General features: G+C 43.1%; 1 long non-coding RNA gene across 2 annotated transcripts; it reads right to left on the reverse strand.

Annotated features, from left to right (window-relative positions):
* Nucleotides 1-19,943: 19,943 nt before the first annotated feature.
* LOC140733769 (uncharacterized) lies at nucleotides 19,944-82,764 on the reverse strand. Of its 2 annotated transcripts, XR_012100349.1 has the most exons (5): nucleotides 82,611-82,764; nucleotides 40,506-40,637; nucleotides 31,860-31,985; nucleotides 21,371-21,536; nucleotides 19,944-20,069 (listed from the first exon to the last, which is right to left on the reverse strand). It is a non-coding gene; the product is annotated as an uncharacterized lncRNA (long non-coding RNA). The 2 variants fall into 2 exon arrangements; XR_012100348.1 differs by lacking the exon at nucleotides 31,860-31,985.
* Between the last annotated feature and the right edge of the window lie 61,415 nt (nucleotides 82,765-144,179).

Raw genomic sequence — 144,179 nt, forward strand, 5'->3', positions numbered from 1 at the left:
AACCTGCGCAGCTGCTTTGAGTGTCCTATAGACTCGGACCCTAAGATCCCTCTGATTCTCCACACTACCAAGAGTCTTACCATTAATACTATATTCTACTGTAGGTTTTCTCTGTTTCTATGTTTGTATCTTGCCAATCATCCAATGCTCTATCTATGCTAGTAGATTTCCTGTAATATCCTGGGCTTGTAGCTTGTTAAGCAGTCTCACGTGCAACATCTGGTCAAAGGCCTTCAAAAAATCCAAGTACACAATATCCACCAATTCTCCATTGTGTATTCTGCTTGTTATTTCTTCAAACAATCCCAAAGGATATGACAGTCAAGATTTTCCCTTTAGGAAACCATGCTGACTTTGGCCAATTTTATCATGTACTCTGAAACTTCATACTTTACAATCAACTGCAACATCTTCCTAACTACTGAGGTCAGACTAAATAGCCAATAATTTCCTCACTTCCTTCTTGAAGAGTGGAGTGACATTTACAAATTTCCAGCTGGGACAATGCTAGGATCTAGTGATTCTTTAAAGATCATTACTAATGCCTCCACAATCTCTTCAGCTACCTCTTTCAGAACCTGGGATGTACTCCATCTGGTCCAGGTGACTTATTTACATTCAGATCTTTCAGCTTCAGTTTCTTATACACATTCTCCCTTGGCCTTAACTGCTGCCCCGTCAATGAATTCCATAGATTCCACACATTGGTTTAAAGCTTCCCCAACAATTCCAGCAAACCAGCCCACTAGTATGCCCCCTTGGGTTCAGATGTAACCTGTCCCTTTTATACAGGTCACACCTTTCCCAGATTCCAATGATCCAGAAATCTGAAGCCATGCCCCGTGTACCAATTCTTTATCCATGGATTAGCTCACGTTAACACCATGAGCACAAATAATAAAATATTTATTTTTCATGTGAAACAACATATCATTTGAAATGCTATTGCTGTTGCTCCATTTTAGTGGTGTTATGGGAGAAGAATACTCGTAATTAAGCTTCATCTTATTAAAGCTGAATTTCATCATGGCTGATCAATTTTCCCTCTCTACCCTAATCTCCTTCCTTCTCTTTGTAACATATCTCACCCTGACTAATCAAGAACCTATCAGCACCTACTTCAAATATACCTAATGACCTGGCCTCTACAGCCATTCATGGCAGTTAATTCCACTGATTCACCACCCTCTAGCTAAAGAAATTACTCCTCATCTCAGTTTAAATGGACATCCCTATAGTCTGAAGTTGTACCCTCTAGTCCAAGACTCACCCACCACAGGAAACATCCTCCCTATATCCACTGTCTCTAGACTCCTTAATATTTGATAAGTTTCAATGAGGTTCTCCTCATTCTTCTAAACTCTAGCTATTATAGGCCCAGAGCCATGAAACACTCCTCATATGTTAACCCTTTCATTCCCGGAATCATTCCCGTGATCTTCCTCTGGGCCCTCTCCAATTTCAAAACATTATCTCTTAGATAAGGGGCCAAAAATTGCTCACGATACTCCAAGAGCAGTTTGACCAATGCCTTATAAAGCCTCATCCTTGCTCATGTATTTCAGAGCTCTGTAAAGGAACACTTACATTGTATTTGCCTTCCTTACCACTGACTCAACCGCGTTAACCTTTAGCAAATCATGCATCCCTTGACATTTCGGATTTTTGAATTTTCCCTCCAGTTGGAAAATAATCTATGCCTTTATTTCTTCTACCAAAGTGCATAAGCAAATACTTTCCAACACAATATTTCATCTGCCACTTCTTTGCCCATTCCCCAATCTGTCTAAGTCCTTCTGCAGACTCCTTGCTTTCTCAACCTGACCCTCTGCCTATCTTCATATCATCTGCAAATTTTGCCACAAAGCCTTCACTTAATTCATCCAAATCATTAACATATAATGTGAGAAGAAGCAGTCCCAACCCCAACCCCTCCGGAACACCCCTTGTCACCACAGCCAACCAAAAAAGGCCTGCTTTATCCCTATTCTTTGCCTCCTGCCTATTAGCCAGTCTTCTATCCCTGCTAGTATCTTTCCTGTAATGCTCTTGATAAGCAGCCTCATGTCTGGCATTTTGTCAAAGGCTTTCTGAAAATCAAAGTAAACAACATCCACTGAATCATCTTTGTCTATCCTGCTTGTTATTTCCTCAAGGAATTCCAAAGCATTTGTTAGGCAGTACTTCCCCTGAAGGGCACCATGCTGACTTTGGCTTGTTTTATCATATACCTCTGAGTACCTCAAAACCTCAACCTATATAATGGATCCAGCATCTTCTTGTGAAGTTCCAAAGCCATAAGCTGGTCTGAAAATACAACACAAATAAAAATGGTGATGTTCACTTTCAGAATGTTCACAATTATAAGGTTACACAGATGGTAGGTCACAATTACTTAATGTCCACATCACGCAGTTTTCTGACAGAAATGATATACTTTTCTGTCCACAGTGAATAGAAGAAATGACCATTGCATGTGAATTCCAATAGAGCTCACAGTAAGATAAATAATTGGTACAGATGCTAATGAATATATCTGAAAGATAAACTAAATGGATGCAACTATTAACTTGTGAAGAATGAGTTAATCTGGCAAACACATCAATTTCATTGGCACCTGTTTATTCCAACAATATCAGTGAGGTTAGATAAACGGAGAGTGGTGAGTGCATTGAACACCCTGTCATGGTGGTGCTAGAGGCAAATACAGTGGAGATTCTTTCACAGGTATACCATGGAAAACATTCTAACTGGTTGCATCACCATCTGGTAAGAGTTGGGGTAGGGATGGAGAGGAAAGCTGCTGCACAGGATCTGAAAAAGATGCAGAAAGTTGCAAACACAATCAGCTCCATCATGGGCATTAATCTCCTCAGCATCATGGACACCTTCAAATGGTAGTGCTTCAAAAAGGCAGTGTCCATCATTAAGTATCTCCATCACCCAGGACATACCCAATTCTCAATGCTACCATCAGGGAGAAGGTACAAGAGCCTGAAGACACACACTCAATGCTTCCACAACAGGTTCTTCTCCACCACCATCAGATTTCTTAATTATACATATATATTAACCTTAAAAATATATAATTAAGAAATGTTTGAACTTTGAAGTTAGAACTGATTGCTGGAATTGATCAGGATCCAATTCCTGCTGCTGTCTGTTAGGGGTTTGTTTGCTCTCACCATGACCATCTAGGTTTCCTCCCACAGCCTGGGTAGATTAATTGGTCTCGTGGTCAGCAAGTTGTGAGCATGCTTGTTGGCACTGTACGATTGGCACCACTTGCAGGCTGTCCACAGCACATCCTCAGTCATTGTCGCAAGTGGTGCCTTTCACTGTATGTTTGATGTCTCAATGTACATGTGACAAATAAAGCTAATTTAAAGATTAAAATTTAAAGCTATCCAATATGTTGACACAATACTCTATGTGCGGTCTCACCAGTGTTTTGTAAAGTTGCATCAAAACATTGAAAATTTTATACTCTTTGCCTAGACCTATGCATATCAAATGCCTTCTTTACATTTCTACCTGTGTTGTCATTTTCAAAGCCCCTCTTTTAATCAATATTCTTTAAAACCTCACCATATACATTATCAGTCCTTCCTCTGTTTGACTTTGCAAGATACACTAAGTAGTAGTATTTGTCAGAATTAAATAGCATTTAATTCCATGCTGTCTTCTCACAGCTGCCATCTGGAAGGAGGTACAGGAGCCTCAAGTCCCCACTACCAGGTTCAGGAGCTGTTCAACTTTAATTGTCATTCAAACATACACATAAATACAGCCAAACAAAACAACATTCCTCTGGGGCCAAAGTGCAAACCACAGTACCAAATATAATTTTAAAAAAATATATATAGGTCAAATCCCTGAGTTTCATGGCCTGTCGATGGATGGTGCATGAATGCATAAGATTCAAAAACAGTATTACACCTCAACAATCAGGCTCTTTGAACCAAAGGGGATAACTTCACTCACCTCAACACTGAACTGATTCCACAATCTATGGACTCTCTTTTAAGGACTACAACTCGTGTTCTCAATATTTATTGTTTTTTTTATTATTTTCTTTTTGTACTTACACAGTTTGTTGTCTTATGCACCTTGGTTGTTTATCCATCTCTGTCATGTGTGGTTTTTCATTGATTCTATTGTGTTTCCATTTACTGTGGAACCCCACAAGAAAATGAATCTCAGGGTCATATACGGTGACATGTAAGTACTTTGATAAAAAATTTACTTTGAACTTTGAACATTTGCCAACATTCTGCCCCAAATCCTATGGTTAGACAACCTTCCTTGCTACTGACAACATTAATAAAGATCATGACATCCACAAATTCGCTATTGTAACTCCCATATTCACACACAGATCATTAAGATGTATCGCAATCAGCAAGTATTGCAGGATTGATCCCTATGGTAGACTACTGTTCAGTGGCTTCCAATCAGAAAAGTATTCTTACACTAATAACCACCCTCTGCCTCCTGTCACCACGTTAATTTTGGAACCAATTATCCAGTTTGCCTTGACCTGCTGGATGAGCCTACCTTTGGGATTCTGTCAAATATCTTGTTAAAGTCCACATGGATGTCTTCTGGCCTTCCTTCATCAATCTTCTTTGTTGCATTAAAATAATCCTGAAAATGTAGCTGAACATGACTTTGTACTTCTCTGACTAAACATTCTTAGATCTACACTCCTGAATTGATACATCGGGGCTTTTACGACTTAAGGATCATGGATCAACTTTAGTCACCATATACATTTACATGTATTAGGAATCTGTTGCAGTGTGTGGTTAGGGAGCAACATGCAACAAAAATCAGCATTCAACAATTATGAAGAATTAAGAATTATATATAAATAAAAAATTAAACAGTTAATACAGTTGAGGGTCAAATGACATATATGAATATCTGATATGTTCATAAATACATAAATATTAGACAATAGACAATAGACGATAGGTGCAGAAGTAGACCATTCAGCCCTTCGAGCCTGCACCGCCATTTTGAGATCATGGCTGATCAATTACTATCAATACCCAGTTCCTGCCTTGTCCCCATATCCCTTGATTCCCCTCCAGAGAATTAGCCTCCACTACCTTCCGAGGCAGTGCATTCCAGACCCCCACAACTCTCTGGGAGAAGAAGTTTTTCCTTAACTCTGTCCTAAATGACCTACCCCTTATTCTCAAACCATGCCCTCTGGTACTGGACTCTCCCAGCATCTGGAACATATTTCCTGCCTCTATCTTGTCCAATCCCTTAATAATCTTATATGTTTCAATCAGATCCCCTCTCAATCTCCTTAATTCCAGCACGTACAAGCCCAGTCTCTCTAACCTCTCTGCGTAAGACAGTCCAGACATCCCAGGAATTAACCTCGTGAATCTACGCTGCACTTCCTCTACAGCCAGGATGTCCTTCCTTAACCCTGGAGACCAAAACTGTACACAATACTCCAGGTGTGGTCTCACCAGGGCCCTGTACAAATGCAAGAGGATTTCCTTGCTCTTGTACTCAATTCCCTTTGTAATAAAGGCCAACATTCCATTAGCCTTCTTCACTGCCTGCTGCACTTGCTCATTCACCTTCAGTGACTGATGAACAAGGACTCCGAGATCTCTTTGTATTACTCCCTTACCCAACTCTATACAGTTCAGATAATAATCTGCCTTCCTGTTCTTACTCCAAAGTGGATAACCTCACACTTATTCACATTAAACGTCATCTGCCAAGTATCTGCCCACTCACCCAGCCTATCCAAGTCACCCTGAATTCTTTAATTCAAATTCAAGTTTAATTGTCATTCAATCATACATGAATACAGCCAAATGAAACAGTGTTCTTCCAGGGCCAAAGTGCAAAATAACATACAAACAGTACACAGCACAAGGCACATATGACCCATATAAGATAACAAGCATATATAAGATATTAGTAAACTACAGTCACACAGAAAGTATAATCCAAGTCCCTGAGTCTGTGAACATTGCAGCAGTCTGCAGTTGAATACAATGCAATTTGTCTTTTGCCCAGTGAACACTGGGGGACCTATTGTCTATATTTCACTGGGGCTTTGAGAATCTTTGGTATGTCACCAAAGACTCCAGCAAATTTCTACATATGTAGAAATTCTAACTGGATACATCACCATCTGGCATAAAAGCAGAAATGCACAGGATAAATAAAAAGCTGGAGAGGGTTATAAGCTGAGCCCGCTCCTTCATGGGCACTAGCCTTTCCAGCATGGAAGACACCTTCAAAAGACAATTCTTCAAGAAGGCAGTATCCTTCATTAAAGACCTTTACCTTCCAGGACATGCCGTCTTCCTATTGCTACCATCAGGGTGGAGGTATAAGCGCCCGGAGACACTCACTCAACATTGTGTGAACAGCTCCTTCCCCTCTGCTATCATGTTTCTGAATGGTCTATGAATCTATGAACACTTCCTCACTATTTTGCTCTCTTTTTTCACTACTTACCTTTTTTATATTACTTATTGTAACTTATAGTACTTTTTTTATTTATTGCACTGTAGTGCTTCCACAAAACAACAAACTTCATGACATCACTCAGTGATGACTTTATTAGGTAGCTCCTGTAACTAATAAAGTTCACGTTGGGTGTATATTTGTGATCTTCTGCTGGTTCGATATTCTTTTGCACATCATTGTACCAATGCATGGTTATTTGAGCTACTGTCATCTTTCTAACAGCTTGAACAAGTCTGGCCACACTCCTCTGACCATACTCAATAACAAGGTATTTGGGCACATTGAATTGCCACACACTGGATTTTTGTTTGTTTTTCACAGTATACCCTGTAAACTCAAGAGACTGCTGTGCATGAAAATCAGAGGATATCAACAGTTTCTGAGATAATGAAAACACTCAAAATAGTTTTGGCATGAAATACATGGGCCGAATGGCCTATTTTTGTGCTGTACTTTTCTATTACACTATGAAACCCTATCTGTCACCAGTAATCATTCCTTGGTCAATGTCACTCAGATCACAGTTCTTCCCCATTCTGATATTTGGTCCAAACAGCAACTGAAACCCTTGACTATATCTGCATGCTTTCATGCATTGAGTTCCTGCCAGATGATTGGCTGATTATGTATTAGTATTAACAAGCAGGGTACAGGTGTACCTAATAAAGTGGCCACTGAGTGTTTGTCAGTTACAATAAACTTGATTCTGATTCTGAACACAGGGAGGAAATTCTGGCTGGGAAAGTAACATTACATCTTTTTTATTCATGGAAAGGAAATGCAAATTTGTGAGGTTTATTGAAGTATTATCCAATGTAAGGTTGTGAAGGATGACATCCCATGGGAATGCCATGGAAACCAGGTTACTGCCATGGAGCATGGGTCCATGATGCAAAAAGGAAAGAGGGAGAAGAGGGGAGTGGTAGTGATTAAGAGTTCAATAATCAGAGGATCAGGCAGGAGATTCTGTGGACGTGAATGGGACACCCAGATGGTATGTTGCCTCCCTGGTGCCAGAGTTAGAGTCATCTCGGATCGTGTCCACAGCATTTTGGAGAGGGAGAGAGAGCAGCCAGATGCCTTGGTACATATTGGTACCAATGACATAGGAAGGAAAAGCAATGAGGTCTTGAAAGGAGAACTCAAAGAACTAGGTAGAAAACTGAGAAGCAAGACCTCCCGGGTAGTAATTTCTGGATTGCCTTCTGTGCCACATGCTATGATGATTGGGCAGATAAATACATAGCTGTGAAGCTGGTGCAGGGGGCAGGGCTTCAGGTTCTTCCATCATTGGGATCTCTTCGGGGGGGGTGTCTGTATGACCAATTCAAAAGTGATGGGTTGCGCCTGAACCCGAGGGAGAACTATATTCTCGCAGGCAGGTTTGTTCAAGCTGTTTGGGAGGGGTTAATCTAACTTAGCAGTAGGGTGGAAATCGGAATGAAGGGACTCAGGAAAGGACAGAAGAATCAAAAAGGACAGCAAATACAGTACTCAAGGTGTTTTATCTAAATGCGCGTAGTATAGAAATAAGGTGGATGATCTTATTGCAATATGGATTGTCAGGTATGATGTTGTGGCCATCACTGAAGGATGGTTGTAGTTGGGAACCAAAAGTCCAAGGTGACATGTTGTATCAGAGGGATAGATGGGTAGGCAGAGGGGTTGGCATGGCTCTGCTGGTAAAGAATGTCATCAAATCAATCAAAAGATGTGACATAGGATTAGAAGATGTTGAATCCTTGTGGGCTGAGTTAAGAAACTGCAAGGGTAAAAGGATGCTGATGGCAGTTACATCCAGGCCTCCCAACAGTGACTGGGAAGTGGACCACAGGTTACAACAAAAATAGAAAAAGCATGTCCAAAGGGCAATGTTTTGATAATCATGGGAGATTTTAACATGCAACTCAATTGGGAAAATTTGGGATCTTAGTGTAATAGAACCCTTAGGAATCAGTGATCACAATATGATTGAGTTCCACTTGAAATTTGATAGGAAGACAGTAAGGTCTGATGTAGCAGTATTTCAGTGGAGTAAGGGAAATCACAGTGGTATGAGATAGGAGTTGGCCAAAGTAAATTGCAAGGAGATGCTGGCAGGGATGAACAGCAGAGCAGGAATAGTGTGGGTTTCTGGATAAAATGAGGAAGGTGCAGGATAGATGGATTCCAAAAATGAAGAAATATTCAAATGGCAAAATAGCAGAGCCATGGTTGACAAGGGAAGTCAAAACTAAAGTAAAAGCCGAAGAGACGGCATACAACAAAGCAAAATTTTGCTGGAAGGTTGAGGGAAGATTGGAAAAAAAATACAGAGAGCAGCTAAAAGAATCATTAGGAGCAAAAAGATGAAATATGAAAGAAAGTTAGCAAACAATATCAAAGTAGATATTAAAAGAATTTTCAGTATGTAAAAAGTAAAAGAGAGATGAGAGTTGATATGGTCAGCAGCACAGGGGCGCCGCAGGGAACCGTACTCTCTCCGGTCCTGTTCACCCTGTACACATCAGACTTCCAATATAACTCGGAGTCCTGCCATGTGCAGAAGTTCGCTGATGACATGGCCATAGTGGGGTGTGTCAGGAATGGACAGGAGGAGGAGTATAGGAAACTGATACAGGACTTTGTGATATGGTGCAACTCAAACTACCTGCGTCTCAATATCACCAAGACCAAGGAGATGGTGGTGGACTTTAGGAGATCTAGGCCTCATATGGAGCCAGTGATCATTAATGGAGAATGTGTGGAGCAGGTTAAGACCTACAAGTATCTGGGAGTACAGTTAGACGAGAAGCTAGACTGGACTGCCAACACAGATGCCTTGTGCAGGAAGGCACAGAGTCGACTGTACTTCCTAAGAAGGTTGGCGTCATTCAATGTCTGTAGTGAGATGCTGAAGATGTTCTATAGGTCAGTTGTGGAGAGCGCCCTCTTCTTTGTGGTGGCGTGTTGGGGAGGAAGCATTAAGAAGAGGGACACCTCACGTCTTAATAAGCTGGTAAGGAAGGCGGGCTCTGTCGTGGGCAAAGTACTGGAGAGTTTAACATCGGTAGCTGAGCGAAGGGCGCTGAGTAGGCTACGGTCAATTATGGATAACTCTGAACATCCTCTACATAGCACCATCCAGAGACAGAGAAGCAGTTTCAGCGACAGGTTACTATCGATGCAATGCTCCTCAGACAGGATGAAGAGGTCAATACTCCCCAATGCCATTAGGCTTTACAATTCTACCGCCAGGACTTAAGAACTTTTTAAAAGCTATTATTAATGCTTTTTGAGATAGTGATTTAGATGCATATCATATTTTTTACTGAGTTAAGTATTGTATGTAATTAGTTTTGCTACAACAAGTGTATGGGACATTGGAAAAAATGTTGAATTTCCCCATGGGGATGAATAAAGTATCTATCTATCTATCTATCTATATGGGACTGCTAGAAAATGAGGCTGAAGAAATAATAATGGGGGACAAGGAGATCGCAAATAAACTAGATGAGTATTTTGCAACAACACACACAAAATGCTGGTGGAACACAGCAGGCTAGACAGCATGCTGTGTTCCACCAGCATTTTGTGTGTGTTGTTGTTTGAATTTCCAGCATCTGCAGATTTCCTCGTGTTTGAGCATTTTGCATCAGTCTTGACCGTGGAAGACACTAACAGTGTGTTGGATTTTGAAGGGTGCGAGGGAAGAGAAGTGAGTGCAGTTACTGTGACAAGAGAGAAGGTGCTCAAAAAGCAAAAAGACCTAAGGGTCACCTGGACCAGATGAACTGCACCCTAGGGTTCTGAAAAAGGTAGTGTTGCTGATTGTGAAGGCATTAATAAAGGTCTTTCAAAACATATTGAACTCTGACTGGAAAATTGCAAATGTCACTCCTCTCTTTAAGAAAGGACGGAGGTAGCAGAAAGGAAATTATAGACCAGTTAGCCTGACCTCAGTGGTTGAGAAGATGTTAGAGTTAATTATTAAGGATGAAGTGATGGAGTACTTGATAACATAGGACAAGATAATACTAAAGCCAGCATGGTTTCCTTCAGGGAAAATTCTGCCTGACGAACCTGTTAGAATTCTTTGAGGAGATTACAAGTCGGACAGAAGGCCTTTCAGAAGGCTTTTGCCAAGGTGACACACATGAGGCTGCTTACCAAATTAAGAGCCCATGGTATTACAGGGAAGTTACTGGCATGGTTAGAGGATCGACTGATTGGTAGGAGGCAGTGAGAGGGGATGAAAGGATCCTTTTCTGGTTGGCTGGTGGTGTTCCGCTAGGGTTGATGTTGAGACCACTTCTTTTTATGCTGTATATACAGTCTTATGATCTTAAAGAGGCTTTTAGAACATAGAACATCAAACAGCATGGCACAAAAACAGGTCCTTCAGCCCACCATGCTGTGCCAAACATATTAAATTAGTTATCCAATGGTTAACTAATCTCGTCTGCCTACATAATATTCATATCCTTCCATTTTCCTCACAGAAAAGGAAAATTTGGGAAAAATTGGAAAATAACTTGTAGTAATATTAAACAGAATGAACAAAAATGGTACCGAGTAGATGCGCTAACCTAAAATATTAAAGGAGGTAATCTTGGCACATGCCTCTGTTCCTTTTCGTCAAACTACCTCTTTTCTCTTGCAACAGCAATTTTTATAATTATGGGTTAGGATTGCATGTAACAAGGGTTTATACTTTGTAAGAATTCTACAGGGACATTCTGTCAATTGTTATTTAAATGTGTCTCATGGCTATTGCATTGATACTTGTGACCTTGTTGGATAGAGAGTTGATTGCAGTCAATAAACAAAAATCATTCAGATCTTCGCACGTTCACAGTCTCTTCATTTGGCTGGTGTCTCTGCAAAGACAACACAACTGTGATTTCTTCTTATTTAAACAGCCTTGTGGACCTTAATTGCATAAATTGTTGTCTTGATCTTTTCAGTAAGAAGTGCTACCATTTTTTTGTAAAACTCAAGACATCCATTCCTGCTTTGCCTGTATGGTGGCCACAGGGATTCAGAAAATGCCATATCATTGAGGATAATGCCAAGGCTTTATAAGGCATTGCTCAGACCACATTAAAGGAAAATCCTGCCTGACAGACCTACTGGAATTTTTTGAGAAAATTACAAGCAGGGTAGACAAAGGAGATGCAGTAGATGAGGTGTTCTGGGATTTTCAGAAGGCCTTTGATAAGGTGTCGCACATGAGGCTGCTTAGAATTACAGGGAAGCTACTAGCATGGGTGGAGCATTGGCTTAGTAGCAGAAAACAGAGAGTGGGAATAAAGGGATCCTATTCTGGCTAGCTGCTGGCTATGAGTGGAGTTCCACAGGGGTTGGTGTTGGGACCACTACTTTTTACGATGTATGTCAATAATTTGGATTATGGGATTAATGGATTTGTGGCTAAATTTGCTGATGATACAAAGATAGGTGGAGGAGCAGGTAGTGTTGAGGAAACAGAGAGCCTGCAGAGAGACTTAGATAGTTTAGGAGAATGGGCAAAGAAGTGGCAAATGAAATACAATGGTGGAAAGTTTATGATCATGCACTTTGGTGGAAGAAATAGACGGGCAGGCTATAATTTAGACGAGGAGAGAATTCAAAATGCAGAGATGCAAGCAGACTTGGGAGTCCTTGTGCATGATATCCTAAAGGTTAACCTCCAGGTTGAGTCGGTGGTGAAGAAGGCAAATTCAATGTTGGCATTCATTTCTAAAGGTACAGAATATAAGAGCAGGGATGTGATGTTGAGGCTCTATAAGGCACTCATGAGACCACACTTGGAGTATTGTGTGCAATTTTGGTCTCCTTATTTTAGAAAGGATATACTGACATTGGAGAGGGTTCAGAGAAAATTCATGAGAATTGATTCCAGGAATGAAAGGGTTACCGTATGAGGAACATCTGGCAACTCTTAGGCTGTATTCCCTGGAGCTCAGGAGAATGAGGGAAGATCTCAAAATAACATTCCGAATGTTAAAAGGCCTGAACAGATTAGATATGGTAAAGTTATTTCTCATGGTAGGGGAGTCCAGGAGAAGAGGGCGCGACTTCAGGATTGAAGGAGTCATTTAGAACAGAGATGTGGAGAAATCACTTTAGTCAGAGGGTGGTAAATCTGTGGAATTTGTTGCCACGAGTGACTGTGGATGTTAAGTCATTGGGTGTATTTAAGGCAGAGATAGATAGGTTCTTGATTAACCAGGGCTTCAAAGAGTATGGGGAGAAAGCAGAGGGGTGGGGATGACTGGAAGAATTGGATCAGCCCATGATTGAAAGGCGGAGCTGACTCGATGGGCCGAAGAGCTTACTTCTGCTCCTATGTCTTATGGTCTTATGGTCTTATAACTAAGAAATAAGTATTGAGATGAAGAGTCCTTGGAAGTGAGTCTACAGGTTGTGGGAACAGTTGAGTAATGGAGCAAGTGAAGCTCAATGAAGTTATCCCTCTGGTTCAAGAACCTGATGGTTGATGGGTAATAACTATTGCTGAACCTGCTGTTGTGGCTCCTGGGCTCCTTTAACCTCTTCCTGATGTCGAGAGCAGCAGAAAGAGAGCATGACCTGCGCGGTGAGGATCCTTGGTGATGGATACTGTTTTCCTGTGACATCGTTCCATGAAGATGTGCTCAATGGTAGGGACAGGTTTACCCGTGATATTTCCATACCAAGCCATGATGCAACCAGTCAAAATATATTCTCAATATATATACATCTATAGAAGTTTGTCAAAGTTTTAGATATCATGTTGTATTTTAGCAAACTTCTAAGGAACTATAGTTTTTTTCTTAATTGGAGTTTTGGGCTCTCAGAAAATCTCAGAAAAGATGAGCTGGCAATGGATGGGGTCCAGAGGACTTTCACAAGATCAATTCCATGAATGAAAAACTTAGAGTATCAGGAGCATTTGATGAGGAGCATCTGGGCCTGCACTCAGTAGAGTTTAGAAGAATGGTGGGAAGTGGGAGGATCTCTTTGAAACCTATGGAATATAGAAAGGCCTTGATAGAGTGATGTGGAGGAAGATGTTTCTCATAGTTGGGGTCGTCTAGGACCAGAGGGTACAACATCATTCCTCAAGACCAAGATACACAACACAGTACATATAACATACATAACACAAACTAACATTACCACAAATAAGTTAACAAACAATGAGCAGAACTTACGACACAAGTTAAAACATCAAATAAATATAAGGATGGAGTTAAAGGGAAAGTGAAAATAAGAAAAGTTAAAAAGGACAACAGAATCAATTCAGTAGAAAGCTCAAGAAGAGATCATACAGTATGGCCAAGTGAAATAGGAATTGATATGAAAGGAGAGGGGAGTACCGAATTAAAAGTATTATATATGAATGCATGAAGTATAAGGAATAAAGTAGATGAGCTTGAGGCTCAGTTGGAAATTGGCAAGTACGATGTTCTGGGAATAACTGAGACATGGCTTCAAGCGGACAGGGCCTGGGAAATGAATATTCAAGGATATACATCTTATCGAAAAGACAGACTGACTGGCAGAGGGGGTGGGGTGACTCTGTTGGTGAGGAATGATATTCAGTCCCTTGCGAGGGGGGACATAGAATCTGGGGATGTAGAGTCAGTATGGATAGAACTGAGAAATTCTAAGGGTAGAAAGACCGTAATAGGAGTTATCTACAGGCCCCCAAACAGCAGTCTGGATGTAGGGTGTAAGTTGAATGAAGAGTTAAAATTGGCATGTCGCAAAGGTAATGATGCAGTTGTCATGGGGGATTTCAACGTACAGGTAGACTGGGAGAATCAGAATGGTACTGGACCCCAAGAAAGGGAGTTAGTGGAATGCCTCCGAGATGGATTCTTAGAACAGCTTGTACTAGAGCCTACCAGGGAGAAGGCAATTCTAGATTTAGTGTTGTGCAATGAACTGGATTTGATCAGGGACCTCGAGGTAAAGGAACCATTAGGAGGTAGTGACCATAATATGATATGTTTTAACCTACAATTTGAGAAGGAGAAGAGAAAATCGGATGTGTCAGTATTACAGTTGAACAAAGGGAACTATGGAGCTATGAGGGAGGAGTTGGCCAAAGTTCAATGGAACAATACCCTAGCAGGGAAGACAGTGGAACAAAAATGACAGGTATTTCTGGGAATAATGCAGAAGGTGCAGGATCGGTTCATTCCAAAGAGGAAGAAAGATCCTAAGGGGAGTAAGGGGCGTCCGTGGCTGACGAGGGAAGAAAAAGGGAAGTATAAAAATAAAAGAGAATAAGTATAACATAGCAAAGATGAACGGGGAACCGGAGGACTGGGAAGCTTTTAGAGAGCAACAGAAGATAACAAAAAAGGCAAAACGCCAAGAAAAAATGTGGTACGAAGGTAAACTAGCCAAGAATATAAAGGAGGATAGTAAAAGCTTCTTTAGGTATGTGAATAGCAAAAAAAAGTTAAGACCAAAATTGGGCCATTGAAGACAGAAACGGGTGAATTTATTATGGGGAACAAGGAAATGGCAGATGAGTTGAACAGGTACTTTGGATCTGTCTTCTCTAGGGAAGACACAAACAATCTCCCAGATGTAATAGTGGCCAAAGGAACTAGGGTAAAGGATGAACTGAAGGAAATTTATATTAGGCAAGAAACGGTGTTGGATAGACTGTTGAGTCTGAAGGCTGCTAAGTCCCCGGGACCTGATGGTCTGCATCCCAGGGTACTTAAAGAGGTGGCTCTAGAAATCGTGGACGCATTGGTAATCATTTTCCAATGTTCTATAGATTCAGGAACAGTTCCTGCTGATTGGAAGGTGGTTAATGTTGTCCCACTTTTCAAGAAAAGAGGGAGAGAGAAAACAGGGAATTATAGACCGGTTAGCCTGACATCAGTGGTGGGAAAGATGCTGGAGTCAATTATAAAAGAGGAAATTACGACACATTTGGATAGCAGTAGAAGGATCAGTCCGAGTCAGCATGGATTTATGAAGAGAAAATCATGCTTGACTAATTTTCTGGAGTTTTTTGAGGATGAAACTATGAAAATGGACAAGAGAGAGCCAGTGGTTGTAGTGTACCTGGACTTCCAGAAAGCTTTTGATAAAGTCCCACATAGGAGATTAGTGGGCAAAATTAGGGCACATGGTATTGGGGGCAGAGTACTGACATGGATTGAAAATTGGCTGGCTGACAGGAAACAAAGAGTAGCGATTAACGGGTCCCTTTCGGAATGGCAGGCTGTGATCAGTGGGGTACCGCAAGGTTCGGTGCTGGGACCACAGCTGTTTACAATATACATTAATGATTTAGATGAAGGGATTAAAAGTAACATTAGCAAATTTGCGAATGACACAAAGCTGGGTGGCAGTGTGAAATGTCAGGAGGACATTATGAGAATGCAGGGTGACTTGGGCAGGTTGGGTGAGTGGGCAAATGTATGGCAGATGCAGTTTAATGTGGATAAGTGTGAGGTTACCCACTTTGGTGGCAAGAACAGGAAGGCAGATTACTATCTAAATGGAGTCAAGTTAGGAAAAGGGGAAGTACAATGAGATCTAGGTGTTCTTGTACATCAGTCAATGAAAGCAAGCATGCAGGTACAGCAGGCAGTGAAGAAAGCGAATGGCATGCTGGCTTTTATAACAAGAGGAATTGAGTATAGAAGTAAAGAGGTCCTTCTGCAGCTGTACAGGGCCCTGGTGAGACCCCACCTGGAGTATTGTGTGCAGTTTTGGTCTCCAAATTTGAGGAAGGACATTCTTGCTATTGAGGGAGTGCAGCGTAGGTTCACAAGGTTAATTCCCAGAATGGCGGGACGGTCATATGTTGAAAGATTGGAGTGACTGGGCTTGTATACACTGGAATTTAGAAGGATGAGAGGGGATCTGATTGAAACATATAAGATTATTAAGGGATTGGACACACTGGAGGCAGGAAGCATGTTCCCGCTGATGGGTGAGTCCAGAACTAGAGGCCACAGTTTAAGAATAAGGGGTAGGCCATTTAGAACAGAGATGCAGAAAAACTTTTTCACCCAGAGAGTGGTGGATATGTGGAATGCTCCGCCCCAGAAGGCAGTGGAGGCCAAGTCTCTGTATGCATTCAAGAGAGAGTTAGATAGAGCTCTTATAGATAGTGGGGTCAAGGGATATGGGGAGAGGGCAGGAACGGGGTACTGATTGTGTATGATCAGCCATGATCACAGTGAATGGCGGTGCTGGCTAGAAGGGCTGAATGGCCTACTCCTGCACCTACTGTCTATTGTCTATTAACTGTTCATTCCCTTCATAGATGCTGTCTAACCTGCTGAGCTCCTCCAGCATTGTGTGTGTTGCTCTGGAGTTACAGCATCTGCAGACTCTCTTTTGTCCAGGACTGTGTAATAATAAGTTTACAGATGTGATTTCCATGATAAATATGAACTAGAAAACTGCAATGAAAATCTTTGAAACTAAACACAACACGTACATGGAGCTTGGAAAAATAGAGGCTATGGATAACCCTAGGTAATTTCTAAGGTAAGGACATGTTCGGCACAGCTCTGGGCTGAAGGGCCTGTATTGTGCTGTAGGTTTTCTATGTTTCTATGTAAAATAAACAAAATAAATGGATCAATGGATGAGGTGGATACTGTGTTATTCATACTTTGAGTTAGTGCTGACGTGGTCTTCTATAGGAACCCTTTTAAAGCGTTCATTGGATCCTGCCCAATGGTTGGCATATCAACCAGCGTATACCAAAAGATGCAGCATATTTGCGCTTAAAATTTTTATGAAGTCCCTCTAGCCCTGAATTTCCATAAACATTTTCCCGTCCTTGGTCTTCTTCAATGATGATGCAGCAAGAAGGCAGCATCCATCATTGGGGAACCTCACCAAAAGGGCATGCCCTCTTCTCATTGTTATCATCAGGGAGGAAGTAGAGGAGCCTGAAGACACACACTCAATATTTTAGGAACAGCTTCTTCCCCTCCACCATCAGATTTCTGAATGGACAATAAACCCAGCAGCATGATAACTCACTCTTTAGATCTCATTTTGCACTATTTATTTGTTTATTTATTCTTAGTTTAACATAGTAATTTTTATGTATTGCACTGTACTGCTGCTGCAAAACAACAAATTTCACGACGTATGTCAGTGATAATAAACCTTATTCCAATTTTGATTCTGAATTTAATTCTGATTCCAATTCTGATTCTGATACTGAACCAAATAGGAAACAGTGACTATTATCACCGTTGTAAGTGACTCGTCCAGTCTCCTGCTGAGATCCACCTGGAGATCTCAGTAGTCCCCTCAGAAATTTGAGATGTATGTCAGTCTAACAAGAGATGTGGAAAATTGAAGTATACAGTAAATTAAAATGAAACTACTTAATTGTTTTCAAAGAAGAAGTATTAGAAATCATAAACTAGTTGGTGAGAAATTAAAGATACTGATAATATGTAAATCTGTTAAAATGCCTCAAATTTGCCACACAAGTTGTTAAGAAGGCATATGGTGTGTCGTCTTACTTAGTCAGGGAACTGAGTGTGAGGTAATGTTGCAGCTCTATAAAACCCTGGTTAGACCACACTTGGAATATTGTGTTCAGTTCTGGTCACCTCAGAAGCTTTAGAAAGGGTGCAGAGGAAATTTACTAGGGTGCTGTCTGGACTAGAGCGTATATCTTATTTAGGTAGAGGGAGCTAGGGCTTTCCTCTTTGGCGATGATGAGAGATGACTTGAAAGAAGTATATAAAATGATAAGAGGCATGGATAGAGTGGACAGCCAGAGACTTTGCCTCAGGCCAGCAACTGCTAATATGAGAAGGCATGATTTTAAGATGATTAGATACATGTTTAGGGGAGATGGTAGATGTAAGTTATTTACACAAAGAGTTGTGGGTGTGTGGAACACCCTGCCAATGGTGGTGGTAGAAGTAGGTACATTAGGAGCATTTAAGGAACCTTTAGATAGGCAAATGGATGATGGAAAACTGGAGGGTTATGTATGAAGGAAGGTTAGATTGATCTTAAACACAAGAGGCTATTCAAATGCTGGAAATCCATAGTAATGCTGGAGGAACTCAGCAGGTCAGGCACCATCAATGGAGAGGAACAAAGAGCTGACATTTCAGACCAATTGCCTCAAGATTCAGGGGAGAAGATTTAGGATGGAGATGAGGAGAAATTGTTTTTCCCAGAGAGTGGTGAATCTGTGGAATTCTCTGTCCAGGGAAGCAGTTGAGGCTTCCTCTCTAAATATATTTAAGAAACAGTTAGATAGGTTTTTATATAGTAAGGGAATTAAGGGTTATAGGGAAAAGGCAGGTAGAAGGAGCTGAGTTTACAAACAGATCAGCCATGATCTTATTGAATGGCAGGGCAGGCTTGATGGGCTGGAAGGCCTACTCCTGCTCCTATTTCTTATGTTGTTATGTTCAATTCGCTTCAGTAGGACTGGAAAAGAAGGTACCAGAATAAGATGGGGGAGGGGAAGGAGTAAAAGATAGAAGGTGACAGGTGAGCCATATCTAAGATGATCTTAGAGTAGATAAGAAGGTTGGCCAATGGGCCTGTACTTGCTCTAATGTTCTATGTTTTGTGAAATGTTCAGTAAATTTGGACTCAGTATTGCCTGGAACAGTGGAATTTTAACTTCCTATCCAAGTAGTGATACATTTTCATGCAGTTCGGTTCTATCCTACAGATGACAGCATCAGCCAAAGTAAGCTTCTTTTATCATTACAGGAAATAGTTATCAGGAAATAGCAACAGAAATGATGTGTCAGTAAATCAATAGGTACAGGACAAAGTATGAAATATAGTTTGTGAGATGCAATTATCAATATATATGGTATATTCAGCTTAATACATTCAAAAACTCAAGGACTTATTAGACCCCTGGGTTCCCTTAGCGACCTCCAGGGATCTTCAGAATCCAACTTGAAAATCTATGTTCTCCCTATTTGTAAAAACAAGACATATTACATTATAAATTGCGCAGAAGAACAGCACTTAGTACCAGAAAGTGCTGACTTGGGACTTGATCTAGTCGAATGCCTTGGGGGAGGAACAGAGGAAGGGGGAGTGAATTTTCCAGTCAGCTCACTCACACTGTGTCTTTTTGGGGTTTTCACTAATGTTATGGTGGGCAAGTAAGAAGATTAAAATTAAAATAATCACAATGCACATTAACTGAGAGATGAGCTAGACCCTCCCTTTTTAAGCTGTATAATTACTGATATCTCACAGAAGTGAACAATCTCCAGATTCAGACTCGGGTTTAATATCACTGACATTTGTCCTGAAATTAGTTAATATGTGACAGCAGAACATTGCAATGTAGTAATAAAAACTATAAATTACAATGAGAAATATATATATATATAGAGAGAGAGAGCATGAGAGAGAGAAAGAGTGAGAGAGAGAGAGAATTAAATTAAATAAGTGGTGCAAAAAGAGAGCCAACCATGTGACACAGAGCATTTGAAAATCATCTTTGTAATTTAATTGACACATAACTCTGTTGGTGCATTTCACAGTTTTGTTTCAATACTTAGTTTATTTTTATCTTCCATCTGTGTTCAGCATATCTGTAGAAAAATAGAGAACATACACTCAGTGGCTACTCTATTAAGTACACCTGTACACCAGCTCATTAATACAAATATCTAATCAGTCAATCATGTGGCAGCAAATCAATGCATAAAAGCATGTCATTATTTGGAGATACTGTGCAGAATGGGCCACATCGCCCTGCAATCACAAGATAATATACAATGACGGATTAACTTACTAACCAGAAGGGTTAGGAAGGTTTCTGATTTTGATCATGATTTTCATTCTTATTCTGTTCTTTTTTCTGTTTCTGTTCCTGTTTCTGGTTATAATTCTGTTTCTGTTTCTGTTTCTGTTTGATTGTGATTTTGATTTTAACTTTGTTTCTGTTTCTGATTCTGTTTCATATTCTGATTCTGATTCCAATTCTGATTCTGTTTTAAATTATATCCTAGTTTTGATTCTGTTGGTTTCTGATTCAATTCTGAATCTGATTCTGTTTATGTTTCTGGTTCTGGTACTGATTCTGCCTCTAAGTCTAACTCTGTTTCCATTTCTGATTCTGTTTCTGTTTCTGATCTTGTTTATTTCAGATTCTGATTCTCATTTTGGTTCTAATTCTGTTTCCATATAGCTTTCTAATTCTAATTCCACTTCTGTTTCTGTTTCTGATTTCAATTCCAATTCCAATTCTGATTTTGCTTCCAATTCTCTTTCTGCTTCTGATTCTGATTTTTAATTCTGTTCCTGAACCTGTTTCCAATTCTGATTATAATGCTAATTCTTATTCTGCTTCCGTTTCTGTTTTTGATTCTTATTCTGCTTCCGTTTCTGTTTTTGATTCTTATTCTGATTCCGATTCCAATTCTGATTTTATTTCCAATTCAATTCTGATTCTGATTCCAATTCTGTTTCTGATTCTGTTACTGATTCTAGCTCTAATTCTGATTCTGATTCCAACTCCTATTCTGATTCTGTTTCCATTTCTGATTCTGTTTCAGTTTCTGATTTTGTATATTTCAGATTCTGATTCTCATCTGGTTCTAATTCTGTTTCTGTTTCTCTTTCTAATTCTAATTCTAATTCTGTTTCTGTATCTGATTCTGATTCTAATATTGTTTCTGTTTCTGATTCTGTTTGGTTCTGATTCTGGTTCAAATTCTGTTTCTGTTTCATATTCTGATTCTGATTCCAAATCCATTTCCGATTCTGTATCACCTTCTGATTCTGTTTATGTTAGATCAAGCAGTTAGATCACTCATACCAACAATAAGAGAAAGACAGCTCAGATTCCTAGGACACATCATGCAGAAAGATGAACTAGAAAAACTCATACCCTCTGGAAAGATTGAGGGAAGCAAACCTACAGGAAGACCTCGGCTTGTGTACATCAAAACGCTAGCCAGGTGGCTACACATCGAGGAAATGGAAGTCATCCAAAGAACAAGGGATAGATCTGTATGGAAAACCATGGTCACCAATGTGCGCATCAGATATGGTACCTAGACAGACAGACAGTTTATGTTTTTGATCTTGTTTAATTCTGATTTTGATTCTTATTCTGGTTCTAATACTATTTCCATTTCTCTTTCTAAATCTAAGGTAAGTCTGGGTAAGCTCCTTTAATAACTCTAAAAACTTAGGAGTAGGTAATGGAGGCAGGAGTTAGGGCAGTTGAGTGCTCCGTTTGCAGTATGTGGGAAGTCAGGGCGAGCACAACTGTCCCTGATGACTACACCTGTAAAAGGTGCATCCAGCTGCAGCTCCTGACAAACCGTGTTAGGGAACTGGAGCTGGAGCTGGATGAACTTCGGATCATTCGGGAGGCAGAGGCAGAAATAGACAGGAGTTTCAGGGAGATAGTCACCCCTAGGAGTCAGGAGGCAGGTAGCTGGGTGACTGTCAGGAGAGGGAAGGGGAATAGACAGAAAGTGCAGAGCACCCCTGTGGCCATCCCCATCAACAATAAGTATACCGTTTTGGATACTGTTGGTGGGGACGACCTACCAGGGACAAGTTGCAGTAGTTGCGTCTCTGGCACCAAGACTGGACCCTCAGCTCCAAAGGGAAGCAGGGAACAGAGGAGAGCAGTAGTGATAGGGGATTCGATAGTTTGGGGGACAGATAAGAGGTTCTGTGGAAGAGATCGAGAATCCCGGACGGTCTGTTGCCTCCCTGGTGCCAGGGTCCGCGATATCTCTGATCGAGTTCTCCGTATTCTCAGGGGGGAGGGTGAGCAGCCAGATGTCATGGTCCATGTAGGAACCAATGACGTGGATAGGAAGAGTGAGGAGGTCCTGCAAAGAGAATTTAGGGAGGTAGGTGCAAAGTTGAAGGCCAGGATCTCCAGGGTTGCAATCTCAGGATTGCTACCCATGCCACGTGCTAGTGAGGCCAGAAATAGGAAGATAATGCAGCTAAATACGTGGCTAAGGAGTTGGTGCAGGAGGGAGGGCTTCATGTTTCTGGACAATTGGGCCTTGTTCCAGGGAAGGTGGGACCTGTTCCGACGGGATGGGTTGCACCTGAACTGGAGGGGGACTAATATCCTTGCGGGAAGGTTTGCTAGTGCTGCTCCGGGGCATTTAAACTAGATTTGTCGGGGGAGGGGAATCAGAGTATTAGAGCAGATGGTGAGGTGGAGGAGAATAAAGGTCATGCGAGAGCTGCAAGTATAGTGCATGGAGTAAAGCCAGATCTAACATATAAAGAGGCTTTGAGGAAAGAGAAGCAGAATAAAGGGTATAAAGGTAGTAAGGTAGAAGGGCTAAAGACCGAGTACTTCAATGCAAGAAGCATCAGGAACAAAGGGAATGAACTGAGAGCTTGGATACATACATGGAATTATGATGTAGTGGCCATTACGGAGACTTGGCTGATACCAGGGCAGGAATGGATTCTCAATATTCCTGGATTTCAGTGGCATTACTGGTCAGGGATACTATTACAGCTACAGAAAGGGTGGGTAATGTAGCAGGATCCTCTTTTGAGTCAGTATGGGTGGAAGTCAGGAACAGGAATGGAGTAGTTACTCTATTGGGGGTATTCTATAGGCTCCCTGGTAGCAGCAGAGATACCAAGGAGCAGATTGGGAGGCAGATTTTGGAAAGGTGCAAAAATAACAGAGTTGTTATCATGGGTGACTTTAATTTCCCTAATATTGATTGGCACCTGATTAGTTCCAAGGGTTTAGATGGGGCAGTTTGTCAAGTGCGTCCAGGACGGATTTCTGTCACAGTATGTTGACAGGCCGACTAGGGGGAATGCCATACTAGATCTAGTATTAGGTAACGAACCAGGTCAAGTCACAGATCTGTCAGTGGGTGAGCATGTGGGGGACAGTGATCACCGCTCCCTGACCTTTAGCATTATCATGGAGAAGGATAGAATCAGAGAGGACAGGAAAATTTTTAATTGGGGAAGGGCAAATTATGAGGCTATAAGGCTAGAACTTGCGGGTGTGAATTGGGATGATGTTTTTGCAGGGAAATATACTATGGATATGTGGTCGATGTTTAGGGATCTCTTGCAAGATGTTAGGGATAAATTTGTCCCGGTGAGGAAGATAAAGAATGGTAGGGTGAAGAAACCATGGGTGACAAGTGAAGTGGAAAATCTAGTCAGGTGGAAGAAGGCAGCATACATGAGGTTCAGAAAGCAAGGATCAGATGGGTCTATTGAGGAATATAGGGTAGCAAGAAAGGAGCTTAAGATGAACTGAGGAGAGCAAGAAGGGGGCATGAGAAGGCCTTGGTGAGTAGGGTAAAGGAAAACCCCAAGGCATTCTTCAATTATGTGAAGGACAAAAGGTTGACAGGAGTGAAGGTAGGACCGATTAGAGATAAAAGTGGGAAGATGTGCCTGGAGGCTGTGGAAGTGAGCGAGGTCCTCAATGAATACTTCTCTTTGGTATTCAGCAATGAGAGGGAACTTGATGACGGTGTGGACAATATAAGTCAGGTTGATGTTCTGGAGCATGTTGATATTAAGGCAGAAGAGGTGTTGGATTAGTTAAAATACATTAGGATGGATAAGTCCCAAGGGCCTGACGGAATACTCCACAGGCTGCTCCACGAGGCGAGGGAAGAAATTGCTGAGCCTCTGGCTAGGATCTTTATGTCCTCGTTGTCCACGGGAATGGTTACGGAGGATTGGAGGGAGGCGAATGTTGTTCCCTTGTTCAAAAAAGGTAGTAGGGATAGTCCGGGTAATTATAGACCAGTGAGCCTTACGTCTGTGGTTGGAAAACTTTTGGAAAATATTCTAAGAGATAGAATCTATGGGCATTTAGAGAATCATGGTCTGATCAGGGACAGTCAGCATGGCTTTGTGAAGAGCAGATCATGTCTAACAAGCCTGATAGAGTTCTTTGAGGAGGGGATCAGGCATATAGATGAGGGTAGCGCATTGGATGTGACCTACATGGATTTTAGTAAGGCATTTGACAAGGTACCACATGGTAGGCTTATTCAGAAAATCAGAAGGCATGGGATCCAGGGAGGTTCGGACAGGTGGATTCAGAATTGGCTTGCCTGCAGAAAGCAGAGGGTCGTCGCGGAGGGAGTACATTCGGATTGGAGGATTGTGACTAGTGGTGTCCCACAAGGATCGGTTCTGGGACCTCTACTTTTCGTGATTTTTATTAACGACCTGGATGTGGGGGTAGAAGGGTGGGTTGGCAAGTTTGCAGATGACACAAAGGTTGGTGCTGTTGTAGATAGTGTAGAGGATTGCCAAAAATTGCAGAGACATTGATAGGATGCAGAAGTGGGCTGAGAAGTGGCAGATGGAGTTCAACTCAGAGAAGTGTGAGGTGGTACACTTTGGAAGGACAAACTCCAAGGCAGAGTACAAAGTAAATGGCAGGATACTTGGTAGTGTGGAGGAGCACAGGGATCTGGGGGTACATGTCCACAGATCCATGAAAGTTGCCTCACAGGTAGATAGGGTGGTTAAGAAAGCTTATGGAGTGTTAGCTTTCATAAGTTGAGGAATAGAGTTTAAGAGTCGCGGGGTAACGATGCTGCTCTATAAAACTTTGGTTAGGCCACACTTGGAATACTGTGTCCAGTAGTACTGTGTCCAGTTCTGGTCGCCTCACTATAGGAAGGATGTGGAAGCATTGGAAAGGGTACTGAGGAGATTTACCAGGATGCTGCCTGGTTTAGAGAGTGTGCTTTATGATCAGAGATTAAGGGAGCTAGGGCTTTACTCTTTGGAGAGGAGGAGGATGAGAGGAGACATGATAGAGGTGTACAAGATATTAAGAGGAATAGACAGAGTGGACAGCCAGCGCCTCTTCCCCAGGGCACCACTGCTCAGTTCAAGAGGACATGGCTTTAAGGTAAGGGGAGGGAAGTTCAAGGGGGATATTAGAGGAAGGTTTTTCACTCAGAGAGTGGTTGATGCGTGGAATGCACTGCCTGAGTCAGTGGTGGAGGCAGATACACTAGTGAAATTTAAGAGACTACTAGACAGGTAAATGGAGGAATTTAAGGTGGAGGGTTATATGGCAGGCAGGGTTTAAGGGTTGGCACTACATTGTGAGCAGAAGGGCCTGTACTGTGCTGTATTGTTCTATGTTCTATTTTCTAACTCTAATTCTCTTTCTGCTTCTGATTCTAACTTTTAATTCTGTTTTTGTACTGTTTCCAATTCTGAATATGATGCTAATTCTAATTCTGTTTTTGTTTCTGACTCTTATTCTGATTCTGATTCCAATTTCAATTCTGACTTTGTTTCCGATTCAATTCAGATTCCAATTCTGTATCTGATTCTGGTTCTAATTCTGATTCTGATTCAGATTCAGACTCCTGATCTGATCTTGTTTCCATTTCTGATTCTGATTCTATTTCTAACTCTGTTTTTGTTTCTGATTCTTATTCAGATTCTGTTTCTGATTCCAATTCATATTTTGCTTCTATATCCATTTCATATTCTTATTTAATTTTTCATTCTGGTTCAAGTTCTGTTTCTCTTTCTGATTCTAATTCTTTTTCTGATTCTGTTTATTTCTGATTCTGGTTCTAATTCTGTTTCTGATCCTGATTCTGATTCTGTTTTAAGTCTGTTTCCACTTCTGTTTATAATTCTAATTCTGATTGTTTCTGGCACTAATTCCAACCTCAATTCCAATTCTGATTCCATTTCTGGTTCTGGTTCTAATTCTGTTTCTGTTTCTGAATCTGATTTTTTATTTTGTTTCCAATTCTGATTCTATTTCTGTTTTTGATTCTGTTACTTACTTTTATTCTGATTCTTGTTCTACTTCTGATTTAGATTCTGATTCTGACTCCTGTTCTGATTGTTTCCATCTGATTCTGATTTGATATCTGATTCTGATTCTGATTCTGATCTTGTTCTAATTCTGTTTTTATTTCTGACTCCAGTTGTTTCTGATTCTGATTCAGATACTTGTCCTAATTCCATTTCATTTCTGTTTCTAATTAAAATTCTGATTCTTATTTTAATTCTGAATCGGTTTCTTTTTCTGATTCTGATTCTGGTTCTAATTCTGTTTCTGCTTCTGGCTCGGTTTCTGATTCTGATTCTGTTCCCAATTATGATTCTAATTCTTAATCTGTTTCTGTTTTTGATTCTGGTTCTAATTCTATTTCTGATTCTGATTCTGATATTGTTTCTGATTCTAGAATCTGATTCTGATTCTAATTCTGCTTCTGTTTCTGATTCCAATTGTGATTCTAATTATCGTTTCTGGTTCTGTTTCTGATCCTGTTTCTGATTCTGATTCTGACTCTGATTCTTTATAACTCCAATTACAACCTGAAATCCTTACACTTCACAGACATTCATGAAGCAGAGAGAGAAAACCCTGAAGAATGAACAACAGAAAAGGTTAGAACCACAGTGCCCCCACACAAAAGCAGTAGTGAAAGCCTCAACCAATTAAGGGTTGAGCCACCACCAATGCAAGCAATAACGCCACTCCAGAGACCATGATCTAGCATCCATCTAAACAACTGTCCATCCCAACAGATTAGCATCTCAACAGAATCTGTCTCTCATTTGCAAGGAATAGGTAGAGAGAGAGATTGCTCCTGCCACAGTGAGAGGAGAGGTCAACAGCTCATATTTTTTATGCAACAGTCCACAGCATCACTTATTCCAGTTCCCCTGACTTGAGAACCAGATTTTCAGTCACCATCACAAGAAAGGGAGTAAGAGTTTGCTCGTGTATAGAAGTGTCTGACAGCTGTACCCTCTGTCTTGATGTTTCAATCTCCCATGACACTTCAGTCGATGAGGAAAGGGGTCACACCCTGAATGCCACCCTGCCCCTGCAGATCCTAAAATGCAGGTCACTCGGTGAGTTCTGAGAAAAAGAACGCCACTGCCCGTGAAGAACGCAGTTTGTGCTCAGCTCCAGATTACAGACTCCAACATGATCCCAGCCACCTTGAAAAGGAAAAAGAGAGACATGAAAACAGGAAATTTAACTTTCATGGGTGATCTAGAGGAAGTTGCCCAGGTCCACAAAGATCTCTGACTTCTGATTCCGTTTCTGATTCTGATTCTGTTTCTGTTTCTGATTCTAGTTCTGATCCTGCTTCTGAGTAAAAAACGCAGAATATAAAACAACAAACCACAAAATAGCCAACCAGTCCAGGCATATTCAGTTCAGCTCAATCAAGATCTGTGTCATTTATTAACTTGAGGCTGCAGTGTCAATCAAAAATCACACAAAATAGCAACAGAATGGGAGTGACCTGAAAGCAAGAACACATCCTAAAGTGAACAACAAAGTCCAATCCACAAACCTTATCGGTTAACCCTTGCCCAAGACCCAAGTCTCTGGCACCAACCCCCAGCAGCATTGAACGAGAGGGAGAGAGAGACTGCTCGAGCACAGGAAGCTGACTCTGGAGGGAGAGAGGGACCATCACATGCGGGCACCTTCTTCGGGCAGCAGCCAGTAAGAGGCTTGTAAAGAGTATTGAATGCACACCTGCCTTCCGCTCTGGGCTCGATTATTTCAATCTTCCTTGACACTTTCTTCAGCGAAATCAGCAAGAAATGCAGTCAAACATAGGTTCGCACTCCATCTCCAGGCATGGCCTCGAGACTGCACACTTTCCTCACAATCTCACCATAAGGACATAAGACACAGGAGCAGAATTAGACCATTCAGCTCATCTACTAGCCACTTCATCGTGGCAGACCCCGTTCATCCTCATACACCTGCCTTCTCACCATATCCCTTGATGCCCTGAACAATCAGGAATTTATCAACTTCCACTTTAAATTTCCCCACATACTTGGCCTCCACTGCAGTCTGTGGCAGAGCATTGCACAGATTCACCACACTTTGGCTAGAAAAATTCTTCACTTCTGCTCTAAAAGGTCACCCCTCAATTTAAAGGTTGTGCCCTCTGCTACTGGATATCCCCACCAGAGGAAACATCCTTTCCACATTCACCTTATCTAGTTCTTTCTACATTTGGTAGGTTTCAATGAGATCCCCACATAGTCTTCTAATTTCCAGTTAATACAGGCCCCAAGCTGCCAAATGCTCCTCATATGTTAACCTCTTCATTCCTGGAAGCATCCTTGTGAACCTCCTCTGCACTCTTTCCAATGACAACACATCCTTTCTGAGATAAGAGGCCCAAAATACAAGGCTCACAAGGATGATTCTGGGCATTAAAGGGTTAAAATACAAGGAATATTTGATGACTCTGTGTCTGTACTCACTGGAATGTAGAAGGATGACAGAGTATCTCATTGAAACCTTTTGAATGTTGAAAGGCCTAGACAAAGTAGATGTGGAAAGGATGTTTTCCATGTTGGGGGAGTCTAGGACAATGGGGCACAGCCTCAGGATAGACGGGAGCCCATTTAAAATAGAGATGTGGAGAAACTTCTTTAGCCATCTGGTGGTGAATTTGTGGAATTTGTTACCACATACAGCTGTGGAGGCCAGGTTGTTGGGTATATTTAAGGCAGAGATTGACAGGTTCTTGATTGGACATGGCAATAAAGGTTACGGGGAGCAGGTCAGGGAATGGGAATAAGGAGGGGGAGAAAAGGATCAGCCATGATTGAATGGCAGAGTAGACTCACTGGGCCAAATGCCCTAGTTCTGCTCCTAAATCTCACAGTCTTATTGTCCAAAACTCTTAACAATATTCCAAATGCAGCCTTACTAGCATCATAAAAAAACTTCAGCATTATCTCCTTGTTTTTTATGTTCTAGTCCCCCTGAAATAAATTCCAACATTATCACAGATTCAACCAGCTGGCATCCGAATGCAGTACATACAGAAATCGGGAGTCAGCAAAAGCCAGCACAGGGGCTTTCATCAACAGCTCCTTCAGCAACTAAAAGGCCACTTCACATTTTGCATCCCACCTCGCTCCAAAAGACTCCAAAGGGCTAAGATATTCTTTACCATCCTCTCCTTTCATCTCCCCTTTCTTCCCTAAGGAGGGTACCCACATAGAAGCTGATTTAAAGTATGACTCACTTCAGGGTAGTCCTTCACAAAACTCTGATGGTATCCACAGAATCCAAGGCATGAGTGTAGGGCGGTCACGGTATGGGGCCTTGGCCATGTGATCACTGCTTCTACCTTAGACGGATTTGTAGCTACTCTTTTTATGAGACTATGTGCCCAACATAGTTGACAAATGTCTTGCAGAACTGACACTTGTCCAGAGAAAGTTTCAAACCTTCAGTTTTCAGGCAGCCCAGCATCTTCAGTAGCCTCGCTTCAAGTTCCTCCAAAGTGGACCCAAACACTCTGAGATCACCCACGTACGCCAATACCTCAAGCAAGTATCCCCTCTGTTTTCTTCATAACACGCTGGAAAGTTGCAGGGGCTCCCAATATGCCCTGGGGCATCCTTTCAAACTGGAAGAATCCCAATAGACATATAAAATACCGTTTTCTCTTTGTCAGCTTCACTCGAGGATATCTGATAATATTTGCTCCTCAAGTCCAGCACACTAAACCACACGCACCACTCAGGCAGGCCAACATGTCCTCAATTCTCAGGACCGTATACTGATTGGGGACTGTACGCCTGTTCAGAATCCAATAGAGCCCACACACATCCATACCTACCCATTCTTCTTCCTGACCACTAGCATTGGAGATGCACGGGGGCCTCTGAACTCAATGATGATTCCAACTTCCTTCAGCTTCCACAGATGCTGCCGAACATCTTCCACCTCTGCAGGCACCAGTCACCGGGACCTTTCTCTGAATGAGTGTCCTCTGACACTTGAATGGTGTGGCAAGTGTTCTTGGAACAACCCACATCAAACTCATCAGTAGAAAACATATCTTCCCGCATCAAAATCTTCTCTATTAACATCCTCTTCCAACCTCCAGGAACCAGGCTGTCCCCAAATTTGAATGGCTCAGTGGCCAACTTTCCCTTTTTCGGTGAGAGTTTCTCCCCAGCTTGTCTCTCAGGAATACTAGACATTACCATCACTGGAGAGAGGTGCACCATTAGCATCCTCCCTTTCCAATCACTTTCATTCTGTTCACCTGTATAATCAAGGGCCTCACCAGTACCCTAGCAGGTAAGCATGGTCTTCCAGAGCATCCACCAAGAGGACCTCAGCCTCAGGCATTGCAGGAAATTTGGGGTTTCCCATCACTCCAGCTAACATCTGCCGGACGATGCTGAGGATGTTCTACGAGGCTGCGGTGGCCAGTGCTATCATGTTTGCTGTTTTGTGCTGAGGCAGCAGGGTGAGGGTAACAGACACCAACAGAATCAACAAACTCATTCATAAGGCCAGTGATGTTGTGGGGGTGGAACTGGACTCTCTGACGGTGGTGTCTGAAAAAAGGATGCTGTCCAAGTTGCATGCCATCTGAGTACAGAGAAGTACAGAGAAGATTTACTAGAATGTTACCTGGGTTTCAGCACCTAAGTTACAGGGAAAGGTTGAACAAGTTAGGTCTTTATTCTTTGGAGCGTAGAAGGTTGAGGGGGGACTTGATAGAGGTGTTTAAAATTATGAGGGGGATAGATAGAGTTGACATGGATAGGCTTTTTCCATTGAGAGTAGGGGAGATTCAAACAAGAGGACATGAGTTGAGAGTTAGGGGGCAAAAGTTTAAGGGTAACACAAGGGGGAATTTCTTTACTCAGCGAGTGGGAGCTGTGTGGAATGAGCTTCCAGTAGAAGTGGTAGAGACAGGTTCGGTATTGTCATCTAAAGTAAAATTGGATAGGTGTATGGACAGGAAAGGAATGGAGGGTTATGGGCTGAGTGCGGGCCAGTGAGACTAGGTGAGAGTAAGCGTTCGGCACGGACTAGAAGGGCCAAGATGGCCTGTTCCTGTGCTGTAATTTTTATAAGGTTATATGTGTGGGAGGTTCTGGAGTCTCCCAGCCTCCCGGACAGCCATATCTGCATCAGTTGAGTCGAGATGCAGCTCCTGAGGGACCGAGTTAGGAAAGTGGAGATGCAGCTCGATGACCTTTGCCTGGTCAGGGAGAGCAAGGAGGTGATAGAGAGGAGTTACAGGCAGGTGGTTACACCAGGGCCACAGGAGACAGACAAATGGGTCACAGTCAGGAGAGGAAAGGGGAAGAGTCAGGTACTAGAGAGTACCCCTGTGGCTGTACCCCTTGACAATAAGTACTCCTGTTTGAGTACTGTTGAGGGGGACAGCCTACCTGGGGGAAGCAACAGTGACAGTGCCTCTGGTACAGAGTCTGGCCCTGTGGCTCAGAAGGGTAGGGAAAGGAAGAGGAAGGCATTAGTGATAGGGGATTCTATAGTCAGGGGGTCAGACAGGCGATTCTGCGGACACAGGAAAGAAACTCGGATGGTAGCTTACCTCCCAGGTGCCAGGGTCCGGGATATTTTAGATCACATCCAAGATATCCTGTGGTGGGAGGGAGTACAGCCAGAGGTTGTAGTACATATTGGTCCCAATGACATATGTAGGAAAAGGGAAGAGGTCCTGAAAGAAGACTACAGGGAGTTAGGAAGGAAGTTGAGAAGCAGGACCTCAAAGGTAGTAATCTCGGGATTACTGCCTGTGCCACGTGACAGTGAGAATAGGAATAGGGTGAGGGGGAGGATAAATGCGTGGTTGAGGAATTGGAGCAGGGGGCAGGAATTCAGATTTAGAACCATAGAACATTACAGAACAGAAACAGGCCCTTCAGTCCTTCTTGGCTGTGCCAAACTATTTTCTGCCTCATCCCACTGACCTGCACCTGGACCATATCCCTCCATACATCTCTCATCCATGTACCCGTACCAGTTTTTCTTAAATGTTAAAAGTGAGCCCGCATTTACCACTTCATCTGGCAGCTCTGTGTGAAGAAGCCCCCCCCCCCCATGTTCCCTTTAAATTTTTCCCCCTTCACCCTTAACCCATGTCCTCTGTTTTTTTTCTCCCCTAGCCTCAGTGGAAAAGGCCTGCTTGCATTGACTCTATCTATAACCATCATAATCTTATACACCTCTGTCAAACCACCCCTCATTCTTCTATGCTTCAGGAAATAAAGTCCTAACCTATTCAACCTTTCTCTGTAACTCAGTTTCTCAAGTCCCAGCAACATCCTAGTAAACCTTCTCTGCACTCTTTCAAACTTATTAACAACTTCCTGTAATTAGGTGACCAACTCTGCTCACAATATTCTACATTCAGCCTCACCAATGTCTTATACAACTTCACCATAACATTCCAACTCTTATACTCAATACTTTGATTTATAAACGCCAATGTACCAAAAGCTCTCTTTACGACTCTATCTACTTGTGACATCACTTTTAGGGAATTATGTATCTGTACTCCCAGATCCCTCTGTTCTACTGCACTCTTCAGTGTCCTACCATTTACCTTGTACATTCTACCTTGGTTTATCCTTCCAAAGTGCAATACCTCACACTTGTCTGCATTAAACTCCATCTGCCATTTTTCAGTCCATTCCTCCAACTGGTCCAAATCCCTCTGCAAGCTTTGAAAACCTTCCTCATTGTCCACTACACCTCCAATCTTTGTATCATCATCAAATTTGCTGATCCAATTTACCACATCATCATCCAGATCATTGATATAGATGACAAATAACAATGGACCCAGCACTGATCCCTGTGGCACACCACTAGTCACAGGCCTCCACTCAGAGTAGCAATCCTCCACTACCACTCTCTGGCTTCTTCCATTGAGCCAATGTCTAATCCAATTTACTACCTCTCCATGTATACCTAGCCACTGAATCTTCCTAACTAACCTCCCATGCGGGACCTTGTCAAAGGCCTTACTGAAGTTCATATAGACAACATCCACTGCCTTCCCTTCATTCACTTTCCTGGTAACCTCCTCACTCTCATAGATTTGTTAAACATGATCTACCACACACAAAGCCGTGTTGACTCTCCCTAATAAGTCCCTGTCTATCTAAATACTTGTAGATCCTATCTCTTAGTACTCCTTCCAATAATTTACCGTCTACCGACGTCAAATGTACCGGCCTATAATTTCCAGGATTACCTTTAGAGCCTTTTTTAAACAACGGAACAACATGAGCTATCCTCATATCCTCTGGCACCTCACCTGTGGATACCAACATTTTAAATATATCTGCCAGGGCCCATGCAATTTCAACACTAGTCTCCCTCAAGGTCTGAGGGAATACCATGTCAGGTCCTGGGGATTTATCTACTCTGATTTGCCTCAAGATAGCAAACACCACCTCCTCTTCAATCTGTATAGGCTCCATGACCTCACTACTTGTTTGCCTTATTTCCATTGACACCATGCCAGTTTCCTTAGTCAATACAGATGCAAAAAACCCATTTAAGTTCTCCCCCATTTCTTTTAGTTCCATACATTGCCGACCACTCTGATCTTCAAGAGGACCAATTTTATCCCTTACTATCCTTCTGCTTTTAATATACCTGGAGAAGCTCTTAAGATTATCCTTCACCTTGACTGCCAAAGCAACCTCATGTCTTCTTTTAGTCCTTCTGATTTGTTTCTTAAGTACTTTTTTGCACTTTTTGTACTCCTCAAGTACCTTATTTGCTCCCTGTTGCCTATACATGTTATATAATCTCTCTTTTCTTCTTTATCAGAGTTCCAATATCCCTCGAGAACCAAGGTTCCTTATTCTTATTCACTTTGCCTTTAATCCCGATAGGAACATACAAACTCTGCACTCTCAAAATTTCTCCTTTGAAGGCCTTCCACTTACCAATCACATCCTTGCCAGAGAACAACCTGTCCCAATCCATGATCTATCTTTATCCATGATCAAGTTGAAACTAATGGCGTTATGATCACTGGAACCAAAGTGTTCCCCTACACACACTTCCATCACCTGTCCTAACTAATTTCCTAATAGGAGATCTAATATTGCATCCTCTCTAGTTGGTACATCTATTTATTGATTTAGAAAACTTTCCTGGATGCATTTTACAAACTCTAACCCATCTAGACCTTTAACAGTATGGGAATCCCAATCAATATGGCGAAAATTAAAATCCCCTACTATCACAACTTTATGTGTCCTGCAGTTGTCTGCTATCTCTCTGCAGATTTGCTCCTCCTATTCTCACTGACTATTGGGTGGTCTATAATACAACCCTATTAATGTGGTCATACCTTTCCTGTTTCTCAGCTCCACCCATATGGCTTCGGTAGACAAACCCTCTAATCTGTCCTGCCTGAGCACTGCTGTAACATTTTCCCTGACTAGCACCTGACAATGCCACCCACCCCCCCCCCCCCACCCTTCATCCCTCTGCCTCTATCACGTCTGAACCATCGGAACCCTGGAACATTAAACTGCCAGTCCTGCCCCTCCTGTAGCCAAGTTTCACTAATGGCTACGATGTCATAATTCCATGTGTCAATCCACACCCTCAGCTCATCTGCCTTCCCCACAATACTCCTCACATTGAAATAGACACACCTCAGAAGATCATTACCACCACACACAAACCTTCTATTTGTGACTTTGCATGAACTTTCAACATAATTTATTTTCACCCCCGCTCCACTATCTGCTCTGTCACTCTGGTTCCTATCCCCCCGCAAATCTAGTTTAAACCCTCCCCAATAGCACCAACAAACCTCCCTGCAAGGATATTGGTCCCCCTGTAGTTCAGGTGTAACCCGTCTCTCTTGTACAGGTCCTACCTGCCCCAGAAGAGGTCCCAATGATCCTGAAATCTGAAACCCTGCCCCCACACCAGTTCCTCAGCCACGTGTTCATCCCCCAGAGCATCCTACTCTTACCCTCACTGGCACGTGACACAGGTAGCAATCCTGAGATTACCACCCTCGAGGTCCTGCTTTTTAACTTACTACCAAGTTCTCTATACTCACTCTTCAGGACCTCCTCACTCTTTCTTCCTACATCATTGGTACCGATGTGTACCATGACATCTGGCTGATCACCCTCCCACTTCAGAATGCTGTGCACGCAATCAGACACATCCCTGACCCTGGCACCCAGGAGGCAACAAAACATCTTGGAACCTCTGTCACGTCTACAAAATCTCCTGTCTGTACCTCTAACTATGGAGTCCCCTATCACTACCGCTCTCCTCTTCTTCCACCCTCCCTTCTGCACTGCAGAACCAGACTCAGTGCCAGAGATCCGGCTGCCGCAGCTTGTCCCAGGTCAATCATCCTCCACAAGAGTGTCCAAATCGGTATACTTGTTGTTGAGTGGAATGGCCACAGGGGAACCCTGCTCTGCCTGCCCTTTCCCCTTCCCTCGCCTGACGGTAACCCAATTTCCTGTGCCCTGCTCCTTTGGTGTAGCTACCTCCCTGAAACTACTATCTATAAACTCCTCATTCTCCCGAATGATCCAGCTCCTGCTCCAGTTCCCTAATGCGGTTTGTTAGGAGTTGCAGCTGGATGCACTTTTTGCAGGTGTCATTTTCAGGGACACCGGAGGTCAGCTGACTTCCCACATCCAACAAGAGGAGCATTCCAACATCCTGCCTGGCATTCTGTCTACTCTAAACAAACTGAAACTTACCGGGACCTACCCTCGTCTCTTCCTGTTCACGCTGAAGCCCGTTGAGCCAAAGCTAGTGTGGAGGGCTGTCAGAGGTTACAGCGGGACATTGATAGGATGCAAAACTGGGCTGAGAAGTGGCAGATGTTCAACCCAGATAAGTGTGAAGTGGTTCATTTTGGTAGGTCAAATATGATGACAGAATATAGTATTAATGGTAAGACTATTGGCAGTGTGGAGGATCAGAGAGATCTTGGGGTCCGAGTCCATACGACTCTCAGAGCAGCTGTGTAGGTTGACTCTGTGGTTAAGAAGGCATACGGTGTATTGGCCTTCCTCAATCACGGAATTGAATATAGGAGCCGCGAGGTAATGTTGCATTTATATAGAAGCCTGGTCAGACCCCACTTGGAGTACTGTGCTCAGTTCTCGTTGCCTCACTACAGGAAGGATGTGGAAGCCATAGAAAGGGTGCAGAGGAGATTTACATGGATGTTCCCTGGTTTGGGGAGCATGCCTTATGAGAATAGGTTGAGTGAACTCCGACTTTTCTCCTTGAAGCGAAGCGAGATGAGAGGTAACCTGATAGAGATGTATAAGATGATGAGAAACATTGATCGTGTGGATAGTCAGAGGTTTTTTCCCAGGGCTGAAATGGTTGCCACAAGATCCCTCATGAGGCACTCATCCAGAAAGTCATGAGTCATGGGATAAGTGGAACCTTGGCTGTTTGGATAAAAAATTGGCTTAAAGGAAGAAAGCAGAGGGTAGTTGTGGAAGGAAAGTATTCTGCCTGGAGATCGGTGACTAGTGGAGTGCCACAGGGATCTGTCCTGGGACCCCTGCTATTTGTGATTTTTATAAATGACCTGGATGTAGAGGCGGAAGGATGGGTGAGTAAGTTTGCGGATGACACGAAGATTGGAGGAGTTGTGGATGGAGCTGTAGGTTGTCGAAGGTCACAAGAGGATATAGACAGGCTGCAGAGTTGGGCAGAAAAATGGCAGATGGAGTTTAATCCAGACAAGTGTGAGATGTTGCATTTTGGAAGGACAAACCAGAAGACTGAGTACAGGATTAATGGTCAGTTACTTAAGAGTGTGGATGAACAAAGGGAGCTTGGGACGGCATTAGTTAACTGCTTCAGTTAATGACTTGAGCTCATCCTTCTTGGATACGGATTTCTTGACCATGAATAGAGTGTTCCTCATGAGTGTTGCTATGGTCATCAGATCCACTCCACCAGGGACAGTTACTTGTCACTTGATGTCTAAATTCACTCATAGAGAAATCAATTAATTCAGGACCTTCTTCCCTCAGAATCATACTGGTTTATCTCCATAGTTACTGTATTTAATTCATATTTTCATTTTTTTTTATTTTATAGATTCAGCACAGAACAGGACCTTCTGCCCAATGAGCTGTGTCGCCTAGTAAACCGATGATTTAACCCTAGCCTAATTACAGATAACTTACAATGACCAATTAACCTACTAACTGGTATGTGCAGAATCCTTACAGAGGACACCAACGTCCTGAGCAGTAATAGCATCATCACACTCACCACTATGCTACCGTGGCACCCTATGACTTCATTAACACCTGGGTGACACAGGAGCATGGTGATCAACAGCACCAGTGATTGGAAGGTTGGGGTTTAACTCCCACCCATAAGGAGTTTGTACATTCTCCCCATGACCACATGGGTTTGCTCCCACATTCCAAGGACATATGGGTTAGGCTTAGTTAGTCGTGAACATGCTATGTTGGTGATGGAAGTGTGGCAACACTTATGGGCTGTACCCAGCACATCCTCGGACAGTGTTGGTCATTGACGCAAACGGGACATTTTACTGTATAGAACCATAGAACACTACAGCACAGTACAGGCCCTTCAGCCCTCCATGTTGTGCCGACCCATGTAATCATTAAAAATGTATTAAACCCACACTACCCCATAACCCTCCATTTTTCTTTCATCCATGTGCCTGTCCAAGAGGCTCTTAAATACCCCTAATGTTTTAGCCTCCACCACCATCCCTGGCAAGTCATTCCAGGCACTCACAACCCTCTGTGTAAAAAACTTACCCCTGATGTCTCCTCTAAACTTCCCTCCCTTAATTTTCTACATATGCCCTTTGGTGTTTGCTATTGGTGCCCTGGGAAACAGGTACTGACTATCCACCCTATCTATGCCTCTCATAATCTTGTAGACCTCTATCAAGTCCCCTCTCATTCTTCTACGCTCCAAAGAGAAAAGTCCCAGCTCTGCTAACCTTGCTTCATATGGCTTGTTCTCCAAACCTTGTCAAATGCTTTGCTAAAGTCCATGTAGACCACATCCACTGCCCTACCCTCATCAATTTCTTTTGTTACCTCTTCAAAAAACTCAATCAGGTTCATGAGGCACGATCTTCCCTTCACGAAGCCATGTTGACTATCCATGAGTAGACTGTACTTCTCCAAATGCTGGTAGATCCTATCCTCAAGAATCCTTTCCAGTAGATTGCATACCACTGACTTAAGACTCACCGGTCTGTAGTTCCCAGGTTTCTCCCTATTACCTTTTTTAAACAAGGGAACTACATTTGCCATTCTCCAGTCCTCCGGCACATCCCCTGCAGCCAAAGAGGACTCAAAGATCATAGCTAATGCTCCTGCGATCTCTTCTCTCAATTCCAACAACAACCTGGGGTTTATGATATCCGACCCTGGGGATTTAACAATCTTAATGTTTTTAAGAAGATTCTGCACTTCTTCTTCCTTAATCTCCACATTGTCCAGCACACAGGCCCACTCTACTTCGACCTCATCCTGATCAAGATCCTTTTCACTTGTGAATACTGAAGCAAAGTATTCATTTAGGACCTCCCCAACCTCCTCTGCTTCCAGGCACATGTTGCCCTCTTTATCCTTTAGCGGTCCCACCTTCGTCGTAGTCATCCTCCTATTCTTCACATACGCATAGAACACCTTGGGGTTCTCCTTAATCCTACATGCCAAGGCCTTCTCATGCCCTCTTTGAGCTCTCCTAAGTCCTTTTTTTTAGCTCCTTCCTGGCTACCCTATATTTCTCATGAGCCCTTCCTACTTCCTGCTTCTTATATCTAACATATGCTTCCTTTTTCCTCTTGACGAGTTGTCTCACATGTTTCGTTAGCCATGGTTCCCTTTTCCTACCATTTTTTCCTTGCCTCAGTGTGACAAACCTATCCTGAACCCAGCTCAAGTGGTCCCTAAACATCTCCCACGTTACTTCTGTGCTTTCCCCTTTGAACATCTGTTTCCAATTTACTCTCGCTAGTTCCTGCCTCATCCCTTCAAAGTTAGCCCTTCCCCAGTTTCAATGTTTCAACAACCATGTGACAAATAAATCTAATCTTTAATTTGTAATTTTTTTTAACTCTTTCTTCAAGTTCGGAATGATCTAGCAACTCTACATTGATCATCCATCCAGAATTGCTATAGAAACATGATGGGCACAACACTGTGGGATGAGTGGCATGTCCCTGTGCTATACTATTCTATGTTCTACCATACTGTGCCTGCTGTTTAATGGCATTCATATGGAGTTCGGCCAGCCAGGCTAAGTGCCAATGAAGTAGTCACTGTCAATGATCCAAGAATATTGTTGAGTTGACGGTGTCTTACCATAACTCTGTCCTGTTATCTTGATGAGTTTACTGCACAGCAAAATGTCCATCTGAGAATAGAAAACTAGCTGTTGGTAGGTGGCCTGCTCAGCTTTGAATGGTATTCAATTACTTTCCCCAAGTAGTAAGGCTGATCAACACCTCCACCCACTAACTCACCCCTCCACACCCCCAAACACCACTGCTTAATCACTTCCTCACAGAGTCACCCTATATACAAACACTCCTGTGCTTAGTGTCACTAATCAGTGAGGACTGTGCTGGGCAGCCCAGAAGCGACACCATGCTTTCAATGCTAACACAGCATGCTGAAAACTCAGTCACTCTAACTCTAACTTGTACATCTTTGGAACAGGAGAGGAAACCAGGGACCTCATGGAAACTCATGCAGTCATGGGAAGGATGTAGAGATTCCTTACAAACAGCAATTGAACCCTGATTGGAGAACACTGAATTGTAAAGTGATGCTGTGCTACCATGTGGTGAGTACTTCATGACTTGAGCCTTCCAAATGGCAAAGCTTTGAAGTTTTCAGAGTTGGGTGAATAGAAAAGTGCACCTCAGTCTCTGACCTATTCTTTTGGGATTATCTGGAAAACTGATCAAACTGGAAAAGTCCATTATAATTTACTGTATGGTGTTTAATTGGTCATTGTAAGTTGTTCTGTGATCAGGCTAGGGGTACAAGTGTGATGCTGAGTGGGGCAGCTCATTGGGCCCAAGACCCTGTATCTCTAAATAATAATAACAATAAAAATAAAATTACTGTATTTCATTGACTCTGCAAAATACTGCGATCTTCAAAGATGCAATAAAGATGTGGGATTTTTCTCTTAATCATACCTGCTATGTCAATCCAAGCCTTCATAGAAAACCCTTCAAAATGTAGAGGGAAAACAAAAGAAAATCTGCAGATGCTGGGAATCCAAGCCACACACACAAAGCGCTGGAGGAACTCAGCAGGCCAGGCAGCATCTATGGGAAAGAGGAAATAGTCAATATTTCAGGTCAGGACTCTTAAAGTGTACAGGGACTTGAGAGTCCTCATGCAGGATTCCCTAAAGGTTAACTTGCAGTTTGAGTCAATGGTGAGGAAGGCAAATACAATGTTAGCATTCTTTTTGAGAGAACAAGAATATAGAAGCAAGGATGTAATATTGAGGCTTATAAAGCATTGGTCACACCATATTTAGAGTATCGTGAGCAGCTCTGTGCACTGTATCTTAGAAAGGATGTGCTGATATTGGAGAGGGCCCAGAATGATCCCAGGAATGAAAGGATTACCATATGTGAACCGACTGATGGCTCTGGGCCTGTGATCACTGGAAGTCAGAAAATTAGAAACATAGAAACCCTACAGCACAATACAGGCCCTTCAGCCCACAATGCTGTGCCGAACATGTACTTATTTTAGAAATTACCTTTGGCTACCCATTGCCCCTTATTTTTTTCTATTTTTCCATGTACCTATCCAGAAGTTTCTTAAAAGACCCTATTGTATCCGCCTCCACCACCGTCGCCGGCAGCCCATTCCACGCACTCACCACTCTGCATAAAAAACTTACCCCTGACATCCCCTCTGTACCTACTTCATTAAGAGGGGATCTCATTGAAACATACTGGTTATTGAAAGGTCAAAATAGAGTGGATATGCAAAGAATGCTTCCAATAGTGGGGAAGTCTAGGACCAGAGGGCACGGCTTCAGAATAAAAGATAGCCCTTTAGAACAGAGATCTTCAGACAGAGGATGGTGAATCTGTGGAATTCTTTGTCACAGATGGCTGTGGAGGCCAAGTCATTGGTTACATTTAAAGCAGAGATTGATGAGTTTTGGATAAGTAAGAGTGTCAAAGGTTATGGAGAGAAGGCAAAAGAATGGGATTGACAGGGATAATGATGGAAAGGTGGAGCAGACTCGATGAGCTAACTGGCCTTAATCTGCTCCCACGTTGTGTGGTATTATGGAAAATGCCCAACATCTTGCTATTCAAGATTTAAGACTGGTTAATATTATTTCCAGTACATAAGTATAAAAAAGAACCAAGTAATTACTTCAAATCTGATGCTGCACAAAAAACACAATAAGATAAAGAATAGAATAATAAAAACACAATAAATATAAATACATAAGATATATATAGATTGCATGTCCATAAAGTGACACTAAGCACAGGAATGTTTGTATATAGGGTGACTCTGTGAGGAAGTGATTAAGCAGTGGTGTTTGGGGGTGTGGAGGGGTGAGTTAGTGGGTGGAGGTGTTGATCAGCCTTACTACTTGTGGAAAGTAATTGTTTTGAATCTAGGAGTCCTGGTGTAGATGCTATACATCCTCCTTCCTGATGGAGTGGGACGAACAATCCATGAGCAGGGTGGGTGTGATCCTTCGTGATGTTACTGGTCCTTTTCTGGCACCTTTCTATGAATGCATCCTTGATGGGGGGTAGGCTGGTGCTGGTGATGCATTGGCAATTTTGACTGCCCGTTGTAGAGCCCTTCTATCTGCCACAGTGCAGTTTCTGGTCCATGCAGTTCAGTTTACTGTTGGTTACCATCGAAGAAGATATGAATGTAAGTGAGCAGTTTGATACTATCAGCATTCTCTGCATTCACAGCTTAATGACAGAGTGAAGATCATTGATGAGGCATCTTTGGAACATTGAGCTGTTGGGGTTCAACTTCTCCTTCTGACCTCATTGTTAGCATATTTTTGGATAAGTATGTTACTTATAATTGTGTATAATTGTTACTTTCTTTGATGTTTAACTTCTTTCTCTGCTTATATCTTAAATAACTACTTATATACATGTAACTATCACTCTGGAAGCTTCTATGGGATTGCATTATTTGAAGAGGAGCTATCTGATTGGTTACCTCCAATCTACAAATTTGAATGGAGTGTCTCTTATCTCTGGTATAAGAAGAGCTGAACACACTGGCCCAACATCTTTTCTGTTCTTTGTTCTTAACTCCTAGACTTCTGCTATTAGGTATTTCCAATCCCTTTGATCTCTTAGCACTCAATAAAACAATCATGAACAAACAAGTTTTATGCCTCTTTCTTGATTTCCAAAAGAACATTGCATCAAAGACATCAGAATCCAACAATATTAACTCTCAGCAACATATTTCCCAAGCATGTGGTCAGCTATCCTATACATGTATATGCCAGAGGGCAGGCAGGACTTGTCAGCCATATTGGCAGCTCATCTAGGAAAAGGAAAACTCTGATCTCAAACCTCCAGTACTTTATGGCTATACCTACTCATGTGGAAGACTTTGGAAGAAACCCCAAGGAAAAATCCAGATCTGGAGTCCCTAAAGCAGTCCTACTTTGTGAAGTCAGTGGTGCCAAACTGCATGGGTCTCTGCTGTTCCCTTCAGTTCCTCAGCAGTGTGCGGGGGGGTCTCCAACAACTTGCTCTCTATATCGTACTGCCCTGGCTTGCATATAGCTTACATTATCATGTAGACAGCTAGGAAGAAATATCTATATTTGTCCCTGAACAATGGAGGTCCATATATATGCCACACCTCTCACCTCTCAGGATTTTTGCCACTTGGAAAAGTTTTATAACTTAGGACCATAAGACCATAAGCTATAGGGACAGAATTAGGTCATTTGGTGCATCAGTACTGCTCCGCCATTTCATCAAGGCTGATCCAATTTCCTCTCAGCCCCAATCTCTGCCTTCTCTCTGTATACCTTCATGTCCTGACCTATGAAGGGAGAGCTTCTTTGGAAGAATTTGCATATTAGAAACTTGTGCATGGAGGTCATTTTCCCTAATTTACAGTCTACACAATTTCTTGTCCATTCATTTTAATTCATGATAAGCCTTTTGCTACAAGGTGCTCTGCGCTGAGAATTCTAAATGATCATTTTCCCTCACACATTCTGTCTGTCTGTTTGATATCTTTTTTGACTGAGGCTAAATTTCTTTCAATTCAGTATCTGAAAGGGTTCAAAGGAGATACGAGGGGCAAGCTTTTTTTAACACAGAAAGTGATAGGTGCCTGGAATGACCTGCCTGGGGTGGTGGTAGAGGCAGATTCATCAGGGATTTTAAAGAGACATTTAGATAGGCACATGAATGTGAGGAAAATGGAATAAACCTTGTGTGGCAGAAGGGATTAGTTTAGTTGGCCACTTGATTACTAATTTAACTGGTTCAGCACAACGTTGTGGGTCTGTTCCTATGCTGTAATGTTCTATGTTTTAAGGTAACTCTTCCTCTCTCTTAGCTTCTGCTAGCAGCCAAATATATTTCTGGTGAGTTGCATAATATACTTAGAATCAGAGAGTCATAGAACACTACAGTACAGAAACAGTTCACCTAGTCCATACCGAACGGTAATTCTGCCTAGTCCCATCAACTTGCAACCAGACTATAGCCCTCCATACCTCTTCATCCACGTACCTATCAAAACTCCTTTAAATGTTGAACTCCCAACCAGCACTTGCACTGGCAGCTCATTCCACACTCTCATCACCCTCTGAGTAAAGAAGTTTCTTCTCATGTTCCCCTTAAGCATTTCACCTTTCACATGATCTCTAGTTGTAGTCTCACTCATCCTCAGTGAAAAAAGCCTGTTAGCATATACACCATTCATAATTTTCTATACCTGTGTTATTTGTCTGAATTAGAATTCAATCTCAGCATTTATATGCTGCAAACTATAATATCAGCAGTCTGTGACTCCTTGGTCCAGATGTGGGTCTATGAGACGAGGCAGAATAACAGGTGACCATGGACTAGGTGAGCTTAAGGTTCTATGTCTGTGCTGCAGTGCACCATGATTCATCAGCTCTGTCTCAGTATGATTGAGGCTGACAACAGTAAGGTCATTACAAGTTTACTGTCATCTGACTGTACATATATGCAACCAAATGAAAAATGCTCCTTCCGACCACAGTGCAGCCACAGTACATATATTACCCACAGCACAGAAAGAAATATATTACCAGAAACAAGCTACTAAAATATAAATTCAGAATGTATGTAAAGCACAACACAGGTAAATAGTAAACAACTTGTCCTAGTGATGAGCAAACACAAGGAAATCTGCAGAAGCTGGAAACTCAAACAACACACACAAAATGCTGGTGGAACACAGCAGGCCAGGCAGCATCTATAAAGAGAAGCACTGTCAACGTTTCGGGCTGTCCTGACAAAGGGTCTCGGCCTGAAACGTCGACAGTACTTCTCCCTATAGATGCTGCTTGGCCTGCTGTGTTCCACCAGCATTTTGTGTGTGTTGTCCTAGTGATGAGATTTCTTTAGTGCCTGAATACTCGTTAGTTATTCAGTCTGGCAGTCCTAGTCCTGATGCTCTTGTACCTCCTTCCTGATGGTGGTGGGTCAGAGAGATTGTGGGATGGGTGGCAGGGATCCTCAACAATGCTTCAGGCCCTTCATATTCAACATTCCTGGTAAATGTCACAAATAGGGGGGAAGGAGACTTGATGCCCTCTTGGCATTTTTTACTATCAAATGTTACATGTGTATTCATATATTATCTGAACACATGAAACTCATCATTTTTGGTAATTCCCTTATATTGAGGATGGGTGGGACTACAAGTAAAGGTCATGGGTTAAGGGTGAAAGGAGAAACATTTAACAGGAACATGAGGTGGAATTACTTCAGTCAAAGGGTGGTGAGAGAATGGAACGAGCTGCCATCGCATGGGACAGATGTGATTTTGATTTCAACATTTAAGAGAAGTTTGGATAGTTACATGGAAAGGAGGGGTATGGGGGGCTATGGTCTGGATGCAGGTCCATGGGACTAGGCGATTAATGATTTGGCATAGACTAGATAGGCTGAAGGGTCTCTTTTGGTACTGTCATACTCTATGCACTCTATTTTATTGAAATGATGCTTTAGAATGTCCTCGATAGATTTGTTTAAAGATCTATAATGTCCTCCTGATTCTGAACAAGCTTCTTCAACAAATAATTAAATGGTCTGCTGAGGACTTTCTCTGTGTCCAGTTGACCATAAGATCATAAGATATAGGAGCAAAATAAGGCAATTTCATCATGGCTGATCCATTTTTACTGTCACCTCAATCTCCTTCCTTCTCACCATATCCCTTCATGCCATGACTAATCAAGAAGCTATCAACCTCTGGCTTAAATATACGTAAAGACTTGGCTTCCTGTACCTCAGTTCTAAAAGGACATCCTTCAATCCTGAAGTCGTGCTCTCTTGTCTGAGAATCCTCTACCATGGGAAATAACTTTGCCATATCTAATCTGTTCAGGCCTTCTAACATTTGGAATATGTCCATGAGATCCCCCCTCATTCTCCTGAACTCCAGGGAATACAGCCCAAGAGCTGCCAGATGTTCCTCATACAGTAACCCATTCATTCCTGGAATCATTCTCGTGAATCTTCTCTGAACCCTCTCCAATGTCAGTATATCCTTTCTAAAATAAGGTGCCCAAAACGCAACACAATACAAAAGTGTGGTCTCATGAGTGCCTTATAGAGCCTCAACATCAAATTCCTGCTCTAATTTATACACCTCTAGAAATGAATGCCAACATTGCATTCACCTTCACAACCAACACAACCTGGAGGTTAACCTTTAGGGTATCTTGCACAAGGACTCCCAAGTCCCTTTGCATCTCTGCATTTTGAATTCTCTCCCCATCTAAATTATAGTCTGCCTGTTTATTTCTTCCAGCAACGTGCATGACCACACACTTTCCAACATTGTATTTCATTTGCCATTTCTTTGCCCATTCCCCTAAACTATCTCAGTCTCTCTGCAGACTCTCTGTTTCCTCAACACTACCTGCTCCTCCATCTATCTTTGTTCCCGTGCAGATCCAGAGTGGAGCTTGAAAAAGCAGCAGTTTTCAATGGGACTCTTTGATTGGACAGTGGTGCCGATGTAACAGAAACGTTCCAGCGAAGATCCAGAGTGCAGCTTGAAAAACCCAGTCTCCATAAAAGAGAGGTACCGTCTAACAGAGTGGTCATTGTCAGAGAGGTAAGACTTTGATTAGATAGGCTTTGACAAAAACAGGACAAGGAAAGGTAAGTAGGTAAGTTTACTTCTTATTTAACTCTTAGAAGAATAGGGGATATGTCTGCAGGGGCAGTGTTCTGTTCTGGGTGTAGGATGTGGGATTTCCAGGAGACTTCCAGCCTCCCCGATGGCCACATCTGCACCAGGTACACTGAGATGCAGCTCCTTCGAGACCTTGTGAGGGAGTTGCAGTTCAATGATATTCAGGTTGTTAGGGAGAGTGAAACAGTGATAGATAGGAGCTACCAGGAGGTAGTCACTCCAAGACTACAGGAGACAGATAAATGGGTGACTGTCAGGAGAGGGAAGGGAAAATGTCAGATAGTGGAGAGCATCCCTGTGGCCATCCCCCTCAACAATAAGAAAATCATTTTGAGTAATGTAGCTGGAGGGTACCTACCAGGAGAAGCAACAGCGGCCATGCATCTGGTACAGAGTCTGGCGCTGTGGCTCAGAAGGGTAGGGAACTAAAGAGGAGGGCAGTGGTAATAGCGGACTCTATACTTAGGGGGACAGATAAGCAATTCTGTGGACATGAAAATTGAAACAAGGATGGTAGTATTGCCCCCAGGTGCCAGGGTCTGCAATGTTTCTGAATGCATCCACGATATCCTGAAAAGGGAGGGTGAGCAGGCAAAAGTGGTGGTACAGATTGATAGATAGATAGATAGATAGATAGATAGATACTTTATTCATCCCCATGGGGAAATTCAACATTTTTTCCAATGTCCCATACACTTGTTGTAGCAAAAACTCATTACATACAATACTTAACTCAGTAATAATATGATATGCATCTAAATCACTAACTCAAAAAGCATTAATAATAGCTTTAAAAAAAGTTCTTAAGTCCTGGCAGTTGAATTGTAAAGCCTAATGGCATTGGGGAGTATTGACCTCTTCATCCTGTCTGAGGAGCATTGCATCGACAGTAACCTGTCGCTGAAACTGCTTCTCTGTCTCTGGATGGTGCTATGTAGAGGATGTTCAGGGTTTTCCATAATTGACCGTAGCCTACTCAGCGCCCTTCGCTCAGCTACCGATGTTAAACTCTCCAGTACTTTGCCCACGACAGAGCCCGCCTTCCTTATCAGCTTATTAAGACGTGAGGCGTCCTTCTTCTTAATGCTTCCTCCCCAACACGCCACCACAAAGAAGAGGGCGCTCTCAACAACTGACCTATAGAACATCTTCAGCATCTCACTGCAGACATTGAATGACGCCAACCTTCTAAGGATTGGTACCAATGATGAAGGCAGAAAAAGGGAGGAGGTATAGAAAACAGAATACAGGGAGTTAGAAAAGAAGTTGAGAAGCAGGAGCTCAAAGGTATAATCTCAGGATTGCAGCCTATACCATATGACATTGAGGATAGGAATAGAATGAGATAGCAGATAAATGGGGGCAGGGATTCAGATTTCTGGATAATTGGGACTATTCCTGCGGCAGTTGTGACCTGTACAAAAGGACGGGTTGCACTTGAATTTGAGGGGGACCAATATCCTTGTAGGCAGGTTCACTAGAGCTGTTGGGAGTAGTTTAAATGAATTGGCAGGAGGTTGGGAACCAGAATGATGGAGCTGAGGATAAACCAGCAAATTTACAAGTAGATGATGGGTGTAATATGAATGTAAGGAAGGACAAGGCAGTGATTGGATACAAATGCAGACAGAGCAAAGAGTTAAATTGTACCACAATGGCAAAATTCAAAAGGGAGAAGAATGTAGGAATGAAGGTGCTGTATTTAAATGCTAGTAGCATTCGGAATAAGTTGAATGAAATTGTGGCGCAATTACAGATTGGTTGAAATGTTTGAGAGCTTAATATCAAAGGATATACTTTATATCGAAAAGACACGCAGGGTGGCAGAGGTGGTGGTGTGGCTCTATTGGTGAGAGATGGAATTACATCTTTAGAAAGAGGTGCCATAGGGTCTGAGAATGTTGAGTCCTTGTGGGTGAAGTTAAGAATCTACAAGGGTAAGAAAAAAATACAGGAATCATGTATAGGCCTCTAAATAATAGCCAAGATGGCAGCGCGATGCAGCTTGCAGCAGTGGCCACTCTGGACCTGATATGTTATTTGTTAAGCGGGGGTGCCGTGTGCAATCCTAATCTAATGAAAAACGGACGTGGGAGCACGGAGCACGGAGGAACATCTGGAAATCTCCAGGAAGGACCTCTTCGTTGCTGCTGCTGCTGTGAGGTCTGGGTCTCTGCTGAGAAGGACAGGCCCCCAGTCCTCGGGGTTGCGTTGCCGGTGACCGTTGGCAGGGGCGGCTTAATACGCTCGGCAGAGGATGGTGCTCGGAGAAGCTGTGCCGGAAGGGATGGTCGGAGGCTCGGAGGTTCGAGAGATTCGGAGTTCGCTGCGGTCAGGTCGCTTTCAGTGTGTGCTGTGCCTGTAAGGCTGGGTACGACAGAGCTTTCATTGTGTGCTGCGTCTGCGAGGCTGAGTCGGGTGGCACCGTGAAAGTCCATAGCGGGGGTATTCCCTTCTGCCACCGGCGTGAGTTGATGAGTCAATCGGGACCCTGAGGACTTGTGGAAACTGTGTGGTGGTTTCTTTCGAATTTATAGTCTTTTAACATCTTTGGATTATTTTTACCATGCCCATGGTCTGTTTTTTTTTTAATCAAATTATGGTATTGTTTGCACTGTTGTAACTATGTGGTTTTGTGCAGGTCTTGTAGCTTTAGTTTTTGGTCTTGTTTTGTCTGGTGAGTTTGGAGCTCCTTTCCGGGAAACGCGCTAAGATGGTAGCGCAGTATTAATACGCAGCAGCCTCTCCGGACTCTGGATTGGGGATTGCCAAACGTTATGTGGATTTTCTGCTGTAGTCTATTTTGTCATGTGCTTTGTTGATATCATTCCGGAGGAACGTTGTCTCATTTTTTAACTGCATTGAATTTGTGGTTTTTAAATGACAATAAACTGAATCTGAAGATGTGGGGTTGAGATTGCAAAGGGAGCTGGAAAAGGCATGTAATAAGGGTAATGACACAATTGTAATGGGAGATTTCAACATGCAAGGGGATTGGGAAGGTCAGGTAGATGTCGGATCGCAAGAGAGGGCATTTGTTGAATGCCTATGAGATGGCCTTTTAGAGAGGATTATACTGGAGCCACTCAGGGAAATGCTGTCTTAGATTGGGTGTTTTATTAGGGAACTTAATGTAAAGGAACTCTTAGGAGGAAGTGATCATAATATGACTGAATTCATACTGCAGTTTAAGAAGGGGAAGCGTTAGTCAGATGTATCAGTATCGCAATGGATTAAAGGGAATTACAGAGGCATGAGAGAGCTTGCACAGGTGGATTGGAGGAGGATACTGGAGGGGATGACGGTAGAGCAGAGGTGGCTGAAGTTTCTGAAAATAATTCACAAGACGCAGGATAGATATGTTCCACAGAGGAAGAAATAGCAAATGGCAGGGCTAGGAAATTGTGACAACAAGGTAAGTTAAGGACTGCATAAAAACCAAGGAAAGGGAATATAATAGACAATAGACAATAGACAGTAGGTGCAGGAGTAGGCCATTCGGCCCTTCTAGCCAGCACCGCCATTCACTGTGATCATGGCTGATCATACACAATCAGTACCCTGTTCCTGCCCTCTCCCCATATCCCTTGACCCTGCTATCTCTAAGAGCTCTATCTAACTCTCTCTTGAAAGCATCCAGAGACTTGGCCTCCACTGCCTTCTGGGGCAGAGCATTCCACATATCCACCACTCTCTGGGTGAAAAAGTTTTTCTGCATCTCTGTTCTAAATGGCCTACCCCTTATTCTTAAACTGTGGCCTCTAGTTCTGGACTCACCCATCAGCGGGAACATGCTTCCTACCTCCAGCGTGTCCAATCCCTTAATAATCTTATATGTTTCAATCAGATCCCCTCTCGTCCTTCTAAATTCCAGTGTATAATGTAGCTAAAGTGACTGGAAAGTTGGGTGATTGAGAATTATTTTTTTAAAAGGGTGACTAAAAAAGTTATAAGAAGGGAAAAGATGAAATATGAGGGCAAACTAGCCCATGATATAAAGCGAGATACTATAAGTTCTTTCAGTTATATTAAAGGAGAAAGTGAATCTTGCATAAGGACTTCCAAGTCCCTTGGAATTTTGACGTTTGTATTTTCTCCCCACTTGGATGAAGTTTGCACTATTGCTCCTTTTACCAAAATGCACTATCATACATTTCCCAACACCATATTCCATCTGCCACGTTTTGCCCATTCTTCCAATTTTTCTAAGTCCTGCCACAATCCCACTGCCTTTTCAGCACGACCTACCTCTCCACCTATCTTTGTGAAATCCACAAATTTTGCCACAAAACCATCAATTCCATTATCCAAATTATAGATAAACAATGTGAAAAGTAATGGTTCCAATACTGACCCCTGAGGAACACCACTAGTCACTGGCAGCCAACCAGAACAGGCCCCCTTTCTTCCCACTCTCTGTCTCCTGCCTGTCAGCCATTCTGCTATCAACATCAGTATCCTTCCTGTAACACCATAGAATTTTATCTAGTTAAGCAGCCTCATGTATAGCACCTTATCAAATGCCTTGTGAAAATCCAAGTAAATAACATCCATTGCTTATCCTTTGTCCACCCTGCTTGTTAGTTCCTCGAAGAACTCTAACAGATTTTCAGGCAAGAGTTCCCTTCACATGCTGACTTTGACTAATTTTATCATTAGTCTCCAAGTACCCCAAAATCTCATCCTTAATAATCGATTTCAACACTTTCCCAACCACTGAGGATAGGCAAACTGGCCTATAATTTCACGAGGAAATCTGCAGGTGCTGGAAATTCAAGCAACACACACAAAATGCTGGTGGAACACAGCAGGCCAAGCAGCATCTATAGGAAGAAGCACTGTCGATGTTTCGGGCACCTAAGTTACAGACAAAGGTTGAACAAGTTAGGTCTTTATGCTTTGGAGCATAGAAGGTAGAGGGGGGACTTGATAGAGGTATTTAAAATTATGAGGGGGATAAATAGAGTTGACGTGGATAGGCTTTTTCCATTGAGAGTAGGGGAGATTCAAACAAGAGGACATGAGTTGAGAGTTAAGGGCAAAAGTTTAGGGGTGACACGAGGGGGAACTTCTTTACTCAGTGAGTGGTAGCTGTGTGGAACGAGCTTCCAGTAGAAGTGGTAAAGGCAGGTTCGATATTGTCATTTAAAGTAAAATTGGATAGGTATATGGACAGGAAAGGAATGGAGGGTTATGGGCTGAGTGCAGGTAGGTGGGACTAGGTGAGAGTAAGCGTTCAGCATGGACTAGAAGGGCTGAGATGGCCTGTTTCCGGGCTGTAATTGTTATATGGTTATATATGTAAGGAGGAAGATTTTTAGCCAGAGAGTACACAACTGTGGAGGCAAAGACTATGGGTATATTCAAAATGAAAATTCATTGTTTCCTGATTGGTCAAGACAGAATGGCAAGAAGGAAGGTGTACGGAGTTGAGTGCAATCTGAGATCAGCCATGACAGAATGGCAGAGTAGACTAATTCTGCTCCTATGGCCTTATATAGGAGCTGAATTAAACTATTTGGCTCATTGAGTCTGCTCCACTATTTCATCATGGCTGATTTCCTCTCAGCTACAGTCCCCTGTCTTCTCCCCGTATCCCTTCATGCTTAGACCAATTAAGAATCTATCAGCCTCTGCCTTAAATATACAGTACATAAAGACTTGTCCTCTGCAGCTGCCTGTGGTAAAGAATTCCACAGATTCACCACTCTCTGACTAAAGAAATATTTCCTCATTTCCATTCTAAAACCTCATTCCCTCAATTCTGAAGCCTGCGTCCTCTGGCCTTAGACTCTCCCACCACAGGAAAGTTCCTCTCCACATCAACTCTATCAAGTCCTTTCACCATTCAACAGGTTTCAATAAGGTCACCTTTCAGTCTTCTGAATTCTAGTGAATACAGGCTAGAGCCATCAGATGCTTTTCATATGACAAGTCACTCAATCTTCAAATCAGTTTCCTGAACCTCCTTTGAACCCTCTCCAGTTTTAGCACATCCTTTCAAAGATAAGGGGCCCAAAACTGCTCACAAAACTTCAAGAGAAGCCTCACCACTGGTTTATAAAGTCTTAGCATTCCATCTTTGCTTTTATATTCTAGTCCTCTAGAAATGAATGCTAACATCACATTTGCCTTCCCCAGCTCCGACTCAACCTACAATTTAATCTTCAGCAAACTCTGCATAAGGACTGCCAAGTCCCTTTGCACCTTATATTTTTTTTAATTTTCTTTCCATTTAGAAAACATAAGAACAGAAGAAATAGGAGCAGGAGTCGGCCATCTGGCCCATTGAGCCTGCTCCACCATTCAATAAGATCTTGGCTGATCTGGCCAAGAAATCATCTCCACCTACCTGCATTTTCCCGATAACCCTTAATTCCCCTACTATGCAAAAATCTATCCAATCTCATCTTAAATATATTTACTGAGGTAGCCTCCACTGCTTCATTGGGCAGAGAATTCCACAGATTCACCACTCTCTGGGAAAAGCAGTTCCTGCTCATCTCTGTCCTAAATCTACTCCCCTGAACCTTGACACCATTTCCACAGGTTCTTGACTCACCAACCAGTGGAAACAACTTTCCTGCCTCCATGTCATCTATCCTTTTCATAATTTTATCTGTTTCCATGAGATCGCCTCTCATTCTTCTGAATTCCAGCAAGTATAGTCCCAGGAGACTCAATTTCTCTTCATAGTCCATAAGATAAGATATTGGAGTGAAAATAGACCATTCAGCCCATTGAGTCTGCTCCGCCATTTAATCATGGGCTGATCCAATTCTTCCAGTCATCCACACTCCCCTGCCTTCTCCCCATACCCCTTGATGCCCTGGCTAATCAAGAATCTCTGCCTTAAATGCACCCAATGACCATGTCCACAGCCACTCGTGGCAACAAATTCCACATATTTACCACCCTCTGGCATCTCTGTTCTAAATGGACATCTTTTAATCCTGAAGTCATGCCCTCCTGTCCTAGACATCCTATCATGGGAAATAACTTTGCCATATCTAATCTGTTCAGGCCATTATAACATTTGGAATGTTTCTATGAGATCTCAGCGCTCATTCTCCTGAACTCAAGAGAATACAGCCCAAGAGCTGTCAGCCATTCCTCATATGGTAACCCTTTCATTCCTGGAATCATTCTTGTGAATCTTCTCTGAACCCTCTCTAAAGGTAGCATATCCTTCCAAAAATAAGGAGCCCAAAACTGCACACAATACTCCAAGCGTGGTCTCATGAGTGCCTTATAGAGCCTCAACATCACGTTCCTGCTCTTATATTCTAACCTCTAGAAATGAATGCCAACATTGATACGATAGGGTCTTTTAAGAGGCTTTTAGATAGGTACATGGAGCTTAGTAAAATAGAGGGCTATAGGTAAGCCTAGTCATTTCTAAAGTAGGGACATGTTCGGCACAACTTTGTGAGCCAAAGGGCCTGTCTTGCACTGTAGGTTTTCTATGTTTCTATTGCATTCGCCTTCTTCACCACCGACACTATCTGGAGGTTAACCTTTACGGTATCCTGCACAAGGACTCCCAAGTCCCTTTGCACCTCTGCATTTTGAATTCTCTCCCCATCTAAATAGTAGTCAGCCCATTTATTTCTTCCACCAAAGTGCATGACCATACACTTTCCAACATTGTATTTCATTTGCCACTTCTTTGCCCATTCCCCTAAACTATCTAAGTCTCTCTGCAGGCTCTCTATTTCCTCAACACTACCCGCTCCTCCATCTATCTCTGTATCATCAGAAAATTTAGCCACAAATCCATTAATCCCATAGTTCAAATCATTGATATACATTATAAAAAGCAGCAGTCTCAACATTGACCCCTGTGGAACTCCACTAGTAACCAGCAGCCAGCAGAATAGGATCCCTTTACTCCCACTCTCTGTTTTCTGTTAATCAACCAATGCTCCAGGCATGGTTGATTAACCATGTAATTCCCTGTAATTCCATGGGCTGTGATCTTGCTAAGCAGCCTCATAGAAACATAGAAACATAAAAAATTTTCTAAGCTCCATGTACCTATCCAAAAGTCTCTTAAAAGACCCTATCGTATCCACCTCCACCACCTTTTCTGGCAGCCCATTCCACGCACTTACCACTCTCTGAGTAAAAAACTTACCCTTGACATCTCCTCAGTACCTACTCCCCAGCACCTTAAACCCATGTCCTCTTGTGGCAACCACTTCAGCCCTGCAAAAAAGCCTCTGACTATCCACACAATCAATGCCTCTCAACATGTTATACACCTCTATCAGGTCACCTCTCATCCTCCGTCGCTCTAAGGAGAAAAGGCTGAGTTCACTCAACCTATCCTCATAAGACATGCTCTCCAATCCAGGCAACATCTTGTAAATCTCCTCTGTGCCCTTTCTATGGCTTCACATCCTTCCTGTAGTGAGGCGACCAAAATTGAGCACAGAACTCCAAGAGGGGTCTGACTAGGGTCCTATATAGCTGCAACTTTACCTCTCGGCTCCTAAACTCAATTCCATGATGCGGCACCTTGTCAAAGGCCTTCTGAAAATCCAAGAACACTACATCTACTGCATCTCCTTTGTCTACCCTGCTTGCAATTTCCTCAAAAATTTGCAGTAGGTTTGTTAGGCAGGATTTTCCTTACAGGAAACCATGCTGGTTTTGGCCTAACTTGTCATATGCCTCCAGGTACTCCATAATCTTATCCCTAACAAGCGATTCCAACAATTTCCCAACCACTGATGCCAGGCTAACAGGTCTATAGTTTCCTTTCTGTTGCCTCCCACCATTTATACATAGCAGAGTAACATTTACATTCCAGCCCTCCTCATCTCTGGAATCAGCTTCATGAGCCTCTGCACCACATCCAATGCCAGTTTATCCTTCTTCAAGTAAGAAGACCAGAACTGCACGCTGTTCTCCAGGTGTGACCTCACCAGTTCCCTGTACAGTTGCAGCATAACCTCCCTGCTCTTAAATTCAATCCCTCTAGCAACGAAGACCAACATTTCATTTGCCTTCATGATAGCCTGCACAATTGTGATTCATGCACAAGCACTCCTCTAAGTTCCTCTGCACAGCAGCATGCTGCAATTTTTTTACCATTTAAATAATGATCTGCTATTTTATTTTTCCTTCCATGAAATGAAAATGAAAGAAAGTGGATGACCTCACATTTACCAACAGTGTACTCCATCTGCCAGACCCTTGCCCACTCACTTAACCTATCTATAATCACTCTTCAGACTCTGCACAATTTGCTTGTCCACTCAATTTAGTATCATCAGCAAACTTTGATATATTACACTCAGCCCCCTCGACCAGATTATTAATGATCAGCTGCGGGCCCAGCACTGACCCCTGCAACACACCACTGGCCACTGATTGCCAACCAGAGTAACAGCCATGCATCCCAACTCTCTGCTTTCTAATGGTTAACCAATCCTCTCTCCATGCTAATACATCACCCCCAACTCTATGCATCCTTATCTCATGGATAAGTCTTTTATGGGGTACCTGATCGAATGCCTTCTGGAAATCCATGTAAATATCATCCATCTGTTTCCCTGTATCCACTGCGCTCGTTACATCCTCAAAGAACTCCAGTAAATTTGTCAAACAGGACCTGCCTTTGCTGAATCCATGCTGTGTCTGTCTGATGGATCCATTTCTTTCCAGATGCCTCATTATTTCTTCTTTAATGACAGCTTCAAGCATTTTCCCAACTACAGGTGTTAAACTAACTGGCCTATAGTTACCTGCCTTTTGCCTACATCCTTTTTTGAACAGTAGCCTGACATTCAGCCTCTTCCAATCCATCTGGACCTGCCCAGAGTCCAGAGAATTTTGGTAAATCATCACCTCAGCCTCTACTATAACTTCTGCCATTTCTTTCAGTACTCTGGGATGCATTCCATCAGGATCAGGGGACTTATCTATCTTCAGGCCCACAAGTTTACTCAGCACTACCTCTTTAGTGATAGCTATGGTATTGATGTCCTCACCTCCCATCGCATCCATAACATTTCTCTTTGGCATGTTAGATGCATCCTCACTGTGAAGACCAACACAAAATAGTAAACACAAAGTGCACTGCAGATGCTGTGGTCAAACCAAGAAGTACAAAAAAGCTGGATGAACTCAGCAGGTCGGGCAGCATCCGTTGAAAGAGGCAGTCAACGTTTCGGTCCTGACAAAGGGTTTCAACCCGAAACATTGACTGCCTCTTTCAATGGATGCTGCCCGACCTGCTGAGTTCATCCAGCTTTTTTGTACAAAATAGTAATGTGAAGCCTCTGCCTTTCCTCATAACCCAATATCAATTCCCACTTGTCATCCTCCAGGCTTTAGATGTTTCAAAAAGGACATGAAGGGAGGCAAAAGAGGTGGGGGTGTGGCACTGTTGATCAGAGATAGTGTCACGGCTGCAGAACAGGAGGAAGTCATGGAGGGATTGTCTACGGAGTCTCTGTGGGTGGAAGTTAGGAACAGAAAGGGATCAATAACTCTACTGGGTGTTTTTTATAGACTATCCTGTAGTAACAGGGACATTCAGGAGCAAATTGGGAGACAGATTCTGGAAAGGAGTAGTAATAACAGGGTTGTTGTGGTGGGAGAGCTTAATTTCCCAAATATTGATTGGCATCTCCCTAAAGCAAGGGGTTTAGATTGAGTGAAGTTTGTTAGGTGTGTTCAGGAAGGTTTCCTGACACAATATGTAGATAAGCCTACAAGAGGAGAGGCTGTACTTAATCTGGTATCGGGAAGTTAACCTGGCCAGGTGTCAGGTCTCTCAGTGGGAGAGCATTACTGTTACTTGGCCATCAGTCAGAACTGCAGATGGTATTGGTCTTAAAATCAGTGGTAGATATGTTTACATACTTCTGTCTTAAACATTCCTTCTGTGTCCACTTTGCTTAGTCAGAATCAGAATCAGGTTTATTATCACTGACGTCAGTTGTAAAATGTGCTGTTTTGTAGCAGCAGTACATTGAAATAATAAAATATAAAGTTACAATAAGAAATGTAATAAATAAATAATGTAAATATGATTTTACAATATATTTTTTGATTCAGAAATACAAGAAATGCCTGATTATATAATTGTTTGGTTAACTGACTTTTCTGTTGAATAGTTTTCTGACTTGATAAGATTAATATTTAGAAAACAAAGCAAAATGACATAGAAGTCATAGACGTAAGAGAAAAAACTACAACACAGAAAGAGGACCTTCGGCCCATCAAGTCTATACTGAACTATTTTTCTGCCTAGTCGCATCAACTTGCACCCAAATCACAGCTCTCCATACTCTTCTAAAGAAAGACTCTGATCTTCTATTTTCCACGTGAATCCCCCAAAAATACATCATGGTTTTCCAGTATGTGAACCTTGCTCATAAATTCCATCTTAAGCTGCATAGATTTGTAAACTGAACCAGCTCCATCAAGGGCACAAGATTCCCCAGTATGAAACTCAACCACCTTCATCAAGGGCACTAGCCTCCTCAGCATTGAGGGTATCTTCAAAAGGCGATGCCTGAAAAAGGAAGCATCTATCATTTAGGACACCCATCACTCAGGACATGCCCTCTTCTTATTGCTACTATTAATCAAAATAGGACTAATCCAAATAGGACATACATGGTAAATGGTAGGGCATTGAAGAATGCAGTAGAACAGAGTGATCTAGGAATAATGGTGCATAGTTCCCTGAAGGTGGAATCTCATGTGGATAGGGTGGTGAAGAAATCTTTTGGTATGCTGGCCTTTATAAATCAGACCATTGAGTATAGGAGTTGGGATGTAATGTTAAAATTGTACAAGGCATTGGTAAGGCCAAATTTGGAGTATTGTGTACATTTCTGGTCACCGAATTATAAGAAATATGTCAAAAAATAAAGAGAGTACAGAGGATATTTACTAGAATGTTACCTGGGTTTTAGCACCTAAGTTACAGAGAAAGGTTGAATAAGTCAAGTCTTTATTCTTTGGAGCGTAGAAGGTTGAGGGGGGACTTGATAGAGGTATTTAAAATTATGAGGGGGCTAGATAGAGTTGACATGGATAGGCTTTTTCCATTGAGAGTAGGGGAGATTCAATGAAGAGGACATGAGTTGAGAGTTAAGGGCAAAAGTTTAGGGGTGACATGAGGGAGAACTTCTTTACTCAGAGAGTGGTAGCCATGTGTAAAGAGCTTCCAGTAGAAGTGGTAGAGGCAGGTTTGATTTTGTCATTTAAAAAAAATTGGATAGGTATATGGACAGGAAAGGAATGGAGGGTTATGGGCTGAGTGCAGGTTGGTGGGACTAGGTGAGAGTAAGCGTTCAGCAAGGACTAGAAGGGCCGAGATGGCCTGTTTCCGTGCTGTAATTGTTCTATGGTTAAAAAGTTATATGGTTATTAAAAGATGTAGTACAGGAGCCTGCAAACACATACTCAACGTTTCAGGAACAGCTTCTTCTCCAACCCCATCAGATTTCAGAATGGACAATGAACCCATGCGCACTACCTCAGTATTTTGGCTCCCTTTTTGCACTTCTTATATACTGTGTATCTGTGTTACAATAAGAAATATATAGTAAATAGTGCAAAAAGGACAGGAGAAAAAAAATCTGAGGAATAGGTTTAAAAGGTGGGGGGAGGGGAGGGAGAAACACATGGTGACTGCTGACCGGAAGCCAGGAGGGGAGAGATGTAATAAAGAGCTGAGAAGTTGATTGGTGAAAGAGGTACAGGGCTGGAGAAGGGGGAATCCAACAGAGGATAGAAAGCCATGGAAGAAAGAAATGGGGGTGGGGGGGAGGAGCACCAGAGCCCGAAATGTTGACTGCTTGTTTCCATGGATGCTGCCCGACCTGCTGTGTTCCTCCAACGTGTTGTATGTGTTACCAAAGTGAGGCAAAGGGCAGGCAAGGAGATGAAGGGGATTGAGAATGGTAAAGTGAGGCGGACATTATCAGAAGTTTGAGAAATCAATGTCCATGCCATCATGTTGGAGGCTACACAGTTACTTGTAAAAATGCCACCCGCTTCTCTCAATTTCTCCGTCTCTGCTGCATTTGCCCTCAGGAAGAGACTTTTTATTCCAGAATGAAGAAGGTGCCTTCCTTCAAAGAAATGAGCTTGCCTTCCTCCACAAACAATTCTGCCCTCAACCGCATCTCTTCTATTTCACGCAAGTCTGCTCTTACCCCATCCTGCTGCCACCCTACCAAAGATTGGGTTCCTCATCTCCTCACTTATCAGCCCACCAACCTCCACATCCGGAACATCATTCTCCAGACCTTCCACCATCTCCAATGGGATCCCACCACCAAGCCCATCTTTCCCTCCACCCCCCCCCCCCCCATTTTCTGCTTTCCAGACAAGGTGATAGTCCATTCATCCCTTGTCACTGAGCATCCTTCCAGAAGTTATCCCTACAAGCATAACAAGTACCACAACTGCACTACACTTCCTCCTTCAATACAATTCAGGGCCCCAAGTAGTCCTTCCAGGTGTCATGGTCCGGTCCGTAGACTCCTCATTCCAGTCATTTCCTTTTCCCCGTGTTCCGTTGGGCACCTTGATTAAGGCACCTGATCTTCATTTTGAACCGGCAACACAAAAGGCTCTGGGTTACAGCTGCTCATTGCTGGACCATCATTAGAAGGTCGTCACCGGTAACCAGTCATCTCAGCAAGGCGGCTATGCTTGTCTCGGGGCCAACTAAAATCATGGACTCTAGTTGCTTCAGAGCTGTGGCTGCTTAGTGAGTTCAGTCATTTTTGTGTCCAGCTGTGTTGCTGGCTGTGTTGACGCTACTCCAAGTAAGATTTGAATTCTGTCATTTTCATAGCCAGCTGAGACTGGGTCGAGTCGAGAGCTAGCCATTCACAGTTTCTGGGTCCAGTCGGGAGCCTGTCGTCCGTTGTTCTTGGGTCAAACCAAGTGCCTGTCATCTGCTGTTTCTGGGCTGAGTCGAGAGCTCGGTGTCTCCAGTTCCTGGGTCGAGTCGAGAGCCTGCTGTCCTAGTCCTTCCAGCTGAGTAGGTCCGGCCATTTGCCACTACTCCGAGTTGGGTAGTCTGTCTCCTTGTTGACCAAGTCCTTCAAGTCCAGGCTCGTGCTCCGTTTCCAAGACCAGGCTTGTGGTCCATGTCCAAGTCCAGGCTCGTGGTCCGTTTCCAAGTCCAGGCTCGTAGTCCGTGTCCAAGTCCAGGCTCGTGGTCCGTTTCCAAGTCCAGGCTCGTGGTCCATGTCCAAGTCCAGGCTCGTGGTCCGTTTCCAAGTCCAGGCTCGTGGTCCATTTCCAAGTCCAGGCTCATGGTCCATGTCCAAGTCCAGGCTCGTGGTCCATTTCCAAGTCCAGGCTCGTGGTCCGTTTCCAAGTCCAGGCTCATGGTCCATGTCCAAGTCCAGGCTCATGGTCCGTTTCCAAGTCCAAGCTCATGGTCCGTTTCCAAGTCCAGGCTTGTGGTCCATTTCCAAGTCCAGGCTCGTGGTCCGTTTCCAAGTCCAGGCTTGTGGTCCATTTCCAAGTCCAGGCTCGTGGTCCGTGTCCAAGTCCAGGCTCGTGGTCCATTTCCAAGTCCAGGCTCATGGTCCGTGTCCAAGTCCAAGCTCGTAGTCCGTTACCAAGTCCAGGCTCGTGGTCCATGTCCAAGTCCAGGCTCGTGGTCCATTTCCAAGTCCAGGCTCGTGGTCCGTTTCCAAGTCCAGGCTCATGGTCCATGTCCAAGTCCAGGCTCATGGTCCGTTTCCAAGTCCAAGCTCATGGTCCGTTTCCAAGTCCAGGCTTGTGGTCCATTTCCAAGTCCAGGCTCGTGGTCCGTGTCCAAGTCCAGGCTCGTGGTCCATTTCCAAGTCCAGGCTCATGGTCCGTGTCCAAGTCCAAGCTCGTAGTCCGTTACCAAGTCCAGGCTCGTGGTCCATGTCCAAGTCCAGGCTCGTGGTCCATTTCCAAGTCCAGGCTCATGGTCCGTGTCCAAGTCCAAGCTCATGGTCCGTGTCCAAGTCCAGGCTCGTAGTCCGTTACCAAGTCCAGGCTCGTGGTCCGTGTCCAAGTCCAGGCTCGTGGTCCATGTCCAAGTCCAGGCTCGTGGTCCGTGTCCAAGTCCAGGCTCGTGGTCCGTTTCCGTCCAGGCTCGTGGTCTGTTTCCAAGTCCAGGCTCGTGGTCTGTTTCCAAGACCAGGCTTGTGGTCCATTTCCAAGACCAGGCTCGTGGTCTTTTTAAGTCCAGGCTCGTGGTCCGTTTCCGTCCAGGCTCGTGGTCCGTTTCCGTCCAGGCTCATGGTCCGTTTCCAAGTCCAGGCTCGTGGTCCGTTTCCAAGACCAGGCTCATGGTCCATGTCCAAGTCCAGGCTCATGGTCCGTTTCCAAGTCCAGGCTTGTGGTCCATTTCCAAGTCCAGGCTCGTGGTCCATTTCCAAGTCCAGGCTCGTGGTCCATGTCCAAGTCCAGGCTCGTGGTCCATTTCCAAGTCCAGGCTCGTGGTCCGTGTCCGAGTCCAGGCTCGTAGTCCGTTACCAAGTCCAGGCTCGTGGTCCGTGTCCAAGTCCAGGCTCGTGGTCCGTTTCCGTCCAGGCTCGTGGTCCGTTTCCGTCCAGGCTCGTGGTCCGTTTCCAAGTCCAGGCTCGTGGTCTGTTTCCAAGACCAGGCTCGTGGTCCATTTCCAAGACCAGGCTTGTGGTCCGTGTCCAAGTCCAGGCTCGTGGTCTGTTTCCAAGACCAGGCTCGTGGTCCATTTCCAAGACCAGGCTTGTGGTCCGTGTCCAAGTCCAGGTTCATGGTCCGTGTTCCAGGTCCAGGCTTCGTGTTCCAATGCTAGGCTCCGAGTCCAGGCTGGGTCCCAGTTAAGTTCCAAGTCCAGGTCAAGATCCAAGTTCTGAGTCTGAGTCAAGGTCCCAGTTCTGAGTCCGAGTCTAAGTCCTAGTCCAGGTTTTACCAGTTTGTTATCCAACGTTTACATCCATGTTGACATTTTTGCCCTCGCTCCCTGGCCTTCCTAGTAACTATCAATAAACACTGTTCTGTTTATACTACCTCTGTGTCTGTGTTCTGCACTTGGGTCCGCTCCCAACGCACCCTTGTAACACTGGATGAGGCAGAATTTCACCTGTGAGTCTGTTGGAGTCATATACTATGTCCAGTGCTCCTGGTGCGGCCTCCAGTATATCGGTGAGACTCAACGTAGATTGGGAGACTGCTTGACTGAGCATCTATGCTCCATCTGCCAGAAGAAGCGGGTTCTCCCAGTGGCCGCCTATTTTAATTCCACTTCCCATTCCCATTCTGATATGTCAATCCTTGACCTTCTCTACTGTAACGATGAGACCACATTCAGGTTAGAGAAACACCACCTTATATTCTGACTGGGTAGCCTCCAACCTGATGTCATGAACATCGATTTCACAAACTTCCAGTAATGCCCCTCCTCACCATTCCCCATCCCCTTTTCCCTCTGTCCCCTTATCTACTTGACTGCCCATTGCCTACCTCTGGTGCTCCTCCCCTTTCCTTTCTACCATGGCCTTCTGTCCTCTCCTATTACACTACCCCTTTTCCAGCCCTGTATCTCTTTCACCAATCAACTTCCTAGCTCTTAACTTCATCCCTCCCCCTCCCAGTTTCATCTATCACCTTGTCTTTCTCTCTCTCAATCTACTCATCTTCTTTTTCTCCAATCTTGCTGAAGATCCTCTGTCCAAAACGTCGACTACACTCCTTTCCATAGATGCTGCCTGGCCTGCTGAGTTCCTCCAGCATTTTGTGGATGTTGTTTGGATTTAAAGCATCAGCAGATTTCCTCTTGTTTTCTGTGACAAAAATAGGGAATGAATGATCGTTTTAAAATTTTTATTTTGCTACAATCCTTGAGACATTTCAGACTTGCTGCTGGCTGGGGTGCATTTGGAAGAAGGATGCCAGGTGTAATTCTCTCTAATAACGGCTCCAGGAAAATTCCCCTGGATAGCGGCCAAGTGCAGAAGAAAAGCTTTTGCGCGGCCACGGCTGACGGTCAAGCTGACGAGCTGGGTGGCTCTTTAACACCCGACGCAACATCGGTACTGTTAACACACTGAACCAGCCGGCGGACCTGTTCTCAAATTTCCTCCCGTTGTCCAATATGATTCCCTTTTGCCACCTGAAGGTCTTCGTGGGCAGAGGTTTGCGTGAGATGCCTTATAGGATATTATAACTTCTCTCTTTCACATGAACAATTGAAGCAGTTTCTCCTGATAAGAAGCAATTCTCAGGGAGGTACACTTCCGGGAAGCCATGTGTCACCTATCCTTTATGGCGCTTAATCTCGGTTTCGGCTTCCACTCGTTTTCTATCTGGTGTTCGGACCACTCCTCGCCTCTTTCACAGCGATCCGCTTTCATGCTATAATTGGATCAATTACTTTGCAGCTCCGTCGTGTTTGGGATCGGAATTCGGAGAACTTTTTGACACAATGTAGCTACTACAACCGAATCGCAAATTATCATCTTTATTTTTCCCTCCTCCTAGATGTAATGGAAGCGGGGAGAGGTCACAGGAAAAACATTGTCTGGAGGGTAAACGGTTGAAAGTGAGCGAACTATATCCCATTTGCTTATGATTAAACACAGCCTGCAAATACCCGCGATCACGATTTGGGACGTTGAATGGAGTGCGGATTTCTTTTTCTGTTTTGTTTTCTCTCTAAATTTTGTCGCCACAATCGTGTAGATTAACCATATTTAGTGAAAGGAAAATTTACAGTCCCCAAATAACAAAAAAGTTTTTAATCACATTTCAAAGTTCAAAGTAAATCTATTCTCAAAGTGCATATACTGTACGTCACCATATAGAAACCTGAGATTCATTTTCTTGTGGGCATTTTCAGTAAATGCAAATATACTCAATGGAATCAATGAGAAGCCACACACAAGACAGACAAACAATGCGCAAAAGACACAAATTTGCAAATACAAATAGAAAAACAGAATAATAAAATAATCAATAAGTGGTAACTAATATTGCAAATATGAGTTGTAGAGTCCTTGAAAGTGAGCCATAGGTTGTGGAATCAGTTCAGTGTTACGGCGAGTGAACAGTTCAGTGTTACGCCGTTTCAGGGGCCTGGTGGCTGAGGGTAACAACTGTTCCTGAACTGGTGTGAGTCCCGAGGCTCCTGTACCTCCTTCCAGAAGTAGCAGCGAGAAGAAGCGTTACCTGGAGGTCAGGGGCTTGTAGAAATACCCAACATATCCAATCTGATGTGAAAGATGCAATCGCCAGTCTCCAACAAAGACCTCCACTGTTATTGTTCAGCCTGCTCACAGACCAAAGGGATGCGGGCTTTTTAAATGCAAGCTAATTGCATTATAATATCACAATAAGTGTCCACATTTCGGGTTTCATGTTTCTCTCTAAAGGTCAATGAATGTTTTAAAAGTTCAGAGTAAATTAATTACTAAGGTCCGTATATGTCACTAGATACAAATTTGAGATTCATTTTCTTGTGAGCATTCACAGTAGCTACGAGTATCACAATGAGATCAGTGAAAGACCATAGCCAACAGGGCAGACAAACAAGTAATGTGCAAAAAAACATAAGGTACAAATCAAAAATATATAGAAAAAGGAAATAATAATAATTAATAACCAATAAATATCGAAAGCATGAGATGTAGAGTCCTTGGAAGTGAGTCCATAGGTTGTTGGAACATTTCAGTGATGGGGCAAGTGAAACTGACTGAAGTTACACACACAAAATGTTGGAAGAACTCAGTAAGCCAGGCAGCAACTATGGAAATGAGTAAACAGTCGACGTTTCGAGCCAAAACCGTTCATCAGAACTGTTCATGTGTGTTATTTGCAGATTTTCTCCTTTGAGTGAACCCCTTTCCTTCAAGAGCCTGAAGGTTGAGGGGTAATAACTGTTCCCTGACCTGGTGGTGTGAGCCCTAAGGTTCCTGTACCTTCTTGCTATTGGCAGCAGTGAGAAGAGGTTATGTCCTGGATGGTACGTGTTCCAGATGATGGTTGCTGTTTTCTGGCGACAACACTCATCGTGTAGATGTCGTCAATGGTGAGAGGGACTGGGCCACTATTTTTCGGATGATTTTCCGTTCAAGGACATTGGAGTTTCAATACCAGGCTGTGATGCAGCCAGTCAATATACTCTCCACTAAATATCTATAGAAGTTTTAAATGTCATGCCGAATCTTCGCAAACTCAAGAAAGTAGAGGCGCTGCTTTGCTTTCTTCATAATGGCACTTAATTGCTGGGCCCAGGGCTGAGGATTATAAAGATGCTAACCCTCTCACTTCTGATCCTCTAATGAGAACTGACTCCTGGACTACCGGTTTCCTGCTCCTGGAGTCAATACAGTAGTAATCTCCTTGGTCTTGCTGATGTTGAGTGAGAGGTTGTTGTCGTAGCACCACAGCCAGATTTTCAGTCTCCCTCCTATATGCTGATTTGTCACCACCTTTGATTCGGCCTACGAAAGTGGTGTCGACAGCAAACTTAAACATGGCATTGGAACTGTGCTTAGCCACACAGTTATAAGTGTAAAGCGAGTAGAGCAGGGGGCTAAGCACACAGCTTGTGGTGCACCTGTTCTATGAAGATTGTGGAGGAGATGCTTTTGCCAGTCCCAACTAACTGGGGTGTCCCTGTCGTTAGCCCCGCTACCAATGCTTCGGGCAAAGCATTGGCGCTGAATAAAGGTGGATGCTGTACTCTCAGATACAGAAATGATGTGATTGTAACTGTTGCTTCGATTCAATTCGACGTCCTCTGTGTGTACAACTGAAGTAAGAACGGTGTTTTCATACTGCGCACTCAATCTCATATCACAAAAAAATACTAAGGTAATGTACATCAGGCCGTTGTCCATTCAGAAGCCCGACGGCAGAGGAGAAGAAGCTGTTCTTGAAATGTTGAAAGTGAGTCTTCAGGCTTCTGCGCCTCCTAGGTGATGATAGCAATGCAAAGAGAACATGTCCTGTGTGATGCTGATCCTCACTGATTGATGGTGCCTTTTTGAGGTCTTTTGATCTCGTCAGTTTTGGAGAGGCTAGTGCCCATGGTGGAGATGGTTTGGTCTGCAACTTTCTGCTGCTTTTCCCGATCCTGTACAGTGATCCCTCCATACCAGATTGTGATGCCATCATTGAGAAGGGTGTAAACAAAAATACACCCAAGGGCTGCTGGAAATCCAGGGTAACACAGTCAAAATGCTGGAGGAACTCAGCAGGTCAGGTAACATCTTGGATGTTTCGGCCCAGACCCTTCATCGGGAAGAAGCCAGGAGAAGGCGAGGAAAGGTTAATTGTTTACTAGACAAACAAGATAAAATCTGCAGATGCTGGAACTCTGAGCAACACACACAGAATACTAGAGGGACTTTTCGGCCCGAAACATTGACTGTATTTTTTCTATAGATGCTGCCTGTCCTGCTGAGTTCCTCCAGCATTTTGTGTGTGTTAATTGGTTACATGGATGTAATTGGGCGAACACAGGCTTATTGGGCCAGAAGGGCATATCAACTGTCAAAGCAAAATTGCACTTGTCCTGATTTTATCTGTGTAGGTTGACGTGTGAAATAGAGCAAGTTTGCTGGTTCTATTTTTATCGTGCTTCTGTTTATGTCAACCTATATCCGGTGACAGAAAACCGGTGTATGTTAAGCGAGAGTAATTAAAAGCTTCCACAATAAATAGGACATTGGCCACAGCGAATTAAAACCACACTGTCGCTCTAACAGAGAATTAAAACCGCACTGTCACGCCAGCAGAGAATTAAAACCGCACTGTCACGCCAGCAGAGAATTTAAATCGCACTGTCAGTCTAACAGAGAATTAAACCCCACTGCACGCCAGCAATGAATTAAAACCGCACTGCCAGTCTAACAGAGAATTAAATCACACTGTCACCCGAACAGAGATTTAAAACCCCACTGTCACGCCAGCAGTGAATTAAAACCGCACTGTCAGTCTAACAGAGAATTAAACCCCACTGCACGCCAGCAATGAATTAAAACCGCACTGCCAGTCTAACAGAGAATTAAATCACACTGTCACCCGAACAGAGATTTAAAACCCCACTGTCAGGCCAGCAGCGAATTAAAACCGCACTGTCAGTCTAACAGAGAATTAAATCACAATGTCACTCTAACAGAGAATTAAAACCGCACTGCCACTCTAACAGAGAAATAAAATCGAACTGCTACTCTGCAGGGAATTAAAACCGCATTGTCACGCCAGCAGCGAATTAAAAGCACACTGCCACTCCAACAGAGAATTAAAATCGCACTGCCACGCTAAACGGATTTATAGGATGCACACGACTCAGAATCCATTGGCAGTACAGGATTCAAGCGTACTAGCTATTCACTAGCTTCGATCATAGTCATCATGTTAAGGTACTTTGTACTGGACCAAGCGATGAGAACTGTCTTGAACAAACGATTAATAGCGTCATTGAAAGTGAGTCCATGGGTTGTGGGAATAGTTCAGTCACAGGGCGAGTGAAGTTGAATGAAGTTATCCTCACTGGTTCAAAAGCCTGGTGGTTGAGGGGCAATAACTGCTCTTGAGCCTGGCGGCGTGGGCGCTCAGGCTCCCGTAATTCCTTCCGGGTGGCAGCAGCAGCGAAAGGGGAGCATGGCCTGGATGGCGGGTTTCTCTGATTATAGATGCTGCTTTCCTACGGCAGCGCTCCGTGTAGGTGCGCTCAGTGGTGGCGCCTGAGCTAACAACACGATTCCAGACGACTTTCGCGATTATGCGGGATACTTTGAGCTGTCTTGTTTTATTTCTCTCTGTTTATATCTTGCTGTTTGACGTCCCTGAAGGTTAGAGGCATTGAGTCCTAGAAAACTACAGGACAAAAAAAAAAGACAAAAACGGTCCATCTTGTCTGTACCGAAACATTTAAACAGTCTACTCTCATTGATCGGCACAGGGACCATACCCCTACCATCCACGTACATATCCGAACTTTCTTAAACGTTGAAATCGTGCTCGATTAACCAGCATATTGTGTCGGTGTTAAGGAAGCCAAAATGCAATGTTAGCAATCATCTTGAGCGGACTAGAATGTAATAGCAAGAATATAATACTGAGGCTTTATAAGGCACCTGGAGTATCTTGAGCAACTTTGGTCTCTTATCTCAGAAAAGATGCCTGCATTGAAGAAGGTTCGGAGGAGGTTCCCGGCGGGAAAGCCGTATCCTATGGGGAGTGTCTCATGGTTGTACTTGTACCTGTACTTGTACTTACTGGGGTTTAGAAGAATGGGGGCGGGGGAGGAGAATCTCATTGAATCCTATCGAATATTGAAAGGCCTGGATAGAGTGGATGTGGAAAAGATGTTTCCTTTAGTGGGGGAGTCTAGGGCACAGCGTCAGACTAGAAAGACTTCAGAGCAGAGATGAGGAAGAATTTCTTTAGCCCCAGGATAGCAAATCTAGCGAGAAGGCAGGAGAATGAGGTTGAGGAGGGATAATAAACCAGCAACGATGGAATGGTCGAATGGCCTAATACTGCTTCTGTGTCTATGATCTCATCCAAAAACGCACAATGAAACGACGCCCAGCTTTTTAAAGATGCGAGATGCCGCTGAGCCTCTTTCTGATGAGTTCAAACATAGTTATTCAGTAGCTTGTGTCTACATGAGTTCACCTACACGTTTTAACATTTACCGTTTGATATTTGTTAGACCTCAGACATGAGAAACGTTTTTTCGGATTTCACCATACTTTCTCTCCACGGACCTTTCCCCTTCCTCTTCCCTCCAATTCAGTACAACTCGCAACACACACATCTTTGTGAAGCGGATACTTCATGAGGAAAGCAAGTTTCCACGTTACATAAGAAAATATAAACACGCAGCGAAACGCGATTCCTCTGTGGATTAAAAGCTGGACGAAAATTCTGTCTTTTTTTTTTCAGTTCGTGTCCTGTAATCCAGGAGATCTGTGTTTATTTTTCTGTGCCGGAGCACATATTAATCAGGTTTTGTAAGAGTTTGTCAATCCAATTTTGCCTGGATTTATAATTATCTGTGCGTTGGGAGCTTTGGAGAACCGAGACTAAGATTAATGGAATTCCACCGAGCTCGAAGCTCACCACGTGCGCCTCCCTTGGGAGTGGATCGACCTGTCAGAGGCAGGAACCCAACCCACAACTCACCGAGATTTGGCAATAATTATCACCTGCAGAATGAGAAGCGAAGCCACCTCTGTTCCATGCATGGGGGGATGGAGGGGGGCAAGATTCAAGATTCAAAATCCAAGATTGTTTAAAGTAATTTCCGGTACACAAGTATAAAGGAGAAATAAATCACTATTACTCCGGATCTGATGCAGCACAAAAAAACGATAAGGAACATAATAATAATAATAACACCACAATAAATATAAATATATAAGATAGCTTATATACGTAGATCGATTGTATGTCCATAAAGTGACGCTAAGCACAGGAGTGTCAGTACATAAGGTGACTGACAGGAAATCATAAAGTAGTGGTGGTTAGAGGTGTGGAGGTGGACGTGTTGATCGGCTTTTGAGTCTGGTGGTCCTGGCGTGGACGCTCCTCCCTGATGGGAGTGGGACAAACAGTCCATGAGTAGGATGGGTGGGATCCTTCATGATATTACTGACCCTCTCCTTTTTCCAGCACCTTTCCATTTGTACATCCTTGATGCAGGTAAGCTGGTGCCAGTGATATGTTGGGCAGCTTTGACGACCCATTGTCCGCGCACTGCAGTTTCCGTACCAAGCAGTAATGCAACTAACTCTTTGTAAGATCTTACGCACATTGAAAGCTGCATTGATTGCATATCATTCATTATAACATTATTCGCACCGACAACTCTGGAATAGAAAGCTATTTGAAACGAATCTGAATTGAAATGTCATAATTGGAGTTCACAGGTGAATCACAATCAAAATTAGACTTAATATCATTGGCATATGTCGTGAAATGTGTTGTTCTGAGGCAGCAATGCAGTGTAATACAGAGTAAAATACTATAAATTACAAAAGAAATATATTTAATTTTTAAATTACTTAAGTAGTGCAGAAACAGCAAAATAAAGAAAAAAATAAATAATGAGGTAGGGTATATGGGTTCATTGTCCATTCAGTAATCTGATGGCGGGGGAAAGAAGCTGTTCCTAAAACCGTGAGAATGTGCCTTCAGGCCACAAATATATATATAAAGTATCAGATGGTTTAGCACATCGATGATTGCTCACCTCTCTCGATTAAATTACAGCATCACACGTGCCATCACAAACAGAAAAAACACCGTTAAAGAGCTGTGTCCGCGGAGGTCTCCAAATAGAAAACAAAAAAATCATTCGGAATAATACTTCAAAGAAATATTCTTCCAGTGTGTGTGGTACAATATTCGACATGTTCACAGAATTTTATTACATTAACGACGTTGTGCATTTACCCTTGGCTTTCTCATTTATTATAATAACAATAATAACTTATTTTAGTGCGTATTTTAAAAAAGTTCAAAGCTCAAAGTGAATTTATTAACAAAATACGTATTTGCTACTATTTATTACCCTGAGACTCATTTTCTTGCGGGCATTCATAGTAAATAGGAAAAAAGCACAATAAGATCACTGAGAAGTCACACACAACAGAGACGGACAAAGAGCCAATGTGCAAAAGACAACAAACTGCGCTGACACAAACAATGATAATAATAAATAAGCAATAAATATCGGAGTATCAGTTGTATCCTCTTTCATACAGATGATGTAGTTCAAAGTGCTTTACAATGGCGTAAAGTGTAAACATGAAAATAAAAGGCAAAAATATTTTAGTTAAAAGGTTAAGTAAATTAGTTTTGAGCTGGCGTTTAATTATGTTAATACAGGTACTACTAACGGATTCACCCCCAAAGTGGACTGAAAATTAGTTTTTGTACTAATACATACTTCACACGGTTTCTTAAAAGTTAGATTCAATTTCCAAATTATTTTAATTAGAGAGTGGTTCGAATTCACCTGATGGGAAATTCCAGACTAATTTGAGTCTAATTTGCTGTCGCTTCATGACTGACAGAGGGATACAACGGGTGGTTACTGACATCGCTCGTGCAGGCTGACTGTGGATAAATCACCTCAAAAATGCCAAGCAAAAGTAAAACAAATCTATCATTTCCTAAACACAAGAGATTCTGTAGGTGCTGGAAATCCAGAGAAACAAAGTGCTGGAGGAACTCAGCAGGTCAGGTAGCATCTATGGAGAGGAATTAACGTTGACGCTTTGAGGCCGAGACCCTTCCTCGGGACTGGATGAAGGGTCTCGGCCCAAAATGTTGACTGCTTATTCCTTTCTATAGATGCTGTCTGACCTGCTGATATCCTCCAACATCGTATATCTATCAATTCGTTCTGGGTATCATTATCCTACCTCTATCCTGGCACTTCAGTCAACCAATAAAATAAGTGGTAAAACCCTGAATCCCATTTCTTCCAATGGCTGCGATGGAAATTGTAGACCAGATTGTTAATGTTCAGTGGTCAAGAAAGAGTTAATGAACCAGACTGTAACATTAAAAATCACACGCAGCTTTTTCGCAGGCGAGCTGTCAATTCACAAACGGGGAAGCCAACAAATCCCACAAAATATGTCTCTTCCTTCAAAGTCAGGACAGACCTTTTTTTAAATTGTCAACATGCATATTTTCTTCCACTGTCTCTCAGTTTGTATATTTGCAGTATGAGTTGATATTTTTGCCTCTTGCCTTTGACTTTACATCTGGATGCTCTACACATTTTGAATTTCTTCTAGTTGCCGAGGAAATGCTTACGGAGATTCATTTTAGGTTGTTTTTTTTTAAATTTCAAAATAGGAGCTATATTTAAAAGTATTGTCTGGCAGCGCCGTGCTCCGCCATACAACATGGAGTTTCTAAATTCAAGATTGTTTAATGTCATTTCCAGTACACACGTGTAAAAAAAGAACGAAATAATTGTTACTCCGGATTCCAAGCAGCACAAAAAAGCGCTTACGACTTATTAAAAAACACAATGGTTAAAAGTACAATAAATATAAATACATAATATAGCTTATATACATAGAATGATTGTATTTATATACAGTCATGCTAGGCATCGGGGTGCCTCTACATAAGGTGACTCGGACGGGAAATGATAAAATAATGATGGTTGGGGGCGTGGGTTAGTGGGTGGAAGTGTTGATCACTCTTAATGCTTGGGCAAAGTGTTTTAGGTTCTGGTACGGCTACTAGGGAGACTCCTCCCTGGGAATGGGACAACAGTCGATGAGCAGGGTGGGTGTGATCCTTAATGATGTTACTGGCCCTTTCCCGGCACCTTTCTGTATATATGTCCTTGATGACGGGATTATTTGTAAAGCAGTAAACATGGTGTTGCGTCCCTTTGGCAAGTGTTTCGGAATGGACGGAAAATACTTGATCATTTATGCAAACTTTTCTCCCAGTTATGAACCACGGAGTAATAAACTATTGGAAACGTTCCAGGTGTGCCCTGATACTCCAATAGAAAGGCATATTTACTGACGCTAGTGAGATTCATTCGTTTGTCTCTAGCTCTTTGTCTTCACCATTTTCTCTGATATTTTACCAGCAAGTGTATTGCTAGAGTTGGCCTTGAATTGGAAACGACGTTGTTTTCATTTGCATTATATAATAGGATGTAATATGTATATATCAAATAAAAATCCAATCATAAATCTCCAAGGAGACCATTCAACTTGCAGAATTACATAAACTTAATATATATATATTATTGCTTAAGCGTTATTTCTATACAATTGGAATTTATTCCCAGAGCCAGAATAACTTTAGACGACCAACCTGAAGCAATAAAAATATTCTCTTTTATTTGAGCCTAAGATATGGAACAATCAAGTTAACTTTAGCAATACTCGCTAATGCCTTCTCAACGTTTATAAAATAACATAAAAACTGACATTTGAAGGAAGATTAGCAATCAAATTCGGAATTCGAGCCTTTTAGTGTATGAAGGTAGGGGAGCGATTGGTTAATATTAATCAAGATTCTCGTTCCTTCAGCCGTACACACACACTTACAGAGAGGGGGGGGGGGGGACGGAGGGAGGGAGGGAGAGAGGGGAGAGAGAGAGAGAGCAGAGAGCGACTAAGCGTGGGGGTAGTCACAGAGAGGGGGAATAGGGAAGAGACAGTGGAGGAGCAGAGAAAAGAGAGAGAGCGCAAAAACAGCGACAGAATAGAACTGAGGGCACAGAGAGAGGGAGATAGAAGCGAGAGAGAAAGAAAGAAGGGCGAGTGAGAGGCAGACAGACAGAGAGCGCACGCGAGAAAGCGAGAGTCATAAGGAAAGAGCAGAGAGAGAGTGAGAGGGGGGTGTGTTTTACATCTTATGTTTAAAATAATTTGGGTGAAAATGCGCCTATTTATGTTGATTATGGCTGTGTAAATAGGAACGCCCCACTTTAGACAGGGCCAAATCGCCGAGGGGAAATGATTTGCAAAGCTTTGTTTCCATGGTTTTAATGTATTGTAATGAGCTAGACCCACCCCGCAGCTACTGGCACGAGCGCATCTTTCATCAATTTAAACTGGCTGCTTATATACATGCAGCCTATAGCTGACGGACCTGGTGGTTTCTATTTCCCCAAGAGAATTTTAAAGCTGACATGCGTGTCCTAATTTACTGGGGCTGAAGGTAGGGGTCACACTATTACAATATCATATCTTATCCTAGACCTGTGATATCAGATAAACCTGTCTCAATCCAATTATACCTAGGCTGATGAATACTGCACGAACTTAACAAAGTTACATTAGATCCATGAGAAAAGTATAAACCGTTATTTAATATTAGAGTGGACTGAGAAGATAACCAACTTTCTAAAGCCACCTGGATCTCTGGTCGCGTTGTGGTCGACTTTAGTTTCTGTCCTCGTTTTAAATCAAACATTCTAAAAAAAAGAATATGAAGGGATTTCTGATTTCTTTGAGTTTAAATATGAAATAATCCGGGTAACTTTAAAACCATAAGACATGAGAACAGTGTTAGTCCATTCGGCTCATCGTGCCTGCCCTGCTATTCCATCTCTCTCAACCCCATTCTCCTGTCTTCTCCCAGTAACCTTTGACCTATTTATTAGTTAAGAGCATATCAACCTTGGCCTTAAATATATTCATTGACTTGGTCTCTACAGCCAGCTGTGGCAATGAATTCCAGAGAATCAGCACCCTCTGGCTAAAGATCTCTGTTCTAAAGGGGCGTCCTGGTATTATGAGGCTGTGCCCTCTGGTCCTAGACTCCCCCACTATAGGAAACATTATTTACCCTTCTCGACGAGTATAAAATAAAAAAAATCTCGATCAGAAACGTTGACTGTTTATTCCTCTCTATACATTCTGCCTGACCTGGTGAGTTCTTTCAGCATTTTGTATGTGTTACATTAAAAAAAAGTTACCCTGCAGTTAGTGGTTTCCAAATTAAAAGCTCTCAGACGGCCATAACATACAAAGTGAATGCCTTTTGGAAATAAATAACAGCTCCTTCACCCAGATCATTAAAAATACGAATAAATAAAAATATAAAAGCAAGAACATAGATGAAAAAACTTTTACTGATAATTGGTAGTACTAGGGCGTGATAAGGAACTACTCTGTGTTTGTTCTTGCAGAAACGTGGCACAATCAATCTACAAAGCATGACACCCAAGGACTTGGGTATATTATTATTATTATTATTTTATTTTTTCTCAGCTCAAGTAGGTAAAGCCCAAGGTAAGGGCAGAGCCAAGCACACTCATTTGTCAATTGCTAGCAACTTTCAGACTTTTCTAGTGATGTTTAGTATAGTGGTTTTCAGAAGATTTACATAGATATTGCTGTGTAGCCCTAATTGCTTAATGTTGTTGTGTAGTGCCTTTGGGATGATACCTGTTGCAGACATTACTATTGGGACCATGTATATCATGTTCATGTTCCAAAGTCTTGTAATTTCCTCTTTTAATTCTCTTTTAATATCTGGTGTATTTCACTTCTTGATTTCTGTAAGTTATGTGTGTTTGACATGGCCGTATCTAATAAACAAGTTGCTCTTGCTTGTTTATCCTGTCTTATTATATCTGGATGTTTATTATGGATTGTCCTAGCTGTAATAACTGATTGGTCATAATATAAAATGTGGTATTCTGACTCTAAAACTGGATCAAGTCTGTATTTATAGTAATCTGTGATTTCATTTATTTTAGAGCAAGATTTTGATGAATGATGTTTGCCACTTGATTGTGCCTGTGTAAGTAATCGGATAAAGTTAAACTGCTCAGGATCCTGTACTATATTGAATTGTTTTTGGTTTTTCTTGGCATTTTCTACATTTATCATCTTGAATTTGTTGGTCTTTTATTATGTATTTTTGATGATTTTTGGTGTTATATTGTCTTGTCACCTGGTCTTGTATTGTCACAAAGAGCCTCTGTTTCCGGGTCTCCAACAACAACAACTTCAACAACAACTTCTTATTATTATGATTATTGTTATTATTATCATATATTTTACTGCTATTGTAATTATATGTGCTTTATGTGCTTGTATTGTGTGTATTGTACTGTGTTTTACACCTTGACCCCGGAGAAACACTGTTTCATTTGACTGCCTTCGTGTGAGAGGTTGATTGACAATTAAATTTCAACTTTATTAAACTTAAATTCATTCCTTTATACTTGGTCTCAGAGTAGGCTAACATGTTTCTGGCTGTAGATGTGGTGAGGGTGAGCATTGGGCATTCAAAGGTGTGGCAGACAGTAGTAACGGTGACAATAAATCACTGTAAGCATTTTAATTTCTTGTTCTGATACCGTAAAAAGCGCCACTATCTCAGAGTCTTACACAGGAACAAGTATTTGCTTCAAGTTCAATCGTCATTCAGTCACAGAGTTCTGCTGGACAGAACAGCCACTTCGGCCCATCAAGTCTATGCTGACTTTTGCCCATCTACCCTAAAGTTCATTTTGAGCGGAGAATATTAAAGCAAGGATGCAATGCTGTGGCTTTATAAAGCACAAGTGAGGCCTCACTTGGAGAACTGTGAGCAGCTTTGGGCCCCTATGTAAGGAAAGATGTGCTGGCATTGGAGGGGGTCCAGGGAAGATTCAATAGAATGATTCCGGGAATGAAAAGTTTATCATATGAGGAGTATATAATGGCTCTGGGCCTGTACTTGCTAGAATTTAGAAGAAGCGGGGGCAGGGGGATCTTATCAAATCTTATCCAATATTGAAAGGCCTTGATAGAGTGGAGTGTAGAGAGGATCTATCATACAGTGGGAGAGTCTAGGATCAGAAGACACAGTCACAGCTATTATAGCTCATTTTCGTCAGTGTTCAGGGTTCATTCCATAATAAGAAAATAAGATATAGGAGCAGAAGTAGGCTATTCGGCCCATCGAGTCTGCTCCGCCATTCAATCATGGTCTGATACAATTTTTTTCCAGTCATCCTCACTCCCCTGCCTCCTTCCCATACCCGTTGATGCCCTGGCTAATCAATCTCTGCCTTAAATGTACCCAATAACTTGGCCTCCAAAGCCACTCATGGCAACAAATTCCACAGATTTACCACCCTCTGACTAAAGTAATTACCCCGCATGTCTGTTCTAAATGGACGTCCTTCAATCCTGAAATCGTCCCCTCTTGTCCTGGACTCCCCTACCATGGGAAATTACTTTGCCATATCTAATCTGTTTAGGCATTTTAACATTCGGAATGTTTCTATGAGATCCCCCCTCATTCTCCTCAACTCCAGGGTGTACAGCCCAAGAGCTGCCAGGCGATCCTCATATCCACGTTCTTTGTCAGGAATCTCTGTACGTCCTCCCCTTGCAATGCATGGGTGTCCTCACGGGTGCACGGTTTCCTCCCACAGTTAAAAGACGTACCAGGTAGATTAGTAGGTCATTGCAACTTGTCCCGATGGTTAAGAGGATTAATAGGAGTGTTCGAGGCTTGCTACGTGCTGAAGCTCGAAGGACCAGAAACGTCTACTCCACGCTCTATCTCAAAAATAAATCAATAAATAGAATAAAGGGATGTCCATTCAGAACAGAAAAGAGGAGGATTTTTTTCAGCCGGAGGGTGGTCAATCTGTGGAATTCATTGCCACAGATGCTTGTGGAAACCAAGTCATATACACTTATGGAAACTGTAAAGGAAATAAAATGAATTCTTTGGACAACTGCTGTTTGATAGCTGAGAGTAAAACACATTTAAGAGGCTGCAATAAAGAACGTCAAGGAACAATTTCCAGTTTGAAACTTGGTTCTGAAGTTAGGATGCTTTCTATTTACGTAACAATTATCCACGCCCAGTTCAGTGACCTTTATATTGAAAAACCGCGATGCGAATAACTTAACGTTAAAGTAACTTAAATTACACACCATCTGCGCGGTTTCGTGGCTTATTGCAACATCAGTCAGTTCGGCTTTCTTCCTAACAATCTCAGCGAAACATATCGTGGAAATCTGCTTCCTGATTACCACATATCTGGCTGCTGTTGGCTGTTACTTCTAGTTCTTGGCGGAAAGAAAGAGAGCAAAAATGTAATACCTCCGGGAAAATGCCGCATGAAAGAGGTGAAATGTTTAAATACAAGTGGAAGATGTCGGGGATGTGCTACAGAAAACAAATCTGATTGCACTTTTTGAGAATGCTTCAAAAAGCCTGCATCCATCGTTAAAGATTCCCTTCACCTAGGACACGCTCTCCTCTCATCACTATCATCAGGGAGGAGGTACAGGCGCTTAAAGGCAGGCACTCAACGATTCAGAAACAGCTTCGTCTCCTCCGCCATTAGATTTCTGAATGGACATTGAACCTATATACTATATAAATTATGTCAATATTTCTTTCCTTTTTGTGTTCTCTTTTGCACTACTTATTAATTTACATGTAACTTATTGTAATTTATAGGTTTTAAATTAATTATCTAAAAATTGCAATGTAGTGCTGTCGCAAAACAGCAAATGTCACGATAAATGCTAATGATATTAAACTTGATTCTGATTCTGAATTCAATTCCTACCAGTGTCTATTTTTAGATGAAGTCTGTTGGAAAAAAAACATCACTCGGAAATGTGAACAAATCGACAGTGAGAGGGACAGATCCCCGTGAAGTCAGAAAGACAAAAAGAAAACTGGGAGTGAAGGCGGAGAGGGGGGGGGGGGGGGCTGAAAAAAAAATTAACTTTAAAAACAGACGAAAACGCGACAGTAAGTAGCGGACGGAAAGACCGGTAGACAGAGGTGGAACATGTAAGAGCGGGGAATTCGAAGAGGGAGACAGAGCAGACAAAATGGGCGAGACAGAGATGAAATTGTCCTGGGACGTAAAAGGCGTTCAGGCTGACTGCGTGACGTCAGTCATTTCCACCAGCCTGTGGAAAAGTTCGTCTCTCCGACCTCCACATTCAAACCTCGGGCTTTTAAACACTCTAAGGGTCTGTAACACGATATAAATAACTTAGTTCTCGACTGCCGTGCTTATCAAATGGATAGGACAGATGTCTTGGTGAGATATGCGCAGTGTATTAATGTCCATTGATTACATATCACTATGCTGCTCAATTGTTAAAGTATATTTGTAAATATCATACAATTCGCGCATTAAGGAAGGGTTAAATGCGCCCGTTTCCCTCTTTGGCAAAAGTATTTTAACTCCTCCGTTTAGGGGGAGAAATAATGTCCTCAAAGTGGCAGTTCCCCCCGCCCCCCCCCCCCCCCCCCCCCCGTCGGACAATGATAGGAATGACTTAAATCGGAAGTTAGTAATGATTGTTTTCAAGTCTTGTGATATTTATCATCTCTTTTTAGTTCATCTATTATTATCTGTTGAATAGGCTCAGTGGGTATATATTTGAAATAATTGTAAAAGTTTGCGTGTAACCAAACCTGCAGATGTCCAGAGACCAAAGGTGGGCAATGTACAAAGCCCTCAGGAAATGGTGTGGCGTGGTAACGTAACGCTTTTCAGTGCTGGCGGCCCAGATTCAATTCGAGTTTGTACGTTACCTTTCCGAGTGCCGAGTGCTCTGGTTTCCTCCCAGTTACCTTAATTAATCAGGTTCATCAACTAGTCACATTGTTGTAATTGTATGGCGCGGGTTTGTTGGCGCGGAAAGGCCTGTTAATGTGTTGAACAAAGTAAGAATAAATAAAAGAGAGTGGAGTTAGATAAACTAAATGCTTAGAACTCGTTGATTAAAATAATGCTAGACGATTCCTTCGATGCCCTGACTGCCATTCCGTGCTTTAACGAGCAAATAACGACTGCATTGAGTCTCGAACACTTCACTGTACACTTCTATCAACAACGTGATTGGTCAGGGCATAACGGGGAGAAGCCAGTTGTTAGGGACTGAGGGGACAATTGGATCAGCCATGATGAAATGGTGGAGCAGACTCGATGGGCCAAATGGCCCAATTCTTCTCCAGTGTCTTATGGTCTTATGGTATGCAAACATGAGAAATTCTGCAGGTGCTGAAAATCCAGAGCAACACACACAAAATGCTGGAGGAACTCAGCAGGTCAGGCAGCATCTCTGGAGATGAATAAACAGTTGACATTTCTGGCTGACGCTCTTCATCAGGCCTAAATGAATGTGTCTCCTGCCCGAAAGCACCAAAAGGCGTCAGTTAATCAATAACACCTTTTATTAATAAAATATGTATTAAATTAGAGGAAGAAAGGCTACTGGCGGACCTGATTACAAGATTCATGGGGAAAGTGTTTATGAAAGAGAACAGTTTCAACAGAGTTTTTCCAGTGTTTAACAAAATGAACAGAGCAGTTTCAAGATTGCGAGACGTTTAAAGTCTAAAACGGGGTTGGTTTCCATAGCAAGGACGAGGAAAGCAACTTCGAAGCCACATGGCTGGTGTCTGGCAGGGGAGTGTATGACCCCGTGTATGCCGACGAGGCCGTGTTGTGTCTGCACGTGTCCGTCCGTGTCTGATAGCCGGACGTGCTCGCGCGTCTTGCCAACTAGTTTTTGTTTTAACTTGCCTAGTATCCGCGCAAAGTCTGTTTTCAAAAATGGTATTTTAACTATTTCTATAAGTCAGAATAGAAATATGCAAATTGAAAGATAAATTGGCCGATGCATCTGGAAATGTTATCTAATTAGGGCGTAAGAGATTTAATCTTTACAGCGAGCAGGTCAAATAATTACCGTTAATTTTACGCCCAAATTAACTTCCATTGATTTGTATTCTCTTAAATGTAGTTTGGCAGGAAAACATAATCCTTACCAATAGATTTTAGTTTATGTGTGAACACGGCGGACCTCCGAGTGAATTATTGCAACCCTTCCCATACAAATAACAAGATCACATCGTGTATGCGTTATTAGGCCATGTAATTGAATGTTCCATCGTTTGCATATCAAACTATTAAAATAATGTGTTTTTCTTTTCTTCCAACACGTAATGTTTAAGCCTCCGCGTCTATTTTGTGACTCTGATAATTAGGATCTAATTAGAGTAAATGTTCTCTTCATTTCGATGAGTTTTTTTCCCAGAATTTTTGCATTTCCAGCCCGTTACGGTATAGCCTATGACGTACACTTACTGGAATCGATTATTTTGCACATATTTATTGTCGCTCCTGATCTCGCTTCGCGGGAGAAAATTAAGCAATTAAAGGTATTTTCTACAGAAATCTTCCCTTCACTTTATTCCCCCACACCAAAGGCCGGTCATTTGTAAGTACAGGCGGAAATGACAGGAAGCAATATCGTTATACAGTACTCAGATTTTTAAAAGAGCGGATATTTTGTTTTAAAGGCTGATGTAGTTTCCAGCACGTCATTCATCGCGCCTTCTCTGCAAACAATGTATTATCTATAAAATGTATCTAGACAATGTAACTCTCATATCTGTAAACAGCACAAGTTACAGTAACCAACTACTGGAAGATGCTTAGTATATCATTACATGATTGTTATCTATCAGTGTTAAATGGGGGCACTTTCGCTCTCATTTCTGTCTCTCCAATACATTATCTCCAATTACTTATCTGAAAATTATACATGAAATATACTTGCAAATCCTGTTAGATAGGTAGATAGATTGATAAACTGAAGACAGCCAGACAAATAGATAGATAAATAGATGTCAACAAATACACTCAAAAACTTCTACAGTTGTACCGTGGAGAGCATTCTGACAGGCTGTATCACTGTCTGGTATGGTGGGGCTACTGCACAGGACCGAAAGAAGCTGCTGAAGGTTGTAAATCTAGTCACCTCCATCTTGGGTATTAGGCTACAAATACCCAGGATATCTTTAGGATGCGATGTCTCAGAGAGGCAGCGTCCATTATTAAGGACCTCCAGCACCCAGGGCATTCCCTTTTCTCACTGTTACCATCAGGTAGGAAGTACAGAAGCCCGAAGGCACACACTCAGCGATTCAGTAACAGCTTTTTCCCGTCTGCCATCCGATTCCTAAATGGACTTTGAATTTTTGGACACTACCTCACTTTTGAAAAAAAATCTACATTATTTCCGTTTTTCCACGATTTTTAAAAAATCTATTCAATATAAGTAATTGATTTACTTGTTTATTTATTATTATTATTATTATTATTTTATTTCTTATTTTTTTCTGGGCTAGATTGTGTATTGCATTGAACTGCTGCTGCTAAGTTAACAAATTTCACGTCACACGCCGGTGATAATAAACCTGATTCTGATTCTGATATAGACAGATGGATAGAATTATACCCTGTTCACCATCTTTGTCGAACACGTGTCAAATTAGCCTCTCTACTTAACTATTCGGTATAAAAAGTCGCAACCGTTAAGTCTTTATGAAGTCATGTAGCTTTAATTGGTACGCACCTTACAACCATCAGCTCTGCAATTTGAATCATCCTTAAGTTGAAGCCCTCTACAGCGTGCTTTCAGATTTGTTTTTTTTTAATTTCAGTTTTATGCCCGCTGAATGTTCTCCAACAGTTGTTACGTATTTTGTACAAGCTTTCACAGAGTTGCAAAGCAAAACTAATTGCATCTCCACTGCAAAATAAGAGTCCCTAGATTTATGGAGAAGTTTTTAGTTGTCAGAGTCTATACGTACGTGTTAAAGGCACGGGATTGAAAGTGATTGGCTACTTGATTGCTTGCTTTAATCTGAAAGCAAAACTGTAGTTGGAATTTTCTTTAGTAAGAGGTTGTTATTTGAGAAAACACAACAATGAGGTTCTATCCACCTACCAACCAACCCCACCACCTCTATGTTACTATGTCCTGTCAAAGTCACCTTATGTACAGACACTCCTGTGCCTAGCTTCACTTTATGGATATGCAATTACTCATGTATAGAAGCTATCCTATGTATTTACTTATTGTGTTTTTAATTATTGTGTTTCTTTATTCTATTGTGTGTTTTTGCGCTGCATCGGATCCAGAGTAACAATTATTTCGTTCTCCTTTACTTGAAATGACATTAAACAATCTTGAATCATAGTATTAAAAGCACTTATAACATTTAAAAAAAACCTCAATGCAATCATTCAATAAGAATAGAGAAGGGAATCAGCCCGTAACACTTAAACATTATTTTAACTGAACCCTCCCGTTTTTGATTGACATTGTCAAAGGCGGCGATCACTCACAACAAAGGAATATTTTTCAAAAAATTGCTCAAGACATTGCGTCTGATTAATCACCGTGCAAGGCATTCGTTCCACTGCTGAAGTCAGCCAGGTCTGTTTATTTTAGTGATTTACTGGGTTAATTCTACGCCCGTTGGCCTGGGGAGGGGCCGCCTTGCCGGCCCCCGCTCGCTGCCTTGAACTTTTATTTTGGCTGAGGCTCTCGCCCACTTTCCGAGAGCTTAAAAGTAGCCTTCAGATGTGCGAGGACACCCAAACACAGCTTCTATGTGAGCCTTGTTGTTTCGGTTCTGCTCTTCACTATAGCAACGCCGACCGTCTCGGCAAAAATGCACTTTCTCGGCACAATGGGACATCCTGCAGGAGCCCAGAAAGAGAAGCTTCTGTTACATTTCTTCCTCAAATCCCTGCTCCATCCAGCACAGGGCAGGAACGCATCACACTTTCTTTTTCGATATTCAGATGTATTTTGCTATATTGGGAAACAAGACGCTGTGTTACAGCCGAGCAGCGAGCTGAAGTGGGTTCGATTTCAAATTCTAAGGGAAGTTTGTATAAAGGGAGTGGCATGGAGGGCAATGGCCCAGCTGCTGGTCCATGGGATTAGGCAGAATAATAGCTGGACATTGATTAGATGGACGAAGGGCCTGTTTCTGTGCAGTAGTTCTCTAAAACTCCCAACGCCATGAATGGATAGACACACACACACACTCACACACACACACACACACACACACACACACACACACACACACACACACACACACACACACACACACACACACACACACACACACACTCACTCACTCACTCACTCACTCACTCACACACAGATAAGTATAGATATATGTATAGCTAGATATATTGCAAGATTATATCTGTATCTACAGACACACATATGTAGGGCTGAGAGGAAAATTGGATCAGACATCATGAAATTACAGAGCAGACTCGATGGGCCAAATGACCTAATTTTGCTCCTATGGTTTATGGTCATTCGTATTTGATAAGCTTCAATTAGGTCACCCGTCGTCATTCTGAATTCTAGTGATTGCAGACCCAGAGCCATCAGGTGTTTTTCATATGGATTATGGATTCCATGCCATTCAATCCTGGGATCATCTTTGAGAAGCTCCTTTGAAACCTTTCCACAGGTGGTGTGGGACCTTGGGCTTCTAAACCTCAGAAGGCAGCAGTAAAAAGAGATGTACAGAACACACTATATATGTAGATGAAGATTATCGATCGCAAAATGAAGGATTTAGCATAAGTGAATAAGTATGTATCGATATTCAATTCACGGCCACGACGGAGTTGAATGTACTGGCGTTTTTATTAGGAGGCCAAGTTATAGGAGAAACTGATTGAGTCAAGGCTTCAAATTCTTGTTCTGTCCATATGCCTTGTCCTGTGCAGGAGTTCCATGTCTAGTCCTACAGCCAATCCTTGAAGAGCCCAAGCCCTGCCTAGTCTGGCAGCCAAACCTTGAGCCCAAGCCATATCTAGTCCTGTAGCCATGTCATGTCCTTGCCTAGTTCTGGGGTTTGAGCCTGAGTCAAGACCCAGATTCTGGGTTCCTGTCCAATCTCTGGCTTGGAGTCCAAGCCCAGACTAGTTCCCAGTTCCTTGTCTTGGTCCTGCTTTCCTAGTGAAGACCTACCCTGTTGGAATTCCTGTCCCAGCTGCTAGTCTGTGTCTTGCATTTGGGTCTGCTCCCAGTGCCCACCCTATGAGAATGGGAACTGGAGTGATAGGGCTCAGGAGGGGGAAAGCAGAAATAAATCAAAGGTAGTGTGCAACAGACAATAGGAAGGACAGGCAGGGGATGAGGCATAACCACAGCCAGTGGGATGATTTGCAACAGAAAGCAACAAATACTGGGCTGGAAGTGTTGTATTTGAATGCACGCAGCATAAGAAATAAAATTGACGATCTTGAAATTCAGCTACAGATTGGCAAGCATGACATTGTGGCTCTCTCTGAAACTTGGCTAAAGGATGGCTGCCATTGGGAGCTGAATATCCAAGGATACATGGTGTATCTGAAAGATAGGTCAGTAGGCAGAGTGAGTGGTGTGGCCCTGTGTATAAGAAATAATATAAATCATTAGAAAGGGATGACATAGGACTGGAAGGTGTAGAGTCTCTATGGGTTGAGTTAAGAAATGGCAAGGGTGATTGGAACCTAATGGCATTATATACAGGCCTCCAAACAGCAGCCAGGATGTGAATTACAAATTACAGCAGAATTTGAAAAGGCATGTCAGAAGGATACTGTCATGATAATTGTTGGGGATTTTAACATGAAAAAGGATTGGGAAAACCAAACCACTTCTGCTTCTTGAGAATTCGTAACATGTCTAAGAGATGGCTTTTCAGAATAGCTTGTTGAGCCCACTAGGGGATCGGCTGTGCTGGATTGGGTGTTGTGCAATGATCTGGAGGTGATAAGAGAGTTTAAGGTTAAGGGACCTTTAGGGAGCAGTGATCATAATATGATCAGGTTCACTTTGAAATTTGAGAAGCAGAAACTAAATTCCAATGTGTTGGTATTTCAGTGGAATAGAGGAAATTGCAATGGTATGAGAGGGAATCTGGCTAATGTTGACTGGAAAGGGACAGCAGCAGGAAGCACAGCACAACACAGCAATGGCTGGAGTTTCTGCAAAAAAAATGAGTAAGTGCAAGACAGATATATTCCAAATAAGAAGAAATTTTCAAATGGAAAAAGGACACTACCATAGCTGACAAGTGAAGTCAGAGCCAAAGTAAAATCAAAAGAGAGGGCATACAAGGAAGCCAAAGCCAGTGGGAAGATAGAGGATTGGGAAGCTTTTTAAAAACTTGCAGAAAGAAACTAAGAATGTCATTAGGAAGGAAAAGATGCAGTATGAAAGGAAGCTGGCAAATAATATAAAAGAAGATGCTAAAGCTATTTTAAGTATATAAGGGGTAAAAGAGAGTCGAGGGTAGATATAGGACCAATACAAAATGACACTGGAGATATTGTAATGAGAGATGGCAGAGGAACTGAATGTGTATTTTGCATCATTCTTCACAGTGGAAGACATCTGCAGTATACTGGACATTCAAGAGTGCCAGGGAAGTGAAGTAGGTGCAGTGAAAATTATGACAGAAGGTTTCTGATAGTCTCGTAAGATGCGCCCCCTCCATCTTTTGTTGAGCTGATCAGAGGTACAGGAAGAGGAGAACACGTCAGAGGCCCAGAAGTCTCAGTCACAGCAGGGGACAGTCCTCAGTGGTAGTCACCTGTAGTGAAGTGACCATGGATTGCCTACCCCGGGGAACGGTAGAAGAGATTGTGGCTGAGTTGAGAACTGAGATGTCTCGGCTGTTATCAGTAGGTGTGACCCTCCCCCATATGATGGAGCTGCTGGGGGTTGGATCCCATAAGGGGGCAAACAATGCGGGAGGGCTGCTGGCAGCAGGTGTCATACGAGAAGGAGAGTGAGCCCCTGGGTACCTAAGCAGAGAGAGTCTTTGGGAAAACCTAGAGGAGACCCAGTGAGGGAATGGCCTGGTTCCAGATCCGGGATGCCACAGTCCACCGGTGGTTGGCAGCATTGTCTGCCCATGATTTCAGCCTGAAGTACCGGCCAGTGAGCCGTAACATTGATGCAGATGCTTTGTCCCGACGGGTGCCTGAAGTTCTGGACAGGGACAAGGAGTGGGAGAGCGTTCCTGCCCCAGGGGTGAAGGCCATGTGTCAGTTTGCCATCACCATGAAGGCAGAGGGACAGGAGGGGCAGGATTGAATGGTGGATCAATTGGGAGTTTCTGATGACGCCATTCCCCAAGCTTACTGTAACCTGACCGCGCTGAAGACAAATCAGCTGCCGGAATTGAGTTCTGGGGAAGTGGCAGCTGCTTAGCAAGATGATCCGGGCATTGGTACCATTTGGGCAGCGTTCGAAAGGGCAGACATGGCTCAGGAGGACAAGACAAAACATGTGTCGGTGTCTCCATTACTGTGAGAATGGCAAAGGTTGGAGTTGAAGAACCAGATTTTATATCGGGTCACGTCACCCCCCAGACCGACCTCGGTGTTGCCAGCTGGTTCTGCCCGAGAAGTATCGGAGGATTGTGTTGAAGTCACTTTATGTTGATTCTGAACAGTTGGGGGTGGAAATGACCTATGGATTGCTCAGAGACCGGTTTTACTGGCCCCAAATGAAGTTGGAGGTCAAAGGATACTGCAAGTCGTGCATTTGATGCATACAGCGGAAGACACCGCCTATGCGGGCAGCTGCCTTGTCCCTCTTGGAGAGTGCCGGGCCCCTGGACCTGGTGTGTGTGGATTTCCTGTCAATAGAATCTGATGCCAGCAACTCGGTGAATGTCTTGGTCATCATGGACCACTACACCAGATATGCTCAGGCTTTTCCTACCAAGAACCAGTGGGCATCCACGGTGGCAAGTGTTATGGGAGAAGTATTTAAACTATTATGGCCTCCCCAGGCTGATACATAGTGATCAGGGATGGGATTTCGAGAGCAGACTCATCCATAAGTTACAGGGCATGCTTGGTGTAGAAAAGTCGAGGACCACGCCCTATCATCCATAGGGTGATCCCCAGCCCAAGAGGTTTAATTGATCCTTCCTAGACATGGTTCGGAGCTTGGAGATCAGCAAAAAGAGTGAATGTATTGGACATCTGGTCCACAGTTACAACTGTGCCCGAAATAAAGCTACTGGATACTTGCCATATTATCTGATGGTTGGGCATGAGCTGAGGTTACCAATTGACCTTTGTTTTGGGACTGACGAGGATGCCGTAACACTAAAGACTGTTCTGAAGTATGTGTCTGACATGAGAAGAGAGCTGAGAAGGGCTTATGAATTAGCTGGGGTCGCAGCTGCCAAGCAGAATCAAGGAACTAAGAGGAGGTATTATCAAAAGGTGAGGTTCTTCCACCTCCTGCCGGGAGACCAAGTCCTCAAGGAATTTGGAGCTACCTGGGAAACATAAGTTGGCTGACCGCTGGGTGGTCACACCCTATGTGGTGGAGGGTCAGATGCCAATCCTACACAGAGGACAGGAAAATTTTTAATTGAGGAAGGGCAAATTGAGGCTATAAGGCTAGAATTTGTGGGTGTGAATTGGGATGATGTTTTTGCAGGGAAATGTACTACGGACAGGTGGTCGATGTTTAGGGATCTCTTGCAGAATGTTAGGGATAAATTTGTCCTGGTGAGAAGATAAAGAATGGTAGGGTGAAGGAACCATGGGTGACAAGTGAAGTGGAAAATCTAGTCAGGTGGAAGAAGGCAGCATACATGAGGTTTAGGAAGCAAGGATCAGATGGGTCTATTGAGGAATATAGGGTAGCAAGAAAGGAATTTAAGAAGGGGCTGAGAAGAGCAAGAAGAGGGCATGAGAAGGCCTTGGCGAGTAGGACAAGGGAAAACTCCAAGGCATTCTTCAATTATGTGAAGAACAAAAGGATGACAGGAGTGAAGATAGGACAGATTAGAGGGAAGATATGCCTGGAGGCTGTGGAAGTGAGCGAGGTCCTCAATGAATACTTCTATTCGGTATTCACCACTGAGAGGGAACTTGATGACGGTGAGGACAATATGAGTGAGGTTGATGTTCTGGAGCATGTTGATATTTAGGGAGAGGAGGTGCTGGAGTTGCTAAAATACATTAGGAAGGATAAGTCCCCGGGGCCTGATGGAATATTCCCCAGGCTGCTCCACGAGATGAGGGAAGAGATTGCTGAGCCTCTGGCTAGGATCTTTGTCCTTGTTGTCCACTGGCATGGTACCGGAGGATTGGAGGGAGGCGAATGTTGTCCCCTTGTTCAAAAAAGGTTGTAGGGATAGTCCGGGTAATTACAGACCAGTGAGCCTTGCATCTGTGGTGGGAAAGATGTTGGAAAAGATTCTTAGAGATAGCATCTATAGGCATTTAGAGAATCATGGTCTGATCAGGGACAGTTAGCATGGCTTTGTGAAGGGCAGATCATGCCTAACAAGCCTGATAGAGTTCTTTGAGGAGGTGACCAGGCATATAGATGAGGGTAGTGCAGTGGATGTGATCTACATGGACTTATTCAGAAAGTCAGAAGGCATGGGATCCAAGGAGGTTTGGCCAGGTGGATTCAGAATTGGCTTGCCTGCAGAAGGCAGAGAGTTGTGGTGGAGGGAGTACATTCAGATTGGAGGGTTGTGACTAGTGGCGTACCACAAGAATCTGTTCTGGGATCTCTTCGTGATTTTTATTAATGACCTGGATGTGGCAGTAGAAGGGTGGGTTGGCAAGTTTGCAGGTGACACAAAGGTTGGTGGTGTTGTCGATAGTGTAGAGGATTGTTGAAGATTGCAGAGAGACATTGATAGGATGCAGAAGTGGGCTGAGAAGTGGCAGATGGATTTCAACCCGGAGAAATGTGAGGTGGTACACTTTGGAAGGACAAACTCCAAGGCAGAGTACAAAGTAAATGGCAGGATACTTGGTAGTGTGGAGGAGCAGAGGGATCTGGGGGTACATGTCCACAGATCCCTGAAAGTTGCCTCACAGCTAGATAGGGGAGTTAAGAAAGCTTATGGGGTGTTAACTTTCGTAAGTCGAGGGATAGAGTTTGAGTCGCAATGTAATGATGCAGCTCTATAAAACTCTGGTTAGGCCACACTTGGAGTATTGTGTCCAGTTCTGGTCGCCTCACTATAGGAAGGATGTGGAAGCATTGGAAAGGGTACAGAGGAGATTTACCAGGATGCTGTCTGGTTTAGAGAGTATGGATTATGATCAGAGATTAAGGGAGCTAGGGCTTTACTCTTTGGAGGGGAGGAGGATGAGAGGAGACATGATAGAGGTGTACAAGATATTAAGAGGAATAGACAGAGTGGACAGCCAGTGCCTCTTCCCCATGGCACCACTGCTCAGTACAAGAGGACATGGCTTTAAGGTAAGGGGAGGGAAGTTCAAGGGGGATATTAGAGGAAGGTTTTTTCACTCAGTGAGTGGTTGGTGCATGGAATGCACTGCCTGAGTCAATGGTGGAGGCAGATACACTAGTGAAGTTTAAGAGACTACTAGACAGGTATATGGAGGAATTTAAGGTGGGGGGGGGGGTTATATGGGAGGCAGGGTTTGAGGTTCGGCACAACATTGTGGGCCAAAGGGCCTGTAGTGTGCTGTACTATTCTATGTTCTACCAGTTTTTTTGGGTGAAATCAGAGGATGAGAGAGGCCTGGCAAGATTCTAACTTGGAACCACCTGTTGTTCCTGGGACAAGAGGTGCAGGTAGACCCAGAGCCCGACTTGGAGCCTACACCTGGTAAGAGAACTCTGTGGAAACGTGGGGTGGCAATAGGGCACACAGAGGAGAGGTTAGGCCGGCCCCCACACCTAGGAGGGATACGGATTCGGAGGATGAGGACCTGGATGTGTGGTATATGCTGCCTTTTGTTAACTCCCCATTGATTGAGGAAGAGACTTTCAGCCCTTCTCCCAGTTCCTCTGCACCTCTGATATTTGAACATTCTCCCTATTTAGATAATAGTCCACACGATTGTCCCTTTTACCAAAATGCACTATCTTGCATTTCTCAACACTGTTTTCCATCTGCCACTTTTTTGCCACACTTCCAATTTGTCTAAGTCCTGGTTCAATCATGTTGCTTCCTCAGCACTACCTACCCCTCCACTGACCTTACCATCATCTGCAAACTTTGCCAGAAATCCATCTAAATCCATTAGCTAAATCATTGACAAACAATGTGAAAAGTAGCAATCGCAATGCTGACCCCCTGAGTAACACCACTAGTCACTGGCAGCCAACCAGAAAAGGCCCTTTTATTCCCACTCACTGCCTGTCAGCCGTTCTGCTATCCATTACCAAATGCCTTCTGAAAATCCAAGTAAATGTCATTCACTGCTTTTCCTTTGTCTACCCTGCTTGTTGTTTCCTCCAAAAACTCTAACAGATTTGTCAGGCAAGATTTCCAATAATGGAAAGCATGTGGATTTTGACTTATCATTAGTCCCAAGTACCTTGAAACCTCATCCTTAATAATAGACTCCAATACACCAACCACTGAGGTAAGGCTAACTGGCCCAGAATTTCTTCTCTTTTGCTTTCCTCTCCTCTTAAAGAGTGGAATGACATTTTGCAATCTTCCAGTCCTCCAGGACCATGCCAGAATCAAGTGATTCTTGAAAGATCATGACCAATACATCCATTATCTCTTCAGTAGCCTCTCCCAGGATATAGTCCATCTGGTCCCAGCTAACTTATTCACCTTAAGACCTTTCAGTTTGCCTAGCACTTTTTCCTTTGTAATAACAATGGCAGTCACTCCTGCTCCCTGACACTCACATACCTCTGGCACACTACTAGTGTCATCCACAGTGAAAACAGATGCAAAGTACCCATTAAATCCATCTGCCATTTCTTCTTCCCCTATTGCTACCTTACCAGCATCATTTACCAGTGCTCCAATATCAACTCTCACCTCCCTTCTATTCTTTATATAACTGAAAAAGCTTATGATATCCTGCTTTATATTATTGGCTAGGCTATCCTGATATTTCACTTTTTCTCTTCTCATACCTTTCTTATTTGCTTTTTGTTGAATTTTAAAAGCTTCCCAATCATCCAACTTCCCACTCACTTTTGCTACCTTATAAAAGCCAAGGAAAGGGCATATGCAGTCCTTAACTTCCTTTGTCAGCCGCAGTTGCCTACCCCCGCTATTTGAAAAATACTTCCTCTGTGGGACATATCTACCATGTGTCTTGTTAAATTAAACCAAATCATCAAGGAGAGAATATAGTGAACCACAGTCTCAATGAGATTTAATTAAATCAGATCCTCAGTAGATTAAATGGAACAAGTGGCTCAGAATGAAATTATATTAAACCAGAGTCTCATATTTGAGATTACATTAACATGTCTCAGATTGAGATTAAATTACACCCAGTCACCAGATTGAGATTCTATTAAGCCAGATCCCTAGAATTAGCAGAACCTCAGAGTGAGGTTAAATTAAACTAGATTCTCAGAGTGAGTTTAAATTAATCCTGATCCTCAGGATGAGATTAAATTAAATGAAATACTCAGATTAAATCAATACAAAGTCTCGAGTAAAATGAATTTAAACCAGAATCTCAGTGTGTAATTAAATCCTGTGTCTGGCTCTGTGGCTTAGAAGTGTAGGGAAAGGAAGAAGGCAGCAGTGATAGGGGACTCTATAGTTAGGGTCAGACAAGCGATCCTGTGGATGAAGGAAAGAAATGCGGATGGTAGTTTGCCTCCCAGGTGCCAGGGTCGGAGATGTTTCTGATCACGTCTGCAGTATCCTGAAGTGGAATGAACAGCCAGAGATCGAGGTACATATTGGTACCAATGACATAGGTAGGAAAAGGGAGGAGGTCCTGAAAACAGACTACAGGGAGTTAGGAAGGAAGTTGAGAAGCAGGACCTCAAAGGCAGTAATCTCGGGATTACTGCCTGTGCCACATGACAGTGAGTATAGGAATAGTGAGGTGGAGGATAAATGCATGCCTGAGGGATTGGAAAAGGAGACAAGGATTCAGATTTCTGGATCATTGGCACCTCTTTTGGGACAGGCATGAACTGTACAAAAAGGATGGGTTGCACTTGAATCTGAGGTAGATAAATATCCTGGCGGGAAGGTTTGCTAACACTGTTGGGGAGAGATTATACTAGAATTGCTGGGGAGTGGGAACCGAACTGAAGAGAAGGAGGAAGGGGTTGTTGGCTCACAAATAGAGAAAGCTTGGAGACAGTGTGAGAGGGAGAATAGGCAGGTGATAGAGAGGGATGCGCTGCAACAGATGGTTTGAGATGTGTCTATTTTAATGCTAGAAGCCATGTAGAGAGCCACTGAGATTGCATCTGCTGTTGACCTATTGTGGTGATAGGCAAATTGCAATGGGTCCAGGACCTTGCTGAGGCAAGAGCTCAGTCTAGCCATGACCAACCTCTCAAAGCATTTCATCATTGCAGATGGTGAAACCTCTGTTGAGACTGCACTTAGAGTATTGTGTTCAATTCTGGTCACCTCATTATAGGAAGGATGTGGAAGCTACAGAGAGGGTGCAGGGGAGATTTACCAGGATGTTGCCTGGTTTGGAGAACGAGTCATATGAAGCAAGGTTAGCAGAGCTGGGACTTTTCTCTTTGGAGCGTAGAAGAATGAGAGGGGACTTGATAGAGGTCTACAAGATTATGAGAGGCATAGATGGGGTGGATAATCAGTACCTGTTTCCCAGGGCACCAATAGTAAACACCAGAGGGCATATGTGCAAAATTAAGGGAGGAAACTTCAGGGGAGACATCAGGGGTAAGTTTTTTTTATTACACAGAGGGTTGTGAGTGCCTGGAATGACTTACCAGGGATGGTGGTGGAGGCTAAAACATTAGGGGTATTTAAGAGTCTCTTGGGCAGGCACATGGATGAAAGAAAAATGGAGGGTTATGGGGTAGTGTTGGTTTAGTACTTTTTTAGGGATTATATAGGTCAGCACAACATGGAGGGCTGAAGAGCCTGTACTGTGCTGTAGAGTTCTATGGTCCTACGTGAATGCTACTGGGTGATAGTCATTAAGGTAGCCTACATTATTCTTCTTGGGCACTGGTATTATTGCCTTTTTGAAGCAAATGGGAACTTCCACCCATAGCGGTGAGAGGTTGAAAATGTCCTTGGAGACTCCCACTAGTTGGTTGGCACAGGTTTTCAGAGCATTACCCAGTACTCCATTGGGACCTTCCACCTAGCTTCACCCTCTTTAGAGACAGCCTAACATCGGCCGCTGAGATGGAGATCACAGGGTCATCAGGTGCAGTAGGGAACTTCACAGCTGTAGTTGTGTTCTCCCTTTGAAAACGTGCATAGGATGCGTTGAGTTCATCTGGTAATGAAGCATCACTGCCATTCATGCTATTGGGTTTCGCTTTGTAAAATGTCTTGCATACCCTGCCAGAGTTGCCGTGTATCCAATGTCGCCTCCAACCTTGTTTGAATTTGTCTCTTCACCCTTGAAGTAGCCCTCCACAAATCATACCTGGTTTTCTGGTACAGGCCTGGGTCGCCAGACTTGAATGCCACAGATCTAGCCTTCAGCAGACGACGTACCTCCTGGTTCATCCATGGCTTTTGGTTTGGGAATGTGCAGTAAGTCTTTGTGGGCACACACTCATCCGCACAGACCATAAGTCCATAAGACAAAGGAGCAGAGGTCGGCCATTCGGCCCATCGAGTCTGCTCCGCCATTTCATCATGAGCTGATCCAATCTCTCCTTAGTCCCATTCACGTGACTTCTTACCATAACCTTTGATGCCCTGACTACTCAGAAACCTATCAATCTCTGCCTTAAATACACCCAATGACTTGGCCTCCACTGCCGCCCGTGGCAACAAATTCCATAGATTCACCACCCTGTGGCTAAAAAAATGTTTTCGCTTCTGTTCTGAATGGGCACCCTGCAATCCTCAAATCATGTCCTCTCGTACTAGACTCCCCCACCATGGGAAACAACTTTGCCACATCCACTCTGTCCATGCCTTTCAACATTCAAAATGTTTCTGAGGTCCCCCCTTATTCTTCTAAACTCCAAGGAGTACAGTCCAAGAGCGGACAAACGTTCCTCATATGTTAACCCTCTCATTCCCAGAATCATCCTAGTGAATCTTCTTTAAACCCTCTCCAATGTCAGCACATCCTTTCTTAAATACGGAGTCCAAAACTGCACACATTATTCCAAGTGAGGTCTTACCAGTGCCTTATAGAGCATCAACATCACATCCCTGCTCTAGAAATGAATGCCAGCATTGCATTCGCCGCTTTCACCACCGACTCAACCTGGAGGCTAACCTTAAGGGTATCCTGCACGAGGGCTCCCAAGTCCTGTTGCATCTCAGAACTTTGAATTCTCTCCCCATTTAAATAATAGTCTGCCTGTCTAGTTCTACCAAAGTGCATGACCATACACTTTCCAACATTGTAATTAATTTGCCACTTTTTCATCCATTCCCCCAATCTATCCAAATCTCTCTGCAGACTCTGTTTCCTCAGCACTACCGGCCCCTCCACCTACCTTTGTATCATCAGCAAACTTAGCCACAAAGCCATCAATTCCATAATCCAAATTTTGATATACAATGTAAAAAGGAGCGGCCCCAACACGGACCCCGTGGAACACCGCTGGTAACCGGCAGCCAACCAGAATGGGATCCCTTTATTCCCACTCTCTCTTTCCTGCCAATCAACCAATGATCTATCCACATATGTAACTTTCCCATAATTCCATGGGCTCTTATCTTGTTTAGCAGCCTCATGTGCGGCACCTTGTCAAAGGCCTTCTGAAAATCCAAATACACAACATCCACTGCATTTCCCTTGTCTAGCCTACTTGTAATTTCCTCAAAAAATTGCACTAGGTTTGTCAGGCAGGATTTTCCTTTAAGGAAACCATGCTGAGTTCTGCCTATCTTGTCATATACCTCCAGGTACTCCGTAACCTCATCCTTGACAATTGACTCCAACAACTTCCCAACCATCGATGTCAAGCTAACAGGTCTATAATTTCCTTTTTGCTTCCTTGCCCCCTTCTTAAATAGCGGAGTGACATTTGTAATCTTCCAGTCCTCCGGAATCAGGCCAGAATCTATCGACTTCTGAAAGATCTTTGCTAATGCCTCCGCAATCTCCACTGCTACTTCCTTCAGAACACGAGGGTGCATTCCATCTGGTCCAGGAGATTTATCTACCCTTAGACTATTCAGCTTCCTGAGTACTTTCTCTGTCATAATTGTGACTACGCATATTTCTCTTCCCTGACACCTTGAATGTCTGGTATATTGCTGATGTCTTCCTCAGTGAAGACTGATGCAAAATACTCATTCAATTCCTCTGCCATCTCCTTATCTCCCATTACAATTTCTCCAGCATCATTTTCTATCGGTCCTATATCTACTTTCATCTGTCTTTTACTCTTTATATACTTGAAAAAGCTTTTAGTATCCCCTTTGATATTATTTGCTAGCTTCCTTTCATAGTTCATCTTTTCCTTCTTAATGACCTTCTTAGTTTCCTTAGTTTCCTTTTTTAAGCTTTTTAAAAACTTCTGAATCCTCTCTTCCCACTAATCTTTCTTCCTTGTATGCCCTCTGCTTTTACTTTGGCTTTGACTTCTCTTGTCAGCCACGGTTGCATCCTTTTTCCATTCGAAAATTTCTTTGGAATATCTGTCTTGCATCTTCCTCACTTCTCGCATAAACTTCAGCCACTGCTGCTCTGCCATCCTTCCCACTCGTGTCCCTTTCCAGTCAACCTTGGCCAGTTCCTTTTGTCATGCCACTGTAATTTCCTTTACTCCACTGAAATACCGACACATCGGATTTCGGCTTCATTCTCAAATTTCACAGTGATCACTGCCTCCTAAGGGTTCCTTCACTTCCATCTCTCTAATCACCTCTGGTTCATTACACAATACCTAATCCAGTACAGCCGAACCCCTAGTGGGCTCAACAACAAGCTGTTCTTAAAAAAACCATCTCGTAGACATTCTACAAATTCTCTCGAGATCCAGTGCCAACCTGATTTTCCTAATCCACTCGCATGTTAAAATCGCCTACAATTATCATAACACTGCCCTTCTGGAAAACCTTTTCTATTTCCTATTGTAATTTGTAATCCACATCACTGCAGCTGTTTGGAGGCTTGTAGATAGCTGCCATCAGGGTCTTTTTACCCCTGCGATTTCTTAGCTCAACCCATAAAGATTCTGTACCTTCTGATCCTATGTCACCTCTTTCTAATGATTTAATATCATTTCTTACCATTAAAGCCATGCCACCCCCTCCACCTACCTGTCTATCCTTCTGATACACCGTGTATCCTTGGACGTTCAGCTCCCAGAGACATGCATCCTTTAGCCACGTCTCAGTGATGGCCACAATATCATAACTGTCAATCTGTAACTGTACAACAAGATCATCCACCTTGTTCCTTATGCTGCGTGCATTTAAGTATAACACCTCAAGTCCAGTATTTGGTACTTTTTGCATTGATTGCACTGCAACTCATCCCAATGGCTGCAAATTTGCTCCATCACCTGCCTGTCCTTCCTGACATCTTTACTGCTCACTACCTTAGATCTATTTCTGTTTTCCCTCTCCTCCGCTCCATCATTCCGGTTCCCATCCCCCTGCCAAATTAGTTTAAACCCCCCCTAACAGCTCTATTAAACCTTCCTGCCAGGATATTGGTCCCCCTAGGATTCAAGTGTAACCTGTCCTTTTTGTACAGGTCACACCTGCCCCAAAAGAGGTCCCAATGATCCAGAAACTTGAATCCCTGCCCCCTGCTCCAATCCCTCAGCCAGACATTTGTCCTCCACCTCATTCCATTCCTACTCTCACTGTCACGTGGCACAGGCAGTAATCCCGAGATTACTACCTTTGCGGTCCTTCTTCTCAACTGCCTTCCTAACTCCGTATATTCTCCTTTCAGGACCTCTTCCCTTTTCCTACCTGTGTCATTGGTACCTATATGTACCGCGACCTCTGGCTCCTCACCCTCCCACTTCAGGACATCTTGGATGCGATCAGTAACATCCCAAATCATCTGGGTCTCCTGACTGCATCCACAGAATTGCCTATCTGACCCCCTAACTATCGAGTCCCCTATTACTACTGCCTTCCTCTTCCTTTCCCTACCCTTCTGAGCTACAGGACCAGACTCTGTGCCAGAGGCACGGCCACTGTCGCTTCCCCCAGGGAGGCTGTCCCCCCCCCCAACAGTACTCAAACAGGAGTACTTATTGTCAAGGGGTACAGCCACAGGGGTACTCTCTAGTACCTGACTCTTCTCTTTCCTCTTCTAACCGTGACCTACTTGTCTGCCTCCCGTGGCCCCGGTGTGACCACCTGCCTGTAACTCCTCTCTAACTCCTCACTCTCCTTGACCAGATGATGATCATCGAGCTGCAGTTCCAGTTCCCTAACACAGTCCCTTAGGAGCTGTAGCTCGGTGCACCTGGTGCAGATGTGTATGTTCAGGAGGCTAGGAGACTCCAGGACCTCCCACATCCAACACTGAGAACAACAAGCTGCCGTCACACTCATACTTCCCCCCCCCCCCTCAAATAACAGGAAAAACTGAAACCTAAATGTACCTTGCCTCACCCACTTCCATCTAAGCCCATTGAGCTGAAGCCCTTAAGCCTTCACTCTGCTCCCGGCTCTCATCGCTGCCCGCAAACAACACTTTTGATGAAGGTTGATGATAGGTTTTAATGAAGTCAGTAACAACTGCAGCATACTCATCCAGGTTGAAGATGAATCCCTGAATGCAGTCTAGTTCATTGATTCAAAGCAGTCCTGTAAGTGCTCCTGTGCTTCCCTTGTCCATACCTTCTTAATCCTCACTACTGGTGATGCAATCTTGTTAAATAGGCTTCTGGTGTGTGGGCCCTCACAACTGATTAGGAAAAGGGGAGATGCAATGAGACCTGGGTGTCATTGTACACCAGTCATTGAAGGTGGGCATGCAGGTACGGCAGGCGGTGAAAAAGGCAAATGGTATGTTGGCATTCATAGCAAAAGGATTTGAGTACAGGAGCAGGGAGGTTCTACTGCAGTTGTACAAGGCCTTGGTGAGACCACACCTAGAATATTGTGTGCAGTTTTGGTCCCCTAATCTGAGGAAAGACATTCTTGCCATAGAGGGAGTACAGAGAAGGTTCACCAGATTGATTCCTGGGATGGCAGGACTTTCATATGAAGAAAGACTGGATCGACTAGGCTTATACTCACTGGAATTTAGAAGATTGAGGGGGGATCTTATTGAAACATATAAAATTCTAAAGGGATTGGACAGGCTAGATTCAGGAAGATTGTTTCTGGTGTTGGGGAAGTCCAGAACGAGGGGTCACAGTTTAAGGATAAAGGGGAAGCCTTTTAGGACCGAGATGAGGAAAAACTTCTTCACACAGAGTGGTGAATCTGTGGAATTCTCTGCCACAGGAAATAGTTGAGGCCGGTTCATTGGCTATATTTAAGATGAATTTAGATATGGCCTTTGTGGCTAAAGGGATCAGGGGTATGGAGAGAAAGCAGGTACAGGGTTCTGAGTTGGATGATCAGCCATGATCATACTGAATGGCGGTGCAGGGTTGAATGGCCTACTCCTGCACCTATTTTCTATGTTTCTAACCGTGGGATTGACTTCAAGAGCCGTGAGGTAATGTTACAGCTAAATAAGACCTTAGTTAGACCCCACTTGGAGTACTGTGTTAGTGTGACAGAACTGGGCTGAGAACTGGTAAATGGAGTTCAACACAGGTAAGTGTGAAGTGGTTCATTTTGGTAGGTCCAATTTGAAGACAAAATATAATATTAATGGTAGGAATGTTTGCAGTGTGGAGGATCAGGGAGTTCTTGGGGTCCATGATCATAGGGCACTCAAAGCTGCTGCACAGGTTGACAGTGTTTTTAAGAAGATGTATTGGCCTCCATCAATCGTGGGACTGAGTTCAAGAGCTATGTGGTAATGTTGCAGCTGAGTTAGACCCCACTTGGAGTACTGTGCTTAGTTCTGGTCACCCTACTACAGGAAGGATGTGGATACTATAGAGAGAGTGCAGAGAAGATTTACAAGGATGTTGCCTGGATTGGAGAGCGTGCCTCATGAGAATAGGTTGAGTGACCTTGCCCTTTTCTCCTTGAAGCAATGAAAAATGGGAGGTGACCTGATAGAGGTGTATAAGATGATTGATTGTGTGGATAGTCAGAAGCTTTTGTCCCAGGACTGAAATGGCTAACGAGGGGGCATTGTTTTAAGGTGCTTAGAAGCAGGTATAGGTGGGATGTCAGAAGTTTTTCCACAGTGAGTGGTGGGTGCATGGAATGCACTGCTGGTGCCAGTGGTGGATATAGATATGATAGGGTCTTTTCAGATGCTCTGAGATAGATGCATGGAACGTAGAAAAATAGAGGGCTATGTGGTAGGGAAATTCTTGGCAGTTTCTCAAGCAGGTTACTTGGTTGGCACAACATTGTGGGCTGAAGGGCCTGTAATGTACTGTAGATTTTTATGTTTCGATGTTTCAAACCAGATTTTCAGATTGAGATTAAATTAAACCAGATCCTCAATGAGATCAATTTAAACCAGACACAGATGAAATTAAACCAGAATGATAGATCTAATCTCAACCTGGATTGATTTAATTTAATCTCACTCAGACTTTAATTTAATCTCACTCTGAGACTCTGATTCAATTAAATCAGATCCTCAGGGTGAGATGAATGTAAAACAGATCCTCAAAATGAGCTAAAATTAAACCAGATCCTGAGATGGATTAAATTAAACAAGATCCTGAGATGGATTAAATTAAACAGATCCTCAGATTGATATTAAATTTATCCGACATGCCAAGGGTTCAGCTCGCCTTTGGAGGCCAAGGATCTCGGGATTTGGAGATGGGCAGATCGAAGATCGGTGTCCCAACAGACCAGTGTGTCCAGAGACCCGAGATCTTTGGTCACGGAGCTTGGAAAATGACATAACGGACTTTTAACATTGGAAACCAGCAAATTGTTATGTCTCCCCTCTTGCTGTGAAACAGAGATACCCCTTTCTCCTTTATTAGGGGAGAGAGCCTGTGGTATGTCGAATACCGGGTGAACGCGTAGTCTTTGGGGTACTACAAGTTTTTGCTGTTGCTTTGCTGCACACTTGAGTGCTCGGTGGTGGGTGCCGATGCTTTTTTTGCCAAAGGGGGAGGGACATCATTGCTTGCTGCTGCTTGCTTGTGGGAGGGAGGGGAGCTGGGGGGTATTTTGGGGTTCTAACATTTAACTGTCATTCATTCTTTGGGGCACTCCTCTGTTTTTGTGGATGGTTGCAAAGAAAAAGCATTTCAGGATGTATATTGTATACATTTCTCTGACATTAAATATATCTTTGAAATGTTTGAACTATCATTGTAATGCTCCTCAGACAGGATGAAGAGATCATTACTCCCCAGTGCCATTCGGCTTTACAATTCAACCGCCAGGGTTAAGATATGTTAAAGTGCCGGGGTTAGGACTGAGCTTAAGTTACCATTCAATGTATTTTAGTAAACTATTTAAGAACTTTTTAAAAGCTATTTATTAATGCTTTTTGAGAGGGTGATTTTAGATGTATATCATATTTATACTGAGTTAAGTATTGTATGTAATTAGTTTTGCTACAATAAGTGTATGGGACATTGGAAAAAATGTTGAATTTCCCCATGGGGATGAATAAAGTATCTATCTATCTAAACAAGAGTCTCAGAATGAGATTAAATTAAAACAGTCTAAATGAAATTAAATTAGATTAAGTGAGATCAGGTCCTGAGTGAGGTTTAAATAAACTGCATCATCCAATGCAATTAATTTAAAGGGTGTGTGTGTGTGTGTGTGTGTGTGTGTGTGTGTGTGTGTGTGTGTGTGTGTGTGTGTGTGTGTGTGTGTGTGTGTGTGTGTGTGTGTGTGTGTGTGTGTGTGTGTGTGTGTGTGTGTGTGTGTGTGTGTGTGTGAGAGAGAGAGAGAGAAAAAACTGGGGTCTCAGAGTGAGATTTATTTAAACCAGATCCTGATAGTCAGTTTAAACTAAATCAGATTTTCAGAGTAAATTAAAAAGATCCTCAAATGAGGAAACATTACACCAGTGTCTCAGAGTACGGTTAAATTGAAAGAGTTTCTCAGATTATATTAATCCCAATCCTCAATGAGATTAAATTAAACCCGTACTCCAGAGTGAGATTAAATCAGTGTCTCAGAGTGAGATTTATTAATACCAGAGTCTCAGAGTGTGAAGAAATTAAACCACATCTTTAGATCTAGATTAAATTAAACCCAAGTCTCACAGTGAGATTTAAATAATCCATATTCCCACAGTGAAATTTAAATTAAATTTTTTTTCCACAGAACAAGATCAAAATTATCCCAGAATCTCGGATTGTGATTATATTAAACATGAGTTTCAGTGAGATTAAATTAAAACAGAGCCATAGAGTTTGAGATTAATTTAAAGCACTCAGTAAAGCACTTTGAACTGACTTGTGTTTGAAAAGTGCTATACAAATAAACTTACTTGCTTGCCTAAAATTGAGTCTGAGTGAGATTAAATTAACCCAGATCCTCAAAATGAGTTAAAATTAAACCAGTTCCAGAGAGTAAGATCCTCAAGGTGGGATTTAATTAGGCCAGCTATTCAGCATGAGATTAAGTTGAACCTGATCATCTGAGTGAGAGTAATTTAAAGCAGATCCTCATATTGAAATCAAATTAAACCAGGTCCACAGAGTGAGATTTAAATAAATCATGTCACCAGAGTGAGATTAATTTAACCCAGGGTCTCACGATGAAAGTAAATTAAACCAGATCCTCAAAGTGTCATCAAATTAAACTAGATCCTGAGAGTGAGAAAAATTTAAACCAGTATCTGGGAGTGAGATTACATTAACCAGAGAGGAAGTACATATAACTGAATATTATCTATCCCAAAGAGAAAAGTTTTCTAAAGGAAAGATGACACCACTGTGGCTAACAAGAGAAGTCAAAACCAACATAAAAGCCAACAAGAGTGTATATAATAGAGGAAAAAGTAGTAGGAAGCTAGAAGATTGGGAGCCTTTTAAAAAGCAACAGAAGGCAACTAAAAAAAGTCATTGTGAAGGTAAACATGGAGTAGGAAGGTAAGCTAGCCAATAATATTACAGAAGATAGCAGAAGTTTCTTCAGATACATAAAGTATAAAAGAGTTGAGAGTGGATTCGGAGCAAGAAGGCTGCAGGTAAACGGCTAAGGATTTCCAGAGTGAAGGCAGTTTTACTACTCAGGGTAAATGAGAGGCAAGACTGCACAGGCACATGACATCAGCTAGTAGGTTTAAAAAGAAGACTGCCATATCCAGCATACGGAGCGGGCAGTGGAGTGAGAGGGAGGGAGAGTGATAGGGCTTTGGTTCAACAGGCTTAGGTGGAACAGGATGAGGCGAGGTAGATTTACCTGCGCTAATTGCCGAAAGGAAGTAGTATGTGCGTGAGGCCAGTTTTCTGTGCTTGGTGTCAGATGTGGGAGATCCTGGAGTCTCCCGGACGGCCATATCTGCACCCGGTATGTTGAGTTGCAGCTCCTAAGGGACCGTGTTAGGGAACTGGAGCTGCAGCTTGATGACCTTCGTCTGGTCAGGGAGAGTGAGGAGGTGATAGAGAGGAGTTACAGACAGATGGTCACTCCAGGGCCACGGGGGACAGAGAAATGGGTCACAGTCAGGAGAGGGAAGGGGAAGAGTCAGGTACTAGAGAGTACCCCTGTGGCTGTACCCCTTGACAATAAGTACTCCTGTTTGAGTACTGTTGGGGGGGGGGGGGACAGCCTACCTGGGGGAAGCGACAGTGGCCGTGCCTCTGGCACAGAGTCTGGCCCTGTGGCTCAGAAGGGTAGGGAAAGGAAGAGGAAGGCAGTAGTGATAGGGGACTATAGTCGGGGGTTCAGACAGGCGATTCTGTGGACGCAGGAAAGAAAGTCGGATGGTAGTTTGCCTCCCAGGATCCAGGGTCCGGGATGTTTCAGATCGCGTCCACGATATCCTGCGGTGGGAGGGAGAACAGCCAGAGGTCGTGGTACATATTGGTACCAATGACATAGGTAGGAAAAGGGAAGAGGTCCTGAAAAAGATTACAGTGAGTTAGGAAGGAAGTGAGAAGCAGGACTGCAAAGGTAGTAATCTCAGGATTACTGCCTATGCCATGGGACAGAGTATAGGAATAGAGTGAGGGGGAGGATAAATGCGTGGCTGAGGGATTGGAGGAGGGGGCAGGGATTCAGATTTATGGATCATTGGGACCTCTTTTGGGGCAGGATTGACCTGCACAAAAAGGACGGGTTGCACTTGAATCCCAGGGGGACCAATATCCTGGCGGGGAGGTTTGCTAAGGCTATTGTGGAGAGTTTAAACTAGAATTGCTGGGGGGTGGGAACCAAACTGAAGAGACTGGGGAAGAGGAAGTTTGCTCACAAATAGAGAAAGCATGTAGACAGTGCGAGAGGGAGGATAGGCAGGTGATAGAGAAGGGACGTGCTCAGACTGAAGGTTTGAGATGTGTCTATTTTAACGCAAGGAGTATTGTGAACAAAGCAGATGATCTTAGAGCGTGGATCATACTTAGAGATATGATGTGGTGGCCATTAGAGACTTGGATGGCTCAGGGACAGGAATGGTTACTTCAAGTGCTGGGGTTTAGCTGTTTCAGAAAGGACAGGGAGGGAGGCAAAAGAGCTGGGGGCGTGGCACTGTTGATCAGAGATAGTGTCACGGCTGCAGAAAAGGTGGACACCATGGAGAGATTGTCTATGGACTCTCTGTGGGTTCAGTTTAGGAACAGGAAAGGATCAATATAATCATATAACAATTATAGCATGGAAACAGGCCATCTCAGCCCTTCTAGTCTGTGCTGAACACTTACTCTCACCTAGTCCCACTGACTTGCACTCAGCCCATAACCCTCCATTCCTTTCCTGTCCATATACCTATCCAATTTTATTTTCAATGATAACACCGAACCTGCCTCTACCACTTCTACTGGAAGCTCGTTCCACACAGCTACCACTCTCTGAGTAAAGAAATTCCCCCTCGTGTTACCCTTAAACTTTTGCCCCCTAACTCTCAACTCATGTCCTCTTGTTTGAATCTCCCCTACTCTCAATGGAAAAAGCCTATCCACATCAACTCTATCTATCCCCCTCATAATTTTAAATACCTCTATCAAGTCCCCCCTCAACCTTCTATGCTCCAAAGAATAAAGACCTAACTTGTTCAACCTTTCCCTGTAACTTAGGTGCTAAAACCCAGGTAACATTCCAGTAAATCTTCTCTGTTCTCTCTATTTTGTTGACATCTTTCCTATAATTCGGTGACCAGAACTGTACACAATACTCCAAATTCGGCCATACCAATGCCTTGTACAATTTTAACATTACATCCCAACTCCTATACTCAATGCTCTGATTTTTAAGGCCAACATACCAAAAGCTTTCTTCACCACCCTATCCACATGAGATTCCACCTTCAGGGAACTATGCACCGTTATTCCTAGATCACTCTGTTCTACTGCATTCTTCAATGCCCTACCATTTGGGTCCCCTAATCTGAGGAAAAACATTCTTGCCATAGAGGGAGTACAGAGAAGGTTCACCAGATTGCAGGACTTTCATATGAAGAAAGACTGGATCGACTGGGCTTATACTCGCCGGAATTTAGAAGATTGAGGGGGAAATCTTATTGAAACGTATAAAATTCTAAAGGGATTGGACAGACGAGATGCAGGAGGATTGTTTCCGATGTTGGGGAAGTCCAGAACGAGGGGTCACAGTTTAAGGATAAAGGGGAAGCCTTTTAGGACTGAGATGAGGAAAAACTTCTTCACACAGTGGTGAATCTATGGAATTCTCTGCCACAGGAAACAGTTGAGGCCGGTTCATTAGCTATATTTAAGAGAAAGTTAGATATGGCCCTTGTGGCTAAAGGGATCGGGGGTATGGAGAGAAAGCAGGTACAGGGTTCTGAGTTGGATGATCAGCCATGATCATACTGAATTGAGGTGCAGGCTCGAAGGGCCGAATGGCCTACTCCTGCACCTATTTTCTATGTTTCTATGTTTCTATTTACCATTAATGTCCTATTTGGATTATTCCTACCAAAATGTAGCAACTCACACTTATCAGCATTAAACACCATCTGCCATCTTTCAGCCCATTCTTCTAGCTGGCCTAAATCTCTCTGCAAGCTTTGAAAACCTACTTCATTATTCATAATGCCATCTACCTTAGTATCATCTGCATACTTACTAATCCAATTTACCACCCCATCATCCAGATCATTAATGTATATGACAAACAACATTGGACCCAGTACAGATCCCTGAGGCACACCACTAGTCACCAGCCTCCAACCTGACAAACAGTTACCCACCACTACTCTCTGGCATCTCCCATCCCGCCACTGTTGAATCCATTTTACTATTTCAATATTAATATCTAACGATTGAACCTTCCTAACTAACCTTCCATGCAAAACCTTGTCAAAGACCTTACTGAAGTCCATATAGACAACATCCACTGCTTTACCCTCGTCAACCTTCCTCGTAACCTCTTCAAAAAATTCAGTAAGATTTGTCAAACACTACCTTCCACACACAAATCCATGCTGACTGTTCCTAATCAGACCCTGTCTATCTAGATAATTATATATACCATCTCTAAGAATACTTTCCATTAATTTACCCACCACTGACATCAAACTGACAGGCCTATAATTTCTAGGTTTACTCTTAGAGCCCTTTTTAAACAATGGAACCACATGAGCAATACACCAATCCTCTGGCACCATCCCCGTTTCTAATGACATTTGAAATATTTCTGTCAGAGCCCCTGCTATTTCTACACTAACTTCCCTCAAGGTCCTAGGGAACATCCTGTCAGGATCCGGAGATTTATCCACTTTTATATTCCTTAAAAGCGCCAGTACTTCCTCTTTAATAGTCATTAAAAACTCATTAAAATCGTCATTACACTCAACCTGCAGAAATTTGAGTGGGCCAGGCAGGAAACCCGGTACCTGGGGTATCAGCTGCGGAGAGGTGTAGTCTGGCCTCAGGTGGACAAAGTTAAGGCCATTCTGAACAGCCCCGGGCCCCATACCAAGACCCAGGTCCGGTCTTTTCTTGGTCTAGTGGGCTGGTACCGATGGTTCATCCCTCACTTTTCAACCCTGGCAGCCCCATTGACCAACCTCACCTGCAAGTTGGCCCGTAATCCTGTGGAATAGAGTGAGGAGTGTGAAAGTGCTTTCCAGGGCCTGAAGGAGAAATTATGTTCTTCCCCTGTGTTGCAGAGTCCTGACTTTGAACGCCGCTTCCTGGTGCAGGTGGATGCCTCAGGTGTAGGCATCGGGGCAGTACTGGCTCAGGGAGAGCCAGGTGAGGAACGTCCTGTGTTGTATCTCAGCAGGAAACTTCTGCCTCGTGAAACCCGGTACTCCACAATCGAGAAGGAGTGTCTGGCAATCAAGTGGGTGTTGGACAACCTCGGGTACTACCTTCTTGGGAGGGAGTTTGACCTCCAGACGGACCACAGAGCCCTGACCTGGATCCAGACAACGAAGGACCGGAATGCCAGGGTGACTAGGTGGTACCTGGAACTTCAACCTTTCAAGTTCTGTGTGTGGCACAAAGCAGGCAGGGAGAACATCACAGCGGACTTCCTGTCAAGACTGCCAAACACTGCCGCTGCAGGAGAGGGGGGTGGTAATGTGACGAAGGCCCGTCACTGATTACGGACAGCACATGGCACATTCAGTAAAACATTCAAAGGGTGATCCACACACATTATTCCCCTCTGTCATTGTGGTGAGTGTACGCAACACAATAAATCAACAGTCACAATTTTACACTTATCCCCAGCAGTAATAGGTATGGAAAAAAAACACACCATGTCACAGTTTAATTATCCCAGGTCAATTTATTCATATTCATCTTTCCAATAAGTGTTTTGCCAAAATGTCATGATAATCTGATGTTTCTCTCCTCCACAGTCACTGGGTCTGAAACAGAGCTGCTACATCGAGCTGTCTTGTATAGAGGCAGCAGCAACTAGCACAGGTGTGCTGATGGTGGAGGATACTATCTTTAACTGGGTCAAGGGTTATGTTACCTACTTGCTCATCTTGTGGTAAAGTTTTGGGGCTTAAGTTATTTAACCGGGAAATGGTGACTCCTATAATGAGGTATATTTGTTTATTGTGAGAACTGGCAGTAGAGTTTCAGATTGTGTGAAATGGAAGATAATTGAGTTAATTAGCTTTTGGTTGGTCTAGGGGAGGGGCTTAGCAGTTCTAAGCCTCGGGTTACCAAGGCTTTGGGTTTTTTCTGTTAAGTCTGAGGGTGGTTATTAATCAGACAGGTGACAATTGCGAGCTGTATATACATTCACGAGGAAATCCGCAGATGCTGGAAATTCAAACAATACACACAAAATGCTGGTTCTGACGAAGGGTCTCGGCCCGAAACGTCGACATTGCTTCTCCCTATAGATGTTGCCTGGCCTGCTGTGTTCCACCAGCATTTTGTGTGTTGTATATACATTGTATTTTTTCTTCATTCTTTTTCTTGTTATGATGTGGACGTCCAGGTTTTTGTTTTTCCACTATTTTTATAAATAAAAGCACCTCAATCTATTTCTGCAAATCAAGCCATCTGGTTATTCTTCTTAGGCAGTTAACCCACAGTTATTTGTGACACCTACACAAATCAACAACCTATCTATTTCTGCCTTAAATGCACCCAATGACTTGGTGTTGTTACGAAAACCCCGTAACCAGGTAACTTACCAGCAAAGATAGATGGATCAGCTGAGTCGGATGCTACTATTTTCAACCGTTTTATTCAACAAGGGCACAAACGTATGGTTAATACAAAACATTCAGATCATCAAAACTCAATCTAAAACACCGGTGTAATAATAATCATTCAAAACACAAGCTCGATCGTCGTCTAGGGGTAATGTAGATTTTATATCGTTCACTGGATATCTAAAAGTCTTTTAGATCACGGCAGTTTCACTTAGTTGCTGGCGGAAGTGTCGCGTTGGTGCACTTTTGTTAGAAAGACAGAGAACATGAAGCATTTACCCGACAGGTTTTCCAACCTGTAGGAGGTAGTCGGAAGTCTCGTTGGGGGAATGGACTCTCATCTGTGGCTTCCCCTGTAGCTAGGCCGTCTTCCGTGGTGAAGTCACCAATCCCAGGCAAGGGAAGGACGCACACGAACCCCACCACCGGCTGTAGCTATTAAAACGCTGTCACAGGATTTCTAGCGTTTCTCCTTCGTGTGTTTCCTTGGTGCGTCTGGGTGCGTCTGAGGGTCCTCCCCTCAGACACTCCTTTATACTTCTTCACGGGATCGCAGGTGTCAATCAAGTTGCAGGTATTGCGATCTCTCTCTCAACCAGCCCACCCTGCCCGAGGGCCTTTCACGTGGTCTCCATGAGACAATAGTCAAAGTCACTTTTATTCTGCTTCTTGGGAGAACGTGGTCTTCCGCACGTCTCTCTCTCTTGGGTCAGTTGACCCCCCTTAACTAGAGTTCTTGCGATTTTCACAATGGAGGGGGCCAACGGCATAACAGTGTCCACAGCCACTCATAGCAAAAAAATCCAGATTTACCACCCTCTAACTAAAGTAATTTCTCCATATCTCTGTTCTAAATGGATGTCCTTCAATCCTCAAGTTGTGCCCTCTTGTCATAACTTTGCCATATCTAATCTGTTCAGGCTGTTATAACATTTGGAATGTTTCTGAGATCCTCCCTCATTCTCCTGAACTCCAGGGAATACAGCCCAAGAGCTGCCAGATGTTCCTTGTATGGTAACCCTTTCATTCCTGCTTTGGCTCTGACTTCACTTGTCAGCCATGAACGTGTCCTTCTTCCATTAAAAAATTTCTTCTTATTTGGAATATATCTGTCTTGCACTTCCCTCATTTTTCACCGAAACTCCTGACATTGCTGCTCTGCTGTCCTTCCTGCTAGTGTCTCATTAGTGACACATTAGAATTTAGTTTCTCCTTCTCAAATTTCAAAGTGAACTCAGTCATATTGTGATCACTGTTCCCTAAGGATTCCTTAACCTTAAACTCTCTTATCACCTCTGTATCATTGCACTACACCCAATCCAGCACAGCGATTTCCCCTTGTGGACTCAACAACAAGCTGTTCTAAAAAGCCATCCCTTATTTATTTTACAAATTCTCTCTCTTGAGGTCCATTTCTGGCCTGGTTTTCCCAATCTGCTTTCATGTTAAAATCCCCAATGATTATGACATTGCTCTTCTGACACACTTTTTAATCTCCTGCTGTAATTTGTAATCCACATCCCGGCTGCTGTTTGGAGGCCTGTATACAACTGCCATTAGGGTCCTTTTACCCTCGCCATTTCTCATCTCAACCCATAGAGACTCTACACCATCCAATCTTATGTTATCCCTTTCTAATGATTTAATATTATTTCTTATACACACCCCCTGCCTACTAAGCTATCTTCCCAATACAATGTATATCCTTGGACGTTCAGCTCCCAACGGCAGCCATCCTTTAGCCAGGTTTCAGAGATGGCCACAACGTCATGCTTGCCAATCTGTAGCTGAATTTCAAGATTTTATTTCTTATGCTGCGAGCATTCAAATATAACATTTTCAGTCCAGTATTTGTTACTTTCTGTTTTAACTGCACCCTGCCTCCTTTGCACAGTAACTCAGCCTCAACTCCTGCCTGTCCTTTCTATCATCTCTGTTGTACGCTATCTTTGATTTCTTTTTTCCCCTTTCTCTGCCCTATCACTCCGCTTCCCTACCCCTGCCAAATTTGTTTAAACCTGCCCGAATAGATCTATTAAACCTGCCTGCTAGGATATTGGACCCATTTGGGTTCAGGTGTAACCCGTCCATTTTGTATAGGTCATACCTCCTACAGAAGAGGCCCTGATGATCTAGGAACCTGAAGTTCTGACCCCTTCACCAGTCTGTCAGCCACGCATTAATGTCTAACCATCCTAATCTTACTCTTGTTAGCACGTGACACAGGCAGCAATCTGAGATTACTACCCTGGAAGTCCTGCTTTTCAGTTTCCTACCCAACTCCCTGAATTCTTTCTTCAGGACTCCTTCCCTTTTTCCACCTATGTCATTGGTACCAAGTTCACCCTCTCCCTTCAGAATACTCTGAATAAGCTGTAAGTCATCAAGCTGCAGTTCCAGATCCCTAACAGTCTCTCTGAAGCTGGATCAGAAGATGTTGAATACTTGTGGGTGACTTAAGAAATTACAAGGGTAAAAGGACCTTGATGGCAGTTATATACAGTACTCTAAACAGTAGCTGAGGTGAGAACCACAGATTACAATGGGAAATAGGAAAAGTGAGTCAAAAGAGCAATGTTATGATCATGGGAGATTTTAACATGCAGGTAGGCTGAGAAATTTAGGTTGGTAATGGATCTCAGGAGTGAATTTGTTGAATACCTAAGATGGCTTTTTACAGGAGTTTGTTGAGCCTCTTGGGGGACCAGCAAAACTGGATTTGATTTTATCTAATGAATCAAAGGAGATTAGGGAGCATAATATGAATGAGTTTAACTTGAAATTTAATAGAACATAGAAATCTACAGCACATTTGATGCACCATCAATAACTCTGGGAGACGGGAGGCAAACGATAAGCTTTTATTAGCAGCAAGAGACCACCACACAACATCCTGGAGACTGAGGGGGGAGCAGTGCCTCCAATCGCCTTTATACAGGGGTTTGTGGGAGGAGCCACAGGAGCAGTCAGCAGAGGGGTGTGTCCAGACAGGTATATGTAGTTCACCACAACATTATAGGCCCTACGGCCCACAATGTTGTGCTGACCATGTTACCTACTTCAGAAACTGCCTAGAATTTCCCTACCACATAGCTCTCTATTTTCCCAAGCTCCCTGTGACTATTGAAGAGCCTCTTAAGAGACCCTAGTGTATCCACCTCTACCACAGTGACAGGAGGTGCATTCCATGCACCCACCACTGTGTGACAAGCATACCCCTGACACCCCTCTGTACCTGCTTCCAAGCACCTTAAAACAATGGCCCCTTGAGTTAAACATTTCAGCCCTGGGGAAAAAAGTCTCTGGCTATCCACACAATCAATGCCTCTCATCATCTTGTGCACCTCTATCACATCACCTCTCACCCTCCAAGAAGAAAAGACCAAGTTTACTCAACCTATTCTCATAAGGTAAGCTGTCCAAACCAGTCAACGTCCTTGTAAATCTCCTCTGTGCTCTCATGTAGTATTCACATCCTTGTAGCGAGGTGATCAGAATTGAACACAGTATTCCAAGTAGGTTCTAACTAAGGTCTTGTATAGCTGTAACATTATCTCACGGCTCTTGAATTCAGTCCCACAGTTGATGAAGGCCAATACACCATACGCCTTCTTAACAACACTGTCAACCTGCGCAGCAGCTTTGAGGGTCCTATAAACACGAACCCCAAGATCTTGCTGATCCTCCACACTGCCAAGAATCTTACCATTAATATTATATTCTGTCTTCAAATTTAACTAAGATGAACCACTTCTCACTTATCTGGGTTGAAATCCATCTGCCACTTCTCAGCCCAGCTCTGACAACCCTCCAAACTATCCACAACAACCAAGCTCTTGTGTCACCAGCAAACTTACTAACCCACCCTTCTACTTCCTCATCCAGGTTGTTTATAAAAATCATGAAGAAGAGGGGTCCCAGAACAGATCCCTGCAGAGCACCACTGCTCACTGACATCCATGCCGGATACAAAAACCATCTACAACCACGCTTTGCCTTCTGTGAGCAAGCCAATTCTGGATCTACAAAGCAAGGTCTCCTTGGATCCCATGCCTCCTTACTTTCTGAAGGAGCCTTGCATGGGAAACCTTATCAAATGCCTTACTGAAACCCATATACACTACATCCATTGCTCTACCTTTATCAATGTGTTTTGTTACATCCTCAGAGAATTCGATCAGGCTCGTAAGGCATAACCTGCCTTTGACAAAGCCATGCTGACTATCCCTAATCAGATTAAGTCTTTCCAAATGCTTATAAATCCCACCTCTCAGGATCGTCTCCAATAAAGTGCCCACCACTGAAGTCAATCTCACTGGTCTGTAATTTCCTGGGATACCTCTACTCCCTTTCTTGAACCAGGGAACAACATTTGCAATCCTCCAGTACTTCTCCCATCCCTATTGATGATGCAGAGATCCCTGTTACTATTGATTGTGAGGACATACACCATGCCAGGTGGGGGTGCACCTGGATGACAGACTTGAGCGGAGCAACAACAAAGAGTCTGTACAAGAAGGGCCAGCATTGCCTCTACTTCCTGAGGAGGCTGAGGTCCTTTGGAGTATGCAGGCCTCTCCTTCACATGTTCCACTGGTCTGCTGTCACCATTACAATCTTCTATCTGGTGGTGTGCTGGGGCAATGGGATCAACATGGGTGATACCAAAAGGCTCAATAAACTGATTAGAAAGGCTGGCTCAAATTGGGAAAATAGGAGTCAAACTGGACATGCTGGAGAACAAGAGATTCAACAAAATATTTTGGTAATTCTGGATATCACCCTCTGTATGCCACCTTGGTTGAACAGAGGAGCACTTTTAGTAATAGATTAAGACAACTGCACTGCTCCAAAGAGCGCTATATGAGGTAATTCTTACTTGTGGCCATTAGGCTCTATGATGAGTCAACCCATAGCTGAGGAAGTGATGACTGCATCCTGTTAGTCTGTTTGAGGTAACTTATTTTTTATTTTTTCTTATTTCTAATATTCGTTATGTCTGAGCACTTGTAACGCTACTGTGACACTGTAATTTCCTTTGTGACCAATAAAGTATCTATCTATCTAATTAAAACTGGAGTCTCAGAGTGAGACTGAATTAAATCACATCCTCAGAGTGAGATTAAATTAACCCAGACTATTATAATTAGATTAAATTAAACCAGTCCCTGAGAGTGAGATTAAATTAATCTAGACCCTCAGAATGAGATTAAACTACACCCAATTCTCAGAGTAAGAGAAAATTAAACCAAAGTTTCAGAGCGAAATTTAATAAAACCAAATCCTTAGTGTTGTGACTGTACAACTATATATCAAATAAATAAAGGCACACTCTCAGAGGTGAAGTTAACTTATATTCACTTTGCAGGGTGAGCAACAAAGCATTGTGCATGAGTAAGTTATCAGTCAATAATTAGTGCTAAGGGAGTTATTGCACTAAAAGAAATAAATCCATACATTACACTTCCTCCCCTTTAGATTAATGTAATATAAAACTGTATATGTAGCAAAACATTCAATTTCCCTTTAACAAACCATATTCAAAGAAACATGCTTTCACAATGACAGCCTACATTAACTTTACTACACTAAAGATTCAAACTTTTGGGTGGTGCTGTTTCTTTCTGGATAACACCTTTGTACATATGGAGTGGCATCATTTTTGTCTGGTGGTTTGTCAAAGACAACATTCTCTGTTATTGGTGTTAGTAATGTGAAAATCACAGAGGTGAGGCCAGTGGCTGTAATGTATCCACCTTGTTGGATACAGTTGTCTCAGGTGTGTTCTTCGGCTGAGCATCCAGTATGTGGACCACATTACAACTTGATGTCTGATCTCCAACATCCACTGTATACATCAGTGATCCAGTTCTTGCAGCTATCCTACTGGATGTCCACCTGTCTGCTCAGTAATCACTTGATAGTTCTTCCTGACCAACCTCAAAGTTCCTTGCTGATTTACTTGGCGATTGGCTGAACTGTTTATTCTGCACTTCCCTCTGTAGATGTGGTTTCAGGAGGTCTATGCGAGATCACAGATTCCTGTTCATGAACGGCATTGCAAGTGTTTGAGTTGTCGTCGCATGAACAGAGCTCTGATATAGAAAAAGGAAGTTCTCCGCCTTGTGCTGTCGAGGAATGTCCTCCTTGCCCATTCGTTGTTGGGTGGTGAGGGGCTGACTAGAAATGTTTGATGCCATTTTCCTTCATGAATAGTCAGAATTCTTCTGACATTTGTTGAGGTCTGATGTCACTCACAATTTGTTCTGGTATGGCTAACTTTTCTGGTGAATATAGTCCCCATAGCAGAAATGGCTTTGTTCTGTTCTGCTATGACCTCCGGCCACTTCGAATGAACATCTGCAGCAATCAGAAACATGAAGTCCATGAATTGCCCAACAAAGTCAATATGCACTCTTTGCCATGGTGAAGATGGCCACTCCCATGGGTGTAAACATACCAGTGGGGTTCATTTTGAAATTTTTGGCATCCCAAACATTTCTTGGTAGAGTCTTCAATCTGCTATCTATTCCTAGCCATGACATATAGCTCCAGGCGAGACTCTTCACCTTAACTGTACCCAGGTGTCCTTTGTGCAGATTCTCTAACACTCTGGTGTGTAGTTTAGAGGGAACCACAACCCGAGATCCACACATCAGAGTTCTTTGACATATAGACAGTTGGTCTTGTCTCACTGAGAACTCTGGAAACAGAGGATACCATGAGCTGGCCATCTTTGCAGCTCCATTTTCAGTTTTACACCAGACAAATCTATTGTGATTCATACAATGTTGTCATCTGCTTTAGGAATACTATACAGTTCTAAGCATGACAGCTCATCTTTGTCAGACTCCGTATTGTCTAATTCAGTTTCACATTCAGTCACTATGCATTTGCTTAGTTTTGTGTTTGAAACTTTTCATTCCATGTGGTGTTTCTCTTTGCTTGTGCTTTTAGTCTGACTTGCACACTCTGTATGTAGCCTTGTCAGTAACACTTTCTGCAAACCTTTTTTTGAATCATTTGAGTCATTTGCATAATTTTTTTTGGCTTTACACTATTCAGCGACATTTGGTGCAATTCACATTCTAAATCGCTTTTCTGTAGTTCTACTGGATCCTTTGCTGCAGTCTCTAACAATATTGCAATGGTCAATGCCTGGTCGAAGGTTAATTCTCTTTTTGACAGTAGCCTCTTTTGAGCACTTTGATTATGCATGCCACATACAAGCTTGTCCCTTATGGTCTATCTCTAAAGTCACAGTATTCAGAAAGTTTGCACAGTTCTGCAATGTATTCAGAAATGTGTTCATCTTTGACTGGTTCCTTTTGTGAAACTTAAATCCTTCAGCTATGACTAGCAGTTTCGCGCTCAAGTGATTTTGCAAAATTGCAACAAATTCATTTAACATCTTGCTTGCTGGCTTTTCAGGAGTTACTAAGTTGCGTAAGAGTCTGTACGTTCTAGTACCCATTGAGCTATGAAGTGTGGATTTACCTTATCCACATCATTAGCATTACAATACAGTTCAATCCCCTCGATATAAGATTCCCAGTCCTCATTAGCACCATCAAATTCATCAACTTTCCCAACTAAGGCCATTGTCATGTTATTTTCACTTTAACTTTGCTCACTATATGCTATTATTCATGCACCCCTTTATTAGGTATCCATAATGGCTTTCTCTGTACTAATTCACTCTCCTCTCCCCCTCTCCTCCTCTCCCTCTTTCCCCCCCTCCCCTCCAAATTCTGTCATCTTGTAGCTGTCAGTGCAGTTGGTGAAATTCGTTGACATTCTGGTTCCTATTCATCGCCAGTTTGTTGTGTCTGGACAACTACATGTGAAATCGATGAAGGCACACACTCAGAAGTGAAGTTAACTGGTCAATTCTCTTTCCAGAGAGAGCAACAAATAAATGTGCATGCATAAGTTATCAGTCAATAATTAGTGCTAAGGGAAATCATTGCGCAAAAGAAATAGATCCATACATTACACTTAGTGAGATTAAATTGAACCAGAGTCTCAGAATGAGATTAAAGCACAGTCACATAGCGAGATCAGATTAATCCAGATACTCAGAGAATAAATCAAACCAGAGTCTCAGAGTGAGATTAATTAAAACCATATTCTCATCATGAGATTGAATTAAACCAGATCCTATTGTAAAGTTAAATTAAACCACACAATTGGAATGAAATGAGGTTAAAACAGATCTTCAAAGTCAGTTTAAAGTTAACCAAATTTACATAGCGAGATTAAATTAAACCAAATCCTCAGTGAAATTAAATTAAACCAGATCCTTAATGAGAGATTAGATTAAACCCCAGTCCCAGAGTGAAACTAGATACCCAGATTGAGATTAAATTAAACCAGTCTCAGAGAGAGATTTAAAACTGTTGAAAATACGCCCACTGCAGCCTGACTAGTATCTTACAAAGCCTCAGCATTATCTCCTTCCTTTTACATTCTATTCCCCTTGAAATAAATGGCAACATTGCATTTGCCTTCTTTACTAGACTCAACCTGTAAATTAACCTTCTGAGGACTCCTAAGTCCCTCTGTACCTCTGACGTTTGAACCCTCTTCCCATTTAGATAATAATCCACACTATTGTTCTTTTAACCAAAGTGCATTATCATACAGTTCCGATCAGTGTATTCCATCTAACACACACAACATGCTGGCGGAACACAGCAGGCCAGGCAGCATCTATAGGAAGAAGCACTGTCGATGTTTTGGGCCGAGACCCTTCAGGACTGACCACCAGCATTTTGTGTGTGTTGCTTGAATTTCCAGCATCTGCAGATTTCCTTGTATTAGTGTATTCCATCTGCCCATTTTTGCCCATTCTTCCAATTTGTCTAAGTCCTGCTGCAGATTTGTCAAGCAAGATTACCCTTTACAGAAACTATACTGACCTTGACTCATTTTATCATTTGTCTCCAAGTACCCTGAAACCTCATCCTTAATAATAGACTCCAACACTTTCCTAACCACTGAGGTTAGGCTAACTGGCCTATAATTTCCTTTCTTTTGCCTTCGTCCCTTCTTAAAGAATGGAGAGAGATTTGCAATCATCCAGTCCTCCGGGACCATACCAGACCAAGTGATTCTTGAAAGATAAGAGCATAAGACATAGGAGCAGAATTCAGCCATTCAACCCATTGAGTCATGGCTGATCCTGGATCCCACTCAACCACATACACCTGCCTTCTCACCATATCCTTTGATGACCAGACCGATCAGGAAACGATCAACTTCCACCTTAAATATACGCACAGACTTGGCCCCACCACAGTTTGTGGCAGAGCATTCCACAGATTTACTACTCTCTGCCTAAAAAAATTCCTCCTTACCTCTGTTCTAAAGTGTCGCTCCTCAATTTTGAGGCTGTGCCTTCTAGTTCTCGATATCCCCACCGTAGGAAACATCCTCCACACATTAACTCTATCTAGTCCTTTGAACATTCAGAAGATTTCAATGAGATCCCATGCGTTCTTCTAAATTCCAGTAAGTACAACCCAAAGCCTCCAAACACTTCTCATATGTTAACCCCTTTATTCCCGGAATCATCTTCGTGAACGTACACTGGACTCTCTCTAATAACAATACATCCTTTCTGAGATACGGAGACCAAAGCTGTTAACAATATTCCAAGTGCAGCCTGACTCATGTCTTATAAAGGCTCAGCATGATCTCCATTCTATTCCCCTTGAAATAAATGCCGACATTGCATTTGTCTTCCTTACCACAGACTCAACCTGTAAATTAACCTTCTGTGAGTCTTGCATGAGGACTCTGAAGCCCCTCTGCACCTCTGATGTTTCGAACTTCTCCATATTTAGATAACAGTCTACACTATTGTTCCTTTTACCAAAATGCATTATCGTACATTTCCCAACACTGTATTCCATCTGCAACTTTTTTGCCCATTCTTCCAATTTGTCTAAGTCCTGCTGCAATCACATTGCTTCCCCAGTACTACCTATCTCTCCACCTATCTTTGTATCATCTGTAAACTTTGTCACAAAGCTATCAATTCCATTATCTAAATCATTGACAAACAATGTAAAAAATTAGCGGTCCCAATACTGACCCCTGAGGAGCACAACTAGTCATCGGCAGACCACCAGAAAAGGCCCCTTTTATTCCCAGCCGCTGCCCCTGCCTATCAGCCATTCTGCTGTCCATGTCAGTATCTTTCCTGTAACACCATAGGATTTTATTTTCTTAAGCAGCCTCATGTTTTATTTTATTTTTTTTTTTGTTCTCTCCCTGCTAGATTATGTATCACATTGAACTGCTGCTGCTAAGTTAACAAATTTTACAACAAATGCCGGTGATAACAACCCTGATTCTGATTCTGAAAAATTAGAGGGAAGATAGAGGATTGGGAAATTTTTTTAAAACCTACAGAGAGCAATGAAAAAATCATTAGAATGAAAAAGATGAAATATGAAAGCAAGCTAACAAATGATATCAAAGTGGATAGTAAAAGATTTTTTCAAGTACATTAAAAATAAAAGAGAAATGAGAGTGGATATAGGACCGCTAGAAATAATAATGGGGGAAAAGGAGATGGCTGATGAACTAAATGAGTATTACTGTGGAAGACACTAGCAGTATGCCTGATGTTGTAGTGTGTGAAGGAAGAGAAGTAGGTGCAGTTACTGTTACAAGAGAGAAGGTGCTCAAAAAGATGAAAGACCTAAAAGTACATAAGTCACCTGGACCAGAGGAACTGCATCCTGGGGTTCTGAAAGAGGTAGCAGTAGAGATTGTGGTGGCATTAGAAATGATCTTTCAAAAATCATTGGAATCTGGCATGATACCAGAGGACTGGAAAATTGCAAATGTTACTCCACTCTTTAAGAAAGGAGAAGGCAGCAGAAAGGAAATTATAGACCAGTTAGCCTGACCTCAGTGGTTGGGAAGATGTTAGAGTCAATTGTGAAGGATGAGGTGATGGAGTACTTGGTGACACAGGACAAGATAGTACAAAGTCAGCACAGCTTCCTTCAGAGAAAATCCTGCCTGATGAGCCTGTTAGAATTCTTTAGGGACATTATAAGAAGGATAGGTAAAGGGGATGTAGTGGATGTTGTATATTTGGACTTTCAGAAGGCCTTTGACAAGGTGCCACACATGAGGCTGCTTACCGAGTTACAAGCCCATCATATTACAGGAAAGTTACGAACATGGTTAGAGCATTGGCTGATTGGTAGGAGGCAGCGAGTGGGAATAAAAGGATCCTTTTCTGATTGGCTGCCAGTGACTGGTGGTGTTCTGCAGGGGTCGGTGTTGGGACCACTTCTTTTTATGCTGTATATCAATGATTTAGATGATGGAATAGATGGCTTTGTTGCCAAGTTTGCAGATGATACAAAGATTGGTGGAGGGGCAGGTAGTGTTGAGGAAACAGGTAGGATGCAGAAGGACTTAGACAGATTAGGAGAATGGGCAAGAAAGTGGCAAATGAAATACAATATTGGAAAATGCATGGTCATGCACTTTGCTAGTAGAAATAAATATGTGGATTATTTTCTAAATGGGGAGAAAATCCAGGAATCTGAGATAGAAAGGGACTTGGGAGTCCTTGTGCAGAACACCCTGAAGGTTAACTTGCAGGTTGAGTGAGTGGTGAGGAAGGCTACAGCTATATTAGCATTCATTTCAAGAGGTCTAGAATACAAGAGCAAGGAGGTGATGCTGAGTCTTTATAAGGCACTGGTGAGGCCTCACCTTGAGTATTGTGAACAGTTTTGGGCTGCTCATCTTAGAAAAGATGTGCTGGCATTGGAGAGGGTCCAGAGGAGGTTCACAAGGATGATTCAGGAATGAAAGGGTTATCGCACAAGGAACATTTGATGGCTCTGGATCTGTATTTGTTGGAATTCAGAAGGATGATGGGAGATCTCATTGAAACCTTTTGAATGTTGGAAGGCCTAGACAGAGTTGATGTGGAATGGTTGGGGAGTCTAGCACAGAGGGCACAGACTTAAGATAGGGGGCGTCCTTTCAAAATAGAGATGCAAAGACATTTCTTTAGCCAAATTGTGGTGAATTTGTGGAATGTTTTTGCCACAGGCAGCTGTGGATGCTGGGTTGTTTGGTGTATTTAAGGCAGATATTGATAGGTTCTTGATTGGACATGATATCAAAGGTTACGGGGAGAAGGCCGGGAACTGGGATTGAAGAGGAGAAAAGAAAAAGGATCTGTCATGATTGAATGGCGGAGCAGACTCAGTGGGCCAGATGGCCTAATTCTGCTCCTATGTGTTATGGTCTTCATCTGCTATTGATTTATCCCCTATTACTACCTTACCAGCATAATTTTCCAGTGGTCTAATATCAACTCTCAACTGCCTTTTACTCTTTATACAAATGAACAAACTTTTAGTAACCTGCTTTATATTATTGGCTAGTTTGCCCTTTTATTACTTCTTTCCTCTTCTTATACCTTTTTTAGTTGCCTTTTGATGGATTTTAAAAGCTTCGGAATTATCCAGCTTCACTTTTGCTATCTTACATGCCCCTTCCTCGGCTTTTATACAGTCCTTAACTTCCGTTGTCTGCCACGGTTTCCTACCCCTGCCATTTGAAAACTTCTCCTGTGCCTTGTGGAGTATTCCCAGAAACTTGAGCCGGCTCTGCTCTGCTCCTATCCCCACCAGTTTCCTCTCCAATCCAACTGGGCAACCCCCTCTCTCATGCCTCCATTTTTCCCTTTATCCCATTGCGATACTGATACATGTGACTTATGCTTCTCCCTCTCAAATTGCAGTATGAATCCAATCAAATTATGATCACTATCTCCAACATCGTAGGACTCCGACATCCGGTATGAAGAACACACAACAGCCATTTGCTAAGTACAGTAAAAGAGAGAGAAAAAGGGAAGTTTAACAGAAACTTACATAAAGCCCACACCTCTTTTGAGCTAAAGCCTGACACTCTGACTCTCACCTCTAGCCTACACCCACCAGTGGCCACCCCGCTATACCCTTCTGTACTTTTACTTAATTTGCAGTGCTCTCTTCCTGCTGCTGGTTGGACTCCTAAGAAGTCCAAACGCTTGTGACACTCTTCTTTTGACCAAGCGTTGCCAACCTGCAGGTATTCGTGCATGTGTGTGAGTGCGTGCGTGCGAGAGAGTGTTTGCATTTATAAGAGTGTGTGTGCATTTGTGAGTATTTGTGTGTGTGAGCATGTATGTGTATGAATGTGTGTGTAAGCATGTATATCTGAGAGTGTGTGAGTGTGTGTGAGTATCTGTATGCATGAGTGTTGCTGTGTGTGAGTGTGGCTGTGTGCATGTGTGTGTATATGAGTGTGAGAAAGTCTCTGTGTGCAAGTGTGAATATGTGTGTCTCTGTGGCTTTGTATGTGTGAGTGTGTGAAAGAGCCATTGTGTGTGCATTTGCAAGTTCATGTGAGATTGTCGTGTGTGAATGTGTATGTATGTGTCTAAGTGTGTGAGCGTGAGTGCATGTATGTGCATGTGAGTGTTATGTGTATGAGTGTGTGTAAAGATGTGTGCAAGTGTGTGTAAGTATGAGTGTGCACGTATGTGTGCTTGTGCGAGTGTGCTTGGGTGAAATGTGTATTTGTATCAGTGAGTGTATGTGTCAACATGCCTGTGAGTATGAGTATTTCTGAGTGTGAGTGTGTGTGCATATGAGTGGTAGTGCAAATGAGTGTGGCTGTGTATGCGTATTTGTGTCTGTGAGTATGTGTGAATATATGTGTTTAAGTGTACGTGTATGTAAGTATATGTGAGTGTGCAAGTAAGAATATGTTTGTGAGTGTCTGAGTGATTGAATGTGTGTGTGAGCATGAGTGTCTGTCAGTATGTGTGTGAGTGTGTGTGGGTGGGAATTAGTGTGATTGTGTGTGTGCAAGGGTTGTGAGTGGCCACCAGTATAAGTGTTTGAATGTGTGTGAGTGCAGTTTTGCGTGTGTGAATGTGTGTATGTCCACTTGTATGTATGTGTGTATGAGTGCCAGAGTGTCACTGTGTGTGTGTGTGTAAGTAAATGTGTCTGTGAGTGTGTGAGTACATACATGTGAGAACGTCTTCTGTTCATGCAGGTGCATGTTAGTATGTGTGTCCGTGAGTGTGAATGTGTGTGTAAGTATGTGTGGGAGTGCGTGTGTGAATGATGTGTCTGACAGCATATTAGTGTGTGTGTGTGTGTCTATGAGTATGTGTGTGCACCTATGTATGGGCATGAGTGTGTGAGTATTCATGTGAGTTTGTGTGATAGTAATGTGTGTGTAACTATGTTTGTGAGTGCACGTGTGAGTGTGTGTGAACATGTGTCTGAGTGTATTTGTATTTCTGCATGTGTGAGGATATGTGTATGAATGTGTGTATGTGTCCCTGAGTGTGTGAGGATATGTGATTGTTGCTGTACGTGCAAATGTGTGCCCGTAAGCATGCGTGTGAAGGTGTGTCTGCACATGTGTATCTTTGTATGTGAATGTGAGTGTTGATGTGTGTGTATGTGTGTACGTGTATGTATCTGTGAGGGTTTGTGAGAGTGCTTGTGAGTGTAAGTGTGTCTGACGGTATGTGAGTATGTGTGTGAGAATGTGTGTCTGCCTTTGTGTAAGTGTCATGTAAGTGCGTGCAAGTGTGTACATGCTGTGAAAGTGTGTCCCTGAGTGTGAGTGTGTGAGCCTTTGAATGTTGCTATCTGTGAGTGTGCAAATGTGTGTGTGTGTGTGTCTGTGTGTGAGCATGAGTGTGTGAATGTGTGCATGAATATTTGTATATGAGTGTGAAAATTGCTGTGTCTCTGAGGCTATGTGTTTGTGAGCATTTGTATGTGAGAATGTGTGAGTGTGTGTATGAGTGCATATGTCACTGTGCGATGTGAGTTTGTGTGAAAGTGATGTGTGTGTTCATGCATGAATGTGTATTTGTGAGTATGAGTGTGTGTGTGTGAGCACGTGTGTATGAGTGAATAGGTGTATCTTTGTGTGTGCCTGTGAGTGTGGCTGTGTGTGAGTGTACTCATACATTTGTACACATGCACAGCTGGAGTCATACACACACTGTCATACTGACACTCACACACAGACTCAAACACTCACACTCTCACCCATACTCATTCACACACAGCCACATTCACAAGCAGCAACACACACACACACTCACACAGACTCAGATACACATGGTCACACACACTAACACACTCTCACAAACATTCACACACAATCACAGATACATACACTTAAACACAAACATATTAACACACACACACTTGTACTCACAGACATTCACACAATGCTAATACATACACCAACTCACAGACACACACACTCACACAGAAATTCAGATACACATACTTACAGTCACACAGACTTTCACAAGTACTCAGACACACAACTGCTCACACATACACACACTCTTACACACATGCACAGCCACACACACACTCTCAGAATCACATGTTCACACACACTCACAAACAATTTTAACCCTCAGGTTCGGCTAGCATGCATTTGTCTGGGGGAAGACAGCCTCTGGCGTAGTCAAACTGAGAAATCTCATTTGTGTGGATGTTGCGTTTTGTGTTGCCCAGTTATAAATCTGCAAAATATCAGCGGATTTATCAGCGGAATTGCACCATGCAATTAAATGATTGAACTTTGAGTCTTAATCTGACTATAGGGTCAGTAAAGAAAAAGGGGCCATTTTAATGAAACAGTCTAATGTGCACGTTGGAGCTCATGGTTCCATCCATTTCTTCCCCATCGACTTCCTCTGAGCGTTGCTGTCTCTCAGATCCTTGCTCCAAGTCCATTCCGTCCAGTGGTCTACCAATTTTCTTCACTCGTGTCTTCTCTCTTTATCTCTCGCTGACACCACAAAATCCCTGCTCCCAGACCCACAAGAAAGAACAACATGCCTCTCATTGGTTAGCACACATTCCAAAGCCCCCATTATCTCTAGTCATAACCCAAACATTGCTGCTACCGAGAAACCATTAATTAACATTGAAACCTTACAGCGTGTTACACATACATATACTCACACAAATGCACACACACACACACACCCCATTACAGATACAAATACACGTACACATCTTTGCACACACATTGACACACTCACTTACACTCACACACAGACACAAGCACACATACTCACACAGTCAGGCACTCACATTCACATCCGTTCTCACATACACAGCCATACTAACAAACATCAATGCTCACACACACACGTTCACACTCTAGCATTCACACACACACACTCACAACCATACACAATCACATATACACATACTTAAACACACACACATTAACACTCTTGCATGCTCATGCATATATACTCACACTCACAGATGCACATACACATATGCTAACACACACATTCCCAGACACACTCACGCTAATACTCACACACTCAAACACGCATCCACAAACACACACACACACTCACTCACAGATACACATATACACACTCACAAATTTACACAGATATGTTAACACACTCACACAAATTCTCAGGCATACGTACACAGCCATATACAAATGTATACACACTCACACATATTCTCACCCACACAAATTCACACACACAATCATAGACACATACACAGATATGACAGTCACACAAACTTACATGCACACTCACATGATACTCATACCATAGAACCATAGAACATTACAGCACAGAAACAGGCCTTTTGGCCCTTCTTGGCTGTGCCAAACCATTTTTCTGCCGAGTCCCACTGATCTGCACCTGGACCATATCCCTCCATACCCCTCTCATCCATGTACCTGTCCAATTTTTTCTTAAATGTTAAAAGTGAGCCCGCATTTACCAATTCATCTGGCAGCTCATTCCACACTTCCACCACTCTCTGTGTGAAGAAGCCTCCCCTAATGTTCCCTTTAAACTTTTCCCCCTTCACCCTTAACCCATGTCCTCTGGTTTCTTTCTCCCCTAGCCTCAGTGGAAAAAGCCTGCTTGCATTCACTCTATCTATACCCATCATAATTTTATATACCTCTATCAAATCTGCCCTCATTCTCCTACACTCCAGGGAATAAAGTCCTAACCTATTCAACCTTTCTCTGTAACTCAGTTTTTCAAGTCCCGGCAACATCCTTGTAAACCTTCTCTGTACTCTTTCAACCTTATTAATATCCTTCTTGTAATTAGGTGACTAAAACTGCACACAATACTCCAAATTCGGCCTCACCAATGCCTTATACAACCTCACCATTACATTCCAACTCTTATACTCAATACTTTGATTTATAATACTGACATACATACTGGCACACCATGCACAACCACGCTCACGCACACACTCACAGGCACACATACTCACACACACTTGCATGAACACAAGGCACTCTCACACATACATGCTCACGATCACACACTCACAAACACACTTACTCACACACACATGCGTGAATATACATGGCAATCTCACAAATCCACACACACATTCTCACACCCACTCAAACATACAAACACACACCTTCTCACTCATATCTGCATCACATGCACTGCCACTCACCCATACTAATACAGAATGACACACTTACGAACATGCACACATAAACACACTAACAACACACACACTCCCACAGATACTCTCATACACATACACTCACAGACACACATGCTCTCTCTTTCTCTCTCTCACACACACACATTCACTCACACGGATACACAAACTTAAACACACTTGCACATGCATAACACAGACTCTTGCTCGCACACACAAATATTCACACACACTCAGATACACATACCACTGCACTCACACAAGCAACATGCACGCCCACAAACATACTCATACACACTTATACACACATGCTCACACACACATACACTAATGGACACAAGTACTCACAGACAACTGTGTAAACACACATTCTCACACATACACATTCATATTCACACACAACCACAGAGATACTCATACTCACACACAGATTAATGAGCATATGCTCACACACACTCAGAAACACACATGCATGCTCACTCACACACAGACACATAAACACTCACACTCAGAGACACACATACTCACACACACCTGCATGAACATACGATATTCTCACACATACACACTCAGACACACATATAACACACATTCACACGTGAACCCCTATGATACTCACACACCCATCCTCACACAGACTCAAGCATACTCTCTCTCTCTCACACACACACACACACTCAGGCACACATGCTAACACACACACACTCAAAATGTTACCACACATTCACAGACACACATATACGCAGCCACACTCACAAATACATACTCACTCTTACACCCACACACACTCACATACCCTCAGACTCAGACTCACACTCAGACATTCTCACACATATACAGTCACATGCACACTTACTCAGACACAATACTCTCAGAGAAACTCACACAGAGACACATATACACAGATCTGCATAACACATGATATTCTCACACATACATACTCAAGACACACACTCACAGACACACTTACATGCGTGAACATACTCACACACACGTACAAACACATGCTCACATACAAATGCACACACTGTTGCAAAGGACGAGGCTGAGGATGAACCCAAGTGCAGGACACAGACACAGAGGCAGAGTCGTGAGGCATTAGCTCCATCATGAACAGGGAACTGGTATCCGGGAGAGTCTTTACATGGAGACAAGGTTTATATAGAGTATCCAGGAAGTGATGCGGAGCTTAGAACTGACAGTCCTATAGAATCAGGAAACAAGGTTTACTCACACTAGAGTCAACCAATGAACTGGCAAAGCATGGCTGTGACGCCCGAGTTTTATCCCATGTTCACTAATGGGAACCAGGTGTGCTGTAATCAGTGGAACTGGGAATAATTGGAACTCAGATGAGGGGATTAAGGTCCAATTGAGGTAATAGCAAGGGCTTTACTCTTTGGAGAGAAGGAGGATGAGAGGAGACATGATAGAGGTGTACAAGATATTAAGAGGAATAGACAGAGTGGACAGCCAGCGCCTCTTCCCCAGGGCACCACTGCTCAGTACAAGAGGACATGGCTTTAAGGTAAGGGGAGGGAAGTTCAAGGGGGATATTAGAGGAAGGTTTTTCACTTAGAGGGTGGTTGGTGTATGGAATGCACTGTCTGAGTCAGTGGTGGAGGCAGATACACTAGTGAAGTTTAAGAGACTACTAGACAGGTATATGGAGGAATTTAAGGTGGGGGGGTATATGGGAGGCAGGGTTTGAGGGTTGGCACAACATTGTGGGCCGAAGGGCCTGTACTGTGCTGTACTATTCTATGTTCTATGTAAGATGTGGAAATTGCCAAACAGGAGCATGTACCCTTTCCCCCTCCCCAACGGGAGCCTCCAGGCTTGTCCGGATGGTCCCAATGGAAGTCTTGGATGAGGGAGGGGTCCAGGATGAAGGAGCAGGGAACTCAGGAATGCTCCTCTGGGCTGTACCCTTCCCAGTCGACTAGGTATTGGAGGTCCCTGCCCCGACGGTGCACATCCAGTAGCTGCCAGACGGTGTAGGCCGGATGGTTGTCGATGATCCGGGCGGGTGGAGGGGTTTTGGTTGGAGGATAGAAGGGGCTGATGGAAAGTGGTTTTAATTGGGAAACTTGAAGAGTAGGGTGGATGTGCATAGATTTTGGTAGCTTAAGTCAGACTGCTGTGGGGTTGATGATACTTTTGACCTTGAAAGGTCCCGGGAAGTGAGGGGCGAGTTTCTTAGGCTCATTTTTGAGAGGGATGTCTTTGGATGAAAGCCACACCATCTTCCCAGGTCGATACTCAGGCGCAAGGGTCCAATGGTGATTAGCGACTCTCCTATTGCGATCGGCTGATCTGAGCAGGGCTGTGCGTGTGTCCTCCCAAACCTTGTGGCACCGATCGATATGGGCCTGAACAGACAGCACCGCAATCTCCTGTTCTTGCGCGGGGAACAGCGGGGGTTGGTACCCAAGGGAGGACTCGAAGGGAGACCTTCTGATGGCAGTACTAACCAGAGAGTTGTGGGCGTACTCAACCCACGCGAGGTGGTCACTCCAGGTAGCCGGGTTGTTGGTTGTTATACTACGTAGCGTCGCCTCCAAGTCCTGGTTGACCCGTTCGTTTACCCGTTCATCTGTGGGTGGAAGCCGGATCACAGGCTGACCAAGGCACCCAAGGCTTGACCGAAGGCCTTCCATACCTTCGAGATGAATTGGGGACCTCAATCGGAAACGATGTCCACGGGGATTCTGTGTCCGCTGGGTTCATTCTTGGCCAGTTCGTTCTATTGCAAGGACAAGGCTGAGGACGAACCCATGTGCAGGACACAGGCGTGGAAGCAGAGTTGTGAGGTGTTAGCACCATCGCACACGGGGAACCGGTATCCAGGAGAGTCTTTACACGGAGACAAGGTTTACATAGAGTATCCAGGAAATGATGCGGAGCTTAGAACTGTCAGTCCTAAGGAATCAGGAAACGAGGTTTACTCGCACTAGAGTTGACCAGCAAACTGGCAAAGCATGGACGTGACGCCCGAGTTTTATCCTGTGTTCGCTAATAGGAACGAGGTGTGCTGTAATTAGTTGGACTGGGAATGATTGGAAATCAGACGAGGGGATTAAGGCCCAATTAAGGAGGTACTAGCAAGATGGGGGATTGCCAGATGGGACCATGACACACACACACACACAATCACAGATGCAATCGTACACACAAATACACACCCTCGCACACACATCCACAGCCGCACTCACATGCACACCCACTCACACACACACATATACAGTACAATTACACACTCACACTAACACACACACACACATACTTACTTACACATCTGCATTACAAAAGGACGTTCTCACACATACAGACTCACTCTCTCACACGCACATACACAAACTCAGGAACACACATACTCACACACAGCTGCATGAACACATTATATTCTCACACATGCTCACAGACAAGTGTGAACACATTTGATATTCTCACACAATGCCACTCATGCACACTCAAAAAATACAAGAGTGCACACACATACAAAACACACAATTTCTCACACATGCACAGCCACACTCTATCTCACACACACTTACACACAGACAGCCACACACACAGCAACATTTACACACACACTCACAGATACACATTCACAGACATGCTTAGTCACACACACTCACTTCCTCGTGCACACACATGCGTGAACACACACACAACACTCTCACACATACACACTGACACACACACACATTCACAGATACATGCACACATACCCACACAACCTTAAATTCTCACCCACATAGTCACATACACACAGTTGCAGGCACATGTACTCACATACAACACTCTTGCACAAATTGTGGCACAGACTCTCTCACAAATGCACAGCTGCACACACGCACACTCACACTCCCAGACACAGAAACACACTTACACTCACTCACACACTCACATCTTCACACACACCGCTTAAACATATTCACACACACACACACACACACAGCAATCTCACAAATACATACTCAGACTCGCTCACAGGCACAGTAACTTACTCACAACAGTCCTGCACAAACTGAGATGCACATTCACACAACAATGCTCAAACATACAAACACACTCACACTCATTTGCACACAAATACACAGCTATGCACACACACAAACACTTGCATACACACACTCTCACATACCCTCACACACTCATCTATGCACACTCACGAACATACATACACACAGCTGTGTGAACACACAACATTCTCAAACATACAAACACACTTATCCACTCTTACACATGATTACTCCGATTCTCTCACGTCTTATCCTCTTGCTCGTCACATACTTGTAGAATGCCTTGGGGTTATCTTTATCCTGTCCGCCAAGGCCTCCTCATGGCATTGACCTCATCAAGCATGGGATTGAGTTTAAGAGCCGAGAGGTAATGTTGCAGCTATATAGGACCCTGGTTAGACCCACTTGGAGTACTGTGCTCAGTTCTGGTCACCTTGCTACAGGAAGGATGTGGAAATCATGGAAAGGGTGCAAAGGAGATTTACAAGGATGTTGCCTGGATAGGGGAGCATGATTTATGAGAACAGGTTGAGTGAACTCGGCCTTTTCTTCTCAGAGTGATGGAGGATAAGAGGTGACCTGATAGAGGTGAATAAGATGATGAGAGGCATTGATCACATGGATAGTCAGAGTCTGTGCGGAAGCCCGTTTGTATGAGAGTCTTTGTGAGAGCGTGTATGTGCAATTGTGTGAAAATATCTGTGTGCATTTGTGTCTATGATTGTGTGTTTGTGAATGTAACTGTGTATTTGTATGTGTGCGTGAGCGTGAGTGCGGGTGTTAGCGGGTGAGTGCGAGTGTTAGTGAGTGTGTGTGTTTCTTTGTACATCTATTTGGGTGTGCAAGTGTGAGTGTGTGTAAGTGTTAGTGGGAGAGTATGTGTATGTGTGTGTATCAGTGTGTGTGTTTGTGAGTATGTGGGTATTTGTGTGTGAGCAGATGTGTGTGTATACATCTTAGTGTTTGTGAGTGTGTGTGAGCTTGTAAGTGTCTGAGTGTGTTTCAACATGGGTGCGCGTGTGTTGTATGTGTGATAATGTATATGAGTTTGGGTGTGTGAGCGCATCTATGAATGAGAGTCTGTGTGAGTGTATATGTGTGTGTTTGAGTATGTCTGTGTGTGTGAGTGTATTTGTATGCTTGTGTGGGTGTGCGGCTGTACATGTGTCTGAGTGTGTGAAAGTGTTATTGTGTGAGTGTCTGTGTGAATTTGTGAGAGTGTCATGAGTGGGTCCATGCTTGTTTGTGTGTGAGTATGCATTTCTGTGAATCATTGTGGGTAGAGTTACAGAACTGGAAGGGTATATAGACCCTGATGGGAGTTGTATGCAGACCCCAAAACAGTAGTAAGGATGTCAGTTCCAAAAACGGGGGATAGAAAATGCACGCCAAAAGAGCAGTTACAATAGTCATGGGAGATTTCAATATGGAGGTAGATTGGGAAATCAGGTTGGGGTAATTTCTAGAGTGGCTATGAGAAACCCTTTTAGAGCAGCTCATGGTTGTGCCTCCTGGAGGATCAGCTATTCTGTAGTGGGTGTTGTACAATGAACCAGAATTGATTAGACAGCTTAAGCTAAAGGAGCCCTTAGAGGCAAATGATCATAATACGATCAAATTCACCCTGAAATTTGTGATGACGAAGCTACAGTCAGATGCACCAGTATTACAGTGGAGTGAAGGGAATTACAGAGCCATAAGAGAGGAGTTGGCCAGAGTTGATTGGAAAAGAACAGTGGCAGAGATAACAGTAGAGCAGCAATGACTAGTATTCCTGGAAGCAATTTGGAAGGAATAGGTTGTATACATCCCAAAGAGGAAAATGTATTCTAAAAGAAAGGTGACATAATCGTCGCTAACAAGAGAAGTCAAAGCCAACGTAAAAGAGGGGGCAGAACTAGAACAAATATTGGTGGGAAGTTAGAGCATTGAGAAGCTTTTAAAGCCAACAGAGGGCAACTAAAAATGTCATTAAGAAGGTAAGGATGGAATACCAAAGTAAGCAAGCCAATAATATTAATGTGGATACCAAAAGTTTCTTCACATATATAAAGTGTAAAAGAGAGGAAGAGAGTGGATCTCAAACTGCTGAAAAACGATACTGGAGATTTAGTAATGGGGGAACAAGAAAATAGCAGAAGAACTGAATAAGTATTTTCCATCGGTCTTCAGTGTAATAAGCTCTAGCAGTATGATGGAAGGTACAGGCGTCAGTGGTCGTGAAGTTTCCATAACTAGAGAGAACCTTCTTGGGAAACTGAAAGCTCTGAAGGTAGATTGGTCAGCCGTGCATCCCAGAGATCTAAAAGAGGGGGCTGAAGAGATGGAGGTATTAGAATTACATGATTCTCCAATGGTTCCAGAAGACTGGAAAATTGCAAATGTCACTACACTCTTCAAGAAGGAAGAGAGGCAGAAAATAAAAGAAACTGAAGGCCAGTTTGTCTGACCTTAGTGGTTGGGAAGGTATTAGAGTTGATTGTTAAGGATTAGGCTCATGATAAAATAGATCAACACCCTCCGACCCTATGTCACCTCTTTCTAATGATTTGCGTTCATTTTTTACCACAGAGGAACGCTGCCCTGTCTGCTTTCAATACAATGTGTATCCTTGGACATCAATCTCCCAGCTATAATCTTTCAGCCATTATTTAGTATCAATGAGGATCTGGTTTAATTTAATCTCACTCTGAGGCCATAGTTTTAATTTAAACTCACTCAGAGGATGCTGTTTAATTTAATCTCACAGTGAGACCCAGGGTTAATATATTTTCACTCTGAGACTCTGATTTAATTTAAACTCACTCTGAGGATCTGGTATAAATTACTCTCACTATCTGGTTTAATTTCATCTCAGTCTCAGTATCTGGTTTATCTTAATCCCATTTGGAAACTCTGATTTAATTAAAACTCACTGAGATTCTGGTTAACTCTCATTCTGACCAAATGGTTTAATGTAATCTCACTCTGAGGGCTATGTTTATAATCTCACTCTCAGTATCAGATTTAATTGAATCTCACTCTCAGGATCTGGGTTAACTTAATCTCATGCTGAGATTCTGCTGTAATTTAATCTCACTCTGAGACTCTGAATGAATTTCATCTCAATCTGAGGTTGAGGAGTAATCTAATCTCACTCTGAGGAGCAGGATTAATCTAATCTCACTCTGAGACTCTGGTTTAATGTAACCTCACTCTGGAGAGACTCTCATTTAATTTAAACTCACTCTGTGGATATGGTTTGAATTAATCTTACTCTCAGCATCAGATTTAATTTAATCTCACTCTCAAAATCTGGTTTAACAATATCACACTGAGGATCTGGTTTAGTTTAATCTCACTCAAACTCTGGATAAATTTCAACTGTGTAGATCTGGTTTAATCAAATCTCACTCAGGATGCGGTTCAATTTCATCTGAGTCTCTGGTTTAATGTACTCTCACTCTAAGACCCTCATTTAATTTAATCTCATTCTGAGACTCTGGTTAACTTTATTCTCACTCTGAACATATGATTTAATTTATTCTTACTCTGAGGGTCTTGTTTATAAACTCACTCTCAGTATCATGTTTAATTTAACCTCACTTGAAGGACCTGGTTTAACTTAATCTTGCTCTGATGATCTGGCTTAATCTAATCACATTTGCTGGATGTAATTTAGAACATAGAACTGAAATCTACAGCACATTACAGCCACTTCGGCCTACCTGTGTAACCAACCTGAGAATTAAACTACCTTGAATTCCCCTACCGGATAGTGATCTATTTTTCTAAGCTCCATGTACCTATCTAAGAGTACCTTAAAAGTCCCTATTATATCCGTAAGATCATAATATATAGGAGCAGAGGTAGTCCATTCGACCCTTTGATGCCCTGGCTAATCAAGAAACTATCTGTCTCTGCCTTAAATACACCTAAAAACTTGGCTCCACAACCACTCACGGCAACAAATTCAACAGATTTACCACCCTCTGACTAAAGTATTTTCTCTGCAACTCAGTTCGAAATGGATTTCCTTCCTTCAATCCTGAAGTTATGCCCTTTTGTCCATGACTCCCCTACCATGGGAAATAACTTTGCCATATCTAATCTGTTCAGGTCTTTTAACATTCAGAATGTTTCTATGAGACCCCCCCTCATTCTCCTGAACTCCAGGGAATACAGCCCAAGAGCTGCCAGACGTTCCTCATACAGTAACCCTTTCATTCAATAGACAATAGGTGCAGAAGTAGACCATTCGGCCCTTCGAGCCTGCACCGCCATTTTGAGATCATGGCTGATCATCTACTATCAATACCCGGTTCCTGCCTTGTCCCCATATCCCTTGATTCCCCTATCCATAAGATACCTATCTAGCTCCTTCTTGAAAGCATCCAGAGAATTGGCCTCCACTGCCTTCCGAGGCAGTGCATTCCAGACCCCCACAACTCTCTGAGATAAGAAGTTTTTCCTTAACTCTGTTCTAAATGACCTACCCCTTATTCTCAAACCATGCCCTCTGGTACTGGACTCTCCCAGCATCTGGAACATATTTTCAGCCTCTATCTTGTCCAATCCCTTAATAATCTTATATGTTGCAATCAGATCCCGTCTCAATCTCCTTAATTCCAGCTTGTACAAGCCCAGTCTCTCTAACCTCTCCACGTAAGACAGTCCGGACATCCCAGGAATTAACCTCGTGAATCTACACTGCACTTCCTCTACAGCCAGGATGTCCTTCCTTAACCCTGGAGACCAAAACTGTACACAATACTCCAGGTGTGGTCTCACCAGGGCCCTGTACAAATGCAAGAGGATTTCCTTGCTCTTGTACTCAATTCCCTTTGTAATAAAGGCCAACATTCCATTAGCCTTCTTCACTGCCTGCTGCACTTGCTCATTCACCTTCAGTGACTGATGAACAAGGACTCCTAGATCTCTTTGTATTACTCCCTTACCCAACTCTATACCGTTCAGATAATAATCTGCCTTCCTGTTCTTACTCCCAAAGTGGCTAACCTCACACTTATTCACATTAAACGTCATCTGCCAAGTATCTGCCCACTCACCCAGTCTATCCAAGTCACCCTGAATTCTAACATCCTCATCACATGTCACACTGCCACCCAGCTTAGTATCATCAGCAAACTTGCTGATGTTATTCTCAATGCCTTCATCTAAATCGTTGACGTAAATCGTAAACAGCTGTGGTCCCAATACCGAGCCCTGTGGCACCCCACTAGTCACCACCTGCCATTCCGAGAAACACCCATTCACTGCTACCCTTTGCTTTCTATCTGCCAACCAGTTTTCTATCGATGTCAATGTCTTCCCCCCCGATGCCCTGAGCTTTGATTTTACCCACCAATCTCCTATGTGGGACCTTATCAAATGCCTTCTGAAAATCGAGGTACACTACATCCACTGGATCTCCCTTGTCTAACTTCCTGGTTACATCCTCAAAAAACTCCACTAGATTAGTCAAGCATGATTTACCCTTGGTAAATCCATGCTGGCTCGGCCCAATCCTATCACTGCTATCTAGATATGCCACTATTTCATATTTAATAATGGACTCTAGCATCTTCCCCACTACTGATGTTAGGCTGACAGGTTGATAGTTCTCTGTTTTCTCCCTCCCTCCTTTCTTAAAAAGTGGGATAACATTAGCCATTCTCCAATCCTCAGGAACTGATCCTGAATCTAAGGAACTTTGCAAAATGATTACCAATGCATCCGCAATTTCCAGGGCCATCTCCTTTAGTACCCTAGGATGCAGACCATCTGGACCAGGGGATTTGTCAGCCTTCAGTCCCATCAGTCTTCTCATCACCGTTTCCTTCCTAATGTCAATCTATTTCATTTCCTCTGTTACCCTATGTCCTTGGCCCATCCATACATCTGGGAGATTGCTTGTGTCTTCCCTAGTGAAGACAGATCTAAAGTACTTATTAAATTCTTCTGCCATTTCTCTGTTTCCCATAACAATTTCACCCAATTCATTCTTCAAGGGCCCAACTTTGTTCTTAACTATCTTCTTTCTCTTCACATACCTAAAAAAGCTTTTGCTATCCTCCTTTATATTCCTGGCTAGCTTGCGTTCGTACCTCATTTTTTCTCCCCGTATTGCCTTTTGAGTTAAGTTCTGTTGTTCCTTAAAAATGTCTCAATCATCTGTCCTCCTACTCACCTTAGCTCTGTCATACTTCCTTTTTTTTAATGCTATGCAATCTCTGACTTCCTTTGTCAACCACTGTGGCCCCTTTCCCCCCTTTGAATCCTTCCTTCTCTGGGGGATGAACTGATTTTGCACCTTGTGCATTATTCCCAAGAATACCTGCCATTGCTGTTCCACTGTCTTTTCTGCTAGGATATCCGTCCAGTTAACTTTGGCCAGCTCCTCCCTCATGGCTCCATAGTCTCCTTTGTTCAACTGCAACACTGACACCTCCGAGCTGCCCTTATCCTTCTCAAATTGCAGATAAAAACTTATCATATTATGATCACTACCTCCTAATGGCTCCTTTACTTCAAGATCGCTTATCAAATCCTGTTCATTACATAACACTAAATCCAGAATAGCCTTGTCCCTGGTCGGCTCTCATACAAGCTGTTCCAAGAATGCATCCCGTAGGCACTCTACAAACTCCCTATCCTGGGGTCCAGCACCAACCTGATTCTCCCAGTTCACCTGCATGTTGAAATCCCCCATAACTACTGCGACATTACCTTTGCCACATGCCAATGTTAACTCCCTATTCAACTTGCACCCAATATCCATGCTACTGTTTCGTGGCCTGTAGACAACACCCATTAGGGTCCTTTTGCCCTTACTGTTCCTCAGTTCTATCCACACAGACTCCACTTCTCCTGATCCTATGTCCCCCCTTGCAAAGGACTGAATCTTATTCCTCACCAACAGGGCCACCCCACCCCCTCTGCCCACATTTCTGTCCATACGATAGCACGTATACCCTTGTACATTCATTTCCCAGGTCTGATCTCCCTGCAGCCATGTCTCCGTTATCCCAACAGCATCATAGTTACCCATTTGCACCTGAGCCTCAAGCTCATCCACCTTATTTCTGACACTTTGTGCATTCAGATATAGAACTTTTAGCCCATTTCTCCTCTCTCTGTTTGAATCGCTGACTATTGTGCTTAACCCAGCTTCCCGAACTCCCATCAGGCTATACGCCCCTAGAATTTTGTTGTCCTTCCTAAATTTACTTATTCCTTCTGCACATTTAACTCCATGATTCCTGGAATCATTCTTGTGAATTTTCTCCGAACCCTTTCCAATGTCAGTATATCTTTCCTAAAATAAGGAGCCCAATACTCCAAGTGTGGTCTCACAAGTGCCCTATAGAGCCTCAACATCACATCCCTGCTCTTATATTCTACACCTCTAGAAATGAATGCCAACATTGCATTTGCTTTCTTATAATTGACTCAACCTGAAGGTTAAACTTTATAGACAATAGACAATAGGTGTAGCAGTAGGCCATTTGGCCCTTTGAGCCAGCACTGCCATTCAATGTGATCTTGGCTGATCAGCCACAATCAGTACCCTGTTCCTGCCTTCTCCCCATATCCCTTGACTCCACTATCTTTAAGAGCTCTATCTAACTCTTTCTTGAAAGCATACAGAGAATTGGCCTCCACTGCCTTCTGAGGCAGAGCATTCCATATATCCACAACTCTCTGGGTGAAAAAGTTTTTCCTCAACTCCGTTCTAAATGGCCTATCCCTTATTCTTAAACTGTGGCCTCATGTTCTGGACTCCCCCAACATCGGGAATTTATTTTACTTTAGGGTATCTTGCACAAGGACTCCCAAGTCCCTTTGCATCTCTACATTTTCAATTCTCTTCCCATCTAAATAATAGTCTGCCCATTTATTTCTTCCACCAAAGTGCATGACCATATACTCTCCAACATTCTATTTCATTTGCCACTTCTTTGCCCATTCCCCTAAACTATCCAAGTCTCTCTGCAGGCTCTCTGTTTCCTCAACACTACTGTGACTCTACCTATCTTTGTATCATCGGCAAATTTAGCCACAAATCCATCGTAAAAAGCAACAATCCTAACACCAACACCTGTGGAACTCCACTGGTAACCAGCTGCCAGCCTAAGTAAGATCTCTTTATTCCCACTCTCTGTTTTCTGACCATCCAATGCTCCACCCACGCTAGTAACTCGCCTATAATTCCATGGGCTCTTATCTTGCTAAGCAGCCTCATGTGCGGCACCTTGTCAAAGGCCTTCTGAAAGTCCAAGTACACCACATCTACTGCATCTCCTTTGTCTACCCTGCTTGTAATTTCCTCAAAAAATTGCATTAGGTCTTTCAGGCAGGATTTTCCTTTCAGGAAACTATGCAGGCTTTGACCTATCTTGTCATGTGCCTCCAAGTATTCTGAAATCTCATCCCTAACAATCAATTCCAACAACTTCCCAACCACTGATGTCAGGCTAACAGGTCTATAGTTTCCTTCTGCAAGTTATTAAAAACCTCCAATCCTCTATCTTCCACTAGCTCTAGCTTCCTTGTATGCCCTCTCTTTTGCTTTTATTTAGGCTCTGACTTCACTTGTTAGCCATGGTAGTGTCCTTATTCCCTATGAAAATTTCTTATTTGGAATATACCTGTCTTCCACTTCACTCTTTTTTTGCAGGAACTCCAGCCATTGCTGTTCTGCTGTCTTTCCTGAAAATGTCCCTTTCCAGTCAAGTTTGGCCAGTTCCCCTCTCATGACATTGTAATTTCCTTTATTCTACTGAAATACCAACTCATTAGATTTTATTTTTTTCCTCTCAAATTTTAATTAGAACTGAATCATATTGTGATCACTGTTCCCTCAGGGTTTCTTAACTTTAAGCTCTCTTATCACCTCCAGATCATTGCACAACACCCAATCCAGCACAGCTAATCCCCTAGTGGGCTGAACAAAAAGCTGTTCTAAAAAGCCTTCCTTTAGACGTTCTACAAATTCTTTCTTTTGAGGTCCAGTACTGGCCTGGTTTTCCCAATCCACTTTAATGTTAAAATCCCCAACAGTTATCATGTCATTGCCTTTCTGACACACCTTTTCTATCTCCTGCTCTAATTTGTAATCCACATCTTGGTTGCTGTTTGGAGGCCTGTATACAACTGCCATAAGGGTCCTTTTACCCTTGCCATTTCTCATCTCAACCCATAGAGAATCTACACCTTCTGATCCTATGTCATCTATTTCTAATGATTTTAATATTATTTCTTATACACAGGGCCACACCACCCACCTGCCTACTAACCTATCTTTCTGATACACCATGTATCCTTGAACGTTCTGCTCCCAATGGCAGCCATCATATAGACCATAGAATAGTACAGCACATTACAGGCCCTTTGGTCCACAATGTTGTGCCGACCCTTAAACCCTCCTTCCCATATAACCCCCCACCTTTAATTCCTCCATATATCTGTCTAGTAGCCTCTTAAATTTCACTAGTGTACCTGCCTCTACCACTGACTCAGGCAGTGCATTCCATGCACCAACCACTCTCTGAGTAACAACACACACAAAATGCTGGTGGAACACAGCAGGCCAGGCAGCATCTATAAGGAGAAGCACTGTCGACGTTTTGGGCTGAGACCCTTCATCAAGACTTTGTGTTGTTTGAATTTCCAGCATCTGCAGATTTCCGCGTGTTTACTCTCTGAGTAAAACACCTTCCTCTAATATCCCCCTTGAACATTCCTCTCCTTACCTTAAAGCCATGTCCTCTTGTATTGAGCAGTGATGCCCTGGGGAAGAGGTGCTGGCTGTCCACTCTATCTATTCCTCTTAATATCTTGTATACCTCTATCATGTCTCCTCTCATCCTCCTTCTCTCTAATGAGTAAAGCCCTAGCTCCCTTAATCTCTGATCATAATCCATACTCTCTAAACCAGACAGTATCCTGGTAAATCTCCTCTGTACCCTTTCCAATGCTTCCACATCCTTTCTATAGTGAGGCGACCAGAACTGGACACAGTACTCCAAATGTGGCCTAACCAGAGTTTTATAGAGCTGCATCATTACCTTGCGACTCTTAAACACTATCCCTCGACTTATGAAAGCTAACATCCCATAAGCTTTCTTAACTACCGTACCTACCTGTGAGGCAACTTTCAGGGATCTGTGGACATGTACCCCCAGATCCCTCTGCTCCTCCACACTACCAAGTATCCTGCCATTTACTTTGTACTCTCCCTTGGAGTTTCTCCTTCCAAAGTGTACCACCTCACACTTCTCCGTGTTGAACGCCATCTGCCACTTCTCAGCCCACTTCTGCATCTTATCAATGTCTCTCTGCAATCTTCGACAATCCTCTACACTATCTACAACACCACCAACCTTTGTGTCGTCTGCAAACTTGCCAACCCACCCTTCTACCCCCACATCCAGGTCCTTAATAAAAATCACAAAAAGTAGAGGTCCCAGAACTGATCCTTGTGGGACACCACCAGTCACAACCCTCCAATTTAAATGTACTCCCTCCACCACGACCCTCTGCTTTCTGCAAGCAAGCCAATTCTGAATCCACCTGGCCAAACCTCCCTGGATCCCATGCCTTCTGACTTTCTGAATAAGCCTACCATGTGGAACCTTGTCAAATGCCTTACTAAAATCCATGTAGATCACATCCACTGCACTACCCTCATCTATATGCCTGGTCACCTCCTCAAAGAACTCTATCAAGCTTGTTAGACACGATCTGCCCTTCACAAAGCCATGCTGACTGTCCCTGATCAGACCACGATTCTCTAAATGCCCATAGACGCTATTTCTAAGAATCTTTTCCAACATCTTTCCCACCACAGACGTAAGGCTCACTGGTCTATAATTATCCGGACTATCCCTACTACCTTTTTTGAACAAGGGGACAACATTCGCCTCCCTCCAATCCTCCAGTACCATTCCTGTGGACAACGAGGACATAAAGATCCTAGCCAGAGTTTCAGCAATCTCTTCCCTCATCTCGTGGAGCAGCCTGGGGAATATTCCATTAGGCCCTGGGGACTTATCCTTCCTAATATATTTTAACAACTCCAACACCTCCTCTCCCTTAATATCAACAAGCTCCAGAACATCAACCTCACTTATATTGTCCTCACCATCATCAATTTCCCTCTCATTGGTAAATACTGAAGAGAAGTATTCATTGAGGACCTCACTCACTTCCACAGCCTCCAGGCACATCTTCCCACTTTTATCTCTAATCGGTTCTACCTTCACGCCTGTCATCCTTTTGTTCTTCATATAATTGAAGAATGCCTTGGGGTTTTCCTTTACCCTACTCGCCGAGGCCTTCTCATGCCCTTTTCTTGCTCTTCTCAGCCCCTTCTTAAGCTCCTTTCTTGCTGCCGTATATTCCTCAATAGACCCATCTGATCCTTGCTTTCTAAACCTCCTGTATGCTGCCTTCTTCCACCCGACTAGATATTCTACCTCACTTGTCACCCATGGTTCCTTCACCCTACCATTCTTTATCTTCCTCACCGGGACGAATTTATCCCTAGCATCCTGCAAGAGATCCCTAAACATCAACCACATGTCCATATTACATTTCCCTGCAAAAACATCATCCCAATTCACACCCGCAAGTTCTAGCCTTATAGCCTTATAATTTGCCCTTCCCCAATTAAAAATGTTCCTGTCCTCTTTGATTCTATCCTTTTCCATGATAATGCTAAAGGGCAGGGAATGGTGGTCACTGTCTCTCCAGATGCTCACCCACTGAGAGATCTGTGACCTGACCCAGTTTGTTACCTAATATTAGATCTAGTATGGCATTTCCCCCAGTCGGCCTATAAACATACTGTAACAGGAATCCATCCTGGACACACTTAACAAACACTGCCCCATCTAAACCATTGGAACTAATCAGGTGCCAATCAATATTAGGGAAGTTAAAGTCACCCATGATAACAACCCTGTTATTTTTGCACCTTTCCAAAATCTGCCTCCCAATCTGCTCCTCAGTATCTCTGCTGCTACCAGGGGGCTATAGAATACCCCCAGTAGAGTAACTGCTCCCTTCCTGTTCCTGACTTCCACCCATACTGACTCAAAAGAGGATCCTGCTATGTTACCCACCCTTTCTGTAGCTGTAATAGTATCCCTGACCAGTAATGCCACCCTCTTCCCCTTTTCCCTTCCCTCTATCCTTTTTAAAGCACTGAAATCCAGGAATATTGAGAATCCATTCCTGCCCTGGTGCCAGCCAAGTCTCCGTAATGGCCACTACATCATAATTCCATGTATGTATCCAAGCTTTCAGTTCATCACCTTTGTTCCTGATGCTTTTTGCATTGAAGTACACACACTTTAGCCCTTCTACCTTACTACCTTTCCACCCTTTATTCTGCTTCTCTTTCCTCAAAGCCTCTCTATATGTTAGATCTGGCTTTACTCCATGCACTTCCTTCACTGCTCTATTGCTCCAGGTCCCACCCCCCTTGAAAATTAGTTTAAACCCTCCCGAACCATGCTAGCAAACCTACCAGCAAGGATATTGCTCCCACTCGAGTTCAGGTGCAACCCATCCAATCTGTACAGGTCCCACCTTCCCTAGAAGAGATCCCAATGATCCAAAAGTCTAAAACTCTTCTAAATCTAAAATCCTTCAGCCAAGTTTCAGAGATGGCCACAACATCATATTTTCCAGTCTGTAGCTGAATTTCAAGGCAGTCCATTTTTTTCCTTATGCTGCATGCATTCAAATATAGTACTTTCAGTCCAGTATTTGTTGCTTTCTGTTTTAACTGAACCATGCCTCTATTGTCCTGTAACTCATGCCACTGGCTGTCATTAGCCTCATCTCCTGCCTATTCTTTCTATAATCTCTGTTGCACACTATCTTTGATTTACTTCTGTTTTCCTCTTCCTTAACCCTATCACTCTGGTTCCCATCCCCTGCCAAATTAGATTAAACCCTCCCTAACTGCTCTATTAAATATGCCCACTAGGATATTGGACCCCTTTGGATTCAGGTGTAACCCGTCCTTTTTGTACAGGTCATACCTTCCCCAGAAGAGCCTCCACCACAGTCACCAGCAGTACATTCCATACACCCACCACTCTGTTTATAAAAAAAACTTAGCTCTGACATCCGCCTGTACCTATTCCAAACTCCTTAAAACTATACCTCCTTCTGTTAAACATCTCAGCCCTGGGAAAAAACATCCAGCTATCCACATGACCAATGCCTCTTATCATCTTATACACCTCTATCAAGTCTCTTCTCATCCTCAGTCACTCCAAAGAGAAAAGGCCAAGTTCATTCAACCTATTGTCTATCAGGTCACCTCTCATCCTCCATTGCTCCAAGTTCACTCAACCTGTTCTCATAAGGCATGTTCTACAAGCCAGACAACATCCTTCAAAATCTCCTCTGCTCTCTCTCTATAGTACCCACATCCTTCCTGTAGTAAAGTGACCAGAATGGAACACAGTACTCCAAGTGGGGTCCAACTAAGGTCTTAAATAGCTGCAACATTTCCTCATGGCTCTTGAACTCAACCCCATGGTTGATGAAGGCCAACACACCATACTCCTCCTTAACAATGTTGTCAACCTGCGCAGCAGCTTTGAGTGTCCTATGGACACAGACCCCAAGATCCCTCTGATCCTCCACTGCCAAGAGTCTTACCATTACTATAATAGTCCGCCTTCAAATTCGGCCTACCAAAATGAACCACTTCAAATTTCTGTGGGTTGAACTCCATCTGCCACTTCTCAACTCAATTCGGCACTCTATCGATATCCTGTTGTTATCTCT

Source organism: Hemitrygon akajei, chromosome 9 (assembly GCF_048418815.1).
Source record: "Hemitrygon akajei chromosome 9, sHemAka1.3, whole genome shotgun sequence".
Classification (NCBI taxonomy): Eukaryota; Metazoa; Chordata; class Chondrichthyes; order Myliobatiformes; family Dasyatidae; genus Hemitrygon; species Hemitrygon akajei.